This window comes from Mesoplodon mirus (assembly GCF_964341445.2).
Source record: "Mesoplodon mirus genome assembly, chromosome: 7".
NCBI classification, from domain to species: domain Eukaryota; kingdom Metazoa; phylum Chordata; class Mammalia; order Artiodactyla; family Ziphiidae; genus Mesoplodon; species Mesoplodon mirus.
In genome coordinates, this window is record NC_138983.1 from 98,955,907 (window position 1) to 99,077,802 (window position 121,896).

Below are 121,896 nucleotides of genomic sequence, written 5' to 3' on the forward strand. Positions count from 1 at the left end.
TTCCTTTAATAAAAAGGAGGGAGGCTATTTTCCACTTAACCTTCATTCGTTCATTCAACAAACATGCCCACTATGCACCACTCGTTGCCAGGTGCCATGCTGGGCACAAGGAGGGAGATAGTGAGCAAAAGCCACATGGTCCCCATTTTTCTGGAGCTTGTCTTCTCAACATCAGCGGTACTGATTTTTTGAGCCAGGTAACTCTTTGTTTGGGAGACTGCCCTATGCATCGTGGGGTGTTTAGCAGCATCCTTGTCCTCTACCCACTAGACGCCAGCAGCAATTATGACAACCACAAATGTGCCCAGGCATTGCTAAATGTCCTGGAGGGGGTAGGGTGGACAGAGTCACCCCCGGTTGAGAACCACTGACCTAAAGGGAAGACAGACGAGACGGTGGCCAAAGAACGGCACAAGTGATGTATCATTTCAAAGGCAGTCGTGCTCTGAAGTGGTAGGAACACAGTCATAAAGAAAGCAGTTCACAGAGTCAGACTGGATTTAAAACCAACTCTCTTGGCGTGGACATATATACACACACGCTACAAAAGGTAAAATAGATAGCTAGTGGGAAGCAGCTGCATCACACAGGGAGAACAGGTCGGTGCTGTGTGTCTACCTAGAGGGGTGGGATAGGGAGGGTGGGAGGGAGACGCAAGAGGCAGGGGATATGGGGATATATGGATACGTATAGGTGATTCACTTTTTGATACAGCAGAAACGAACATACACCATTGTATAGCAATTATACTCCAATAAAGATGATATAAAAAATCAACTCTCTCAAATTATTTTTTCCAGTTCTTGCATTATTCTTTGGGTTATTCTTCTGGATGTAGAAAATCATAATGGAATGCCAAGTGAGTTTTTTTCTTTTGTTTTATTTCAGCCTCAAAATGGCCTTTCCAGCCCAGGGTCCATCATGGTCTCTGAGAAGTTAAGGAAAATGGATGTGGCTGAGGCTTTAGATCTTAGTGAAAAGCTGGTAGGTATACCCAGCATCAGTCCCCTCCTGTCCAAACCTGCGTGCCCTGCAGGTAGTTTAAACATCAACGCCACATACATTTTAGTTGTTACAGTAGCTCCACGAGACCCATCTCCTATCCCAGCATGGGCTGGAAATTGCAGAGCCCAATTCCTTGCAAGACTGGGTAGTAAGAATGAATGTTTATGTCTGTTGTCATTCCCCCTCCACCCCTCCCCCCAATTCTCAAAAAGGCATAGTGTAAATGGATGCGGGGGAAAATGAAAGTCCTACTAAAAGCCCCAAATGCACTCATTTGCAAAGCATGTGTTTCTTCTCTGCAACTGCAGAAAATGAATGAAACAGAATTAGACGTTTGCCTCCTCAAAGGGGCCACCAGCGGTCTTGGGCCAGGCCTCTTACCTGTGAAACGCTTTCTCGTAGTACTTGGATATGAGCAAAACCCTCGGGACTATGCTGAACATCAAAGATATGTCAGGTCACGTGTCCATGAAACACCTCTCCCCAAAAGAGAGGGAGAGAGTCCACCAGCTTCGACAAAGAGACCTGTACCTGGTGTTTGATAAGATCACCCTACTCAAGAACCAGCTGCAGAGGAAAGAGGAGCTTTTGAGACGATACGAGAAGGACATTGAACAGCTCAAGTATGGCCCGTGTCCCCGGCAAAAGGCCCAGGCCTCCATTCTCCAGGCTAAACCTCGGTGCAGCTGCAGACCCGTAGGGACCAGGACAAGAGGACAGAGGCCTGGGTGTGGAGTGGGGAGGCGGGATGGTGACTCAGGGCCTGATGGACCCAAGTCTCTGGGCAAGAAAGCAGCAGTTAAAGTACCCTACTGTTAAGGAATAAGGTGCACCTTTTATAAATGTGTCTGATGTTTCACCATGTGTGTGCTTTTCGTAATTCCATCGTATTTTCAGTGGTATCCGTTCCCCCACCCTCTCTGGGAAATTGGGAGGGGCTGGTAGCATAACCTGTGCCCCCTTCATGCTGCACATCCACAGCCAATGGGCTATTTATTCTGCCCTCTAGTCCCCACATCTTCAGCCTTCCCCCAACTTGTAAGGAAACCGCGAAGCCAAGCATATATGGAAGTGTTCGGAGGATCTCCCAGGTCGGGAGCATTGGTGGTGAGTGAGAAAGCTGAGGAGAAAAGAGACTTTGTCTCTCCTGTGTGCTCAGGCAGAGCAAAGTGTCGGTTCAGATGTACCAGTCACAGGTGGCAAAGCTGAAGGACATCTTCAGAGAGGTCGAAGAAAAGGCGCCGCTGAAGGAGGCCCTGGCGCACATGGAAGAGCGGCTGCACCAGGAGAAGAGGGTCACCAGGGCGATCAGGCAGCAGAAGGTGAGAGGTCCCTGCTCGGAGCAGAGCCTCTGAGGCTGCCCCTCAGCTCCCTTTAGAAACAGCCAACTGAGGTCCCAGTGGGATCCAGGCAGCACAGAATGCATTCGCTCATTGCAAAGGAAGGTGGCAGAATAGCTTTAGCGTTAGGCAGACTTAGGTTTAGACTCTTGTTCTGCCATTTACTGTGTGGCTTCAGGCAGCTTTTTTTTTTAACATCTTTATTGGAGTATAATTGCTTTATAGTGTGGTGTTCGTTTCTGCTGTATAACAAAGTGAATCAGCTATATGCATACGTATATCCTCACATCCCTCCCTCTTGTGTCTCCCTCACACCCTCCTTATCCCACCCCTCTAGATGGTCGCAAAGCACTGAGCTGTTCTCCCTGTGCCATGCGGCTGCTTCCCACTAGCTATCTGTTTTACATTTGGTAGTGTATATATGTCCATGCCACTCTCTCACTTCGTCCCAGCTTACCCTTCCCCCTCCCCATGTCCTCAAGTCCATTCTCTACATCTGTGTCTTTATTCCTGGCCTGCCCCTAGGTTCATCAGAACATTTTTTTTTTTTTAGATTCTATATATATATGTCAGCTTAACCTCTCTGAGACTCATAGTCTAGCTTGCCTCTATTTTTTTAAACTTTCTTTTTTTTTAAGTTAATTTTTATTTTATATTGGAGTATAGTTGATTTACAGTGTTGTGTTAGTTTCAGGTGTACAGCAAAGTGATTCAGTTATACATACACATATATCTATTCTTTTTCAGATTCTTTTCCCATATAAGTTATTACAGAATATTGAGTAGAGTTCCCTGTGCTATACAGTAGGTCCTTGTTGATTACATATTTTATATATAATAGTGTGTATATGTTAATCCCAAACTCCTAATTTATCCCTCCCCACCACATTTCCACTTTGGTAACCATAAGTTTGTTTTCAAAGTCTGTGAGTCTGTTTCTGTTTTGTAAATAAGCTCATTTGTATCATTTTTTTTTAGATTCCACATATAAGTGATATCATATGATACTTGTCTTTGTCTGACTTACTTCACATCGTATGATAGTCTCTAGGTCCATCCATGTTGCTGCAAATGGCATTACTTCATTCTTTTTTATGGCTGAGTAGTATTCCACTGTATATTTGTACCACATCTTCTTTATCCACTCCTCCATCGACATTTAGGCTGCTTCCATGTCCTGGCTGTTGTGAACAGTGCTTTGTGAGACTCATAGTCTAGCTCGTCTGTATTTTTTTAACTTTTGATAATTCGTGTATTTTATCTTGTTCTTTCTATCCAGATAACTGTTTTTTCTACCAGTTTTATTGAGACATAATTGACACACAGCACTGTACTGAGCTTAAGGGTGTCCAGCATCATGATCTGACTTCCCTGCCTCCTGAAAAGATGACCACAATTAGTTGAGTGAACAGCCCGAGTGTTTTTAAAGGCGGCGCTTCTGATTTTCATTGTTCTGCCAGGTGCCAGGGATACACCGAGGAATAAGCTCTCTGAGAATAAAGATTTGGGTTTCCTCTTCTGAGTAGCCAGAATAGTACGCCAGTCTTTCTGACTTGGGGCTGTGTATTTGTACACGCATGCTTGCGTGTATGTGTGTACATGTGAGTATGTGCTGTGGGTTGGCATGTGTGTGTATTTGTATGTGTGTGTTTGTTGCCTGCATGAGCTCTAAGGAGGCCAAGGTCATAGAAGGGTGCCCTTCTCCTCAACCAGGAGGTGATGGTCAGATAGTTCTTTGCAGAAGCCTGCCCTCCATCCTGCGAACCTTCCAGGCAATAGGTTTCCAGACAGCAGGCTCTCTGGCTTAGAGCCCCAGAAATGAAAAGTGGCTGTCCTGCTCTGAGGGAGCCTGGATGCAGTGTTTCCAGTGCTCACTGCTCTGAATTAAACATCACAGGCCTTAGTCTGTGTGTGACATGGGGCTGCCTCAGGCAGAGGACAGTTTCCTTTCACACCAAGCAATGCCAGGGAGAGCTGGGCCAGTGACAGAGTTGTGACTTTCCCTTTGATGTGCCCTCTGGAGAGCTCACCCCTCCCCAAGGTGCCCACCCCCGCCCCCAGGGCTTGGCAGACTAGGTCCCAAAGCAGAGACACCAGACCACAGAATGGGACAGAGAAGGGCCCCAAAAAAGCCATTGTCATGTACTGAAAACCTGAGGATTTACATAATGAGGTTTCACATGCATTATTCCTGGGCTGCATCATTCACACACAACGCAAGGGACATGCCAGCCTGTTTGGCGCTGGACATCCCTCAGCCGAGAAGGGTCTGAAATGGCCAAGCTGAACCTGTGTCAGGGTCCCCAGAAGAGCTACAGCTAGAAGCTTTCAAATTCGTGGAGTTCACAACTGGGGGAAAGACTTACCAAGGGACAGGCACCTGCTCCACACCGCACATGCTTCATCTCTCCCATCAACCCGCAAGGGATGCTGGCAAGTGTCAGCCCCTTAGAGAGAGGGGAAAGCTGAGTTGACAGAGGGTACCGTTCCCCGGCTACTAAGTGGCAGAAACAGGATTCCCTCCCCACCTGCTGTCCTCCCCCGCCCATGTTCACTTTTCCACACCCCTTCCTTCTGTGTCTCCCTTACCAGGGTGGCCCCCTTGGATACATCGCACCATTGCTCCTGGGGGTTTCACTCCAGGACTCAGGTTTGCATTTCATGCTTGTTGTTAATATGTCGTCAGAAATCCCTGTTTGTCGGGAAGAAAACAATAATACATTTGAAAGTTTTGCTGGATCCTAAAGGGCACTTGTATACATCTGTCTTGGCATCCGTTCCTTCCAGGGAGTATATCTTCGTTGTCTTTAAGCAGAAAAGAACAGAAAGTAGAATTCCTCTTTCCTAAGTTTTACACTTAGTATTTTCACAAGGAGCCTTAGTTTTTTAGCCTCCTGTATGAAACTTTGAAACTCTTCACCCATTCACAGAGGTGGCAAGGTTGAAGCACTGAGATGAAATTACACATCTTAAGCTTCAGAATTGCCCCCCCCCCAAAAAAAATGGAGTTTGTAGTTTAAATGTTTGACCATCTCTTCACCAAGGAGACCTTTCAAGAATCAAAAGTCCTATTTCCACACTAATATCTCTGGCTGTGAAAATGAGACTTGGTATAAGATGCTGGGCCTTCACAGCGAACTGGGTCTGTGGCTCTGTCCATGTGGCAGAGGGACGGGAACCGCTGCCCAGGCCGTGCTCACTCGAATCCACTTCCCACATCACTCGAGAAGCCGGCAGTGTCTCTCAGAGTTCAGAGGCCAGATTTGGAGTCAAACAAATAGGGGTCAAGCCCCACCACTGCCCCGAATGACCCTGAGTAAGTGGCTTGACCTCTGTATCCCAGGTTCCTCAACAAAAGCAACCAAAACTGTTAGCAAGGGGCCTACTCCGTGGGGCAGCGGGAGGGTTAAATGGCAAAATGCCTGCAGTGCCTGGCATATCACAAGCCCCGTTTCTAAGGGTGAAGAATAGGCAGCTCATGGATGGGTGGGGATTCCTCTATTTCTTTCAGGGAGCTTCCTGCCAGCTGACGCCTTCCCCGGTCCTCCCAAAGCCGCCAGCTCTTATGGGACGCGCTCTTCTCTTTGGTGAATACGACTAGGCCACGGCCAAGAAAGGACCCAGATACCTTTTGTGAATGGGCTAAGGCTGGGATTTTCAAGAGGAAATTTTTAAATGCACAGAAGTTGCCACTTGGGAAGCACGCAAGCCCTTTCTCAGGGCTTGAAGTGGAAGAAAGGCTGAAGGGCAGCGGCTGCTTCTGGCAGGAGAAGCCGCTCAGCTCTCCTGCCAATCAAATCTCCAGCCAATCAAGTCCTGGCTAGGACGCGTGACCACCGCTTTGCCTTGTGGTCTCAGCCAGGAAAAGCCCCTAACCTTCCCTCTGCTTAATTAGCTCAGATCCCTCTTCTTTAAGATGAGAATAAAAATGGCACCTAGCTCGTAGCCTTCCCAATGGGAGCTTGTATACAAAACCCTTAGTACATAGGCCCACAAAGCATACATGCTCTCCTACCATCGTCATTATCCTCACTATTCTCTTTAACTCACTATCTTCCAAGATTTCCTTGGGCCCAGGTATTCTCAAGATTCTGGCTTCCTCTGTGCCACTTGTGTGTTTTGTTTGTTTGTTTGTTTTTGCGGTACGCAGGCCTCTCACTGTTGTGGCCTCTCCCATTGTGGAGCACAGGCTCTGGACGCGCAGGCTCAGCGGCCATGTCTCACGGGCCCAGCCGCTCTGTGGCATGTGGCATCTTCCCGGACCGGGGCACGAACACGCGTCCCCTGCATCGGCAAGCGGACTCTCAACCACTGTGCCACCAGGGAAGCCCGAACTGTATATTTTTAAATGGTTAAGATGGTAAATGTTATATTATGTATATTTTACCATAATGAATAATTAAAAATGTTAATTATTGGGGGAAAAAAAGCCGTTGGGGACTTTGTAATGGATGGCTCAGTCTGTTAGCACTGGACCTACCATTCAATCTCAATATCGTTAAAAACAGGATGACCAGACATTATGTGCTCACTGTGTGATGCAGGATGGATCACACAGTACCGCCTATGAAGGCGTCTGGACAACAAAAAGACTTTGATCTCCTCAGACCTCTAGATCTAACTATTTGTTTACAGGAAACATGGGGAAAAGAGGAACAAGTTAACTGAAACCAAGAAGAAGTGATCAGCCAAATCCAGGATGTGAATGTTCTCCAGGACAAAAGACCCAGTTTCTCCAACAAATCAGTGGCTGGGGGATAAAAAAGGTCAGGGGCGGGGAGTTGCTGTTACAGAATTAAAGACATTTCAGAGACATAACAACCAAGTGTAATGTGTGGACCTTGTCTGGATCCTGATTCTAACAAAGATAAAAGTAAAAAAGATATCTCTGAGAGAATCAAGGAAATGTGAGCATGGACTGAATATTAGATGATATTCAGGAATGATTATAAGTATTTTTAGCTGTGATCATGTCAAGGCGGGGATAATATAAAGGAAAAAAAGGTCCTTTCAGTTAGGATGTCTTTATGGGTGAAATGACACAACTTGCTTTAAATTAACCTAGAAAAAAACTCAAAAAGGGAGAAAAAAGAATGAGAGAACACTGGGAAAATGTTGAAGCTGGATGATGAATACATGGAGTTAATCGCAGGCTTCTCTAGTTTCGTGTGTGTTTCCAAAATCCCAGAATAAAAAACAATTTTTATGTAGGCAATCTCAAAGGAACATACAGACACACACACAAACAGAGTGAGCTACAACCAAAGCATAAGCAAATGAGGAAGCCATTTGCCTTTAGTAAGTGCAGGAAAAGGGAGATTAAGCCTTGGGCCTTTGCAAGATGAGCTAACCAAGTCTAAGATGCCTGTATTAAGCTGGCACCCTCAAAGATGCTCCACACCCTGGCAAGAGGAGGGCTTAAAAAAATTTTTTTTCTGGACTTTCAGAAAGGAGAGCCTATGAAAACCTGTAGTTTTCAATGTGGCTCTGGAGGGGAAAACTAATAATGGCCACAATACTGATGATGATGATGATCACCCTGAAGGTTTGTAACCACGTGGGTCTGGGGCTCAAGTTTATACTCCATGTATTCAGTGGGAAAACTCCAAGTTGAGGAAATAAATGTCAGTGTTCAGAGGTTATTAGCATCCCCGGCATCCAGCTGAAACAAACAAAAAAGACTTCCGAGAGAAAAGCAGCCAGGAATCAGACCCCTCAGGATTCCCACAGATTAAGTTCAATCAAGAATGAGATCACAGTCAAATTACTAAACATCCAAGCAATAAGTCAGTATGAGCCAGAGTAAGCAGACACAACAAACAAGACATTGAGACACCACCCCTCTGCCACTCCCACCCAAAGACTTCAGATGTTGGAATTATCAGATAACAGATTCTAAAATCACTATGTATTCAATATTTTTTTTTAAAGAAGGCTTTTAAAATGAGCAAGGAATGAGACTATTAAAAATGGCCAGGCATTTGTCCTCAGGAGTTTGTGGGAGCACAGGAGAGCTATTTGACCCCTGTACATTTGGCTCTTCCATTCTGGTGGGAAAAACAGATTTCTTTACAGAATCAAATTATGCTGGCAATAAAAATTCAAGTGCTTCCAGGAGCCAGAGAGGAAATATGAGCAGTGCATTGGGCAGGCAGAACATAGGCTGTATCTAAAGAGGGAGCCTCTACTCAGCCCCAGCAGATTGCTGATCTATATACAAGAAGAGAGTCCAGGTATTGCCAGATATTCCCATTTTCGCAAAAAAAGGCATAAATCCAGATGTTAATGATCTGTACATGTTGGCTACTGTGGTAGACATCTGGTTTTCGTCACCTAATAACAATTCACCTCTTCTAAAATATTATGGCGTTATGATCCTCCTTTGGGGACAACACCTTTCTCCTAGTCTCAGTCCAGTTTCTCAGAGACGCTGTTGATTCCACCTCTGGCTGCAGGGATGGGCATGTTGGCTCAAGCTCAGCCAATCAGAGCAGTCTCCTGGGCCACAATAATTGGCTCAGCAATGGGCTTGTGACCCACCCAGAGAAAATGAGAAGCAGTGAGGCCATTGGGGGAAGCTTAGGAAAAAGACTCCTATACTTCCCTATGGAATTTAAAGCTGAGAAGATGTAAGGGTTGGAGCTTCGGCCACCTTTTTGTGACCATTATACAGAGATTCTGTCTAAGGTTAGGTCCACATGGTACAAAGAATCCCTGAGAGCTGGAGAGAGGCCAAGGCCTCATGAAATCATCTGAGCCTGAACCCAGAGGTTCCCTCTAGAATTTTCATTTTTGGTAACCAGTGAATTTGCATTCATGCTGAAGCCAATTTGAATAGGTTTCTCTGTCACTCCACAGAAAGAGGCCTATTCCTTCAGCAACTAATTAAAAGTCTTTTAACACGTTGGGAAAGCCAGACAAACATATCTGAAGGCTGACCATGGACCTTCAGTGTGCGGTCTCAGCACCTGGCCAGCCCTCTCCTTCTGTACTCCTGTCCCTAGCGTCTCTGATGACTCATCTTCTAGCCTCCATTCCCACTGCTCCTTCCCTGGACTATCCTCTGCTCTCCCTGCTCTACCTCCGGAAATCCTACTCTTCCTTCAGAACTCAAGTCAAATGGGTCCTTTTTTCTTAGCGCTTTCCTGACAACCCCACCCTAAGCCCTACCCGAGGCAGAAGAAGATACCTCTCCCTCCATCCCCAGGCCCCTCTGACCCCCCGATGAACACTCAGCCCTTCTGCTGAGGATCCTAATTACCCAGCCACATTCCTGTCTCGCCTGCTTCTTGACCGTGATCCAAATTCAGACGCAGATTAGAAGGGATGATATTTGAGGCTTAAGTTTCAAAAAACAATCAGTTCTTAGGAGAAGTCAAATAACATGGTGAAAGATGAGGATTTGGGTCAGGGATTCGAAAGAAAAGAACAGTTATTCCGGGGAAAAGAGAGGGTCTATGTGGAGTGCAGTGAGGAAGGAGGAAACACTGGACATATTTAGACCGAACGAAATGATTCAGAGGAAACCTGAGAAGAAATGTCTAGAGAGGCATGAGGTTGATCTGACTGGAAAGGAATACAAAAAATGTGTGATGGGAATGACCCAAAACAACAACGACAAAATGCCCAAAATAGGTGCACTGTTCACGTGAGAAAAGAATGCAGAGAGCAGCAAGACGCTGAGCAACCTCCAGAAAACAAGAGAGAAGGTGACAAAGGATGAGGTCATCTCAAACCAGATAAACTGGGAGGCTTTCTATAGATTGAAAGCGGTTTTTCAAAAGCTAGGGCTCATGTTGGCTTGCCCCTGATGGAAACTCAGGGCACCGAGGCCTTCTGGAATTTTCTGTTCAACAGACAGACACAGGGAGGGTCCCAAGAGGCCAGGCAGTGGCTAGATGTACCAAAAGAGTTACCATGGGTCAAAGGTCAAAACAAGCAAGGTCTCAGTTTATGAGCCACCCCAGGCAAGCACTGTCTCGCTTTTTACTTCTAAGGACCATGGGACCTTGTCCACAGTTCCCATGCCACCTACCCCGGGACCAATTCTTTCTTCATGTGATAAAATACCTAAGCCGGACAGTAGCCAATCACAGCGGCCTTTAACCTTTGTTGGGGACATACCTGGTTGAGGTTCTGAGCCCTCTTCCCAGAAAAATGAACACAGCCTCAGTCACAACAAAGTTTCCTTCCCGTTTAAGCAGCTTATACCCGCCCTGGGGCCCATCTCTTGAACAATAGTTCCTAAACTCATTCACTTAATCAAAAAAACATTTATTGAGTGCCAGCTCCCTGGTACCTGCCAGGTACTGCTGCCAGGTACTGCTCCGGGCACCAAGGGTACAGGGATCCTCGCCTCATGGAGTGGACCTTCCAGTTTGTATCTGAGCCCTCAAATGATCAGAATGTCTGGCGAAGCGGCCCGGGAATTCAGTGATTCTGACATGGGCCCAGAATTAGGACCTGTGGTTCCGAAGAGCCCCAGCTCAAACACCCCTTCTGTAAGGAGAGAGGGGAGGAGTGTATTGAAAGCATGTGCTCTAACTGGGAAGCTCATAGCCTGCTGAGGGAGTGTAGAGGGTACCTGCACTTTGGAAAAATGTTTGGCAGAATCTCGTAAAGCGGGACGTATGTGGGACCCAGAAATTCTACTCCTAGATATATACCCAAGAGATATGTGCACATGTGCAGACCAAAAGGCATACACAACGGCCCCCAATTATCCCTGGTGTTCACACCTCTGTGTCCCCTCCCCTTGCGAGTAGGCAGGACTGTACCTTATTTCTAATCAGTAGATGCTGCAAAGGTGATGGGCATGTCATTTCTGTGATTATGTTACAGAAGATTGTAACTTCCATCTTGCCTGGAGACTCTCTCTAAGGACTCTCACTGGCTTTGATGAAGCAAGCCACCTTATGGAGAGGCCCACATGGCAAGAAACAGTGCAGGATCTCTGGCTAACAGCCAGCAAGGAGGTGAGGCCCTCAGACTAACTAACAACCCTCAGGAAACTGTATCCTGCCAACCACCACATGAACTGGAAAGAGGGTCCTTCCCCAGCTGAGCCTCAGATGAGACCCCAGCCCTGGCCACCTCCCTCATTGCAGCCTGGGAGAGACCATGAGCAGAGAACCCAGCTAAGCAGTGCCCGGATTCCTGACCCACACAAACTGTGACATAAGTGTGTGTTTTTTGGATCCGTTAAGTTTGCCATAATTTGTTCTGCAGGAATAGATAACAGAGTGTAAAGCAATGCAGCAGTGAGAATGAATGAACCACAGCTACATCAGACAACATGGTCGAACCTCACATAGTTGAGTGAAAGAAACCAGGCAGCGAATGGAATCTGTAAGATTCCATTTCCATGAAGTTCAAAAACAAGCAGAACTAATCTATGATTGGAAGTCAGACAAGCGGGAGGGGCTAACCAGAAGTGAGCACAGGGAGTCTTCTCGGAGGGGTGGGGGCGGGTGGTAATGTTCTGCTTCTTGTTCTGGGTTCTGGTTAGGGTGGGTGCATACACTTTGTGAAAATTCTTCAAGCGTACACTTATCAGTTGTGCTCTTTTCGAGATGTAGATTATGTTTTGAAAACAAAAGTTTACAAAAATGACAATATGCTGGAGTCCAACAGCTACGGTTCGAATCTTGGACCTATCACTTACAAGATTTGTAACTGGGCAAGTTACTTGACTTTTTTGAGCCCGCCTCTGTAAAATGGGTTGGGCTAAGAATTAAATAAAACAGTGCATGGCATAGTGGCTGGTACCTAACAAGCCTCAATAAATATTAGCTAGTTTGGTTCACCTCATTCATAATGGTTCATTGTTAATCTCAAAAAAAGAAGTAGTGGAGGTTGATTTGCCTGGATGCCTGCAAGTCGAATTTATGGAGTTGTCCTGCAGGTGCCACCCCACAGAGACCAGCTGGATTCTCAGAATCCCTCTAGCAGCGATCAGGGGAGCTCAGCCTGCCTCTGACACCCACACCCAGAAAGGTCCCTGGGCAACAAGCAAGATGATATGCGAGTGTTCTGAGGTCAAGTTTGCTCTGGGTTGGGACTGAGACGATGCAAATCAAAGTTCTCCCCAGGATGGCCGTGATCGGGTTGAGATGGTGCTGTCCTCCCACATCATCAAGAAAACAACAAAAACAAGCAAAGAGACAGACAGCAACGCGGACATTCACAGAAGGAGTGTGTGGTACCGGGCACAGTTTACTACTTCACACATATTAACCCATTTGGTCTTTACAGTCAATGCTGTTATTACCTCCATTTTACAGGTGAGAGAAGTGAGGTACAGACAGAATAAAACAAACAAACAAACGAAACCAGGCCCATCAGAGGTGGGATCAGCACCCTTCATCTGCAGTTTTCAAACAGAACATACAGACTGACCTCCCTGGCAAAGCTTTTTTTCTGTGTTGTTGTTTTTTTTTTTGAGAGAGTAGTTTTTTGTTTTTGTTTTAATTTTTTAAAATTAATTAATTTATTTATTTTTGGCTGTGTTGGGTCTTCGTTTCTGTGCGAGGGCTTTCTCCAGGTGTGGCAAGCGGGGGTCACTCTTCATCACGGTGCAGAGGCCTCTCACTATCGCGGCCTCTCTTGTTGCAGAGCACAAGCTCCAGACGTGCAGGCTCAGTAGTTGTGGCTCACGGGCCTAGATGCTCCGCGGCATGTGGGATCCTCCCGGACAAGGGCTCGAACCCACGTCCCCTGCATTGGCAGGCAGATTCTCAACCACTGCGCCACCAGGGAAGCCCCCGGCAAAGCTCTGATTTGCAAGAGATGAATGTCCCAACCAGCCTTGTCTCTATCTGAGAAAACACCTGGGTGATTTCTCATTTTCTGACAGGGGAAGGGGGTGAGCACGGCTGCAGAAGGCCTCAGTGACCAGCTGTGATTTTGTGGTTTGAATTTATTTTTGTGAACCTGTGTGTGTGTGTGTGTATAAAAACCTGCATTTCCTTAGCCCATAGCGTCAGGTTATGAATGGACTGTGGAGCCTCCAATGGCCCTTTGCTCTCCCATCTGACACCTACTCAACAGCTTAGCTACTTCCTGATCTTCGAGAGCTCTCTCTCTCTTTTACACTCCCTTTCTCCTGTTCCAGCTCTTTCCCTGGCTCTCTCTTACCCCTTAAAGGCTGGGCAAGCTCCCTACCTCTTCCAGGCGGGAGGCCAGCATTCATTTCTTGTTGGAATGCAGGGGACAACAAGCAGATCTCGGGAGGGGGCACAGTGGATGGGCTCTCCCAGTCAAGGACAGCCCAGGGAAGGTAACTGTGGCCCAATGAGATTTTATGGGGCAGAGGTCCTGCAGGAAAGAAGCCCAGTGGGTGGCAGGAGAGGTCCCTGGCAAGCTCCAGCTACGCCCTCTTGGCCTCAGCTCCCTCCCCCTCTTGCTGCAGGCACTGCCCAAACTTCAGGACAGCCAGAAGCCCAGATTGTTCAGGGCTGAGGGAAAGCAGGTGGTGAGCATGGGTGTCTCGTGGCTGTGACACCTGTCACCTGTGGTCCCCGGGGAAAATACCTTCCCATCACAGTCATCTAGATTCAAATCCTTTTCTGGCTGTGTCACCTTGGTCACATACCTCCATGTCTCTTGAGCCTTATTTTCCTGTTCAAGTGGGAGTGATGTGATAGAAATAATACCCATCACGACATTTTTGAGCATTTCTCTGCAGAGCTCCCTGTTCCAGGTGTTTCATACACACCTACTGCCCCAGGTTATGGTGAGGATTAAATGAGATGATCCACAGGAAGGACTGGGACAGTGCCCTGCGGGTGGAAAGCCCGGAGTTAACATCACTCGCTCCAGTATTAGGAGGACAGCTGGGAATGACAAAGCTGGGACATGGACCCAGGCCTTTCAGACACCAGCATCCTGATGTTGATTGAGATACAGTACAGCCTTGGTAGCCACCCAGAGCTCAATAAGATTGATTGATTACAGGCATCACCAAGGAGCCCATATAAGCTAGAAACCTCTTTTTTTTTTTTGGCCATGCCGTGTGGCTTGCGGGATCTTAATTTCCCCACCAGGGATTGAACCCGGGCCATGGCAGTGAAAGCACCAAGTCCGAACCAGTGGACCGCCAGGGAATTCCCCAGGTGCAGTATTTTGATCACCCTATCATTGCAAAGTACAACTCTCACTCAGCCCAGGACATGCTATGATAAAGCCATGAGTTATTGGGGTATTTTAGTTTCTGTTTTTGAAATTTAAGTGGATGACATGGAACTGGGTTTTTAGACTTTCACACACCCTTTGAGATGACTGTGGCATCCTGTGGGGAGCGGCAGGATCCAATCAAGATTTGGCAATTTCTGCTCCAGTGAGCCTGAATGTCAGCTTTGTTCTGCGTTTAGTATTTCCTCATCGAGAGATGGACTAATGGCAACATATGCTCTCCCAAGCCTATCAGGGGGCCATGAGCGGCTCCGGCTCCAGGCTGGCCTGAATGGGCTCCATAGGGTCTGGCTGGCAGTGAGCAGGGTTGCTGTTCTGTGCTCATGTTGATGAGACTGAAGACAAGCATGGAGATGGGGGTGGGGCTGGGGAGGGCCAAGGCTACAGAAGCCTAGGTCCTGGGGTAAGGACAGTTCAGCTCAGCAGCTCAAGAGTAGGAGGCAAGGCTGTGGGCAGGTGGCAAGGGCTGCCCCTGTTCATTCACTCATTCGTTCATTCAGGCACTGTTCTAGGTACTGGTGATACAGCAGTGAACAAAAGAGAAAAAAATCCCTGCCCTCATGGAGCTTAAGTTGGGGGCAGGGGGGAGTTGGGAGTGGGGAGACTGACAACAAATAAGAGAAGAAAACTAAATAAATAGCATGTTAGAGGAGTGGTAAGATGAAGGGAAGAGCAATAGAGTGAGGTGTTTGTTTTGTTATTCATGTTTTTGGGGGGGTGTTTTTTGTTTTGTTTTGTTTTTTTGGGTGGCATCATGGGGCTTGCAGGATTGACCAGGGATCGAACCGGGCAGTGAAAGCACCGAGTCCTAAACACTGGATCGCCAGGGAATTCCAAGACCCTTTTAAATAGGGTGATACTTGAGTAAAAATCTAAAGGAGCTGAAGGAGATCCCTGGGGGAAGTGCCTGGTAGGGAGAAGAAACAGTAACTGCAAAGGCCCTGAGGCAGAAATGTGCCTGGAGAGTTGAGCCTGACCCTCTCTGTTCCTCTGAAGTTACCACTCAGGGCCCCGGCCTCTGTGGTCACTCCTCATACATTCCTAAGGTCTTTCTGGTCGAATGGCAGAACCTTCCAGGCTGACTGAGGGCCTGGAAGAGATTTCTAGGGAAAAGTTCTGGGAGGGCTCTGCCATTCAACTGCAGGGTTGAATAAGTCCTGAGGTTTTGCCAAGCTTTTAACAAATGCACAAGGAATTTGCAAGAATGCAACAAATTCATTCCTGGACCATGCTCCAGAGCTGCTTAATCAGAATCTCTGAGGTCTGTGCCAGGAAATGTGCATTTCTAAGAGCCTCTAGGCATGTGGGAGCATCTTTACCATATATTCCATCCCATATCGATTTCCATGATTTTTCTCTCTTATATCTTCTTCTAATTGACTAGAGTGGAGTCTGCCATCTTTCATCTTTCTCAGATGAATATTTTGAGTTTGTCTTGGGGCACCTTGTCAGTCATTTCCTGGCAGGGAAATGAGGCATTCTGTAGGTAGTCAGCAGGTCTGTTCTGCTCCCAGACAGAAGGGGCTGATCTGAAAAGAGGTGACATGGGGTGAGGGGAGATAGTTGGCATTTGCATGTCTTCTCCACACGCTCCATCCCCCCAGCCCCGTGCCCATGGGGGGTGCGGGGGGATTTCTTAAGGATCTGATCCAGGTCAACACTGGGGCCACCGTCTGACCTTGTAGGGACTCAGGTGATGTTTGTAGAAGTAAAGAACACATGAATGAATAAACGCGAGTTTTGACAGGGAAGGACAGGAACAGTAAGGCTGTGGGCTTGTAAATACCCCTTCCCTAGCACGTGGGAGAATCTTCCATTCTTTCAGAAGTGTTCCCTCCACCGCACCCATCTCCCATCTCCACCCCCATCCCCAGAAGTGATGGTCCCCCAGCTTACTCTGTTTTCTCCTCCACAACAGAGAGAACTAGAGATTCGGGTGGGACGGGGGGGACCAACCTCCAGGCTTCTCGTGGTTCAGCTCCATTACCCTCCCACGCCTGACCACCCCCTCCTCAACGCACCGAGCCTAGAGCTAAGGTCAGTAGGAAGGATTCTCGAGTCTGCTCCTTCCCCGCTGTAAGACTTGGAGCTACTTCTGTGAACACTGAGCCTGTTTCCCCATCCTGGAAACGGGGCTGGGGACCTCTAGGGGGCAGGTCGGGGAGGGCTCGCAGCGCTGCAGCGGGCTGTAATTGGCCGGGTGCTGCCAGCGCACCTCCCCCTCATCCTCGGGCGCCGCGCACGCCACGCCCCTCCCCAGCTCGGCCGTCAGAATGGCGTTGCCGTGGCGACGTTCGTACAAAGGCCGGGCGGGCGCACGGGCTGCGGGCTGTCGCCTGGAGACTCCGCGGGAGGGCGGCAGGGCGGAGGTCAGGGCTTCTTGGCAGAGGACGAGGCGTGGGCTTCTTCCTCAGGCCAGGTGAGAGCGGCGCGCGAGGAGGCGGCGGGAGGAAACCTGGGCCGGAGGAGGCCAGCCCTGCGAGGTCAAGGGTGTTGGGATAGGCAGGGGACCCGGCGCCAGCCGAGTCCGAACTCTCTGATCCAGGCTCGGGTCGCCAGGAGCACCCCAGAAAAGGTGCCCCAACACCAGCCGTTCCTTCCTAAGTGCAGCCCCTACCTCGCCCCCCAAGGGAGGCGGCACGGGAGCTTTAAGCCTCTCCTGGGCACCAGCTCTTGGATGTCCTGTGGGTATAGCTGGGATTAAGAGAGGAACCCCTGTTTCCCCTGATTTATGGACAACACCCACCCAATGGTCAGAGACACACACACACACACACCCGCCCCTTACCTGAACTCCCCTTCTTTAAGGAACTTTGAGGCCACTGTAAACCTCAAAAGAAAGTTTGCTCCTATAGCCCAATTCTGAGCCATCCAAAGTGGTCGGGGGAACGCAGATGACTGAAGCCCTTTTGCTCTTTCCTGTGGCTGGTGCTCCATGGCACTGAGTAAGAACGAATTCACAGAGCTCCACACATTCAAATTACTTTGACAGTGTTTTCACGCAAGGAAGTGATGCACAGGGCAAAATGAAGGTGGAGAAATATTGTCCAATCCAAAAGCTAAAGAGATAGAATTTAGGTTTTCCAAGGCGTCATCTAAGCTAGATACTGACAGGAAAAATGAAAGGTAGTTACTATCAAAGCTTCCTAGCCAGCTGGCTGTACTGACTTGCTTTGAGGTGTCCTTTGTATTTTCATTCACTCAGCAAGTGTTTCCCAAGCACCTACTATGTGTCAGGTTCTGCCCCCCCGCCGCCCTCTACCCTGGAGAAGGGGTAATGCACAGAACTGGCAGGAACTGCAAAGGGTCTGACATTTGACCCTGTTTGAAAGTTAGTAAGTTAGCCTGCCCAGCTTATAGTTCCTGGCAGAAGACAAGAGACTCCTGGGCCAGAAACAAAGAACTTGATTACTCACAGCACAGCCGACATAACAGGCAGCAGAGCTGCATATGCACATTGGTTCCTGTTGCCCTGAAAGTCCCTCGGGGTGGTGCAGAGCAGCCAGTGTGGATGCTGTGCGCACAGTGGGTCTGTGTCCCAGGTAAGGAACTCCAAACTCAGGAAACTGCAATCTTTGAAAGGGGCTGCTAGCAAACCTGCCCAACTTTTGCCCCAGAAGGAGCCGTTATCTTTATTAGAAACATTACCTCTATCCTCCCAGGCTGTTTGCCATACAAGCAGCCTCGGAAAGTGAGTGCAGGACAAAATCTTTCAATGCCTTTGCTCTGAAGATGGGTACAAACACAACATACCCATGAAGAATCGCTTCTGAACAAAATGAACACAGTCCTGGTTTTCCAGGAACATATATGTTAGTGAAAGAGAAACCAACAGCAAGCATAACTAAAGAAAGGAACAAGAACATGTCAGAGAATGATAAGTACAAGGAAGGAAACACAGCAGGGGAAAACTAGCAGGGGAATAACATGACTGAGGGTGCCTTTAGCCAGAGTGGTCAGGTGGTTGCCCCGAAGGGGGACGTCTGAGCAGAGAGAAGACCCCAGCCTTGGGGACGTCTGGGGTGAGAGCTAAACAACAAATATGTGCATAATCCAAGTTTAAGTTTTCGATTAGTGGCGTTTCCTGTGGTTTTCCTGCAGAAGAGACATTTCTTGGAAGTTTCCATTTTAGCTTAATTAGACTTGAATGTGTTGCGTGCTAACATGGTCCTCTGCAATTGAAGATTAATAACTGAAGGCAGCAGAGCATGGTTCTTTGGGAAGAGGAAATGTCTTTTCCCCTGTATACATGACAGCGAACTTAATCAAATCTATTTCTCATTATATGAAAGCATCAATATTTGTGGGACATCCACAGGCCTCAAAGTTTACAAATATAAACTATCCAGCTTATTTTTATTTCTCTTACCCCCAGGTAGGGTCTCGTCTTCCTTTCAGAGGATAGAATGCTGGTTTCAAGGACTTTCTTTTATTACATGTGCCAAGTGTCAGCAGACAGTGCAATTCCCCCACCCCTACTCTGCCCCACCAGCAGCAATGGAGGTTTGTACACTGGTTACATGCAAAGGCCCAGAGTTGTCACACACTTACTATTGTGTGACCTTAACTTCTCTGAGTCTCAGTTTCCTCATTTGTAAAGCGGGACAATACTGACACCTGCCTCGCAGGGTGGTTCTGAGGATGAAAAGAGGCCATGTGTGTAAAAGGATAGCCCAGTGCCTGGCACTTAGTAGGGATTCAGTGATGGAATGATGATGGAGATGTTGATGGAAAGCAGAGCCAGACAGGAGACCCTCTACGGTCAGACCTAGAGATTTTAGTTTTTATCCACAGTTTAACAACTTCACACTTCAGTGACCTTTCAGTTGAAAAGAGACTTTGGGGACTTTCCTGGTGGCTCAGCAGTTAAGAATCCACCTGCCAATGCAGGGGACTCGGGTTCGAGCCCTGGTCCAGGAAGATCCCACATGCCTCGGAGCAACTAAGCCAGTGCACCACAACTACTGAGCCTGCACTCTAGAGCCAGCGAGCCACAGCTAGGGCCCTAGTGCCGCAACTACTGAGCCCACGTGCTCCAACTACTGAAGCCTGCACACCTAGAGCCCGTGCTCCACAACAGGAGAAGCCACCGCAGTGAGAAGCCTGCGCACCGTGAGGAAGAGTAGCCTCCGCTCGCCGCAACTAGAGAAAGCCCGCATGCAGCAACGAAGACCCAACACAGCCAAAAAAAAAAAAAGGAAAAAAAGGAAAGAGACTATCTGTGACATGGCACTGAGATGGATCAGAATTCCAATATCATGTGAATTATCATCAACATCTTGGAACCAGCTGAAGTCACTGAAATTTTTATGTTTTAAAAAACATGTATATATGGGCTTCCCTGGTGGCACAGTGGTTGAGAGTCTGCCTGCCGATGCAGGGGACACGGGTTCGTGCCCCGGTCTTGGAGGATCCCACATGCTGCGGAGCGGCTGGGCCCGTGAGCCATGGCCGCTGAGCCTGTGCGTCCGGAGCCTGTGCTCCGCAACGGGAGAGGCCACAACAGTGAGAGGCCCGCGTAACGCAAAAAAAAAAAAAAAAAAAAATTAAAATAAATAAATAAATAAATAAATAAATAAATAATAAAAAACATGTATAGGGCTTCCCTGGTGGCGCAGTGGTTGAGAATCTGCCTGCTAATACAGGGCACATGGGTTCGAGCCCTGGTCTGGGAAGATCCCACGTGCCGCGGAGCAACTAGGCCCGCGAGCCACAACTACTGAGCTTGCGCATGTGGAGCCTGTGCTCCACAACAAGAGAGGCCGCGATAGTGAGAGGCCCGCACACCGCGATGAAGAGTGGCCCCCGCTTGCCACAACTAGAGAAAGCCCTCGCGCAGAAACGAAGACCCAACACAGCCAAAAATTAATAAATAAATTTTAAAACCATGTATAGGATTTACTTTGAAATGCATTAAAATATAAAATGTATAGATGGGTAGATATGTGATAAAGCAAATAGAACAAAATGTTGATTGTAGAATCTGGGTGGTGGTTCTATAGAAGTTCACCATCCACTTCTTTCAACTTTTCTGTGTGTTTGACATTTTCATAATAAAATGCCAGCAAAAGATACGTACAGAGTCTTGACCGTACAGCCAAGCTATGATCTTGATATTTTGTCTTTGGAAATCATTTTTTTCAACCTAAATATATGAAGGAATGCGGTGACTTAAAAAGAAAGTATCTTCTAATGCCCATTTCCTTGATGACTGACTCTTCCACACTTTAAGAAGCTCTGTAGAAGTTGGGGTTTCTTGAGTCAAAGTTCAGAAGCCCAAGATTAATAACAGTCACAATCACAGTAGGACAAATGGGTGTTTAGTGTAGCAATCACCATTCTAGATGCTTCACATTTAATCCTCACAAAACTCTTTGGGATACAGAGTATTATTAGCCCCATTTTACAGATGAGGAAACAGAGGCATAGAGAGAGAATAAGTAAATCACCCAGAGTCACAGAGCTAGTAAGTGGTGGGTTAGTAACACTGAGTATTTGATTCTGTCAGATAACTAACCCCAAACTAAGCTTAATGGGAGGTGGAGAGCGGTTATCAGTGGAATTCGGATTTGTTTGTTTTTTTTTTTTTTTTTTTGCTATTGCTTGTTTGTGCTCTGAATTACATAAAGGATGTCCTCTTGTGATCAGAAGCAAGCTCATCTATGCCGGCTATCACTGTTAAAAGGACAGTCTTAAAAATGTGCGGAATTATCATTGTGATCATTGTTAAATCCAGCTATCCACTCCTACCTCTGCTGACTTCTCCTGTGGACATTATGGTGTATTCCCTTCATTCTAAATATGACATTGAATAATTAGAGGACTGTATTTTTCTAACAAAATTGTTTTCTGAAAACCTTTTATAGGGAAAGCAGAGAATATGAAAGCCTATCTAAAGAGTGCAGAAGGCTATTTTGTCCTGAATAAAAGCACTACGATTGGAAGGCATGAAAATTCAGACCTTGTTTTAGAGGTAAGACCTCTTCCTAGCCAGTCCCCGACCCTCCCTACCCCTCACACCACCAAAAGTCCTGGCTGTTCTGTGGACTCCAGTCTCTTGTAAAGCACAGCCTCTGGCTAACAGTCCCAGCCTTCCTCGGTGTGCCACCAATAACCATTCCCCCACATGTGCTGGGTCTCCCTGGCACATGTGGTAAGAATGAGCACAGTGCAAAGTGCGATGGGCCCTGTGTCCTTTGCTGACTGTGTGTGCAGTGTCCCACCCTGATGGCGCGGTTTGGAAGGTGGGCGTAGAGCTGATGCTTGACCTTCACCTGCTCCGCGTCTGGCAGCCACGGCCACCTGAAGTGCCCAGCTTGAGCAATGGCCTCTCGCCCTTTCCAGAGCTTCTGGAGACTACGGGCCCCTCAGAGCCCTCCCCCGCCCCCGTACCTCCAAGTAGTAAATCAGGGTAAGCCCTGGGCATGGCCTCAGTGCTCTCTCACTTCATTTCATTCCATTCTCTGAATTAGCTGTGGCTTGGTCCACAGTCCCAGCTCATTGACAGCCAAGGAAGTTGGAAGAAATTGTAAGTAAGGAATTATAAAAACAGTGGCTTTGAGCCTTTTAACATTTTGAAAGGGATTAAAATATTGAAGCAGAAAGAGAAATGCAATGGAATCCCTTTAGGACTGTGAAAGGCAGACCACTGTCAGACTTCACTCAACAGAGTTTTTTAAACTTTATTTTGAAATAATTATAGATGCACAAATGGTAGAGAGAATGGCACGAAGCATGTGTGGAGTCCTGTGCCATTTTACCACGTGTGGATTTGGGTGTGGCCCTCAGGATATAGGAGTATTCCATCATCAGAGATGTCCCTTGTGATGCTCCTTTTATAGTCACAATTCCTCCTCCCACCATCGTCCCCACGCTCCGAAAAGCACTAATCTGTTCTCCGTCTCTATAATTTTCATCATTTATCTATGACCTTTGCGATTTTTTTTTTTTTTTTTTTTAGTCATTGTAATGCCCTTGACATCCATTTAGGTTATTAGCTTGTTCTTTTATTGCTGAGTAATAGTCCACGGTATGGACGTATCACCTATGTTTAACCATTCACTTTTTGAAGGACATTTTGTTTCCATTTGGGGCTATTACAAATAAATGTACTATAAACATTTGTATACAGGTTTTTGTGTGAACATAAGTTTTTATTTCTCTGTGATAAATGCTCAGGAGTATGATTGCATGGATTAACATATGTGTTTATATAGATTCGGTTTGTAAAGAAACTGCCAGACTTATCCAGCATGGCTGTACCATTTTTCATTTCCACCAGCAATGTATGAGACACATCCTCACCAGCAATTAGCATAAACACTGTTTTTCATTTTAGCTGTTTTAGTAAGTGTGTAGTGGTATCTCATCATAGTCTTAACTTGCATTTCCCAAATCGATAGTGATGTTAAATGTCTTTTCATGTACGTGTTTGCCTTCTGCATATCCTCTTCAGTGAAATATCTCTTCATATCTTTTAAGTGTCTCTAATCGAATTGTTAATTTTTTTACCATTGAGTTTTGAGAATTCTTTATGTATTTTAGATATGAGTCCCTTGTCAGATAGATGGTTTGCAAATATTTTCTCCCATCCATAGCTTGTCTTTTCATTCTCTTAGCAGAGTATTTCACAGAGCAAAAGCTTTAACTTTTGATGAAGTCCAGGTAGTTATTTTTTCTTTTATAGATCATGCTTTTAGTGTCATGTCTAAGAACATGCCACCAGGTCCCTGACCCTGAGGATTTTCTCTTATGTTTTCTTCTAAGTGTTTTATAGTTTTATGTTTAAATCTATGAACCATTTTGGGTTCACTGTCGTTTATGATGTGAGATTTAGGTCAAAGTTCATTTTTCTTGCATGTGGATATTTAGTTGTTCCAGAAGCATTTGTTGAACAGACTATCCTTTCTCCATTGAATTGCTTTTGCAAGTTTGTCAAAAATAATCTGGCCATACTTTCTATGGGGGCTACTTCTTAGTTCCCTATTATGTTTCATGGATCTATTTGTCATAATGGATCTACCATTATGAGATAGCCTTGATTACTGTCGCTATGTAAGTCTTAAATCAGGTAGAGTGATTCCTCCCACTTTTCTTTAAAAAAAATTTTTAACCTATTCTAGTTCCTTTGCCTTTCCATTTACATTTTAGTGTAAGCCTGTCTGTATATACAAAATATCATGCTGTAATTTTGATTGGAATTGTGTTTAATCCTATATAACAATGTGAGAATAATTGATATACTCCTACATTGTCTTCCAATTCATGAACATGGTATATTTCTCCATTTATTCAGTGTCTCTCATGAGTGTTTTGTAGTTTTCAGCATACGAGTCCTGAACATGTTTTGTTAGATTTACACTTAAGTATATCTCTCTCTTTTTTTTTTGAGTGATTGTAAATGGTATTATATTTTTAATTTTGGTGTCCACATGTTCATTGACAGTATATAGATATACAGTTGATTTTTGTATGCTTCTTGGTATCTTGGAACCTTAACTGTACTTTCTTATATAAGGGCTTTTGTAGATTTCTTGGGATTTTATACATAAACAATCATGTCATCTGCAAATAAGAACAATTTTATTTCTCCTTTCAGAAAAGGAGATCTGAATGCCTTGAATCTTCTTTTCCTTGCTTTATTTCCCTGGTTAAGACTTCCAGGACTCTGCTGAACAAGAGCAGTGTATAAATCCTTATATTCACTTGTTCCTGACCTTAGGGGAAAAAAGTCAGTCTTTAACCGTTAAGTACGAGGTTAGCTGTAGGGTATTTATACATGTTCTTACCAAGTGAGAAATTTCCCCCTTTATTCCTAGTTTTCTGAGAATGTTTATTGTAAACGCAACAGATTTAAAGATAACTCCATGAACGTCCCCGTGAGATTCTCCTCCATGATATGGTCTCCCTTCAAGGACACAGAACATCTGTTCAGTGTGCAAAGTGGGAGGAAAAAGAAGAAGAAGAAGAACTGTTGTTTCTTCTTTATCCTAACAAGGCATAGATTTGGGGTAGTTTTATTTCCTGTCTGGCTAAAGTAGAGACAGAGATCTCTGTTTTGAACCTGACTATGATATTAGAAAACTGTAGTAATTTTTAAAAGCACAGGCTTTGGAGATAGACAGAGCTGGGTTTGAATCTCATTAGGCTACTTTGTGGCTGAGTGACTTCAACCAAATTACTTAATCACTCTGAGTTCCTTTTCCCTGTCTGTAAACCTCTTACCTCACAGGTTTATTCTGAGGATTAAGTGAGAAATGCATAGAAAGAGCCTGGCATGTGGTGGTCAGTGAATGACACAATGATCATTATTATGGTCTCCTAAAACAGAGACTGAGAAGAATCCTCAGAGGTGCACAGGGTTGAGATGAGGATCCACTGACATTAATAAGCCATTTGGAAAAGGGAACTAATGAGGACAGTTATTAACTAGACAGAAATTGAGTTACATTCATTGTATATAAATAATTGACTGCTTACTGCTCCTCGGACTTAGCTTAAGAAATACGTCACTAGGCTTCCCTGGTGGCGAAGTGGTTGAGAGTCCGCCTGCCGATGCAAGGGACACGGGTTCGTGCCCGGTCCGGGAATATCCCACATGCCGCGGAGCGGCTGGGCCCGTGAGCCATGGCCGCTGAGCCAGCGTGTCCGGAGCCTGAGCTCTGCAACGGGAGAGGCCACAACAGTGAGAGGCCCGCGTACCGCAAAAAAAAAAAAAAAAAAAAAAAAAAATTCAGGGATTTATATTACTAAAAAGTCATCATTGCATTTACCCAGAGGTTACATCTAGCAAATAAAAAAGATTGTTTATTTGCTTGGATCAATCCTAAAGAATAGGCAGTCATGCTTCTAAAGATTTCTACTCATCAGCAAGGCTGACATGTTGTTTGACTATTGGTATCATAGTATTTCGACATCATTTACTCTTTCCGATTATGGAAGGTAGTTACATGCTTCTTGTTTTTAAAAATTGGGAGAAAGGAAAATATAAGGAAGAAAATAAAGGTCACTTGTAATCATTTGGCTCAAGGAAATATCAATATTGATATTTGCAGGGTTTTACCCTCCAGACTTTTTTCTATATCCTGTAAGGAGTTTGGTTCCCTAAGGCAATAGGAAGCCTGTTTATAGCCAGGCTAGTGAGAACTGTTTATAGTCAACAGTGATAACTGTTGCTATCACTCATTCATTGCACAGTATTTACCCAGAGCCTCAGCACCGAGCCTAGTCTAGGGGTACAGTGATGGCAGAACTGGACATGGTCCCTGCCATCAGGAAGCTGCCAGGAGAGAGAGAAATAAGTCAAATGATCCCACAAAGGTGTGACTAATTCCATTCCAACATTGGGGCTGTAAAGGAAAGGAATATGGAAGACAAGGAGGACTTAACTAGACAATAGGAGAAGGGAATGGCATGTGCAAGGGCCCTGGGGTGGAAGAGCATATTGTGAACCCAAGGGACTGAGAGAAAACCAGGGCGTCCAGAAGTCAGAGTGGGAAGGAGGAGGGCTAAGGGACAAGTCGGCCTCCTTCATGTCACCATAAGGGTTTTGATCTTTATCTGAAAGCAGTGGGAAGAAGGCTTGAAGGATTGTAAACAAGGGGGAGACCTGCCAGTGAACATCCCGGCTGCTGTGTGCAGACGAGCCATCAGGAGCTCTATTCACAATCTCCCCTCTCCCATTTTACATGGCTCAAAAGCCTCAGCCTTGCTCATTTCACAGCTAAACCTTGCAAGTTATAATTTATATGATTTGATGTGCCTTGTAAACTGTAATCTTTAGAGTTGGATGTGGCTGTTATTTAAACTCTGCTGAGAAAGGGACTCAGTTCTTCCAGAATGAAGAAACACCAAAGCCAGTGGTTGTTGGATTTTCCGCATGTTTAAGAGTGGTTGTTCAACATGAACTCCTAGGCATTCTGACCCAGTGGGTTTGGGGTAAGGCCCAGGAATCTTCACATTTATATGCTCCCCAGGTTCAGGTGGGGGGAATGGAGTCCCCTGGAGTTGGCTCCAGGACCACACTTTGAGAACCCCACCATCAGTGCTCCCTCCCTCTCCGTTCTTGATCAGCAGAACTCCTGCTTGTGTGTGTGTGTGTGTGTGTGTGTGTGTGTGTGTGTGTATTCTTTCAATAAACTTTGTTTTGAGGAAAAGAGAAGCGAAGGGTAAACAATGAAGGGCTGACTGACCCTACCCCTCCCCAGGGACTCCCCCAGTCCCACCCTGGGGAAGTCCTAGGATCCCTAGAAGACTGAGCTCTAGGACAGCCCAAGTCAGCGCAGGGCTGCAGCTACGAGGGTGGAGATGGAAGAGAAAAAGAAAGAACAGATATGACAGGGGGATGAAATGCTGGTGTCCACCCCTCACCCTCGGTGATCAGTGTCCTGCCAGCCATCTCCTTTCTCATGGGTGGAGCCATCTCTCCAGCCTGTGTCAGCCCTTCTAGCGTGGGATCTGAGGGTCGTGAAGCCAGACTGATCTCATACACACACCCCAGATCCCATCCAGCCGGATGACTCTCGTCCCTTTTCCTGGCCCCTGCCAGTTCTGGGCTCCCTCTCAGAAAAGAACCAGAGCCTACACCATAATCTTGTTTATTATTATTAAACAAGGCTGCTGGGATTCTCCTATTATTTGCATCATTTCACGGACGTGCAGGTATGTCTGCTCTGTCAAAGGACACATACAGCTGTAACTCTGATGGGCATAGCCAAATTGTCCACCAGAGGTTTCCGGATGTGGTGTCCTGCCAGCAGTGGACGCCCGTCTCCCACTCCCTCCCCAGCCTAGGGTGCTGACCCCCCATTGGATGTTCACTGATCTACGGGGTGAAGTATGGTACCTGTGTAATTCACATTTCTGTTATTCTAAGCGAACACCTGCATTTTGGGACATAAGGTGACAGGTGGACTCTCTGTGGGGAAATCCACGGAATGAAACAGGCCTGGGAGGGTGCACTTGCTGGCTCCCCATCTGCATCACGCTTGTCCTCCTGCCTGGGTCGTGCTCCCATCCTCCCCCCTCACCCCCACCTCACCCCTGGCTTCTCCCCAAGTGCTCCTTGCTCTGGGGGTTCACCTGTTTGGTCTCACCAGTCCTCAGGGAATGTTTTGTCCCCTGTTTGGGAACTGGCGGCTGATTTCATTGGTCAGTACCCACCACAGCAATTGATGGGACTAGTTTCTCACCAGCAGATGGAGGGCTTCCAAGAGGAAACGTTCAGAGGAAAGGGCTAGATCGTGATCTCATTTTTCTTTTTTTTTTTATTGTGGTAAGATATGCATAACATAAAATTTACCATCTTAACCACTTTTATTAAGTGTGCAGTTCAGTGGCATTAAATATATTCACACTGTTGTGCAGCCATCACCCCCATCCATCTCCAGAACTGTTTGAATCTTGCAGAACTGAAACTGCACCCATGAAACAACAACTCCCCTTATCCCCCAATCCCAGCCCCCAGCAACCACCGTTCTGCTTTCTGTCTCTATGACCTTGGCTACTCTGGGTATCTCATATAAGTAGAATCATAACAGTATTTGTCTTTTCATGACTGGCTTCTTTCACTGAGTATAATATCCTTTCACTGAGTATAATGTCCATGTTCATCCAGGCTGTAGCATGTGTCCGAATTTCCTTCCTTTTTTAAGGCTGAATAATATTCCATTGTGTGGATTCACCACATTTTGTTTATTCATTCATCTACTGATGGACACTTGGGTTGTTTCCACCTTTTGGCTGTTGCAAACAATGCTATGAACATGGGTGTATAAATATCTCTTCAAGGCCCTGCTTTCAGTTCTTTGGGATATATACCCAAAAGTAGACTTGCTGGATCATATGATAATTTTATTTTTAATTGTTTGAGGAACTGCCATGCTGTTTTCCATAGTGGCTGCACCAAGTTACATTCTCACAACAGGGCACAAGGGTTCCACTTTCCCTGCGTCCTCACCAACACTTGTTATTTCCCTTTTTTTTTTAATAGTAGCCATTCTGATGGATGTGATATGAAAGAAAGATCATAATCTTTTGAATAGCATACATAATACAAACAGCTACAGCATACATTTATGGACTACTTACTGTATCTCACATGGCTTTATACATCATCTATGTATGTTCTGTATATATATTTATAGAATTATATCCACAAAACAAATCCTGTGAAGGTGAGAACTACTATTATCATTATTGTCCTCATTTGATGACATGGACATGGGACTCAGAAAGGTTAAGGAACTGGCCCAAATCACACAGCTAGACGGTGGAGGTGGGGCTGAGTTTCAGACTGAGCTGACTCAAGCTTCTAAAAACAGAAGCTTCACTTTTTGAGTGTAAATTTAGCTTTGGGAACATCTAATATCTAAATTGGAAATTCTCAGTTAACTGAGATAACAAGATAATTGACTAAGCTAGGGAAATTCCACTCTGTGGAATCGAGAATGGGGGTTGTCAGTGAAATGTGAGATGAATGTTCTTGTGATCCTCATTCATGCAACAGACTGAGGTGTTGCCATCTAGGGGGGGATTTGGGTAAAGAGGAAACGTTGACCTGGTGCTTTCCCAGGAAGAGGAGCATTGGGGCTGTTAAATGGGGGCCCAGCAAGAAACACCACTTATCTCTCCAATACAGCCAGAGTAAGTCCTCTGCTTATAAGGACTGGTGGAGTTCAATTAGTCCCACCTGGATAACCCAGGATAGTCTCCCACTTTTTAAAAATTTTTTTAAAAGTTTTTGGCTGGGTTTGGTCTTCGTTGCTGAGCACAGGCTTTCTCTAGTTGCAGCGAGCAAGGGTTACTCTTTGTTGCGGTGCACGGGCTTCTCATTGCAGTGGCTTCTCTTGTTGTGGAGCACGGGCTCTAGGCACGCAGATTCAGTAGTTGTGGCTCGTGGGCTCTGGAGCGCAGGCTCGGTAGTTGTGGCACACGGGCTTTGTTGCTCCATGGCATGTGGGATCTTCCCGGACCAGGGCTCGAACCCGTGTCTCTTGCATTGGCAGGCGGATTCTTAACCACTGCAACACCAGGAAAGTCCTTAGTCTCCCTCTTTTAAGAGCACTGATTAGTAACCTTGACATCATCACAGTCCCTTTGGCCACGTCATGGAGCATATTCCCAGGTTCTGGGGATCAGGGCATGGGCATCTTTGGGAGACCATTCTGCCCAGCACATTAATACTACCACTTGACTGGACCGTTGCTTTGGGACTGGTCTGAGAGCTTTCTGGAAGAATCAGTAGGATCAATGCCACAGGCCACGGAGAAAGATGGCTGGATGAGCTGGCAGGTGATAATCCCGTTACCAAGAGGGCAGGAAGCAGGACTGGTTGAGTGAGCACCTGAACATCCCGGAAGCGGCCAGGCAGTTTGGGGCCTGGAGATGAACCAGGGGTTGGAAATACACACCTGCGAATCGAGGGGGTGGCACAGTGGCCCCAGCCCATGGACAGAGTGAGGAGGAAACGGACATCTGAGGGGAGAGGAGCCCGGCGTGGAGACCTGGAAGCAGTCAGAGAGGTGAGGGAGCCAGAGAGCTGCTGCCAGGCTGAGGGTATTCATCACAGAGACAGCTTGCTTTGTGCCAGGTACTGTTCTGGGCACTTTCGAGTGTATTAACTCATTTCATCCTTAGGAGGTTAGTGTTGTTTGCCCCACTTCACAGATGAGGGCGTTGAGGCACAGATAGGCTGATTATCCTGCCTGAGGTCACAGAGGGAGGCTGGGGCACTGGGCACCACGCTCGGGCAGTCTGATTTCAGGACCAGCCTCTCCTGAGGCCTTGCCGGTCCACAGGGCTCTCCCGGGGAGACCGGGGAGGAAGGATCCAGCTGACGGGGAAGCAGAGAAGCTTCTTCTTTCCTTCCAATCCCAGACCCGTCGTCTCACCAGCGCCTGGCCGTTTCCTCATATCTTTATTCTTTTGAAAACCCCATTTTTTTTTTTTTTTTACTATTTCTGCACTACATCCCTTTCTGGAGGCAGTGGGGGGATGGGGCTGGGGGATGGGATAGCCTAGAACCAAAAGGTTAAAAGAAATAGATAAAACACACACACACACACACACAAACACACACACACAAGTTAATTTCAAAAATGTTATCCCACTCCTTTGAACATGTCACCAAGCAGTACCTTTTGTCAATCCTACGAAGCCCAGCTTATCAAACTCATTTTTGCTGCTCAGGGAGCAACCAAAGAGAAGCAAAGAACCATGCCCCAGGCTGCACAGCTGGAAGGTAGCAGAGGTGAGACTTGAACTCAAGGCTTTCTAACTCCAGAGCCCATCCTCTTGCTCATAATAGAGAACATTTCCCATTTGCCCTATGTTCTCTTCTAAGTGCTTTAGTATGTATTATATCATTTATACGTCAGCAGTAGCTTATAAGACTGTCCTTTTGTTACCTTACAGATGAGGAAGCTGAGGTATCACTTGCCCAAGGTCACCCTGCTAGGAAGTAGGAGAGCTGGACTCGAGCCCAGTCTAATAACCACCACGTTGCCCTGCTCCCCCAACCCCTGAACCACCAGGCCACGTGCCTCTCTCTGACAACTGTGTCACATGTCACAGGGAGGCCGACAGCCCGAGGAGGCCCCCGAGGGCAATGGCAGTGGGTTGAGGACCCAGCGGGAGAGGAACCTCTTGAAGCCATTTGACAATAAAGGAAAGGAAGGGGGAAGGGGCGGTGTTTCCAGGCCGAGGGGGTGGTGAGCACGTTCACAGGTTAGACGGAAGTTACACTGTCAAGGTGAGGATGCAGAAGAGGAGATGGTTGAGGAGAGGGACCAGACCAGGGTGGGATGAAGGCAGGACCACCCGGAGGCCCTTGGCAGCTAGGAGAAGTCTTGAAGGTCCCATCTAGGAGCTTCTCCATGCCTGGGAAGTCCAGGTCCTGGCAGGGAGCTGAAGGCACATTCACAGGGGTGTGGAGTGATGGAGGGGAGTTTCCTGAAGGGACTCCATAGGGAGTGGGCAGGGCTCAGAGAAACCACAAAGGATAGTGCAGGGCCCAGAGCTAGTATGAGTGAGGACTGTTCCCACCCCCAGAGCTGAGGGGTGAGGGGCAGGGGCATTTCCTGGGACCCGGAGACCCCGAGGGCTGGGTAGAGTCCTCTGAGGGAAGCTGTGTGGCCCCAGAGAATGGAAGCCAGGGGAGTAAGTACCCCAAGCTCTCTCCTCCCTGCTCTGATCTCTAACCCCCCCATTGGCCAAACCCAACCAGAAACCAGACACAAGGAGCCCATCAGCCCATGGATGTAGCCGCACAGGTGGGCCTGCTGGGCAGAGGGCGCCGTGTAAAGGGATGGAGGAGGGTCGGGAGAAGCAGACGGAGGATGCAGGCAGGTGCAGGAGGTGAAGACCTAGGAGGCTGTTGTCAAAGTAGAATGAAAAGCCTGAGAGCAGGGACCTGCTGGCTGGGGGGCCCAAAGGGCACTGGGCCAGCCTCAGGACAGAAGTGTGAGGGTGGCAGGAGGGTTTGGGGGCCAGGATGGACTTGAAGGAGCTGGTGAGCTTGAGCAGGGCCCAGGCTGGGTGAGCATAGGGCATTACCCATAGGGAGCAAACAGGGAGCAAAGGCTACGTGACTCAAGGAGAGGACGAGACAGAGGATAAGGAAGGCCGGGAGTGGGAGGTTATGGTCTGAGATGGGGCTTCCCAGTGCCAGGTGATGCAAGGTTGAAACCTAGCTCCAAAGGACGGTTCCAGGTACACGTCGAACCTCAGCGACAATGTCAGTGAACCTCAGGGCAATGTCATAACTAAGTCAGCTTCCCGAGGAGGCTTCCTTAAAGCACAGGGGTCGTCAGAGCAGATGGTCATTGTTAATAGAAGTTTAAACGTCTCAATATTTTATGGACTCACTATATACTTTTTAAAGACATTTTCAATGCAGGAGCCTTAAAAAATGCACTTGTTTTGTATATTAGGTCCTGCCTGTCTCCTCTCTCATTATTAAATCACTCTCTACTCTGAAAATCACAGGGTACAAATCAAAGGTACAAGTTTTGGAATTAGACTTGGGTTCAAACCCTGACATTGCCCTGGGCCAGCATCCTGATGTTGAGTGAGTCCCTTCATCTTAGCCATTTTTTAAATCGTGGTAAAATACCTATAAAGTTTACCGTCTTAACCACTTTTAAGTGTACAGATCAGTAGTTGTAAGTTATTCACATTGTTGTGCAACCAGCCTCAGAAATTTTCATCTTGCAAAACTGAAACTGTACCCATTAAAGAACAATTCCCCGTTTCCCCTTCCCCAGCTCCTGGCAACCCCCGTTCTATTTTGTTTCTATGAGCTTGACTACTTTATGTACCTCACACAGTGGAATCATACAAAATTTGCTTTTTTGTGACACTTACTTCACATAATGTCCTCACGGTTCATCCATGTTGTAGCATGTGTCAGAATTTCCTTCCTCCTACACTGAATAATATTCCACTGTATGGATGGACCACATTTTGCTTATCCAATCATCGGTCAGTGGGCACTTGGGTGGCTTCCACCTTTTGGCAATTGTGAATAATGCTACTATAAACATGAGTGTACAAATAACTCTTTAAGTTCCTGCTTTCAATTCTTTGGGGTATATACCCAGAAGTGGACTTGCTGGATCATATGATAATTTTATTCTAAATTGTTTGAGAAGCCGCTCTACTGTTTTCCATATCAGCTGCACCATTTTACATTCTCAGCAGTGCATAAGTGTTCCCCTACTCTACATCCTTGCCAACACTTGTTATTTTCTGTTGCTGTTTGTTTGTTTTTGATAGTAGCCATCCTAATGGGTATGAGGTGGTATCTCACTGTGGTTTTGATTTGCATTTCCCTAATGACTAGTAATGTTGAGCATCTTTTTATATGCTTGTTGGACATTTATATATCTTCTTTGGAGAAATGTCTATTCCAGTTCTTTGCCCATATTTGATCAGGTTATTTGGGGGTTCTTTTTTGTTGTTGTTGTTGAGTTATAGTTCTCTATATATTCTTCATATTAACCCTTTTTCAGATTTGTGTTTTGCAACTATTTTCTCCCATTCTCTAGATGGCCTTTCACCCTGTTTATTGTGTCCTTTGATTCACAGAAGTTTTAATTTTTGATATAGTTGAATTTATCTATTTTTACTTTTGCTGCCTATGCTTTTGGTATCATATCCAATAATGCATTGCCAAATCCAATGTCATAAAGCTTTCCTCCTGTGCTTTCCTCTAAAAGTTTTATAGTTTTAGACTCTGTTTAAGTCTTTGATCCACTTTGAGTTAATTTTTATACATGGTGTAAGGTAAGAGTTCAACTTAATTCTTTTGCAGTCTTTCCCAGCATCATTTGTTGAAAATACTGCTCTTTCCCCATTGAATAATCTTGGCACCCTTGTCAAAAATCATTGGACCATATATGCAAAGTTTTATTTCTGTGCTCTCTATTCTATTCTATTGGCCTATGTGCCTGACCTTATGTCAGTATCACACTGTTTTGATTACTGTACCTTTGTATGCAGTAAGTTTTGAAATCAGGAAGTGTGAGACCTCCAACTTTGCTTTTCTTTCTCAATAGTATTTTGGCTATTTGGGGTCCACTGAGATTCCATATGAATTTTAGGATGGATTTTTCTATTTCTGCCAAAACTGCTGTTGGGATTTTGAATCTGTAGATCCTGCTGTGTAGTAATGACATCTTAACAATATTAAGTCTTCCAACCCACGAATACAGGGTGTCTTTCCATTTATTTGTGTCTTTAATTTCTTTCAGCAGCACTTTATAGTTTTCAGTGTACACATCTTTTACCACCTTGGTTAAATTTATCCCAAAATATGTTATTCATTTTGATGCTATTGTAAATGAAATTATTTTCTTAACTTCCTTTTCAGATTGTTCATTGTGAGCATATAGAAACACAGCTGATGTTTGTGTGTTGATTTTGTGTCCTATGATTTTGCTAGTGAATGTTATTTTTTAGTTCTAAGAGGGTTGTGGTTTTTCATGGACTCTTTAGGATTTTGTACAGGTAAGATCATGTTGCCTGTGAACAGAGATAATTTTACTTCTTCCTTTCGAATTTGGATGCCTTTATTTCTTTTTCTTGCCTAATTGCTCTGGCTAGGACTTCCAGCACTTTGTTGAATAGAAGTGGCAAGAGCAGGTATCCTTATCTTATTCTTGAAATTAGAGGAAAAGCTTTCAGTCTTTCACCTTTGAGTATGATGCTACCTGTGGGCCTTTCATATTTGACCTTTATTATGTTGAGGTAATTTCCCACTATTCCCTATTTGTTGAGTGCTTTTATCATGAAAGAGTGTTGCATTTTGTCAAATGCTTTTTGTACATCAATCGAGATGATCATTTTTTTCCTTCTTTCTGTTAATGTGATGTATTACATGGATAAATTTTCATATGTTGAACCATCAAGTCTGCATTCCAAGAGTAAATCCCACTTGGTCATAGTGTATGATCCTTTTAATGTGCTGTTGAATTCGGTTTCCTCCTATTTTGTTGAGGATTGTGGTATCAGTGTTCATAAGAGATATTGGTCTGTAGTTTTCTTGTAGTGTCTTTGTCTGGGTTTGGTATCAAGGTAATGCTGTCCTCTCACTTCGCCTTTTGAGTCTCAGCTTCTTCATCTCTAAGATGGAGATAATAATAGAGTCCCTGTTTAGGGCTGTCATGCAGATTAAATGATAAAAATGCACACAAAATGCTTCAGCAGGGCCCAGTTCACAGGAAGCCCTCAAAATATGTTAGAGGATGATAAGGATAATAATAAAAATAATAATATATAAATAACAGTTCATCTCATAGTTGGACAGCTCAGTAGGCTGGGGCTTATAGAGTCAGTCTGTATTAGCAGCAGGGCGTCTGTCCAGTAGCAGCATTTAGCAATTTTCCAAGTAAAGGGAGCGAGTGATATTATAGGGCCAAACTAGGAAGCTGTCTCCTGGCCTAACATGTGGTAGAGGCTCACCCGAATTTGTGGAGTCATTTAAAACTTCCTGCTTGCTTTGATTTCTTAATAATGGCTTGACAGTTTTTGAGGAACTGAAAGCAGTGAAGCCTGGCAAGAGAGAAACAAAATGTAACACAGAATTTCTCTCATTCATGGGTTATCAAAGGTTCAAAGGACACAAAGATCAATGGCAATGATGATGAAGATGATGTGGGTGACATTTTCCAAAGAACTAATGTGTTTTCATTTTTTTAAATACTTTATTTTTTGAACAGTTTTAGGTTTACAGGAAATTGAGCAGAGAATACAGAGAGTTCCCATATATCCACCCCTCCAATACACACAGTTTCCCCTATTATTAACATCATGCATTAGTGCGGTACATTTGTTACAACTGATGAACCAATATTGATATGCTATTATTAACTAAGTCCATAGTTTACATTAGGGTTCACTCTTTGCGTTGTACGTTCTTTCCTTTTGACAAATGTATAGTGACAAGTATCCACCATTACAGTATCATAAAAAATATTTTCACTGCCCTGAAATCCCCTGTGCCCCTCCTCTTCATTCTGAGCCCCAGAGCCCCTGTGCCCCTGGCAAGCACTGATCTTTTACTCTCCTTATAGTTTTACTTTTTCCAGAATTTCATACAGTTGGAATCATACGGTATGTAACCTTTTCAGACTAGGTTCTTTCACTAAGCAATATGCATTGAAGATTCCTCCATGTCTTTTTTGTTATTTGATAACTCATTTATTTTTATCACTAGTATTTCATTGTATGGATGTACCACAATTTGTCTATCCATTTACCTTTTAAAGGACATCTTGGTTGCTTCCAGTTTTTGGCAGTTATGAATAAAGATGCTGTAAGCATGTATCCAAAATCAATGAGTCTTCATGGATATAGAGAACAGACTGTGGTTGCCAAGGGGGAGGGGGTTGAGGGAGAGATGGAGTGGGGGGTTGAGGTTAGCAGATGTGAGCTGTTACATCCAGGATGGAGAAACAACAAGGTCCTACTGTAGAGCACAGGGAACTATATTCAATATCCTGTGATAAACCATAATGGAAAAGAATATTTTAAAAAGAATGTATATATATGTATAACTGAATCACTTTGCTGTACAGCAGAAATTAATACAACATTGTAAATCGACTACATTTCAATAAAATAAATAAATAAACAATATAAATGAGTCTTAAAAATCAACAATAAGAAACCAAACAACCCAACTTAAAAATGGGCAAAAGAGCTCAACAGACACCTCACCAAAGAAAATCTACAGATGTCAAATAAGCATATGAAAAGATTTTAAACATCATATATCATTAAGGAATTTCAAATAAACATGAAATATCTCTTCATTGATTTAGACTACTTTGATTTCTTTCATCAACATTTTGTAGTTTTCTTCATATACCTCTTCATATAGCTAAGTATTTTGTTAGATTTATTCCTAAGTACTTCAGTTTTTTTTTTTGGTGCTAATGTAAATGGTGTTGTGTTTTTAATTTCATATTCCACTTGTTCATTGTTCGTATATAGGAAAGCAATTGACTTTTGTATATTAATCATGTATTCTGCAACCTGGGTACAATTGCTCATTAGTTCCAGGAGGGCTTTCTGTCGGTTCTTTGGGATTTTCTGCATAGACAATCATGCCATCTGCAAAATGGGCAAAAGATCTGAACAAACACCTCACCAAAGAAGATTTCTTTTTCCTTCCCAATCTATCTTTTATTCTCTTTTCTTGCCTTGTTGCATTAGCTAGGACATACAGTACAATGTTGAAAATGAGTGGTGAAAGGGGACATCTTCACCTTATTCCTGATCTTAATTGGAAAGTTTCTAGTTTCTCACCATTAAATATGACGTTAGCTTTAGGGTTTTTATAGATGTACTTTGTCAGGTTGAGGAAGTTCCCCTCCATCCCTAATTTGCCAAGAGTTGTTGTGGTGGTTCGGTGGTTTGTTAGTTTATCATGGATGGTGTTTAATTTTGTCAAATGCTCTTTTTGCATCTACTGTTATGATAATGCGATTTCTCTTCTCTACGCTGTTGATGTGATGGATTACATTAATTGATTTCCAAATGTTGAACCAGCCTTGCATACCTGGAATAAATCCCACTTGACTGTGGTGTAGAAGTCTTTTTATACATCACTGGATTCAATTTGCTAATATTTTGTTGAGGATTTTGCATCTATGTTCATGGGAGGTATTGGTCTGCAATTTTCCTGTTTTTCAATATCTTTATCTGGTTTTGCTATTAGAATAAGCTTGGCCTCACAGAATGAGCTGGGAAGTGTTCTCTCTTCTTCTGTTTTCTGGAAGAGATTATTTAGAACTGATATCATTCTTTCCTTAATGTTTGATAGAATTGACCAGTGAACCCATCCAGGCCTGGTGCTTTCCATTTTGGAAGGTTATTCATTATTGATTCAAATTCTTTACTAGATATGAGTCTATTTAGAGTATTTATTTCTCCTTGTGTGAGTTTCAGTAGATTGTGTCTTTCAAGGAAATGGTCCACTTCATTAAGTTATAAAATCTGTGGGCATAGAATTATTCATAATATTCCTTTATTATCCCTTCAGTGTCCATGAGATCACTAGTGATGCCATCGCTTTCATTTCTGATTTGAGTAATTTGTATCTTCTCTCTTTTTTTCTTGGTTATCCTGCTAGAGGTTTGTCAATTTTATTGATATTTACAAAAAAAAAAAAAAAAAAAAACCAAACAGCTCTTTATTTTGCTGACTTTTCTCTATTGTTTTCCTGCTTTTTATTTCATTCATTGCTTCTTGTCTTGTGCTTGTGGTAGGCTTATATTGCTCTTCTTTCTCTAGTTTCATAAGGTGGAAGCTTAGATCTTTTCAAATGTATGCCTTCAATGCCATAAACTTCCCTCCAAGCACTGCTTTCACTGCATCTTGCAAATTTTCATAGGTTGTATTTTCATTTTCATTTAGCTCAAGATAAATTTTTATTTCCCATGAGACTCCCTCCTTGACCCATCTGTTATTTAGAGGTGTGTTGTTTAATCTCCAAATATTTGGGTATTTTCCAGCTGTCTTTCTGGTATTGGTTTCTAGCCTAATTCCATTGTGTTCTGAAAACGTACTTTGCATAATTTCTATTCTTTTACATTTGTTGAGGTATATTTTGTGGCCTGGAATGTGGTCTGCTTCATGAACGTTCCATGGGAGCTTGAGAAGGATGTGTGTTTTGTTGCTGTGGGATGAAGCTGTGTGATTGCCAGTTAGATCCAGATGATGGTAGTGCTGTTCAGTTCAACTTCATTCTTACTAATTTTCTGCCTGGTGGGTCTGCCCGTCACTGACAGAGGGCTGTTGAGGTCTCCAGCTACCATGATGGATTCATCTGCTTCTCCTTGCAGTCCTATCAGTTTTTGCCTTCCATACTTTGATGCTCTATTGTTGGGTACATACAATGAAGGACTGTTATGTCTGCTTGGAGAATCGACCCCTTTATCACTATGTATCGCCTCTCTTTATCCCTGATAACTTTCCTTCCTCTGAAGTTGGCTCTGCCTGAAATTAATAGAGCTACTCCTGCTTTCTTCTTGTGTTTCAGTATTTTAAGTGCCAAAGTGTTTGGTAGGAATTTGAAAAGTGGGTAAAGGCACAGTCATTTGAATCAGGCAAACCTGGGAACAAGCCAAGCGAGTCAAAGTGGCTGACTGTGGGCACACTTAATCGTTCTATGCCTCAGTTTCCTCATCTAAGAAATGAGTAACTATCGGACCTACTGTACAGCACAGGGAACTATATTCAATATCTTGCAGTAACCTGTGATAGAAAAGAACCTGAAAAAGAATAGATATTATATATATGTATAACTGAATCACTTTGCTGTACACCTGAAACTAACACAACATTGTAAATCAACTAGACTTCAATAAAAAATTAATTTTTGTTTTAAATGAGGAAGTATCCCTTTGAATTATTGTGAAGATGAAACGGGATAATGCAGTAAAGCACTTAGCAAATTTCCTGGCATTTGTGTAATTACACATAATGTGTCATTAATATATTCTACTAATATATGCAGTTATATTATTATCTATTCATATACTATAAGCTATTATTAATAAAAGCTATTGGTTATAATTATATTGTGGGACATTAGTATAGATTTCTAAGTCCAAGTACTCTCTATGAAAGTTGGATGAGGCACTCTGAGAAGAGTGACTTAGAAAATAGTTGCAAAGTCTCAGGCTGGAGTGGATGGCTCATAGGCAGTGTCCTGAGGAGACAGAAGACTTCGCGCATGCCCTGCAGCCCATAGTCCAGGGCGCTGGGGCCAGGGGGGGATGTGATATTTCCTCCTTGGTGCCGAGTTTTGCTCATTCTTCTTATTAAAGTGGTTACACGGGAGGTTTCTGACGCCACTGACAAATCACTGTCTGGGGTCTCTCTCTTTTGAGGGAAATGTGGTCACACCAGGGCCCCTATTGAAAAATAGATCATCTTTGGTTAGATAAATTCTGATTAGCTTTTAAGAAGCAACAGTAATAATTAAGCACATGGGAAAAACCTTCATTGTACACCAAGGCTTTTAAAAGGTAGTTATAAAACTATGTTTTGTGGTGTGAGCTCAATTGTGTTTAAACTTTTTAAAAAGATTGTAAGCATAGAGAAAAGACTGGAAGGATGTGAACCACCGTGTTCTCGGTGCCTGCCTCTGGGGGACGGGAGTCTAAGTGATTTTAATGTCTTCTTTGTGTTTTTCTCTAGTTCTCATTTTCTGCATTATTACAAAAAACATGTTATTTTAAAAATGAATAGAACAAACAACAATTATTACAAAACCTCCCCTTCACTTTAACACTTGCAGTAAATGGACAGTTGTCACTTGCCAACTGACCTTTCTGGTTTGTGTTGGGCCATTTCTGCTGTCTTGCCACTCGGGACAACCAAAAGGATACTTGCATGGGATCAGAGAACTATCAAGTGGCCAATTCCTGGCCAATTCCCCCCGAGTTCCCTCTTGCCTCTGTGTTGCCTGACGCCCTACCCCAAAACTGGGCATCTATTCTGGGTCTGCTGTCAGGGTCTGGTGACCCTCCACTCACTAGCTGTGTGGCCTTAGGCAAGTCACTTAACCTCTCTGACCCTCAGCATCCTCCTCTTAAAATGAGGATTGCAGTGACCGTCCAGCCAGATGAAGTGATTAGCACATTGGGGCCCCCAGTGTCAGTGGCACTAGTTATTCCTTGTTATTCCTGTTATTCCTGGCTCTGACTGTCCCCCTTCTGCATTTCAGTCTGCAGACGTCGACAACCATCACGCACTCATTGAATATAATGAGGCCGAAAGCAGCTTTGTTCTCCACGACTTCAATTCCTGCAACGGCACGTTCGTCAATGAGTGCCACATTCAGAACGTGGCTGTGAAGCTCCTACCCGGAGACATCCTGAGGTTTGGGTCCGGAGGGCTGACCTACGAACTGGTCATCGAAAACCCAGCCTCGGTGAGTCCAGGCCCCTGCGGGGGTGGGGTGGGGTGGGGTGCAGAGGTGCCGTGTTGTGTCACCTTCCGTGCAGCCTAGGGCTCGGGTACGGCCACAGGTGGAGTTCGTCTGGAGCGCGTCACTCTTCCTTTCGCGAGTCTGCGAAGTTCAGCCCCATCGCGTGGGTGCCCGGGGAGAGCGAGTCCTCGCGCCCTCTTCTGGGCATTTCGTGGAATTACATGCAAGGGTTGCCTAGCGACCAGCCCAGAGCGAGAGCGTTTTCCTGAAAAGTGAAGCTTGGCGAGGGGAGGTGGAAAGCAGGTGTGTGCTTTTGAAGATGCAGAGATGGATGCTTCCTTTTTAGGCAGATCAGTGCTCTGCAACTTCCTAGCTTTGTGACCTCGGCCAGGCTTCTCTGTATGCCTGGGTCTGGGTCTTCTCAGCGGTGCAGGGCGTTGAGAGAGTATCTATGTATAAAAAGTCAAAGTCTCTGGCCAGAGTAGACGCTCAAGGCCTGCCAGCTATTATCACACCGGATCAGAAATGTTCCCGGGATCAGGACCTAAAGTATGGCCCCAGGTTAAGCGGAACGTAACCCAAAATTCGCCCAGCAAAGCTCAGTGACCAGAAGTATCTGGTTCAGTAGGGAGGCAGGATGGGGGCTGGTTAGCAACACAGTCCTGGGTCAGAACCCCAGCTCTGCCACTGGCCTACTCGGTGCGCTCTTGCACAAGCCATTGGACCCCTCTGAACCTCGGTTTCCTCATCTACAAAATGGGGCCAACGACAGCAATGACCTTGCAGGCTTATCTCGAGGGCTAAATGAGATGGTTATCATTGTAAAACTCCCAGAATAATGCCCATTCGTGGTGAGCACACAATTAATACCTGTCGTGTGTGTCCCAGAGAGACGGCGTGTTAACCTCACTCCCCAGCACCAAGAACCCTGCATGGACTGAGACCTCCGAGGCTTAAAGTCCTTTCTGGGACGAGGCTGGGTATAAATAAATAAAGTTTAGAGAATCTAGACAGAATCCTGGGGTGTGGGTCCACTAGGCAGCCTTAAATACTCACTCAGAGAAGATGAGCACCGTCCCTCAGGCTGCAGGGCCCGTGACACCGCATCCACCACGTTTGGCTTTGAAAACCTGGGGCAGTTTTCTCCTGCTGCTTCTCAGCCCCCTTTTCCTCCTTGGACCAACATTAAAGTGTGCTCACTTGTGGGATGCACTGGGATCCACTGGCCGCCCTGAGGAGGGGCTCCTGACATAGAAGGTGTTGACCTGATCAGGGGTTCTCAACATGGGTTCTAAGGATCCCCCTCGTCAGAAGCACGTGGGGAGCAGACCCACAGTGCAGATCTGGGCTTCACCCCAGGCCTGAGGACTCATACTTAGGATTCCCAGAAGAAATACAGGACACGCAGTTAAATCTGAATTTCAGAGAAGCAACAAATCATTGTTATGTACAGGTGTGGCCCAACTATTGCAAGGAACCACTTATGCTAAAAAAATTATTTGGTGTTTATCTGAAATTCAGATTTAACGGACACCCTATAGTTTATTATATATTGATTTATTCATTTCTTTATTTATGCGAAATCTGGCAACCATACACATCCTCCCTGGGAGTAGGGCCTGGGAATATGCATTCTCACAAGCTCCCTGATGATTCTGATGCACCGCCAATAGGAAGGAAACTGAAATTTAGAATCATTTGTATGGAACACTTACAGAATTTTTTAGGGATCAAAGAAAAGGGGATTTCACACTCCCAAGCCTGAAAATCCAAGTTCATGAAGTTTGATTCAATGTGCCCCAACATGTCTGATTCCAAGAATTTTTCAGGAATGTTCAGTAAAATTACAGGTTCCCAGACCCCCTCCCTGGGAAATTCTGACTCTGTGGCTTGCCCGTGGGGAGAAGAAGAGGGGGAGCAGCAAACAATATCTGCATTTTTTTCTTCTTTTTTCCTACAAAGATATTTACTGAAATATTATTTATAGGGGCATAAAATTTGAAAACTATTTCCATCCAAAGGGGGCATTGTTTAATATATTATATTGTTTAATATATTATAAGGAGTTTAATATATTATAAGGAGTTCGTTTATATATGGAATACTGTTCTGCCTTTTTAAAACACAGCTTTCTTGAGATATAATTGACATGCCATAAACGTCACATGTTTAAAGTCTGTAAGTGGATGGGCTTTGACATATGGGTACACCTGTGAAACCATAGCCACAATCAAGACAGTGAACAGCTCCTTCATCCTCCAAAGTTTCCTCCGGATCACAGCATGTGTTTGTTTGCTTGCTTGCTCTTAACAGCTTCACTGAAGTACAATTTACATAACAGAAACTTCACCCATTTGAAGTGTCCAATTCAATCAATTTGAATATATTGATGGAGTTGTGCAGCCATCACCACAACCTGCTCTCAGAACATTTTCCTCCATTTCTATCACCCCAAACCTCGGAGAAACCTTGGAGGTATTTCATTTTGGGGTTTGTTTTTAACTTTTAATTTTCAAAATTATGGTAAAATACACATAAAATTTACCATCTTAACCATGTTTCAGTGTACAGTTCACAGTGGCATTAAATCTATTCACACTGTTGTGCAGCCATCACCCCCATCCATCTTCAGAACTTTGTTCATCTTCCCAAACTGAAACTCTAAGCCCAGCACATCAAACCCCCTGCTTCCTTCCTCCCCTCCCACCATGCTTTCTGTGTCTGTGAATTGGACTATTCTAGGTTCCTCATATAAATGGAACCTTACATTGTTTGTCCTTTTGTGACCATCTTATTTCACTTAGTATGATATCCTCATGGTTCATTCCAGTTGAATATTTCATTGTATGGATTCACCACATTTTGTTTACCTGTTCATCCATCCATGGCCACTTGGGTTGCTTCCACCTTTTGGCCATTTTGAGTAAGTTTGTTATGCACACGGGTGTACAACTATGGAATGGGGACTTTATTTTACAAGGTGCTTCTTATATAATTGTGGGAAAAAGTGATGACGACCTCTAACCTTGAGTAGATAAGACGGAAGAAGATGCTTTGTAAGAAGAGAAACCAGGAGAGCAGCAGGAGGAATCACTGACGTGAACAGCACTGTGCTAAGCAATTCACCTGCTCTCCCTTATTTCACGCTCATAGCAACCTATGAGATGGGTTCTCCCATGATCCCCATTTGACAGACAAGGAATCCGAAACTTAGAGAGGTTAAGTAATTTCCCCAGGGCCACACAGCTTGTCAGTGCAAATTAAACACTATCCCCACTTGCGGAAAAAGGAGGGGAGAAAACCATTTAGTCTGATGCTAGCTGGAGCAGTAGCCTTGACTGGTTTTCACACCGAGGAAAGCATACTCTCACGGTCACTCGAATATGCACGGATTTTTTCAATTCTTATTCCTACACGCACTTGCACCTTGCTTCATTCCTCGGTTGACTGCAGGCAGCTGCACAAGTGTTCCCCTGGCCTGTGCCCAGGGCACTTTACAGGACTCTCCACAGCCCCATCTTCTCAAAAGCGCTGTCTGCCGGGGCGTCCCCAGCTTGAGAAGCTTCCATCCATGACGCTCATATTCATGGAGGGGTCCTTTGCAGCGTCCGTGTGAGGGCAGCCTGTGGACTGCCTGACACCTTCCTACAAATTCCACTTCCTGATGACTCCAACCTGCTGGCTGTTTAAAAGAAGAGAAAGGAAGAGGGGAAAAAGGGAGAGGTATTGAAGAGCATCTCTCATCAAATATTTTGAAGCCCAGTTTTTCTAAAAAATTCGTGGCCATCTTGCTTCCGGCATATTCTTGTTTCCAATTGATTTTGGGGTCCCTGGTGAGGGCGCTGTGTTTCCTCCTTGGATGGAGTTTCCACGGAGGACTGCCCTGATATCATACAGATTAAGTATGATGAGAACTGTTCTTCTCCCGACAAAGAGTTCCCAAATGAAAGCATTTAGTTCAGGTTTTGTGGTGACCCTAACCAATAGAGGAGGGTGTGACAGCATTTTACTGGGGGAGGGGGGTGAGGTGTGGGGCGCTTAGGAATCCAGATGTGTGTGCAGATGTCTCAGTGGTTAGAGCACATGCCCTGAGGTCAGGCTGACTCCAGCGCCGTCCCAGCCCTGCTCTTGACCGGCTTTTATACTGGACGTGCACAAATCATCTACCTCTCAGGGCCTCGGTCCCCACTCCTGTAACAATAGTTCCTACCACCTTGAGTGACTGTGGTATTAAGTGGGCAAAGTGCGTAAATTGCTTAGTCCAGCGTCTGGCACCTAATAAGCACATGATAACCCTCAGCTTTAGAGTCAAGCAAACCAGCATGGAGCAGCCAAGATGCCTCCTTTGTAAGTGTCCTTTTGGACAGGGAAACCTCCCAAGACCTGCCCCCGCTAGCAGATAATACATTTGCAGATAAATTACCCATAGAATAACATACAAGATGGAAAAATATAAAGAAAAACTCTTGTTTGACAAAGTGCATTGGCAGCCAGGTTGTGCCCAGGACCATCCTTTTTTTTTTTTTTTTGTGGTCACGGGCGTCTCACTGTTGTGGCTTCTCCCGTTGCAGAGCACAGGCTCCGGACGTGCAGGCTCATCGGCCATGGCTCACAGGCCCAGCCGCTCCGCGGCATGTGGGATCTTCCCGGACCGGGGCCCAAACCCGTGTCCCCTGCATCGGCAGGTGGACTCTCAACCACTGCGCCACCAGGGAAGCCCCCAGGACCATACTGTGTAAATTATACCTCTCTCATCAAAGTATAACCTAGGGCTGCCATATTGCACAACTCCAGGGTCACCATTCACAACGTAGTCCATGTGGATGGCGCCCACTGAAACTGTGCAGGACATAACCCGCAGGGCCATCTGCAATGCCCTGAAGGAACCGTTGATTAATCCCATAGAGTCTTGGCACCAGGCGTGGGAAATTGAAGTCCCAGAGTCAGGTGTGCTGCCGTGTTGTGGGTTTTGTTGGTTGTTGCCTTTACTCGTGCTTTCTGAGCTCTGGGAAAGGAGGTGTGGAAACAAGCTGTGCTAGTCACAGTGGCGCCGTTCTTACAAGGCAGCTGAGTAAGGAAACCCACGTCACCCGTATGTATCAATCATGTCTTTCTCTGTTCTGAAATACGGCAAAACGGATGGAAATGGCCAGAATGAAAAAGGAAGCCAGGCGCCACAAATGACGTGCCGAGTTGTTCCATGAGGGGGTTGACAGCTCCTTGTCGGCAGCCCCCATCCCCATGACTGCCTGTGTCTGGCCTTCCCTGTAGCCTGCTCTGCCCTGTTCCCAGTCCAGCCAGACTCTCCCACGTGGCTCCTGGATACTGTCTTCTGTCCCTGCAATGTCATGACGTCCTGTCTTGCGAGAAGAGCGCCCTCTGTCGGCCAATATTCCTTGCTGCTTTAATGGGGAAGCTCTGCAGAACACAATCGAGAAAGCAAGGGCTTTGGAGTTGGATGGACCCAAGTTGAAATGCCAGCTGCAACTGGCTTTACCTTTCTGAGCTTCAATTTCCAATTTCTGCCAAGGAGCTACTCATTAATCCCAGGTCCCCTTTCCCCCTTCAGTTGTTTTTATAGAGGTCCCTGGGACCACCCCTATCATGGCATAAACTGAGGCTCAGAGAGTTTCAGTGACTTCCCCAAGGTTAGGCATCAATCATATAGATCCAGAGGCAGGATTAAAAGCCGGCTCTCCTGAGTCCCTTGGAGCCTTTTCCTAATAGCACGAAGCATCGTGGGGCCGTGAGAGCCCAGGCAGGTCCTTCACTGCCCAGCGGTTAATGAAGGTCTTGCAATTCCCAGTCCAACCTGCAATTTCACACGCTGACAGGGGATGATTCATTATGTGGGTAAAAACGAAAGCCACTGATAATAGGAGAAACTGCATTTTCAGTTATCTGGCTTCCTTGCTTGTTTGGCTCCACTAACTTTTTTTTTGGCTATACCAATGCAGGATCTTAGTTCCTCAACCGGGGATCAAACCTGCACCCCCTGCATTGGAAGCGTGGAGTCTTAACCACTGGACGGCCAGGGAAGTCCCTGGCTCCACTAACTTTTTTTCTTTAATTATTTTCTTTATTTTATTTATTTATTTTTGGCTGCGTTGGGTCTTCGTTGATGCGCACGGGCTTTCTCTAGTTGCGGCGAGCGGGGGCTACCCTTCTTTGCAGTGCGCGAGTTTCTCTTTGCGGTGGCTTCTCTTGTTGCGGAGCATGGGCTCTAGGTGCGTGGGCTTCAGTAGTTGTGGCACGCGGGCTCAGTAGTTGTGGCTCGCGGGCTCTAGAGCACAGGCTCAGTAGTTGTGGCCCATGGGCTTAGTTGCTCCGCGGCATGTGGGATCTTCCTGGACCAGGGCTCGAATCCCTGTCCCCTGCATTGGCAGGCGGATTCTTAACCACTGCGCCCCCAGGGAAGTCCACCCACTAACTCTTTACCAGGGATATTGCTGCCGTTCCTGGACAAATTCAGTTGCGCCCTTTCTTCTCCTTTTTTGACGATGGTGATCACACCTGGTGGCTAATGTTTTATGCTCATTTATTATGGACCAGGAAGTGTTCCCAGCATTTCACATGCACTATCTCACCCACTTCTCACAGACTAAGAAATGGTTGTTGGTATCCCTGTGTCTTACAGACAAGGCACAGAAATGACACACTCGTCAGGGTCCCAGAGACGGAGCAGAGCCGGGAGCCAGACCAGAGTCTGTGTGACGCCGGATCCCAAGGTCTTAACCCGAGGTCGGCACGTTATGGCCCAAGGCCAATGAGGGCCATCGCCTGCTTTTGTAAAGTTTCCTGGGAACACAGCCATCCCATTCATTTCAGTATTGCCTGTGTTGTCGGCTACAACGGCAGAGTAAGCTGGGCAGATCCTATGGCCCACAGGGCTGGAAATGCTTACTGTCTGGCTCTACACAAAACGTTTACCAGCCTCTGCTTGTAACATTATGCAGTACTGCCTCTTTCATTTGACTTGGTTTCTAAAAGAAGAACTTAAAATAGAGGGGGGAGCTGGGGAGAAAGAACTCACTCAGATTGAGCCTTACTGTGTGCCAGGAAATGTGCTGGTTAATTGCTTAAGTTTACTGAGGAATAAGAAGAAACAGACAAGCTGGAAAACTAAACTTTGAACAGTCTTTTCAATACCTCTTTAAAAAAGAGCTGGAAATATGTGGTTCTAAATATACATACACATATATATGCATTTGCAAATATAGTAATAATATAATTACATTGACATGGATCTGATAAATATACTAGACATTAACATATTATATATACAACGGATGCATATTACAAATTTTGCCTGTTTCTTCAACTGGAAAGTTTTCTTTTAAAACTGTGGACTGTTGGGAATTCCCTGGTGGTCCAGTGGTTAGGACTCAGTGCTCTCACTGCTGAGGGCCTGGGTTCAATTTCTGGTCAGGTAACTAAGATCCCACAAGTGCACGGCGAGGCCAAAAAGCTAAATAAATAAAACTATGGAATGTCTTCCCTGAGTCACTTTTGAAGCAGAAATTTGGGATTTGTAGTCTGAAGCCTGCTGTAGCTAGAGAACTATTTATCTATCAAAGTTTCTCTAAGCAGCGTTTTACTACTTGTCTTATGATTGATTCCTTGGTCTTAAATCATTCTTCTCTGGAGATGCTGCTTTACTTTTATAAGTTGAAAGGTAAATTTGGTGCATGATGACAGTCTGGTGGGTTTTATTTGAGCATGTCATAACCTTTAAAACAACTTTCACTCTGAGTACATAGTGATGCTTATGCTAAAGTCTCAGTAAGCATACTGTCCAGGAAATTTGATTGTTTGCAAGTATCAGAAAACCAACTAAAACTAGCCTAGGCAAAAAAAAAAAAAAAAAAAAAAGCTCATGGAACTGAAAAGGGCAAAAGCTGCAGCTTAGGCCCAGCTGGATCCAGGCGCCCAAATCATGGTCAGGAATCTGACTCTTTCTTCCCTGTTAGCTTCCCAATCTCAGACAGACTCTTGCCTCACCTGTAGGAAAGTAGCCACCAGCAGCCCCAGCATCCTACAAAGTAGCAGTTCCAGGGAAAGAGCCAGCATCTTCATTGGCAGTGGCTTGGATCACGTGGCTTCCCCTGAACCAATCACTGAGGCCAGGGGCCAGGAATGCTCTGATTGGCCAGGCCTGGTTTATGGTCTCACCCCTGGGGTGGATGGGTCAGAATTCTATGGACTCAGGATTGTCAGGGAAAGGGTGTCTTGCCTGCAAAAAAATTAAGGTGCCCATCCAAAAGATGGAAGAAATGGATGCGGGGGAGGCAAAAACAAAGAAGATGTCCATGACATTAGGAAGCATTCCTATTGCCTAAGTGGAGCCTTCCGAACGGGATTTGCTACTAGGGATGTGGGGGGGAGGAAAATGACGAATAATCCACTTTTCCATTGGAAAAGTCCCAGGCCAGTCTCCAAGGAAGCAGAGTTGCTCATTTCTCTCCTGTGGTGAACAGGTGTGATGAGAAGCTCAGAGTCGGGGCCTTAGTTGTCCATCCCCAAGAAGGGTGGTGTTTCCACATTCCTGGGACCTCTGAATAGGGCCCGTTGTTGAGGAGGATGTGGCTTTACTGTACTGGGGTTTGAGGAGCCGGCAACGGAGTGAATGACCAGAGAGCATGGTGCCCTTCAGAACAAAACCTGTTTCTTGTCAAGCTTTGTCATCTCCTACCTGACCTTATAGGATTTCCTCTACCCTGTGCTCTTACAGGTCCTGTGGGGACTTACTGATGTGATGAGAACTCCTGAGGCTGGGTGTTTTATATTAAAGGCGATTTCCCGAGACCAGTGAAGTGGAGGGCACGGGGCAGCAGGCAGCCTCAGGCTCGGCCTCCGCAGCAAAAACTCACACAAAAGGACCCCTGAGGCTGTGTTGTCACCAGATGTCTACAGGCGATGCAGATGACATCGGGGGAGGTGGAGACGGGAGCGCGGGCTGAACCCTTAGCATCCTGCTGAGACAGAACCCGGACCCGGCCAGGAACCGGGCCGCTTCCTGCTTCCTCTGGCAGACCACACCCTTTGTTACCAAATCAGAACCACGTTGCTTCTTCTCTGAACTTAGTTGATGATCATTCATTCATTCATTCATTCATTCCGTCTCTCTATCTGGCAAGACCGAATTGAAGCAGGCCAAGTCTACGGGTAGCAAAAGCTATTTGCAAAAATCCGGCTGTTTTCTCATTAGATTCTATTTCCCATTTTATGGACTGACCAGGAAGCTGATTAGAACTTGAAAGGAAAGGAAAAACCATAAGATTGAAGATTTACAAGAAAATGGGAAAATTAGATGGGCCAGATCTCCTTTAACACAGCTGGGAAAACCCCAAACGAATGGCTTTTCTGAACAGCTCAAAGGGACTTAATTCTTTTAAGTTCCAAAACCTAAAAATAATGTATAACTTGGCGGTTCTGTGTTCTAAATGTATAACCCTGATTTCTCACACTGAAACCCCGTACATGATTTACCCTTTTCTTGGGGACATAGAATTATTATCCGTCTCTGAGTTACGGTGACATCCCGGGACTTGTTGAGATAAAGGCCATTTGTCCTGGCACCATGTAGCCCCCTCTCCTGGCTTCTGAGTTCTACTGGCCATGTTTTCTAGTCTCCATTCTGCCTTTCCAGGTCCATGGCTCCTCCATGCTGCGGTCAGTGTGCCTGCTCGCCACCATCACCCCTACCCCCCAGGCCCTTCCATACTGTGGGAATTAAGCTCCACATCTATGTATGTTAAATTCTTCTGTAAGGAAGCCGGTCTCTTCTCCCTCCTTTATGTATTTACTCACTAATGTATCTATGTCAGTATGGACCCATGTATACTGATTTTACACTTTGAGTTATAATCCAATACTCATTAACTATTACTTTGCTCAAATTCTTCCAGCCTTGGCCACTGGGGGCTCTTTCAGGTTGGTTGCTGTGTCCTTGAGCATCTCCCCACCTTTTCATTTTGGGCACTTCCTTACTCTCTGCTGTTACAAGATGTGCCAGGCTTATCATGTATTTTCCCCATCCCAGCCCCAGAATCAAAGTGCTTTTTATTTACACTATATTTGCCAACTGTTCAGCTCAGTCAGCGAACACCTACCATGAGTAGTAGGCACTCTGCTGGGTGCCAGCACAGCCAGCGATTGGCTGGTAAATATTTAATGACCAGCTCTCTGGAAAAAGTAAAGTACATGGATGCATAGCATAAGGTTTACTGATATAAAGAATGTGTAGCACAGTCTTTCCATGTAACAAGAAATGCAGTACTCTTTCTTGTAAATTCTATATAGCCAGCTGAGTCTCACAGAATGCTTTCATTGACTTTAGCCGAACTCTTGTATCCATAGCCAATTTCTCATTGCAGTTGACGAATGAGAGAGTTCCCAACCTGAGCACTCGTGGGTATTTTTGGATATTTTGGATTTATGAATAATACAAGTGAAAAAAGAAAGACGTTAGAACTTCACATGTTCATCAGTGACATGAGTGACTTTGTTGCTGCATCAGATAATAATTTTCAAATACTCGAAGAACGTTTCCTCAATTTTTTTTCTATTCATAACATAATGGCTAAGACACAACATGCTTTTGTATAATCTGCATTGTTAACATTTTCTCCATTACCATCTTAAGTCTAGGCAATCAACAAAACAAACAAAGAAACAAAATGAAACTCTACATGAACCAACATTATTAAACCTATTTATATAATTTTTAAAAATCAAGCCCTGATTTATAGCATTTCCTGATTTCTATCGTGTAATACGCCCTCCACGGTCAATTTCAAGCTCCCAATGACACATCCCTGAATACAGAGATGGAAAGAGAGGTGTGGTAACACATCACTGTGTAGCATTTCCAACAGACACATATAGTAGAGTGAAATAACCTCAAGAGCATAGGTAATAATAAACTAGAGTAAAATAATTAGGAAGGGGTGAGTTTTAAGTTTGTATCACCTTTGTTTCTGATATAATTTAATTGTAAATTTATGTAAGTTAATTCTTATTAATGGCTATGTTTATCAACCAGTTGGCAAAATTCCTGGACATTTAACAATCGGTTCTCGTGGGCGGGTACCAGCTGACCCCAGGACTCCTCTGGTACAGCAGTAAACATACCACAGGTCTTCCCAGATTGAGGCTGGGGTCCTCTGAGCTGCTTCCAGGGCGTGGCATGTACCAGATGAATAACACTTCCATAAGACAGTTGTCAGTGTTCCTAGAAAATCCCATTTCTAAGTAGCCCATGTGATGTCTTGTGGTTTTTCACACCATCTAATGTTCATTTCCTTTTTTTAACTCGGAAAATATCCTATCATTCACTAACCAATCGTCTAAGATCCGTTTGTGAGTATGGAAGGCAGGTAATAAATCATGACTTCGAGTAACCTAGAAGTCCTAAGAGCACAGGTATTGGAGTCCAATAGTGTCACCACTTCCTGGCTGTGAGACCTTGGGCAAGTCATTTAACCTCTCTGAGCTTCAGTTTCTTAATCCACACAATGAGGGGTAAAATGCCTCCTGCAAGATTATTCTGGAGATCAGATGAGACCACATGCATTAAGTGCCCAGCACAGTCTGTGGCACATCTGTGGCTTCTCTACACAGTGGCTCATAGCCGTTGTATTGTCCACAATTACTTACAAATGGCAGAGCACATAACAAGCTCTCCAAGGGCAAGGTCTAAGTTTCCACCTTCTCTGCAGGCTCCAGGGCTTCCTGGCAGAATTCATGTGTACTGTAGGCACTCGATGTGCAAACTACTTCGAATGTTTTTTAGGGTGTCCCGTTCAACTTATACTCTTTACAGGGTTAGAAGCAGATATTTGAGAAATAACACAAAGAACAAGTAGATAATTTGAAAGAAAATGGATAGTGACTTCTTGAGTAAATCATTGACCCGTGTTTTTTAAAGCTAATATAAATTCAGTCGTGGTGTGGTCGTGGTTAATCCAGGTGGTTGACAACTTGCTATTTTAAAGGTAGTATGGAAAAGAAATCAGGAGTATCACATATGCTATCTCAAAAACAAAACAAAAAAACCAACCATGGCAACATACCATATGGTCAGAGAACAGACACAAAGAAAGAGAAAAAGCATTAGTGTGTATTTTTAAACTAAAGTTTCTAAAAACAGACTTGGGGACTTCCCCGGTGACACAGTGGATAAGAACCCACCTGCCAATGCAGGGGACACAGGTTCGAGCCCTGGTCCGGGAAGATCCCACATGTTGCAGAGTAACAGCCCGTGCACCACAACTACTGAGCCTGCGCTCTAGAGCCCACGAGCCACAACTACTGAGCCCATGTGCCCCAGCTACTGCAGCCCATGTGCCTAGAGCCCACACTCCGAAACAAGAGAAGCCACCGCAAGGAGAAGCCCATGCACCACAACGAGGAGTAGCCCCTGCTCGCCGCAACTAAAGAAAGCCTGCACATAGCAACGAAAACCCAACACCGCCAAAAATAAATAAATTTAAATCTAAACTAAAAAAATAATAAGAACAGACTTGTTGATAACTGACATTGACCCCATGCTTCCTGTACAGCCCAGAGCTGGCTTTTAAATGTGAGTCTTTTTCTTATGTTTGCTTTTCTCCCTGCCTGTTTCATTGTAGTTACCATCAGCAATTTCTGAGAAAACCTTGACCGTCCCTGTGATAGAGCAAGCCGGCAAACTAGAGAAAACCCACTTTAACCATCCAACTAAAGCTACCCTCAACCAACACGCTTCAGAGAAAAAAAAAACACTTTATTTTTTAATTTTTAAACCCGAAGAGCTTGGAGTCTGCTGCATTTACACATCTTTGGCTCCTTCCCCATAGGGGCCCTATCGTTCGGGCTCTGTGTGCTGCAAGCGACAGAAACCAGCTCTAGCTGGCCTCAGGGATGGAGCACTTCAGGGTAGCACCCGAGCCAAGGCTCAAAACCAGCTTCCTTATTTTCCCCACCATGTTCACAGCAGCATAGTTACAATAGCCAAGAGGTAGAAACCATCCAAATGTCCGTGACGCTTAATGGATAAACAAAATACACTCTAAACTGTATGATGGAATATTGTTTAGCCTTAAAAATGAAGGAAATTCTGACATGGATGAACCTTGAGGACATTATGCTAAGTGAAATACGCCAGTCACAAAAAGACAAGTACCATGTGATTTCACTTATTTGAGGTACTTGGTACTTAGAGTAGTCCAATTCATAGAGACAGAATGTTGGTCACCACGGCTGGGTGGCGGGGGGAATGGGGAGTTGTTGTCTAATGGTTAATAGAGTTTACGTTTTGCAAGACGAAAAAGTTCTGGAGATCCATCTCACAGAAATGTGAAAATACTTAACACCACTGAACTATTTACTTTAAAATGGCTAAGATGATAAATTTTATGTTGCAGGTTATTTACCACAATTTGAAAAATAAATAAACAGCTTCCCTCTCTCCATGCCTGGACTCCACTCCCTCATGCTGGCTGCATTCTGAAGTCCACCAGGTCACTCCAGATCCTGGTGTCCAGCCAAGTCTTCTTGGGTCTCCTTGGCTCTGATTGGATCACTTGCCCCACCACTGAACCAATCAGTATGTCCAGGGAGTGTGATTGGTTGATTGCTTAGCCCCGCCCACAGCAATGGGCCAACAGATTGGGAGGGAGATTCCTGGAATTCCAGAAGAGCCAGGTGGGTTGCGGCCTGTCCACTACGGCAGTGAACCACTTGAGGCATGAGATATGACCACTCCCTTCAGCACCCTGGCAGTTAGTGGGCAGTGAGGCACATCTACCTGAGCATCCCAGCACAAAAGGGAATTCCTCCACACTACCCGTGGTCTCTCGATTTGTTTTCTATCAGGCGGGGGTAAAACATATTCAAATTTCCCCCTTCCCACCTTCAGCCCTTTCATTCGATAAATCTTTATTAAATCGATGAGGAAAGGTTGTAGGAATGATTGAGGCAAGACAGCCCCAGAGGAGAGGACGGGAAGGGATCGGATGGATGGAGAAGTGAGTGCAAGGCAGGAGCAGGACACCTCAGCTTCTGAAAGGAGACAAAGGAAGAAAGCTTAGGTGGAGACCGAGGTGCCCACAGTGGAGAGAAATTCGGATCTTCATATAAGGTAACAGAGTTCTGGAACACTGCCAAGTCCGTTCCTGAAACAGGTTTCAACGGGGCCAGTGTCATCATAAATGCTGGGCCAGGTGTCACCAGGCAATTGGAGTTTGATTTTCCCGAACAGTGTTCTCCCTGACTCCAAAAAAGTCTTCAGGGGAGTTCACCGGATTCTTGACTTGGCTGGGAAAGACTGTAGCTAAAAGACTGGTTTGGGAACCTGAGTGAGTGGAGAACCTTCCTCTTGAATACAATCCAGCTGGAGCTATAGGAAGTTCTGTCTGCCAGTGCTCCTATTTCGGAAGCATTCTGTCCTGTTTCTCATTACGTGTCTGCAGTCTGCAGAAAGAGAAACGTGACCGCCACAGGCGGCAAACCTTTGAACTTAGCTTCTTCCTTGAAAAGTGTGTTTTTTTCTGCCAAGAGACTGGGGGCGGGGTTGGGGCGGAGAAGGGAGAGAGAGACAGAGAGGGAAAGAGCTTTCCAGAACCCCAGTCCCACCACCCTCTCCACCACCACCTGAGCTTGGTGAAGTCCTTAACCTCTCCAAGCCTCATTTGTAAGCTAGGAATAAGGAGAGCTCCTCCCCTTCAGGGCTATCGCGAGAAATCGGTGAGTAATTACAGTAAATGGTAGCATTCACGATGTCACGGTTTAACCACTAGGCTCGGGGAGGGACGGCCACAACAGCATTAACCAAGACAAAGCCAGGTGTCAGCACCTCTCAGCATTTGCTTCTCCCGGTATAGATGGATTTTGATGTGCTCTCTAATGAAAGTAGCTACAGACATCTTCCGCTGGATCAGATGAAAAAAGGTTCCCTCAATAGATATTTATGGAGCGTCTGCCAAGAATCAGATGTGGCAGATGTTGAGGATCACAGGTTAATGAGCCAGTTGGGGTGCGAGCCAGTTGGGGTGCCTGCCACCCCAGAGCTCTCGGCTTCGGGGAACAGGTGGAATGGGAGTGCCAGGGAGACACACAGTGTGGACGTGTGTGTCCTGGAGAGCTGGGCTTGAATCTCGGAGATGTGTTCATTCATTCTTTCAACCAGTATTTAAGGACCTACTGTGTATGTGCCAAGGGTTTATTCTAGGAGCTGAGGATACGGTGCTGAGCAAGGTAGACAAAAAGCTGTCAGCCTCTCAGAGCTCAGAGGTGGCGTTGTACCAGCTCAGAAGCTCACTGCCAAATCTGTGATCCTGGGAAAGTCACTAGGTCTTGCTCAGCCTCGGGCTCGTCACAGAGCATCAGGGGTATTAAATGAGGTAATGCATGTGAATCTCTTGACTGGGTGCCTGGCACGAAGGCTGCACCCAATAAATGGTGGTGCGATAGTGTGCAAGGTGACCTATGGTGGGGACCAACATCCCAAATTTGGGGAGTCTGGGAGGGCTTCCTGGGAGAAGTGACTTATACGCCGAAATCTAGGGCAGCAATTATGTCGCCGGGACAGAAAGGTGAAGACCACCCCAGCTGCTCGTAACCTCCCCTGACCCTCTTGTCTGCCCCTGCAGGTCTCCTTCCCATGGGTGAGGGGCCCAGCACCTTGGCCAAGGCCACAGCCACCTTGGGCCACCCAGCAACTGAACCAGTCACCCTCACCAACACAGACCCCCTTCTACCCGGGCATCTGGACAGCGCCAGTGCAGAGGAGCTGGTCGCAGGGGTCCCCCGAGCCCCCCATGGTCCCACCAGCCTCCCACAGGCAGCCCATGAGTGCCAGCAAGAAGATGTTCTCCTTCGAGGTGGACAGAGCCGCCCACAGCGTTCCCATCATCAGGCAAGGTACTCATGGGCGCTTCCTTGGTGGCTTAGGGGAGGGGCTTTTGCTAGGAGGATGGGTCTCAGTTTCTGCTTTCCCCTTTTTTTAAAAATTTTTATTGAGGTGCAGTTGATTTACAGTGTTGTGTTAGTTTCAGGTATGCAGCACACTGAATCTGTTCAACATATACATGTATCCACTCTTTTTTAGATTCTTTTCCCATATAGACCATTACAGAGTATTGAGGAGAGTTCCCTGTGCTATCCAGTAGGTCGTCCTTAGTTATCTCCTTTATTTATAGTATTGTGTATGTCAATCCCTCTCTTCCAATTTATCCCTCCCCCCTCTTATTCCCGGTAACGATAAGTTTATTTTCTACATCTGTAACTCTATCTCTGTTTTGTAGATAAGTTCATTTGTACCTTTTTTTAGATTCCACATATAAGCAATATGGTATGATATTTGTCTTTCTCTGGCCTTTGCTTATGTTCTCTGGTTCTGAAGTAGAACATAATCAAATGTGAAAAAATTGGGATAAGCAGAAAGTTAGAAAACAGTAAAAGATAAGCTGTCACCCTTATCACCAGAATTCTCCCTGTTGACTTTTTGGTACAAACTCCTCCAAGACTGTGGTCTGCCCATCTGCACACATCAGTACCTCTGTGGTGAGTGTGTGTGTGTGTGTGTGTGTGTTTGTACATATATATGAATATATATGAATGTGTATCAGAATCTAAATTTATATACTTCGACTCAGATGTACAGACATATTGGTAACTGAAATCCCTCTTGCCTTAAGAGGTTTTTAAATATCTTATTACCATTTTACAGGTAAGAGGAGACTGAGGCTTATGGAGAAAATTACTTCTCCGGAGGTTATGTATTCAATCTAATCTAATCTAACGCTTTTCAGTCAAATTTAAGGCTGGTTATCTCAGTGACTGTCACTCACAGCCTGGTCACTTTGGGAACACACAGCCATCAGGGTTTCCTTCTCCCCCCTCCCCCCGAGAAGGCCTCATGGCATTTGGGGAGGAGACTTCCTGTCTGTCACCATCCTCTCGGCCTTGCCAGCCTTACTGGCAGAGTAGCTGGCTCGACTTAGTCCCTGGCATGATTTGCAGGTTTCTTCTGTGGCCACTGGTGTGAAGGTCCCATTCTCTGTTTTCTGCATCCCAGCCCCAGACCCCTCTGAGTCCCCAGGTCTCTCGATGCCTCCACACCCTTCCCTGGTCTCACTCAGGACCACTCACCTAGTCACTTCCCTCAGCCATTCAAATAATAGTTATTATTCTGAAATATACAGACTAAGGGGCAAATGAAAGGTATCTCTGCAGTTTACATAATCATCATCATCATCTAAGGAATGCTCATGTACCTACGACCCAAGTTAAGAAATTACTCAGCCATTTCCCCCCAGCATTTTAATGTGAAAACTTTCAAACATACAGCAAAGCAAAAAGAATTTTACAGAGACAGCTCTCCTCCTAATTCTACCGCTAACACTTTGCTGTACTCTTTATTACATTTCTGTCTACCCATCCTTCTTGTCCTGCATTAATCCATCTTATTTTTTGGATGCATTTCAAAATAAATAGCACACATCTGTAGTCCTCCCCCTAAATGCTTTAGCACATATACCATTAACTAGAATTCAACATTTTTGTCTCCTTCATGTAAAATGAACACACAATGTGTATTAGTTATCATGATTGCATAACAAATTCTCCCCAAACGTAGCAGCCTAAAGCAAAAATCAAACATGTGTTATCATCTATACGGTTTCTGTGGGTCAGGAATTTGGCAGCAGCTTAGCAGGACGGCTGTGGCTCAGGGTCCCTCGTAAGGCTGCAGTCATCTGAAGGCTTGACCTGGGCCGCAGGATCCACTTCCAAGATGGCGTGCTCACATGGCTGTCAGCAGGAGGCCCCGGCTCCTCACCACATGGGCCTCCCCAGAGAGTGGCTCGAGCATTCCCATGACACGGCAGCTGCTCCTCCTGAGCAAGTGATCCTGGAGGACAAGATGGAAGTGGCAACATCTCTTGTGACTAAGCCTCAGAAGTCATGCTCTGTCATTGCTGCAATATCCTGCTGGTTACACAGGGCGTCACCCTCCAGTGTGGGAGAAGACTACACATGGGCCTGAAGACCAGGAGGTGGGGATTATCAGCAGTCATCTTGGAGGCCGGCTACCACAGCCTGCCCTCGGGTCCTCAATGATTCACACTCCTCCTCCTCTCTCCCGAGGCCCCCCAAAATCTCACCCCAGTAACAGCATCGGCTCAAATTCCAGAATCTCATCTAAATCAAGTCCAGGTACAGATGGGGCTCATGGGTGTAGTACCTTACATTCAGCTCATCAAGTACTACTTCCAGAAATCTGAAGACCTCTGAACAAAGGGTCTGTCCCTCATACACCCAGCATATATTGGTGGGACAGACATAGCATAACTGCTACATACACTCCTCTTGTTCCAAAAGAAGAAAAACAGGAAACACACAGGAGTCACTGGCCCAAAGCAGTTCTGAAGTCCAGCTGGGAAAATATCGGCAGTTCCTTGATTGGGCTTCAGTCCAACTCTTGTCCAGAAATGACTTTCCAGGGCTCTTGGGTCTGCCCGCTGGTCCCTGAGTTCCGCCTTCGGAGTCGTCCTCCCTTTCCTATGAAAGGTGTCCCATGGATGTGGCTGCATAGTTTTATAGCCTGCTTCCTGCCTGTAGAAGCTTGGTTGTCCAGACGCTTCTTTGACTTTTGTGGGTCTCTGTCAGTCTGAGTTGGCAGTGCTTCTTATTGGGGTTCATCCTATTAGGCAAAAACCACGCCCACAGACTTTTTTGGACCCAAGCCCTTCCACCATGGACTTCTTCAAAGACTGACAAAGGACAGAAGCTTCTTAGAAGCCCAGTTCTTTGACCGAAGGGTTCTTCTGGACACTGCCCTGGATCTGTATTCTTAACAAAGGATTTTACAACCACACCCTCAGCTTCTTCTCTAGACTGTGTTTTCTTGAGAGTGCCCTTGATTTGATCTTTGCCCAGAACCTGTTTCTTACATTTCATTTGCCACCTGGAGAGGCAGGGAATTTTCAAGCCCAGAACATTGCCCTGGTTTAACAGCCCTTCCTTTAACTGTCTCTCCCCCTCACATTTCACTATAAGTAGCAAGAAGTAACCAGGCAGCACCTTCCAAGACTCTGTCTGGGACTCTCTCTAGCTAGACCATTCAGCCTCATCACAAACATTTTCTACCTTCCTCATGACCACAGGCAACGTGTTAGGAACCCTTCTGCCACCACCTGACAAGGATCCCTTAACCCCAGTAACATTTTCCTCACTTTCCTGGAACCCTTCCCTCACTGCCTCCTCAAAGGCCATCGGGCTTCTACTAAGACTATTCACGCTTTCTCAAAGACCCTTGGCCAAAGTCCTCCAGCTTCTGGCCACTGTTCCATCCCAAACCACTCCACATTGTAGGGTTTTTGTTAAAGTTTCCACCACTCCTGGTGCCCAAACCTGTATTTGCTACTTATTGTTGCATAACAAATTACTGCAGGATGTAATGGCCTAAAACAACAGTAAACATTTATTATCTCATAGTTTCTCTGCGTCAGGAAGTTGGGAATGGCTTAGCTGGGGGATTCTTGCTCAGGATTTTTCATGAAGTTGCAGTAATGGTGTTGGCTGGGGCTGTGGTCCTCCGGAGGCTTGTCTGGGGCTGGAGGACCCACCTCTAGAATGGTTCACTCACATGGCTTTTGGTAAGAGGCCTCAGTTCTTCACTAAGTGCACCTCTCCATACGTTGCTTGAGTATCCTCAAGCTGCCAGCTCCTCCAGACAAGTGGTCCTAGAGAGTGAGGAAGAAGCTGCAATGCCTTTTATGATCTAACCTCAGGAATCAAACTGTGTCATTTCTGCAATATCCTTGGTTCCATAGAGAAGCTTTGTTACGGACTGAATTGCATTCCCCCAAAATTCATATGCTGAGGCCTCAATCCCAATATCGCAGAATGTGACCATATTTGGAGATAGTGTATTGAAATAGATGAGTAAGTTCAAATGAGATGATTGGGTGGGCCCTAATCCAAGGGCTGGTGTCCTTGTAAGAAGAGAGAGAGAGACGCCAGGGATGCACGTGCACAGAGAAAAGGGCATGTGAGGACACAGCAGGAAGGTGGCCGTCTGCAAGCCAAGGAGAGAGGCCTAACCCTGCCCACACCTTGATCTTGGACTGCCAGCCTCCAGAACTGTGAGAAAATGAATTTCTTTTGTTAAGACCTCCTGTGGTGTTTTGTTATGGCAGCCCAAGCTAACTAACATAAAGTCCATCCAGTATTGCAGAGGATGATGCAGGGGTCTGAATACCAAGAGACAAGAAGCAGTGGGGCCATCTTGGAGACTGCCTACCACACCCTGAAAGGTGTAGATCTTGAATGTGTTCACTGAGTTTTGCCAGTCGTGCACACCTATGTAACCCGAATTCCTATCAAGATATAGAACATTACCATCACCCCAGAAAGTTCCCTCATGTCCCTCCCCAGTCAATTCCCAGCCCCAGGCCCCAGAGGCACCCACTCTTCTGAATTCTTTTCCCGCCATGGATTAGATATTCCTGTTCTAGAATCTCAAGTACACAGAACCATGTAGTACATGTTCCTTTGTGGAAGGCTTTTTTCACTCAGCATAGTGTTTCTGAGATTCATTCATTTTGTTGTATGCATCATGTTCTGTCTTATGAACATATATACAGGGTTTTTGGGGGTTTTTTTTAATGCGTCCTTTGGACACATGGCACATGGGCTGTTTCTTTTCTTTTTTTCACTCCGCCATTTAAATTTTTCCACTGTAATCACCGGTTTCTCCAGTGCCATGTTGAACTTGGGGCTTCTCTAAAGGACTTGGATTCCCCCTGGAGAAATGAAGGAAGAGTCGTATGGCTTAGAGTCCCTCACATCTACCTGGGCTCTATCTCCTCAGCCTCTCAGCCAGGTCTCATGTTTCCAAACGTTTGCCCTCATTCCCCTGACTCTCTCCCCATCCTCAGAAAGGGACTTTCATCTTCCCGTGTCATGGGGAGTCCCTTTCTGTCTGGGCCTCTCTACTCCACGCTTCAGAGAAAACTCTGTGCTCCAGTCCTCCATGCTGTCTCTTGACAGAAAACACCTCTTTTTAAGGGTTCTGAGAAAGCTCTTTCCTCTCTTAGCAAAGCTGGGCCCTTCCAATTAAATTGGTTTACTGTTAGACTGTCACCTTGCTTTAGACTTGAAAAATTCTATTTGAAAACCCAAAGCCAAGGATTTATTTACTGCAGATCAGGTCAGGGTTTCTCAATCTTGGCACAGTGACAGGTGGGTCGCATAACTCCTTGTTGTAGGATCTGTCCTGTCCACTGTAGGGTGTTTAGCAGCATCCCTGACTCCTACCCACCAGAGATACCAGTAGCAACACCACCACCACCCCCCCTAACTGTGGTTCTCAAAAATGTCTCCAGACGTTGTCAAAAGTCAGAACATCGTTTTGCCTGGGGGAAAACTCACCCTGTTCTAGTTAATACTCATCCTTCCTGTACCACAAGGCAATAAAACGTCAGCTCCAAGGCCAAATCTTAATGGCAAGAGCTCATGGGAGGTGGGGAAGAATTACTGAGAAAAGAAAATATGTGGAGTGACTTATTAAAATAGCATCTTGATTCATATATATATATATATTTTTCACAATAATGGGATCATATGAACCTAACATAGGTAACCTTCTTTTTTTTTCCTTTTTTGGCTGTGCCACTCAGCTTGCAGGATCTTTGTTCCCCAGCCAGGGATGGAACCTGTGCCCCCTGCAGTGGAAGCACAGAATCCTAACCACTGGACTGCCAAGGAATTCCCTACCTGATTTTTAAAATTCAATAATATGTCATAAACATCTTCCCACTTCAATACATTGACTACATAGTCGTTAAAAGCATAGGCTCTGAATCCAACAAACTTAGGTTCATCCCTTGACTCTACCACTTACCAGCTGTGTGTCCTTGAGCAGATGACTTGACGTCTCTGTGCCTCATACCTCTCACGTATAAAATGGAGATGGGAATAATAATGCCTATCTCACTGGGTTGTTATGAAGACGAAATCGTATCCTGCGTGTAAGTGCTGAGCGCAGCGCCAGGTGCATAGCGAACATTCAGTAAATATTAAAATATTTAATATTTTAATATTTAAATTTTAATATTTTAATAATTTTAATATTTAAATTTTAAATATTAAAATTTAAAAATTAAGTTATTACCTAACCATGATTGTTATTTAACTTTTATCTACAACTTACAATGTCTGAAAGACACAGTTAAGGTGCACACATACTGCCCCTGCTGCAGACTGGTGATTATTGGAGCGCACCAGGACAGCTGGGGGTTGTTAAAATATTAAAGAAACTCCCCTGCCTTTTGGCCAACAGCTCATGCCCGAAAATTCTTAAAGTGCCTGCGTCCCCATATCCGCCTTGCCACCGCCCCAGCCCTCCCGACCCTCCCTGGGGCTTCTCCCCACTGGGACCTCCGAAGGATCCGGCAGCTAGAGTTAAGCCGGTTTGGTCATACATGGCCCTTAGGTTCTTTCTGATAAATAACAGTAGCCGGTAAAGAAGTTTGGGGCAGGTGAGGGGTAACTGCTCCAGCACCTCCCTGCCTGGGTGTAAGGAAAGCGAGTCTCAGAGCAAATTCTAGCCCCACAAAGACTTTCGGTAAACACACCTTCCCTAATAAAGGGACCCCATCGATCAGCCTGTTCTGTAAGTTTTATGAAGTCCCCCCTCCGGCCATCATCTTGCGGGGAAGGGTCCCTCAAGACAGCCACGACAGGGTTGCAGAGGCAGCCGGAGTCACCCCTAGAGATGGCATCAGATGCCAGAACTCTAAGCTGAGACTGGACAGGGGCCCATTTAGGGTCAGACCCCGAGGCCCTCCCTGGGGACACAGGCCAGGCAGTACCTTCCTCCAGTGGGAGCCGATTTCTTGAGGAATCTGAAAACAGATGAAATCTTCCTCCTGAAAATTCAGTTTCCAAATTGAGATACACAATCAGTGTAAAATAAACCCCAGATTTCAAAGGCTTCATGCCTCGAAAAAAAAGAATATAAAATATCTCCATATTTTTTGTCGATTACGTGTTGAAATGATGTTTTTTTAATGTATTGGGTTAAATCAAATTGATCATTAAAAAATTCATCTCTCCTTTTTACCTTTTTAATGCGACTACTAGAAAATTGAAAATTGCATTCTGTAGCTCCCTTTATTTCTCTATCAGGCACTGCTGCTATAGTCAGTTAGGACTTAGCTGCTCAGGATCCAAGAGAGTCAGATGGGGGCAGTGAGCTTCAAATAAAAGTTTTCTAATCATGGACCTAGTTGGGGAGGTGGAGGGAGAGAAAATGGGCAGATGCTGAAGTTCCAGGCCCTTCTGTTCCTCGTGCCCCAGGAAACACTGTGGCCAGGGCTGCTCATTCAACACGCAAGGCTGTGCATTCTCTGGGCACCACAGGCCATCAGCTATGTCCACTAGAGGTTCTGGGGTCCACAAAGAGGTTTGAGACCTGGCTGGGGGGCAGGAATCTTTGATTCTAAAATGCATAAATAAAAAAGGCAGAAGCAAAATGAATAAATGATGAATGTCCACAAACATGATAGTGCATGCTTCATTCATCATTAATGTTAATACTCATTAAAGTTTCATCACCACTGAAAACAATTTGTTCAGCTTCTCACTTCACAGGAAGATAAGAATGTGCAGTGACTGTCCAGAAACCATAGTCACTTGGAAATTTAAAATACGCTGCTTGGGCCCAAGTGATCTCACACGTAGAATTATAGAAATCTTTACAAACGTTTCTACACCAATAAAAAGAAATGTATTCAGTGTTGATGTGAGTGAATTGTGAGCTGTCTGATGTGATACAGAGTGGGGTCCCCAAACACAATGCCATAATCCCTGAAAGTCATATAAAAAGGCCTTGTAATACTGGGGTAAATAAGAAAAAATGTAGGAAAGCTTAAATGGCTATCAAGTGGATCCTAGTTAAACACGTTTGGCACACTTGTACAATGGACCACAATGCTACCCTGGAAAAGAACCAAGTACAGCTACAAATACTGACATGGGAAGATGTTTTTGATATTGTTAGCTGAAAAGTAAGCTGGATAAGAATCTCTGTCATGTAAATGCATTTTTGTTTTTTGAAAAGATATGACTGTAATAAAAAAATATATAGCTAATGTTTAGTGCTAAATGCTCTACATGAGTGGTCAGCAAACTTTTCCTGTAAAGAGCCAGATAGTAAATACTTTAGGATTTGTGGGTCACATGGTCTGTGCTGCAACTAGTCAGCTCTGCCTTTGTAGCTGGGAAGCAGCCATAAATAATATGTAAATCAATCACTGTGGCTGTGTTGCAATAAAACTTTATTTACAAAAATAGGCAGAAGGCCAGATTTGGCCGCAGGGCCATAGTTTGCCAACCCCTGCTCTATATCATTATTCTATTTAATCTCCAGATAGCCCTTTATAGCAGAGACTATCAGTGATCCTAAATTATGTATGTGGAAACTAAGGCTTAGAGAGAGCAAATGACTTGCCCAAGGTCATCAGCTCTTATGCGGCATAGAAAAAAGTCTGGAAAGAGACACCCCACAGTGCATCAGTGCAGTTAATGCTGGGGAAGAGAAATGAGGCAGCTCTTACCCTTTCCTGTCCTCCTGTAATGCTTTCAGTGCATAAGTCTCATGAATGTGAAGGTTAATCTGAAAATATTCTTTAAGACTTTGGGGAAACTCACAGTCTCCTCTGCATTCTCTGTTGATCTTGTGTGTTAGTGTGGACCAACGCGGCGGAACTGTCGGAACAATCAGTGGCCGAGGAAATTCCTGGGGCAGAGCCCTACAGAGAAATTTTTGTGGACCAGGACCTGGCCCAGTACGATAAGGTAAGGGGTCTCAGGGAAGCACAGAGCTACAGCAGCAAGAGGGACCATGGAGAGATTGCCACTGCCTCTTGTTCTCTGTGTCTCAAGGACTGTCCCTTTTTCCTACTTCCAAGAAACCACCTCTTCCTCCCAAGACATTCAGCCAGGTTTGGCCACTGCTCATTTTATCCCAAATAACATCTACAACTACAAGGTACTGAGCACCTACTGTGTGCTGGGCCATGTCCTGTGCACTTGACATTTATTAGCTCGTTAATCTTCACCATCTTCAAAATAGATTTTATCAGCCTCACTTTGCAGATGAGGAAACTGAAGCTCAGAGAGGTTCAGTGATGTGTTCACGGCTGCCCAATGCAAGGAGCAGTGTTAGGATTCAAAGCGAGGTCTGGTTAGCTTCTCAGCGGGTACTTGTAACTCCCACACAGTAATCACTTGGTCAACCTTCAGTGATGGAACAGTGACGCAAAAACACGTTCCTAGCAGGAGGAATTGAGCCCTGAAGTCAGGGAGGCCTGGGCCAAGAGACTCGTTAAAGAACCAGAGAGGTTTAAAGCAGGGATGCGAGCAGAACAGGTGGATTCAAGTCAAGCCATCCTGGGAAGGGCCCAGGTCAATTTCTCCCCACTTAGACACGACCTGAAAGTTACTCTAAAAGAAGCAGTCTATAATATCTCGCTTTCCTTCAGGGCCAGGGCCTGCTCCTGCAGCAATTCTCAGAGTTTGTGAGGAGCAGACCTACCTGGGGTTCTTGTCAGACACGGAAATCCAAACCTTCAGGAGGCAGGGGGTTCCAACCAGGCATCCTGGGACCAGACTCTGAAAAATGTTGCAGAAAGGCGAGAAGCCACACTCAGATTCTGTATTTATCACTGTGTAACAAGCCATCCCAAAACTTAGCGGCTTCAAACAGCAATTCATTATTCCCCAGAATCTATGGGTTGACCTGGAAGGTTCCTTTGCTCGCGTCCCCTGGCCTCACTCATGCGGCCTCAGTCAGCCGCTGGCTTGGCCAGTTTGGTGGTCGGTCTCCATTGGCCTCCTTCCCACATCTAGGGCCTCAGCCAGGACGCCTGGACTGGTGCGCCCCTTTGTGCATGTGGTTTTTCATCACAGCACGGTGGTCTCGGGGTTCCCAGGGGGCCAGAGCAGAAGCTGCACAGCCTGTAAGAACTTGCCTGGAGATCATGCAGCATCACTTCCACTCCATTCCATTGGTTAAAGCAAGTCACGGGGCCAGCCCAGACTAGAGGGTGGGGAAATAGACTGGATGGCAAAACTGCAAAGTATTTGTTGCCATTTTTCAACCTGCCTCAATTTTAACTCGGAAATATAGTGCAACCACTATAATTTTTTCTATTTATAGAAAATGTTTATAAGCCATTTATCATTTTTTCTATTTATAATAGAAAGAATTCTTTCTCTTTATAAGTCGTTTATACCCTGACTTGCCAGGACTCCTTCAAGTGACAATAAACAAATTAGCTTGAGGGGGAGCATTGATTAGCTCAACTTATTGGAAAATTTAAAGGGCCACTAGCTTCAGGTATGGCTAGATCCAGGAGCTTGAATAATGTCATCAGAACACCTCCCCACTACCAACCTCTCCCCTCTGTTTCCCTCAGAGTCTGGCTTTCTACTTAAGGCTGGCTTTGTGCGTCAGAAAAGACAAACTCAGGCAAACAAGCCTACATATTTAAAGTTTATGATCCAAAAGAAGGCAAGATCCTCTCCCTCTGTAATCGATGTGTGAAATCTCTGATTGACCAGCTTGGGCCACATGCACATGGGGAGGTGGGACAGGAAGGAGCAGGGCACATGACTGACAATCCTACCCAGACCCCATGGAAGGAGGAACGCTCCCTCCAGAAGGGCAAAGGGACCCTCAGCAGGAAAGCAGAACCCACAGCTGTCCACTGCCCTCTGCAAACTTCTTATATTCCAGCACTGTCACGGGGCCTGGCACTTAGTTGCTGCCCTATGAATGTTTGTTGCATGAAAAATGAATAAGCACCTGGCTGATCATAACAGGGTGAAACAGGGGAAACTGCCCAGGAGTAGGGAATATGTCTGATGCTCTCTCTTGAAGTTTTGCCACCAACTTTCACAAGGACCCAAAGGAAGGCCCCTGGCAGCAGCTGGCAATGTCAGACAGGCTTTCTCATGAGCGAGACCCTGTCCTTCCCCCGGTCACGGAGCTAGCAGGTCGTGAGGCTGACTGGACGGCTCTCCTGGGAATGAGCTGGCCCAGAAATTGCCCGTTTACCTCCTCCTGTGACTGCTTTGGAAAAGGCCTCTGGGGAATTTTTTCTTCTTCTTCTTCTTCTTCAGTTTTTCTGACATTTTATTGATAACGTCTGGTGAGAAGTTTGGGGGAATTTTTTTTTCCTTTTTTGGAAAACCTAACCAATTCTTTGGCTGCAGAGCTTTTTCACTGGAGAGATGGAGGACAGGGTTAATTATACCTGTGGGTACAGTCTACCAGCAATTTTGTTTTTCCAGCCGAAAGTTTACATGAGCCCATGCAAATAAATCACTATTCCTGTCTCATTTACTTTCCAGATTGAGTTACCTGGAAAAAATTCATACATGAATAGCCAAAAGAGGCAGGAAATATTAGAAGAGAGGAAAGGGAAAACAAATAGTTCAGAATGTTTTAAGTTAAAACAAATAACCCTCATTATAGGCAGAAAGTGGTCAAACAGAATGTTGTTTTCCTAAGTACCTTTCCTAGGTCCCCAGTGTGCTAGGCTGTATATTATAAATGAAATCATTCTAAGTAAACTTTCTAGCAACAAATGTTCCCAAGTGGGATGGTTGTTCTTAATATGAAAGTCTAATTCTTGGGGAAAGGAAAGTTTCCGTACCTGTGAGGTACAGACATCCATTACAGGAGTCTATATACAAGTACATCATTTTAACCCAATTCTTGTCTCTATGAGATTTTCCAAGTGACAGAGATAGCCTTGAAAGTCTGCTTTTTCCCTCCCTGCCTGCCCTCACCTTCCCAAAGAATGATACCATATTTTTCCTGTCTTTCTTTAAATGGGCTCAGCCTTACATCCAGACCCACACCTAGTAAATTTCCCATCTGTCCTCCACCCAGGATGAAATAATTCTGCTGCTGGGAAAAGAAGTCAGCCGTCTCTCCGATTTTGAACTTGAATCTAAATACAAAGACACCGTGATAGCAAGCCTGCAGAACCAAGTGGCCAACCTGAGGCAGAAGCTGTTGGAAACAGCCACCTCCAGGCAGAAGGAGAGGGTGATCCCGCCCAAGTTTCAGGTTCTGCATGAAGAGGACGATGCCCAACAGAGAGAGATCCAGAGCTTGAAAAACCAGGTAGGGCTCAGAGACAAGTGGGTCGGGGCCTTGGGGTCACAACACAGGGTGACAGCTCTCAGGTAGAGCCTGGGGGGAGCCACCCGGGTAGTTAGAAATGGGCAGTCAGCACAGCATGGTGAAGAGTGCAGATCCAGGGAGTGGAGGGTTGGCAAGTTTCTAGCCTTGTAAGAACAATATTAGATTTGATTAAGTGCCTACCATGTTCAGGCCCCGGTGCAGGTGCTTTGGGTGCATTAGCTTATTTATTTATTTATTTACTTATTTAATGTATTTATTTATGGCTGCATTGGGTCTTCGTTGCTGTGCACGGGCTTTCTCTAGTTGCAGTGAGTAGGGGCTACTCTTCACTGCGGTGCGTGGGCTTCTCATTTCAGTGGCTTCTCTTGCTGCAGAGCATGGGCTTTAGGCACGTGGGCTTCAGTAGTTGCAGCATGAGGGCTTCAGTAGCTGTGGCTCACGGACTCTAGAGTGCAGGCTCAGTAGTTGTGGCCCACGGGCATAGTTTCTCCACAGCATGTGGGATCTTCCTGGACCAGGGCTCGAACTCGTGTCCCCTGCATTGGCAGGCAGATTCTTAACCACTGCACCATGAGGGAAGTCCCCTCATTAGCTATTTAAACCTCAGTCTTCTGGCAGATGCCATTCTACAGATGAGGAGACTGAGGCACGCTCAGAGATGCCCAGGAGCTTGTTACAGCTTGCACAGCAAGTGAGAGGCAGTGATGTGATTTGGGCTCAGCTCTGCCACCTTGTACACCTCATGCTTTCACACCCACTTTGCATTTCCACCCAACTCGTGTCGCTTCAGTGACCACTTCTCACACCCACCCGGACCCAGCCAGAAAGAGCTGGAGATGGGGAGAAGGAACCCCACAGTGTTCCAAACACTGAGGCCTTTATCAAACCCTGAAGGCAGCTGCTGGTTCATTTATAGGGAATTTCACCAAAAATTCTCCACCCAGAATGTTTGGATTTACCAGTCAACTTCCTTCCTCCTGAAACTAAATCTAAAAAAAAAAAAAATTTAAGTTTTAAAGAACTACTTTAAAATTGGCCACTGATCTTGTTCATAAATTATATCTCAACAAAGTTGATAAAAAAGCAATTGGTCATTGATGAATTTTGGCCTCAGTGCATAATTCTGCTTAAAACCGTAGTCAGATTTGGTTCAACATGGTGGAGTAGAAGGACATGTTCTCACTCCCTCTTTCGAGAACACTGGAATCACAACTAACTGCTGAACAATCATCGACAGGAAGACACTGGAGCTCACCAAAAAGATACCCCACATGCAAAGACAAAGGAGAAGGCGCAAAGAGACAGTAGGAGGGGCGCAATCCCCATAAAATCAAATCCCATAACTGCTGGGTGGGTGACTCACAAACTGGAGAACACTTATACCACAGAAGTCCACCCACTGGAGTGAAGGTTCTGAGCTCAACATCGGGCTTCCCAACCTGGGGGTCTGGCAATGGGAGGAGGAATTCCTAGAGACTCAGACTTTGAAGGCTAGTGGGATTTGATTGCAGGACTTTGGCAGGACTGGGGGAAAGAGAGATTCCACTCTTGGAGGGCACACACAAAGTAGTGTGTGCATTGGGACCCAGGGGAAGGAGCAGTGACCCCCATAGGAGACTGAACCAGACCTACCTGCTAGTGTTGGAGGGTCTCCTGCAGAGGCGGGGGGCAGCTGTGGCTCACCAAGGGACAAGGACACTGGCAGCAGAAGTTCTGGGAAGTATTCCTTGGCATGAGCCCTCCCAGAGTATGCCATTAACCCCACCAAAGAGCCCGGGTAGGCTCCAGTGTTGGGTCACCTCAGGCCAAACAACTAACAGGGAGGGAAACCAACCCACCCATCAGCAGACAAGCAGATTAAAGTTTTACTGAGCTCTGCCCACCATTGCAAGAGCCAGCTCTACCCAGCACCAGTCCCTCCCATCAGGAAACTTCCACAAGCCTCTTAGATAGCCTCATCCACCAGAGGGCAGACAGCAGCAGCAAGAAGAACTACAATCCTGCAGCCTGTGGAACAAAAACCATATCCACAGAAAGACAGCGAAGATGAAAAGGCAGAGGGCTGTGTAACAGATGAAGGAACAAGATAAAACCCCAGAAAAACAACTAAATGAAATGGAGAGAGGCAATCTTCCAGAAAAAGAATTCAGAATAATGATAGTGAAGATGATCCTGGACCTCAGAAAAAGAATGGAGGCAAGGATCCAGAAGATGCAAGAAACGTTTAACAAAGATCTAGAAGAATTCAAGAACAAACAAACAGAGATGAAGAATACAATAACTGAAAAAAAAATACACTAGAAGGAATCAATAGAATAACTGGGGCAAAAGAACGGATAAGTGACCTGGAATACAGAATGGTGGAATTCACTGCTGCGGAACAGAATAAAGATAAAAGAATGAAAAGAAATGAAGACAGCTTAAGAGACCTCGGGGACAACATTAAACACAACAACGTTCACATTATACGGGTCCCAGAAGGAGAAGAGAGAGAGAAAGGACCCGAGAAGATATTGAAGAGATTATAGTCAAAAACTTCCCTAACATCGGAAAGGAAATAGCCACCCAAGTCCAGGAAGCACAGAGAGTCCCATACAGGAGAAACCCAAGGAGAAACACACCGAGACACATAGTAATCAACTTGGCAAAAATTAAAGAAAAATTATTGACAGCAGCAAGGGAAAAATGACAAATAACATACAAGGGAACTCCCAGAAGGTTACCAGCTGATTTCTCAGCAGAAAGTCTACAAGCCAGAAGGGAGTGGCATGATATACTTAAAGTGATGAAAGGGAAGAACGTACAACCAAGATTACTCTACCCAGCAAGGATCTCATTGAGATTCGATGGAGAAATCAAAAGCTTTACAGACAAGCAAAAGATAAGAGAATTGAGCACCACCAAACCAGCTCTACAACAAATGTTAAAGGAACTTCTGTAAGTGGGAAACACAAGAGAAGAAAAGGACCTACAAAAACAAACCCAAAACAATTAAGAAAATGGTCATAGGAACATACATATCGATAATTACCTTAAACGCGAATGGATTAAATGCTCCAACCAAAAGACACAGGGTTGCTGAAAGGATACAAAAACAAGAACCATCTATATGCTGTCTACAGGAGACCCACTTCAGACCTAGGGACACATACAGACTGAAAGTGAGGGGATGGAAAAAGATATTCCATGCAAATGGAAATCAAAGGAAAGCTGGAGTAGCAATACTCATATCAGATAAATTAGACTTTAAAATAAAGAATGTTACAAGAGACAAGGAAGGACACTACGTAATGATCAAGGGATCAATCCAAGAAGAAGATATAACAATTATAAATATATATGCACCCAGCATAGGAGCACCTCAATACATAAGGCAACTGCTAACAGCTCTAAAAGAGGAAATCAACAGTAACACAATAATAGTGGGGGACTTGAACACCTCACTTACACCAATGGACAGATCATCCAAAGAGAAAATTAATAAGGAAACACAAGCTTTAAATGACACAATAGACCAGATAGATTTAATTGATATTTGTAGGACATTCCGTCCAAAAACAGCGGATTGCACTTTCTTCTCAAGTGCGCATGGAACATTTTCCAGGATAGATCACGTCTTGGGTCAAAAATCAAGCCTCAGGAAATTTAAGAAAATTAAAATCATATCAAGCATCTTTTCTGACCACAACGCTATGAGATTAGAAATGAATTACAGGGAAAAACCTGTAAAAAACACAAACACACGGAGGCTAAACAGTACGTTACTAAATAACCAAGAGATCACTGAAGAAATCAAAGAGGAAATCAAAAAATACCTTGAGACAAATGACAATTAAAACATGATGATCCAAAACCTATGGGATGCAGCAAAAGCATCCCATAGTTTTAGAGGGAAGTTTATAGCTATAGAAGCCCACCTCAAGAAACAAGAAAAATCTCAAATAAACAATCTAACGTTACACCTAAAGGAACTAGAGAAAGAAGAACAAACAAAACCCAAAGTGAGCAGAAGGAAAGAAATCATAAAGATCAGAGCAGAAATAAATGAAATAGAAACAAAGAAGACAATAGCAAAGATCAATAAAACTAAAAGCTGGTTCTTTGAGAAGTTAAACAAAATTGATAAACCATTATCCAGACTCATCAAGAAAAAGAGGGAGAGGACTCAAATCAATAAAATTAGAAAGGAAAAAGAAGTTACAACAGACACCGCAGAAATACAAAGCATCCTAAGAGACAACTACAAGCAACTCTATGCCAATAAAATGGACAACCTGGAAGACATGAACAAATTCTTAGAAAGTTATAACCTTTCAAGTCTGAACCAGGAAGAAATAGAAAATATGAACAGACCAATCACAAGTAATGAAATTGAAACTGTGATTAAAAATCTTCCAACAAACAGAAGTCCAGGACCAGAAGGCTTCACAGGTGAATGCTATCAAACATTTAGAGACGAGCTAACACCCATCTTTCTCAAACTCTTCCAAAAAATTGCAGAGGAAGGAACACTCCCAAACTCATTCTCTGAGGCCACCATCACCCTGATACCAAAACCAGACAAAGATACTACAAAAAAAGAAAATTACAGACCAATATCACTGATGAATATAGATGCAAAAATCTTCAACAAAATACTAGCAAACAGAATCCAACAACACATGAAAAGGATCATACACCATGATCAAGTGGGATTTACCCCAGAGAGGCAAGGATTCTTCAATATATGCAAATCAATCAATGTGATACACCATATTAACAAATTGAAAAAGAAAAACCATATGATCATCTCAATGGATGCAGAAAACAGTTTTGACAAAATTCAACACTGATTTATGATAAAAACTCTCCAGAAAGTGGGCATAGAGGGCCTACTTCAACATTCTAAAGGCCATATATGACAAAGCCACAGCAAACATCATTCTCAATGGTGAAAAACTGAAAGCATTTCCTCTAAGATCAGGAACAAGACAAGGATGTCCACTCTCACTACTATTCTTCAACATAGTTTTGGAAGTCCTAGCCACAGCAATCAGTGAAGAAAAAGCAATAAAAGGAATCCAAATTGAAAAAGAAGAAGTAAAACTGTCACTGTTTGCAGATGACAGGATACTCTACAGAGAGAATCCTAAAGATGGCACCAGAAAACTACTAGAGCTAATCAGTGAACTTGGTCAAGTTGCAGGACACAAAATGAATGCACAGAAGTCTCTTGCATTCCTATACACTAATGATGAAAAATCTGAAAGAGAAATTAAGGAAACACTCCCATGTACCACTGCAACCAAAAAATACAATAGCTAGGAATAAACCTACCTAGGGAGACAAAGACCTGTATGCAGAAAACTGTAAGACACTGATGAAAGAAATTAAAGATGATAGCAACAGATGGAGAGATATACCACGTTCTTGGATTGGAAGAATCAATATTGTGAAAATGGCTATACTACCCAAAGCAATCTACAGATTCAATGCAATCCCTATCAAATTACCAATGGCATTTTTTACAGAACTGGAACAAAAAAGCTTAAAATTTGTGTGGAGACACAAAAGACCCTGAATAGCCAAATCAGTCTTGAGGGGAAAAAACGGAGATGGAGGAATCAGACTCCCTAAATTCAGCCTATACTACAAAGCCACAGTAATCAAGACAATATGGTACTGGCACAAAAACAGAAATATAGGTCAATGGAACTGGATAGAAAGCCCAGAGATAAACCCACACACCTATGGTCAACTAATCTATGACAAAGGAGTCAAGGATATACAGTGGAGAAAAGACAGTCTCTTCAATAAGTGGTGATGGGAAAACTGGACAGCTACATGTAAGAGAATGAAATTAGAACACTCCCTAATGCCATACACAAAAATAAACTCAAAATGGATTAGAGACCTAAATGTAAGACCAGACACTCTAAAATTCTTAGAGGAAAACATAGGAAGAACACTCTTCGACATAAATCACAGCAAGATATTTTTTGATCCACTTCCTAGAGTAATGGAAATAAATACCAAAATAAATAAATGGGACCTAATGAAACTTCAAAGCTTTTGCACAGCAAAGGAAACCATAAACAAGATGAAAAGACAACCCTCAGAATGGGAGAAAATATTTGCAAAGGAAGCAACTGACAAATGATTAATTTCCAAAATATATAAACAGCTCATGCAGCTCAATATTAAAAAAACAAACCACCCAATCCAAAAATGGGCAGAAAACCTAAATAGACATTTCTCCAAAGAAGATATACCGCTGGCCAAGAAGCACATGAAAAGCTGCTCAACATCATTAATTATTAGAGAAATGCAAATCAAAACTACAATGAGGTATCACCTCACACCAGTTAGAATGGGCATCATCAGAAAATCTACAAACAACAAATGCTGGAGACGGTGTGGAGAAAAGGGGACCGTCTTGCACTGTTGGTGGGAATGTAAATTGATACAGCCACTATGGAGAACAGTATGGAGGTTCCTTACAAAACTAAAAATAGAATTACCATAGGACCCAGCAATCCCACTACTGGGCATATACCCAGTGAAAACCATAATTCAAAAAGCCACATGCACCCCAATGTTCATTGCAGTACTATTTACAATAGCCAGATCATGGAAGCAACCTAAATGCCCATCAACAGACGAATGGTTAAAGAGGAAATGGTACATATGTACAATGGAATATTACTCAGCCATAAAAAGGAACAAAATTGGGTTATTTGTAGAGACGTGGATGCATCTAGAGACTGCCATACAGAGTGAAGTAAGTCAGAAAGAGAAGAACAAATATCATATATTAACACATATATTTGGAACCTAGAAAAATGGTAAAGATGAACCAGTTTGCAGAGCAGAAATGGAGACACACATGTAGAGAACAAACGTATGGACACCAAGGGGGGAAAACGGCAGGGGGTGGGGATGGTGGTATGATGAATTGAGAGATTGGGATTTACATGTATACACTGATGTGTATAAAATGGGTGACTAATAAGAAAAATATAAATAAATAAATAAACATTTAAAAAAAAGAGAGAGAGAAAAAAAAAAAACCGTAGTCAGTGCTTGGGGGCCTTTGTTCTCTTGTGCTCTGTTTACTGTCTTTCCCTTCTGTAACCGATTCTAGGTACACAGTTTCAGTCCTAGAAATGGTGCTCTAGAAAGGACACAGATTGTGTATGGTGAACCTAGGAGATTCTAGCAGGAAACTGTAAGCTCCATGAAGGCAAAGGTTGGGCGCAGTAACCTTCTAGAACTCTGTTAGGACTGTGGCTGTTTGTTTGTTCTTTATTCATCCATCCATCCATCCGTCCATTAATCCAAAGAAATATTTTGGGGGGCCTATCCTGTGCCATGCCCTCTTCCAGGCTCTGAGAATTCAGCAGAGAACAGGACAGACATGATCTTTCCCCCTGTTATGCTCTAGTGAGGGAGACAGAATAAACAAGTCAACAAATACATGCTCTAATATTTAAATGAACTAATGACTCTCCTTCAAACCTGGTTTTCAAAAAACAATGAAAGTAACAGGTCCTGTAGGAATTATTAGTGCAAACAGCTACCTTGACATGTAGCTGACACATTAATGAGCATCTTTTTCTTGAACTGAACCCAATTTTGCTGAAATATTCCTTTCAGTTATTCTCCCATTTCAGAGCTTTCCTGAGAAAATGACATGTCTTTTTCAGGTACATGTACGAGGCTGAATTATTCCCACATACCTTTTTTTTTTTTTTTGGCCGTACCACGCACCTTGCAGGATCTTAGTTCCCTGACCAGGGATCAAACCCAGGCCTCCAGCAGTGGAAGCACAGAGTCCTAACCACTGGACTGCCAGGGAATTCCCCACATACCTTTTTTTAAATAATTGAAATATATTTGACATAGAATATTATATAATTTCCACATAGCTTTGAATATCAGCCAGTCCCAATTTGAGTATTATTTAAAGTGGCTGCCGAAATCTGGGGGAAAAAATGTTTTTTTACAAAGAAATTATCTAGAAATAATTACACTGATGCATCATGCTCTTGCCTCCCCTACCACTGGAGCTTCACTTATAACTGAAGAATATTTTATAGCAAGGCATATATGAACCAGAGGCTCCATTGGTTTGAACTCAAATCAAGTTTCATCCACTGACATTTTAGTTTCTTAACTATTCTACTGCCTGCAGAGCATTCCACCAGAAGTGTAAGCCACATGGCAGGTTGATTTATGGTTCTGATTACTTTATGTGTTTTCCCTGGTCCCCGAAGGTGTGTGCATAATGATTTGCTCTCAGAGATCTTCGATCCGCTACAATATCACTAGAAAATTCTTACCTCCATGTGCTCTTATACGCCTGTGCTAATTAGAAGCCAAATTATCATCCTGAAACAATCACTCCTCCTAGCACTCTTAACTTTCTTATGATTCAGTGCCCATTTTATTACACAGCTTAACAGACATTAAACATCTTGGAATTTATGCCATTACAAACAATATGGATATTTACTTTGATAGTAAAAGTATCAAAGAGGTTTGAAGACTCTTTGGAGTTTTCCAGCAATCCGAAATCCTAAAACTCTGACACTCAGATTGAAATATTTTCAATCTGTCAAAACCACTGGAGTCTTAGAGGGGAACGTATGTTTTCCCTTCTGGAAGTTTGTCTCTGTGTGTTCTATCTCTGGTATCATGCAAATAAAAGCATTAAGCTGAGAAGAGCTTACAAACACTTTCAGTGTTCCAAGGACCTTTTATGGAAAAGTTGTAGTTCCCCCCAACAGAGAAAAGTAAGATGTGAAAGAATTTTTTCACTCAAAGTTTCCAAAGCACAAACATGCAAAAGTATAGCCTTGGGGAGAGTGGGGGTCAGAGTGACCTGTGTCCCCGCAACTTCTAGCATAGACCCCCCCCAATAATGTCTCAGGTGCCCCAGGGAAAAAGTAAGTGTAACTGCCCCAAATGTCCTAGACTCTGAACCATGATGGTGCATGAAACGAGTCAGAAAACTTGTGAGACCTTGACGGTTCTGTTAATTCTACCAGAGTAATAATGACAAAATTTCCAAGGACACAAACCAAGACCAAAGGCTGTGAGCGCCATCTGGTGGCCATATCAGCACGCCCGAACTCCATTACCTGGGCATGCCCAGCACCTCCCCCCAATCTTTTTTTTTTTTTTTTTTTTTTTAGCGTGATGCCCGCAACCTGGTCTGATGGTAAACAGGGAAATTCCTGTATTTCTTCTTTTGGAGGGATTATTTTTATTTAAGATACTGAATCTCTATTTACTCTTATAACAGTTATTTTTAATTTAATGCACGTTTTTAAGTTTAAAAAGGGAGCTGCTTCTACGAAAAATGCTAAGAAATTATAGTGGGGCTAGCCAAGAGACATGGGAAAAATAGTGAAAGTGGTATATGAATGACTGAAGTTTAGAAACTCTCTTCGGGTGGGGTTGCTAGATAAAGTAAGGGCACCCAGTTAAATTTGAATTTTAGAATTTCGTTTTAGTGTGTGTCCCAAATATTGCATGGGACACATTTGCACTAAAATATTATTCATTATCTGAAATCCTATTTTAAGTGAACATCCTTTTTTCCTCCCCTAAATCTGGCAACCTTACCTTAGGAGAACAAAGAAATTGCACCCAGGACTTCCCTGGTGGCACAGTGGTTAGGAATCCGCCTGCCAGTGCAGGGGACACGGGCTCGAGCCCTGGTCCGGGAAGATCCCACATGCCGCGGAGCATCTAAGCCCGTGCGCCACAACTACTGAGTCCCTCGTGCCACAACTACTGAAGCCCGTGTGCTTAGAGCCCAGGCTCCGCAACAAGAGAAGGTGCCGCAATAAGCCTATGCACCGCAACAAAGACCCAACGCAACCAAAAATAAATAAATTTATTTTTAAAAAAAGAAAAGAAATTGCACCCTTCTCCTTGTCACTTCCATTTTGATCTATCAGAATAAGCTAGTGGGGCTTCCCTTGTGGTGCAGTGGTTGAGAGTCCACTTGCCCATGCAGGGGACGCAGGTTCGTGCCCCGGTTCGGGAAGATCCCACATGCCGCAGAGCGGCTGGGCCCGTGGGCCATGGCCGCTGAGCCTGTGCCCCACAACGGGAGAGGCCACAACAGTGAGAGGCCCGCGTACAGCAAAAAAAAAAAAAAGAAAAGCAAAACAAGCTAGCTCTTGTCCTGTCTACGGATTGCGTGGCATTTATGCCCCAGTAAACGGGTCCCTGTGGGAGTACTGAGGCCTGACATCTGAAAAATCACAGGGCAAAGGCCCACAGTGCACCTTGAGGTGGGAAAGTCCGGGCCACTCAGAACAAGCAGTCTGGCCACATCAGACCGAGAGGGAGGGGGTTCTGGGCCCAGCTCTCTTTCCCGGCCTCTCGGGTACCTGCTCTGTGGAGGCCGAGGCCTGGCAGCTACTTTCGGGCCCTTACCAACGTTGCATTTGATGGAGAGCCTTCCGCACCCCACGTGTAGACCTAGACCCCTGGAGAGGGACCGGCCCTTGAGGGGGCTCTGATCCATGGATTTAGAGGGTGCTCACAGCAGCCATAGATAGAGCCGGCCTGTGGTGCTCCCACCCACGATTCCTGTATTTCCTCTTTTTTTTTTTTTTTTTTTTGTGGTACGCATGCCTCTCACTGTTGTGGTCTCTCCCAGTGCGGAGCACAGGCTCCGGACGCGCAGGCTCAGGGGCCATGGCTACGGGCCCAGCCGCTCCGCGGCGTGTGGGATCTTCCCAGACCGGGACATGAACACGTGTCCCCTGCATCAGCAGGCAGACTCTCAACCACTGCACCACCAAGGAAGCCCTTGTATTTCCTCTTAATAACAACCACACTGGCGTTTAAGTGAGCCTGGCAAGGCTTACAAATGCACACATAAAGATTACCAACTATCTTCCCCAGAGACGCACGAGGGAAGCTGAAGCTAAAACACCCCGTGAGGGCTTACCTGGTGGCGCAGTGGTTGAGAGTCCGCCTGCCGATGCAGGGGACATGCGTTCGTGCCCCGGTCCGGGAAGATCCCACATGCCATGGAGCGGCTGGGCCCGTGAGCCATGGCCGCTGAGCCTGCGCGTCCGGAGCCTGTGCTCCACAAAGGGAGAGGCCACAACAGTGAGAGGCCCGCGTGCCGCAAAAAAAAAAAAAAAAAAAAAAAAGAAAACAAAAAAAACACCCCGTGGTAGGTAGAGGAGAGGACCGTCACAGCTCATCCCCCTGTGCCGTGTGCCAGGCATGATCTGAGCACTTGTACACATGTTAACTTATTAAAATACTTCTCACAATCCTATCAGGTTGGGACTACCATCACCCCGCATACAGACTGAACAAAAGGAAACAGAATATGGTGTCCTCCTTGTGTTCACAAAGCCCATTAACTGGCAGAGGCAGGACTTGAAGGCCACAGTCCGGCTCCCGAGTCCATGCCATGCTTTACAGCCTCCAACTTCTCACGCTCATTCCTAGAGCCACCTGGGAAGGAGGAACCAGGCAACTAAAGACTGGGTTTGAATCAGACTCCACGTCTGACCAGCCGCGTGATCCCGAGCAGGGGGCCTCGCCTCTCTGAGTCTCAACCTGGCTCCCTTGCAAAATGGGCACATTAATGGGAACGTCAGCCTTCAGCAACGCTGTGACGAGTATCAGTGTAGCATGTGTGAACGGGCTCTGTAAACTCTGGAGTGTTCTGTGAGGTATAAACTACCCTCTATTCTCATTAGAGGGAATTCATTTCATAACCTTCTCCTGGCTTTTGAACTTTGCTGTGCATCCAGTCAGTGCTGGATGATCTGGAACCAACAGCTGGTCTATTTATGGCTGAAAACCCACAGGTCATAGGAAGACAGCAGCACTGGAGCCCCTGGGTGGCCACAAAGATAAGGTCCGTGTCTCGAGGACCCATGACATGGTGGTCACTGAAGGAACAGGCCCCCTCCTGCCCCTTCCACTAGTGACAACGGAAAACCTTGGTTTCCCCAACACCCCGATCCAAGATCAACCCGACTCTTTGCCCAACGTTGGAGAAGTACCAGCGTGTCCTGCAGGCCTGGCTGGCCCCCTCTGACTGTGTGTTGCCTCCTTCCACAGATCAGTGCCCTACAGCAAGGCTACAACCAGGTGCTGAGCCAGACCCTGTCTGAGAGAAACTTAGAAATCACCTCCCTGAAGCACGAGGCCGAGAACTTAAGGAGGGACGCCGCCATCACGTCAGGTGAGGCCCTTCTGCATTCAGGCCCCAGAGCTTCTGCCCTCCCCCTGCAGACATCACCAGTCAACCAGCGCACCTGTGCCCGTGACATGGGTGCAGCCTCAGGGATCACCCGTGTCGGTGCATTAGAGTTCTCCCTCAGTGGAGGTTTCTTGCCACCCAGTTCCGAGGGCAGGGCCTGGTAAATATTTGAGAGAATGGTATCTCTTGGCTACAAGGTCTCCTGAGCACTGGCCCCACCAGGGAGAACACAGGTCGCCTTGTGGCTTGGGTGGTTCCACAAAGCAGCCTGAGTGCAAACTAGAGCGTGGACAAAATGGGGTCACTCCTTTAAGGCACCCATGGTCTCACCCATTTCAGCCGAGTGCACTTGGGCCCAAGGGAAACCATTTTCTAATTTGATCAGAGGTGGTTCCCTGATAAAGGGCTTGGGTTGGGAGAGGGGCAGCCAACGCACAGCTGTGGCTGAGCTTTGATTCCCTGGATTCCTTCATTGCTTCCACATGTTTCTTGAGCTCCTACTAGGTGTCAGGCCCCGTTCCAGGCTCCGGGGAGGGAGAGCCAAAAAAGACAGTCAGATTCCTGTACTCACAGATTTGGGAGGGGGTGACAGACAATAAAAGTAAACGGATGAATAAACAAGCCCACTTCAGAGAGCAGTGGTGCTGTGGAGAAAATAAACTGTGTGTCGTGGTGGCCAGCGCTTCAAGGGGGGAGGCCAAGGGGGACCAGCTTAGTGGGTGTGCAACCATGGAACTCAGGTGGGACTTGAACCCGTGGGCTGGGACTCGAACCCACTCAGAACCCACTATCTTTTAATCGAGATCATGCATCTGGTCTCGGGACTTAATAAAGCTCAGGTTCTTTATGTCTCATGCAGAAAGAATTCAGTGAGAGACAAAGTAAGAAGTGGATTTCTTTAGAGAGAAACACACTCCACAGACAGAGTGTGGGCCATTTCAGAAGGCTAGAGACCCCCAAATATGGGGCAGTTAGTTTTTATGGGCTGGGTAATTTTATAGGCTAAAGAGTGGGAGGATTGGGACAACTCTAATATTTTGGGGAAGGGGCGGGGATTTCCAGGAATTGGGCCAACACCCACTTTTTTTTTTTTTTTTCCTGTACGCGGGCCTCTCACAGTTGTGGCCTCTCCCATTGCGGAGCACAGGCTCCGGACGTGCAGGCTCAGCAGCCATGGCTCACGGGCCCAGCCGCTACGCAGCATGTGGGATCTTCCCGGACCGGGGCACGAACCCGTGTACCCTGCATCGGCAGGCGGACTCTCAACCACCGCGCCACCAGGGAAGCCCCACCACCCACTTTTTGACCTTTATGGTCAGCCTCGGAACAGTCCTGGTGCTGATGGGTGTGTCATTTCGCTCATGTGTTACAATGAGCCTGTAATGGGGCTCCAGTTCCCCTGGAACTCGAATCTTACGCCCCCTTGGACCTAGCCGATTCTAACCAGTTCATGTTGTATCCTCCACCGCTATGTCCTTCTTTTAGAGAGGACCTGTTTCAGGTGGGCAAGGACAAGCCAAGGGCAAGCGAGCCTGCGTGGAGTGAACAGGGGATTGTGGGGCTGGGCAGGGTCGGGGGGGTCTGGGTTTTTATTCCAAGGGTGTTGGGAATCCGGTGGAGGTTTTTAAGCAGAAACTGACATGTCTAGAGACCTGAAGAGGTTGGGGCCACTCACAGACGAGGGGAGAGAGAGAAGCAGGTGACAGGGAGGAGGCAGTGAGCCTCGGAGGGGCACATCACTCTGAAAGCAGCCAGTGCGTAGCAGGAAACATGCCCACAGCTGTAGAAGCCAGGCATAGCATTGAGTCGCACGTGAATCCCCATCTCTGTATGAGTCTGTGCTTTTCTTCTGCCTCACTCTTCAACTTAATCACACCCACACCCACCCCTTGCTGCCCCCAGGTCTCTGCTTATGCTCCTCCCTCACTTGGGATGTCCTCAGATATTTTCTGAGCCCCTCCCCCAGGCTAGGTGCTGTTCTGGGCACCAGGAATGGAAGGATGAACTCGCTGGTCCTCACCTTCCTCCCGTATGTCGGCCAGTGAAACCTCATCCAAGCATCAAGCCTGTCTCAGATCCCACCTTCTCCGATCAGGGAGTCGGACAGACCTGGGTTGGGATAATGCTTGAGATGGGCTGGACCCACTCAAAGTGTGGCAAGCCCCAGAGGGATTTCCAAGTAACTGAACTGTGTCCTGGAGGCAAAGCTCATTTTAAAAATGAAATTCTGGAGCATTTTGTGCTTTATTTCATAGACATTCTTGATTGATACCTACCACTAAAACTGGGCCTGATGTTCTTTCAAGAAAAGAACCGTAGGAGATAACCCAATACCACTGCATTTATGCACCCTTCTTCCCACTTTTATTCAAAATGATACTACAATGCAAGAGGGAAGAGATATGGGGAGATATGTATATGCATAACTGATTCACTTGGTTATAAAGCAGAAACTAACACACCATTGTAAAGCAATTATACTCCAATAAAGATGTTAAAAAAAATGATACTACAGTAATGGAGTAGTTATCTATTGCTGCATAACAAGTTACCCCAAAATGTAATGGATAAAACCCCAACCAATATTTATTATCTCCTCCAGTTTCTGTAGTTCAGGAATTTGAGCGGGGGGTGACTTAGTTCTCATGAGTTGCAGGCAAGATGTCGGCTGGGGCATCAGTCATGTCATCTAAAGCCTCGGGGGGAGCCGGAGGATCCCCCTTCAGAATGGCTGCTCATGTGGCTATTGGCTGGAGGCCTTAGTCCCTCAGCACACATGCTTCTCTCTAGGGCTGCTTGAGTGTCGTCACGACACAGCAGTTGGCTTCCCCCAGAGTGAGTGATTGGAGAGAGAGCAAAGAGGAGGCCACAGTGTCTTTTATGACCCAGCCTGAGAGGAAACAGTCCGTCATTTCCACAGTATCATATTGGTGACACATGGCAGCCCTATTCACGGTGGGAGGGGCTACACAGGGCATGAATTCTAGGTGGTAGGGATCATTGGGGCCATTTTGGAAGCTGGCTGCTGAGAAAAATAATAGGCGCCATGTAACAAACATAATTTAGCCACTTTGTGTTCTTGGGGCATACCGTCTCATTTGACCCTTACAATAACTGTGTGGGACAGACAGTGGGAGGTGAAATAGCTTGTCCAAGACCACGAAGCTAATAAGTGGTAGAGAGGGGTCCAAACTCAGAGGACTGAGAAACCAACCACCCACCCCATCAATAGTGTCCAGCAGTGCCCTCTGCCACACGCCCGTCTCCTGGCCTCTGGAGAAGAATTCCTGGACCTTCCCTGTGCTGGGCCTTTGTTCCCCAGGCCCATGGTGTGGCCTCTCCTCCCAGCTTTGCCTGGCCTGTGCCCACAAGAGGCCCCCAAAGGCTTCTCCTCTCTCTGGTGCTGACTGCCCCTCATTCTCACTGAAGCCTCAAACCCTGTTCCATGGACTTCGCTCTCATTCCCATTCCTGCTCTGGGACCCTTGGAAAAAGCCTCCCCAATTGTAGGCGGGCAGCGGTGGTGGCCTGGGCTTGGAAGGTCTTTTCCGAACATTGGCTGACAGCCATGGTGTTGCCAATAATCCTTCCTGCCTCTTTGACCTCCATGAGTCTTTTGTTTTGGTTTGGTTTGGTTCTTTTACAGAGATGGTGTCATCTTTGCAAAGAGACGCGTTAGTAAAGGATGGTCAAGTTCAACAATTACAACAGGAGGTGAATCAACTGAAAAGTGAGAACAAAGAAAAGGATCACCAGCTTGAAGCCCTCAGCTCCAGAGTGAGTGTCGGGTCATCAGCAAATTGTAGCTGCGAAAAGCAGACACAGTGGAGTCACATGACACACGGTGGTGAGATGAGGCCAGTGCCCAAGGACACAGGGAGGGTAGCTGCTGGGCAGGTGGCCAACTTCTCTGAAGCCTTTCAAAGGACAGCATGTATGTGGCTCAGAAGAAGCATAATAGATTTTCAAATCCAGCAAACATTTTCTAACCCCTATTATAAATGAGTTTGTTTAATCCCAGCAACAAACCCACCTATGAGCATATACTGCCATTGCAAAGTTTAACATTAAACAGAATACGATCTCTCTGTGAGCACGGATGACCACACGGCTGCATCGTGGTCCCAGCACCGCTGGTTCTCATAACTGTCTTCACAGCAGAACGTCTGAAGATCCAGATGCAAACACGCAGACGCTCATTTCTTCCTTAGACTTTAGTGTGTGGAATGTCTCTAGGGAAGATGAACGTGGTAGGCAAGCAAAGAGCTTTTTACATGTAACTTTGACTATTTGCAAATCTTGCCTTCAATGCTAACTTTAGAATCCTGCCCCTATAGGATAAGATTTCTCAGTATTTGCATGATGTGCCTGTTTCTGTGAGTCAAGGTAGAACCTCAAAGCTTTCATCTCATGTGGCAACTCAGAGATTCCCAGAGGCTACCCGATAGCTAGGTCTTCATGGGGCTGGGGTGAAAACAGATCTTGAGGTTCCAAGGAAAAGGCACAGTAAGTAATACCTGGTACGTAGTACCATACCCAGTTTGGAGCTGGTGAAAGGCACTGCACGAGCTTTGGGATCAGACAGACCAGGGTCCCATCCCAGAGCTTTCTTTTATTGTAACTTATTTGGCCTCCATTTCCCCATGTGTGAAATGGGGATGACAAAATCGTTTTCCAAGAAGTGGGAGGCTGGTTTTAGTTGTGCTCTTCTGCCTCTGCCTGAGGTCGGCTGCCTGGCCAAGCCCTCTGCATTCGTTTCTCCCAAGCAGAGTGTCTTCCCAGGCATGTGCTATAGCTGTTTAATGTGGTGTGTGTGTGTGTGTGTGTGTGTGTGTGTGTGTGTGTGTGTGTTGGGGACGGGAAGGGGATGCAGAGCTGGTGCTAAGTAGAAGGAATCTGCAAAGACAGCACCTGCTTGGCTCTTCTACCTCCTGAAATGCATTTGGATGATTTATGTCCCCATTTCCCCTTCCTCGTTGACCTTGGAATGAGGTCCCTTCTCCTCTAGACTGTGCTGGCCAATAGCACAAGGGCTCGTCACCACCAAGGATACTGCTCTTGTGAACATTTGAGATGCCTTTTTTTTAATGACATATATCATGTGTGTTAATTTTAGAAAAATAAGTAGATGACATTGAGAAGAAAAAATAAAAAGAGAGGAGAGGAAATGCTACCTTGAGAAATCAGTGTTAATATTTTCATGTATGTTCTTCCAGTCTTGTTTCTATATATTGCCTAGAAATCAATCAATCAATCATTTTATAGTGAATTTATACTATGCACATTTTTTAAATTTTTAAATACTTATTATTTTTCCATTCTAATAAATCAACGCTCTTATCATTCGTCTTAAAAGCTACATACTTTCTCCTGGATGTACCCAGTGTTATAAAGTGGTCTGCTGTTCTAAACAACACTTGGGTTGTTTCCTCTTTTTTTTTTTTCTTCCACTGTTACTGACAATTCTGTGAAGAGCATCCTTGAAACTACAGATTTACTTATTTCTCCAGTCATTGTCCTTAAGGTACATTCCTAAAGTGGGAATTGCTGGGTCAAAAGAAGGCACATCCATGCTTACGCCCTTAATGCCTGTTGCCAAGCCGCCCTCAGGCAAGACAGCTCCGTTTACCCCTCCACACCAGTCGGGGCTGTTGTTTCTTTGAGATGCAACCTGCACAAAAGCCCTAAGATGGACCGGAGCTCACTGGCTCGGCCCCCTCCACCCTCACCGTTCACAGCGTGAAAACATCCCAATTCCTGCACCCTAAGTCCCCAGACTCTACAAAGCTGGATTTCCCCTGCAGTGAAGTTTGCTGGCTTTTGAAGAGGAATTTAGACGCTCTATTCCTCAGAACTCATGAGAGGGGTGAACTGGGAACGACTGCAGGATCCCGTGCTCCCATCACACAAATGGTCTCGCCTCTCAGAATTCAGAGGTGTGATTGCGTTATACAGCAGGAAACACTCCTGGGCGTGAACACAATTACTTGGGACCCCCAGCCAAGCCCCCGTGGCCTTGTCCTTTTTCTCCACAGTGCTCAGTGCTGAAAGAAGAGTTACAGAAGGAAGATGCCCAGAAGGAGAAGTGGGAAGCCCAAGAGAAAGAGTTAAAACTCTGCAAAACCGTGCGTTGAACCTCCTGACCCCTAGGTGTCCACTGAAAGCCTAGATTGGGGCCTTGAGGGTTTTGGAGGGGTTCCTTGGCCCATTAGCTAGCACAAGCTCTGGGGCTTTCTGGGTGTTTGTGTGTTAATGCTTTGATTTGCTAGCCTCAAAGAGATGGGTGAAAAGACCATGGAAAACACACTCTCCCCAGATTTTCTGGGCAGTTGGCTCAAGGCCCCTCATCAGTTTTCCCCTGGGGAAAGGGACGGGAGGTGGCCACCATATGCTGCTAGAAATTCACCGTGGTCCCTACCCCTGGACTTGTGATGCCCAGACTTTCATGATCCACTGTCACAAGTTTTATCACAGCCCTGAGCACTGTTATTAAGACAACTCTTCTTGAAGTATTTTTACTTAAATACATTCAATTTTACAACAATTCATAAAAACAAAATAAAAAGCAAATGTATCACTGGCCTTGTATGGAAGGTGAACATAAAAATGAATACAATGAAAAGATGACCACTCAATGTAAATGTTCACCCCCTGTACCGGCCCGAACCCTCGTGCACATCACCAGGCATACGTTTTCCATCCGTTGGGAATCCCGGTGCCTGGGACAGGGGGAGGAGACGTGTGTTCTTCTCTCTGGCAGGAGCACACTTCTCTGCCTCAAATGAGAAAAAAGAAAAATGTCATTGTTCTTTTCTTCCAAACTGTGCCCATTGTGTCTTCCAAACAGCCCTTATTTAGATTGAACTCAAAAATATACCCCAAGGAAAGAGATTCTAATGAGTGGATAGGTATCTTGTACTGTTTAATCCAGGATCCATGCTGATCTTCAAAAGAAACTCAAATTTTCCCTCACCCAGCCCTTTCATTGCATCCGTTGAAAGAAAGTCTACTTTGCCTCAAAGATGTGGAATTGTCCCCCAAGGGAAGGAGTTAAGCGAATCCCAGACTAGGTTTCTGCCTTAATGAACCGGATGAAATGAGTTGTGAAGTTGACTTCCCTGTTGTTGGAACTCTTTCAGCAAATCCATGACATGGAAAAAGAAATGAGGAAGCTCAGGGTGGAGCTGAAAAGGAGCAGTACCGAGCAGAGCCTGATCTCTATGACGCTGCGGGAAAAGAGCAAGGTATGGCAGGGACAGGTCGGCCTGGGAACCACTCTGGGGCCAGCACTCCACCTGCATCATCTCTGTTCATCCTCACAATGACCCCATGCGGTCTATACTGGTATTATCCCCACTTTACAGTCGGGAAAACTGAGGCTCACAGAGGTGAAGGAAGTTATCCAAGTTCACTTGCATAAAGTAGTTGTGGCAGAACTTGAATCCAGGTCTGCCTGACTCCAAAGCTCTTGTGTGTAACCACTACCCTAGACTGCCTTCAAATCTTAATTGTGAAATTATCTAAGAAAGAATTGATCCATTAAATCAAGTTTGCCAATGATGTTGTTCCAGCTTAAATTCTCATATTGATTTTTTTTGTCTTTTTGTTCCATCATTGAGAATGTTTTTAAAAATCTCAACATGTTTGTCATTTGTGTGTTTCTTCTTTTAATATGAACGATGTTTGCTTTATATATTTTGAGGCTGTGTTACTAGGTGCATATAAATTTAGGATCCTAATACTTCCTGTAGGGCAAAACTTTAGATCATCATGAAATGTCCCTTTTCATCTCTAGTAGTGTTTCTCCCTTAACGTCTCCTTTGTCATTTAGCTTCACCACTGGCTTTCTGTTGGTTAGAGTTTTCATACCTTATCTTTTTCATATGTTCTCTGTCAATTTTTGTCTTAAGTTTTAGACATATGTCTTCAAATAGCGTATCATTTTTACAAAATCCAGTTTGACAATTTTGACTTTTAGTCCATTTATATCATGTAATGACTCGTGTCCTGGGGTTTAAATCTACCTTCTTGCTCAATACCAGATGTACCATCTGTGCTATGTTCCTTTTTCTCTCCTTTCTTGCCTCCTTCTGAGTGGATGGTTTTCTCTTATTCCACTTTCCCCCTCTATTAGCTTGGAAATATTTCACTTTTTTACTATTCTTTTAGTCATAGTAAGACAATAGCATTCATCCTTGACTCACCAAAATCACACATTAATTAAGTTTTTCACTCTTCTACTATTCTCTTAGTAGTCATCCTGAAGACTATAAAGTGCATTCTTTTTTTTTTTTTTCGGTACGCGGGCCTCTCACTGTTATGGCCTCTTCCGTTGTGGAGCACAGGCTGTGGACGCACAGGCTCAGTGGCCATGGCTCACAGGCCCAGCCGCTCTGCGGCATGTGGGATCCTCCTGGACCAGGACACGAACCCATGTCCCCTGCATCGGCAGGCAGACTCTCAACCGCTGCGCCACCAGGGAAGCCCTGCATTCTTAACTTACCAAGAGGCAATAGTAGTTGATAATGATGCCCTTCTCCTTGACAGTGCAATGAGTTTCAAACACCTTAACTTCACTTACCCCCTCCAGATTTATAAGCCATTACTGTCATTTTCTAAACTCCTCTTGATAGTTAAAACCCCACAAGACATTATTAGTGTTTTTCTATAGTCAGTATCATATCCACACATTACCCTTACTGTTGCTTGTCTTTTCTGCATCTCTGATCACCCACCTGGGTTCATTTTTCTTGTGTCTGAAGAATACCCTTTAATGTTTTCCCTCATTGTGGCTCTGCTGATGACAAATTCTCAAATGTGCCTGTGTGTCTGTCTGGAGATGTATATTTAACCTTCATTCTTAAAACACATTTGACTGCGTATTGAATTCTACAATGGCAACTCTTTTCTTTCAGCACATTAGATACAGCATTAGATATGTCACTATTGTCTTGTGGCTCCTATTATTTCTATTTAGAAGTCATCTGTAAGCCTAACTGTTGTACCTTTGCATAATCTGTCTTTTTCTCCAGTTGCTTTTAAGATTGTCTTTTTCCTTGATTTCCAGCAGTTTTATTATGGTTTATCTAGGTGTGGATCCAGTTTTATTTACCTCGTACAGAGTTCGTAGGGGCTTCTTGAATCTCTGGCTTGGTGTTTTGCCTTAGTTCAGGCGCTTGGGCTCTGTACCACACAGGCAGTGGGGAGCTACTAAGCCTCCTGAACAAGTGACTGATGCAATGACATTCGTGGACAGTAATTAGGGTGAAAATGAGAGTTACAATTTCTCATGTACTAGGCGTTACCCTGAACTTTTCACCTCTTAATCTTTACAACAGCGCTGTGATCTAGAAATCATCCTCTCCATTTTACAGATGAGAAAGTCAAGGCTACTAGTTACTAGTAAAGTAACTAGCCCAATGGCACAGTCGGTTTTGTCTGACTCCAGGTTTGTCTGACTTCAGTTACCCTGGCATAGCAAACAGCCACATGCTACTGTTTACACTGAAATTAATGAAAATTAAATAAAATTTTAATTCAGTTCCTCCGCCACACCAGCCCCATTTCGAGTGCTCGATCCCCAGATGTGGCTGGTGGCTGCCGTATTAGACAACACAGCCTCGCTCAGAGTACCTGTACCGTTGCAGAAAGTTCTGGTGGACAGAGCTGCCTTATAGCAGGGTAACTCTCACAGTACCGTTAAGATTGCACTGGAAGAAACTAAACTTGAGGCGAGGAGGCCAGTTGTCACAGTCCAGCTTGCATTTGAGAGGGGTTGGAGGACAGGCGTGAGACCCCCGAGTGTGAGAGAGGGAGCAGGGCGGCCGCTGAAGGTGACTCTGAGGCTTGGGGACAGGAACGGGGGCTGTTCATGCAGAACACAAACAGGGGCAGAGTCCAAGGCTGGACTTGGCTTTTGCAGCATATGAAACAGGCTGCTGAAATAGAAGTCAGAGCATGTTTAGACCTGGGAGAAAACTAAGGCCCAGAGAGCTTAGATGACTTTTCCAAGGTAACGGAGCTGGGTAGAGGCTCTTCCACTGGGCCACACTACTCAGAAGAAAGCTCTTAAGGGCTTTTCTGGGTCTTTTATAACATCCCTGTGATCCCCCTCTTCAGATCCCTAAAAACACAGCCTGTGAATTTGTTTCAGCACAAAAACTTTCCATTTATTTACGAGTGTTTGCCTCATTTCCTGTTAGTGCCAGGGCCCAGGGCTCAGCAGGTGCATCCAAGAATTGAGCAGCTGCGAGGCCTACACTGGCCAGCCAAGGGTAGCGTGGAGCACTCCCAAGCTTACCGTGCGTTGACTGTTACCCAAGCAAGGGGGGAAAAGTAGGCAAGCTTCTCCACTTTAAAGGCCTTCCTTTGCAGGCTGCAGTTCTTAATAGACATTGCTTTGGCAAGCCTCCAGAGAGGTTACCACCAGTGAGTGTGCTCAAAGTGGTAACGACAAACAGTTATGATAATAAACCCAATCATAACATTTCCAAGTACCCATCACGAGTTATTAGAACGAGACTGTACGGCGGACATTCCCGTCCACCTTTCATAGGTTACAACGGTACTTAACACTCTCACAGAGCCCTTAAGCACTATTCCAAACATTGAATCCCCACAATGACTCTATGCAGTGATACTAGTATCATCATTCCCATTTGACAGATGAGGACACTGAGTCACGGAGCAGTGAAGTAACTTTCCGAGTGTCGTACGGCTTGTTAGGGACCGACCTGGGATGGGAGTGTGCGGTAGAACATAGTTGAGCCCCGGGTGCAGAGCTCGGCCCTTTCCCGTAGGGGGCAACTCCCTGTGAGTTTGCCTCCACCCTGTGCATGCCTGTGACCCCTGCTGCTGGGCTGCAGCTGTCCCTACCCCTCAGGGACTCCCCCACTGCCATTAGCCCACCCAGAAGAGTTTCCCCAGAGGGCATGATGATCACATTAGCAGCAAGCCCACACTTTCATCATCCTTTCAGGTGGAAGAGAAGCTTCGGGAGGATTGCAGAAGGAAATTGCTTCAGCTGAAAGAAATGAGGAACAGAGAAAACCTCATTAAAGCCAATTTGGAAAGGGCAGTAGGTCAGGTAGGTGTGCTGCAGAGCCCCTTCACGGGCCCGTGCTCTCCACGGAATCCCGCACCCAAGCGGCCGGCAGGGATGAATGAGGAGGAAGACGGCCTGCCTTAGTTCACCCGCTTATCTCAGGGGCAGGGCTTTGTGCAGCTTCCGCGTCCCCGTGGATTTCACTAAAGAGGCTTTTCCTTCTGGGAAGCTGCCCACTCCAGTGTTTGCTGTTGCCTGAGACCCTGACCAAGCAGCCAGTCCCAGCTCAAGGCCCACCCCAGTGAACCAGCTGTGCGGTTCCCTCTTGGGAAGGGTTTGAGCTCTTGACCCCGGTGGTGTTTCTAGCACTTTCTCCTTCACATTTTTTGTCCTGACATTTAGAGCGATCTTTCTTCCTCTGGGCCCCCAAAGAGATGCTACAGTCAGTGTCCCCAGGGAATTGCCACATTTCTGTTTGTTTGTTTGTTTGTTTTGTTTGGCCGAACCGCGTGGCTTGCAGGATTTTAGTTCCCCGACCAGGGATGGAACCCGTGCCCCCTGCAGTGGCTGCATGGAGTCTTAACCACTGGAGCGCCAGGGAAGTCCTGCCACTTTTCTTAATAAAGTAAAACCCAGAATACCACAGCTTATGCCAGGTGGAGGTGGGCAGGGTGGGGAGAGGGCCATTTCCCAGGCCTCTGACCCAAGATGGCCCAGTGGCCCTTCCTCTGACACGTGGCACAGACATGAGGGCCAGAACATGCAAACGAGCCTTCACCAAAGGCTAAGGGAGAGCAAACGAGAACCCAAGATGGGGCACTGGCCCTCCAGAACACAGCCCACCGAGGGCAGCCCATCTTGGGCCCCTCCACAAGGCATCCTCTCCTGGCAGCCACGGCTCCAGGGGGACCAAGAACGTTTTGCGTGTATGTGTTTGTGCTTTTCTTTTTCTGGGAGAGTGAGTCCACCTCGTCACTCATTGGATGCTCAGAAGGATTTGTAAACCACCAAAAAAGGTTAAGAACCACGATCCTTAAAGGAGCCCTCCGTCCCACCCAGCCCAGCTCCCAAAGCCCTTGAGTTTGGTAGCATCCAAGCCTGAACCATCAGTGTGACCGGAATTTGTCCCACGCGCTGAACTTCAGAGGCACCCACAAGTTAAATGATGATGCTGACCCTCAGGCAGGTTTGAAAGCCTCTTCAACCAACTTCCACACCATCACCCCCGGTGTCCTTTCTCCTGCAGGGTGCCGACCCCTTAGCAAGGCAGAGAGCCCGCCAGCCTGGGCTTCCCTCCGTGCACCTGGGCTACCCCTCACCTTGCTGGCACTCTGCACCCACGGCGAACACCCGCCTTGAGGGCATGATCTGCGCCACTTGCCGAGCGCCTGGTCATGGCTCTGGCCAGGGGTCATCCAGGAAGACCCTCAGAGACACTGAGATTCCTCCAGGTCTAGACTCGAGAGAGAAAGGACGAACAAGGCTTCTCTGCGCTGCCTGGGCCTTGCTGCTTCACCCCCTTGTCTCCACAGCCCGCTCCCGGCCTGAGGTCCTGCCCTTCCCCAGGCCAGTGACCACAGGACTCAGCCCACCATCCAGCAGGACCTGTCCCTCCCCATCCCCACCCCCCACCAAGCAGTCCTGTAGGGCGCCTCTGGTGATAACACGGGCCATTGCCCACAGGGCCCTCTGCATAACCTCTTCCTCGGGCGACCTAGGACCCTCCCTTGGCCATGAAACCAGCAGACGACCCAGAGTCCCTCCAATCACCCAGCTGGCTTCTGGCAGGATGACTGCAGAGGTGTCCTTAGGAGAGTCACAATTCCTCTACTTGGCTTCCTAGAGCTCCCTGGTGTGCAGCAGACTCCTGTGTCTTAGGACCTGTTCACGTTCTCATTGATTCTGTGGCCCTTGTGGTCCTTCAGGGCTCTGTTTTAGAGCCTTTCATGACCACATTTTGCCAGTGAGCCAAAAACCCAGTCCAAGGGCCATCACGTTGGGAAATTTCCAGAGAAACTTGGGCTTCTTTGCCGTTCAAGTCTCATGAGCCTGGGGCATCTTGAACTCGTCATTCTAGAAGCCCTGACTTAATTTAACTGCGTTGTTTCATCATCCGTAATATGAAGACACCAGCATCAGGGAGGCACTCAGTAAAAACTGGCTGAACTGAAGGAGAGGACTTTGAACATCTGACTTGACAGGTGTTTCTGTTCTAAGCATTCGATGAACGTTTATTGAGTGCCTGCTGTGTGCCAGGCGCTGCACCAGGCTCCGGGGACCTGGAGAGGAATACAGGAGACGTCGTCTTCAGGACACAAGGTCTAAGGCACAAAACGGCAGCAGGCAGCTCCTCCTTCTCTCCCCAGGAGCCCTTGCTGATGACACGAGTTACCCGGGCTGACAGCCTCAATGTTTATCTCACAGCCTGGTGCCAACGTAGCAATTACGGAAGAGCGCTCCCGGCCCTGGACTTCCCACTGGATAATTGGCAGCAAGTGGCTCTTCCGAGAGCCCGAGACGTGTGTGTGCTGACCGTGTGCGTCGGCTAGGTTAGGCGGGCACACCTGAAAAGTCATTAAAACCTGCTGTCCCCCTCTGTTGTGTGGGCACTGCCCCTTCCGGTGAGAGGTGAAGGTGTTAATTACCCATAATGACCACTGAAGGCGTGCAGAGCCTTCTCACCGATTTCTCCCAGACCCAGCGACGGAGGCGCCTCCCCCAGCCGTGCCGCTGCAGCTGCGCCCCTCACCTCATCCCCTTCCCTTTCTTTGTGCTGCAGCTGGAGCTCTTCAGAGGTCAGGTCCTCAAGGCCACCTGCGGACGCGTGAAACCGGTCCAGGACAAACCCGTCTCCAGTCAGCAGGCTCGTCTCTCTTCCCCACTTTCTCCTTCAGGGACCCGGGGCTCCAGACACTGGGAGCATATGTTCCTGTTTTTTGTTGGTGGCACATAATTTTCACACTGTTGCTACACCATAAAGATTTGTTTTGATTTTCTGGGATTTCCTGGCTTTTCAAGTAAAAGCCAGTTAAACTCCCTTGTAGTGTTTCTGTGAAAATCAAATTAAACCACCCAGGACTGTGTCTGGTCGGCAGACCCGCACGGTGAACCTCCGTTAGCCCCTCGAGGAAAGGAGCGGCCTCAGCATGGACGGTGCGTCCTCGCTCGCTCGTTCCTCCTGAAGTGGCAGATGGCAGTGAGGGTGGGCCTCTGGCTGTAACGATGCCTTATTATCCTTCCGTTTATCCTCTCCAATCCTGGGTGTCAGCGCGCGGGTCACAAGATCACACCACGGGCTTCTCTCGGACGACCTCCTTTTTAGGAGCCCACAGCATCAGGCTCAGCGTGATGAATCCCTCCCAGAATGCAGAAGAATCTAGAACACACTCGTGGCCACATGACAGGCCTTTGGCTCTTAAAACACCATCTCTGATCCTGGGAAACATGCCCCGGTGACAGAGCCAATATCCACGCTCCAGAGCCAACCCCAAAACACGCCAGGACCTCCCTCCTCCGAGCTTAAGCTGAAGCCCTCCAGGTCCCCTCCCCCCAGAGCCACCCTGCATTTTAATTAATTAATTAATTAATTTTTGCTGGGTTGGGTCTTCGTTTCTGTGCGAGGGCTTTCTCCAGTTGCGGCGAGCAGGGGCCACCCTTCATCGCTGTGCGCGGGCCTCTCACTATCGCGGCCTCTCTTGTTGCGGAGCACAGGCTCCAGACGCGCAGGCTCAGTAGTTGTGGCTCACAGGCCCAGTTGCTCCGCGGCATGTGGGATCTTCCCAGACCAGGGCTTGAACCCGCATCCCCTGCATCGGCAGGCAGACTCCCAACCACCGCGCCACCAGGGAAGCCCCACCCTGCATTTTAAATCTTTTTTTTTTCTTTTTCTCACCAGTTACCAGAAAAGAGCAGCAGGGTCACAGAGGACAATAGCAACGTTTGGCAGCAAAAGCGGACCCTGCAGAAGGAGACCCAGCTCAGCAGCTGCAAAGAGGAGGAAATCACCCAGAACATCAAGAAGCTGAAGACATCCTTAGACAGTTGCCAGGTGCCCCCTTCTCCATTCCTCAAATGTCCCCTGTGTCTCATTTTTGTGCTCCTTGTTCAGGAAATTGTCCAGCTCTGCTTTTAGTCCACCTTTTCTCTTGTTGGAGAAATCTGTTTGAGATCAGAAAACAAAGGACCTCCAGAAATGCCTCCCAGGTGAACTTGGTGTGGCCAAGGAGAAGCTGCCCGACACACTCCAAGTGCTGCCTTTGGGAGGCCCCAGACCCCGGGGGAAAAAAAACAGCCCCGTGTTATTTCCAGAGAAACCAAAGAAACCTTCTGCTCTTTATTTGCAGTTTTCTTTTCTGTCCCAGCAGTGGAAGGCTGCTCTTACCCTTATTGGACCAGAGGGTCTGGCAGAGCCCCCACTTCATGGCCCCCACGCAGGGATCCAGCTTATCACATCAGGCAGCTGCTTCTGCTTTCTCTGGAAATATGCAGCTACTATTTGGGGAGTCTGGGCAAATGTTGGCTTGTCAGCACTCTTTCAAATCAGGAAACCGCACTTTATGACCAGCTTGTGTGTTGATCTCAGCAGGAATTCTGTAACCAAATTTGCTTCTCCTTTCAGCCAAATCGTCCTTGGCAATTTGGCTTTGGAATTGCCTATACCTAAACAAAGGGTCTATTTGTCCATCCAGAGTCCCAGTTAGAGTGCACGTGAAATAAAAGCTGCCTCCTTCCTTCCGCCCCCCGAAAAAGGGAAGTAAAACTGGGCCGTCACAGGGCGGCCAACATACGGCTCTGCCTGCTTCATGGGCCCGTCAAGAACACTGCTCTGTGTGGGTCACAACCGTCAGGTGGTATTTCTGGCGATGGTGCCCGGGCTCCTCACGACCTCATCTCTTTCCAGGCGTGCATGACAATGTCTTGCTCTAGCAATGAGCTGAAGAAGGAGGTCGACCACCTACAGCACCTGCAGGTGAGCCCACCTGTCTCAGGGCTCCAGAAGGTGGCACTGGACATCTTGCGCCTGTCACTGTCCTGGCTGGAGGAAACGGAGCATCTCCTCCACGAGGTGGGGATCCAGTTCTCCAGCTCCGACAAAGGTGATTGAAACTCTTTTCTCACATAGTTACATGACTGAAATATTGCGTTGAATCTGATCACGATGGGACATCTATTGAGGGAGGCTTCTTAGGTATGTGGCCAAGTGTTCCCTTCTCCAGACTTCACTTTGCTTCACCACTTGAGAAGCAGTGTTCCTGGAAAAAAGTACACAAGTGAGACGTGATTACTGGAGAAAAATGAGACGTGACAGTGGCAAAAGGAAAAATCGAAATTATGCTAAATCTTCTCTCTCAGAAGTAACCATATATATACATATATAGAGTAGAGACGTTTTTTAGAGCAGTTTTATGTTCATGGCAAAATTGAGAGGATGATACAGAGATTTCCCAGGTACCCCCTGTCCCCACTCATACACAGCCTCCCCCATTTATCAGCATCAGCACCAGAGAGGTACAGTTGTCAGGACTGATGAACCTACATTGACACGTCCTAATCACCCAAAGTCCATGGTTTATATTAGGGTTCACTCTTTTTCATTTTAATTTTATTGGAGTGTAGTTGATTTACAGTGCTGTGTAGGGGTCACTCTTGGTGTTGTACATCCTATGGGTTTGGACTTGGACAAATGTGTGATGACATGTATCCACCATTATAATATCATACAGAATCGTTTCCCTGCCCTGGCCTTTCTCGCCTTCTGAGATGGCCCACGCTCTGTCTGTGGAGTGTGTTTCTCTCTAAATAAGTCCACGTCTTACCTACCACTTTGTCTCTCACTGAATTCTTTCTGCGATGAGACATCAACAACCTGAGCTTCATTAAGTCCTGAGACCAGCAGGTCCACCAATAATGAGGCCCACCCCGGGGAGGACCCAGAGGCCCTGTAAATCACAGTGCTCCACCGGGAAGATGGTCCAGTCCTGAAGGTGCTTTTGATCCCAAATCTACTGCCCTAAGCAGAAGCCAGGGAGCACGGCGGGGGATGTGGTTCAGATCAGGCCATCTCTGAGCAGATTGGTGGATTCTGTGCACAAAGCCCTGGTATTAGGTCAACTCGATTTATGAGTTTCACTTCTCAGGTCACTCTGTAACTACACAGTAACAGAAAGTACGCAGAATTCATTAAAAGCCACCTGTGGAGTCCATAGAGGGGAAGTGGGGTGGGTGAAGTTACAGATCAGGGACGTGGTAATAAAGCAAAATGATGATAACCCATAAACCCAAATATCTAGAAACTGATATTCTAGAAACTGAGGAAAGTAAAGCTACAAGTTTAACAAAATAAAAAGAAGCAAAGGAGAAGCCAACTTCAGAGCCAGCCTATGCAATTCCTCCATGGCAGCGCATGTTTGTCTGATTGAAGCCTGGCCCTGCTGTTCTTCAGTGCCTTCCTATTAGTGCCTTAAGTAATCAACATCTCCAGTAATCCCTCTGCAGTGTTCAGGAATTCAACTCGTCATGGGGAAACCTGTGGTTTGAGGACTTAAGTTTTTAAGATAACGTCTTTTCTTTTCAAAACTGGACATTTTTATTCCAAATAAAAGAACCTATCCCCCCCCAAAAAAAAGAATAGTTTCACTGCCCTGAAAATCCTCTGTGCTCCCTCCCAGCCCCCCCGCAGCCCCTGGCAACCACAGATCTTTTTACCGTCGCCATAGTTTTTGCCTTTTCCAGGATATCATGTAGTTGGAATCATACAACTTTTCAGATTAGTTTTTTTTATTTAGTAATATGCATTTTCGTTTCCTCCAAGTCTTTTCATGGCTTGATAGCTCTTTTTTTCTTTTTAAGTGCCCAATAATATTCCATTATCCATTCACCTACTGAAGGACATCCTGGTGGCTTCCAAGTTTTGGCAGTTATGAATAAAGCTGCCATAAACGTCCACATGCAGGGTTTTGTGTGGACATGTTTTCAACTTCTTTGAGTAAATACCAAGGGCGCGGTTGCTGAATCGTGTGGTTAGAGTACATTTAAGTTTTTTTTTTAATTAATTTATTTTATTTTATTTATTTTTGGCTGCATTGGGTCTTCATTGCTGCGCACGGGCTTTCTCTAGTTGCCGCAAGCGGGGGCTACTCTTCCTTGTGGTGCACGGGCTTCTCATTGCAGTGGCTTCTCTTGTTGCGTTGCGTGGGCTCTAGGTGCGCAGGCTTCAGTAGTTGTGGCACACGGTCTCAGTAGTTGTGGCTCATGGGCTCTAGAGCACAGGCTCAGTAGTTGTGGCACACAGGCTTAGTTGCTCCGTGGCATGTGGGATCTTCCCAGACCAGGGCTTGAACCTGTGTCCCTTGCATTGGCGGGCGGATTCTTAACCACTAGGCCACCAGGGAAGTCCGTAGAGTACGTTTAGTTTTTAAGAAAACCACAAAACTCTTTTCCAAAGTGGCTGTTTTGCGTTCCCGCCAACAATGAATGAGAGTTCCTGTTGCTTCACATCCTCGCTAGCGTTTGGTATCGTCACTACGATCATATTTTGTGTGGAACTTCCAGGGCATTTTCCCATGGAAAGAGCTGTGTGATTCTAGGCAAGTTACTTCCCCTCTCTGTGCCTGTTTCTTTACCTGTAAAATGGGGATAATAGGGAATACTCACCCCTTAGGATTTTTGTGAGGATTAAAATGCATTGATACATGTAAAGTACTTAAAATAGTACCTGGCATAAAATAGGCACTACCTATCCACGTGTATTGATTTTTTAACTTTACAAAAGAATAATGTCATATTATACCCAATTTCCTTTAGTTTCATTCCTAACAGTACATCTGGAGCACCCTTCCATGTCAATACACACAGATCTACATCATCGCTGTCACTGATGGCAAGGAACCCCATTCTGAAGGGTGTACCGTAATTTATTTAGCCAGTCCTCTATAATGGGCATTTAAGTTGCTTCCAGTTTTTCACACTTAATAGATGAGGCTGACATAAATATTATTCACACATACCTGTTCATCTTATCTTTATCATCCTAGATGTGGAAGGATATGAACCACTTTCATTCAACAAAGATTTATCGCAGGCCTCCTAGATACCAGGCACAGTGCAGGTTGGAAATATAATGGGGTCAGAAACAGGTAGAATTCAGGTTATGGGGTATATGGATGTTGGCTGTAAAATTCCTCCCTCTTCACTGTACATTTGAAATCTTTCATAATAAAATATTGGGGAACTAACAGGCACTCTCCCTGCGCTTGTAGATCTTAGGGTCTCAGGGAGGAATAGGGGTGGGGCATTAACTGAAAAATCACTCACATGTAAAACTTTAATCATGACAGTTGCTTTGAAGGAGAAGTGCAGGGCTCTGACCTGGTCAGGGACGGCAGGGCACCTGCAGGGTGCATAGGAGTTATTTGCCAAAGAGGGGAGGGGAGGGCATTCTGGGTGGAGGGAGCAGCGTGGTGGGATCGCAGGAAGCATGGAAAACTCACGGGACTAAAAGAAATGGAGGCGGAGGGCAGGGACTGGTGAAGGAGGTCCACAGGGGCTGTATCATGGTGTGGCCGGGGGCTTGCAGAGCACTGGTAAGAAGCTCTGCTTTAACCTGAGAGCAGAGAGAAGCCCACGAAAGGTTTTAAGTAAGGAACTGATGGAACAGGCTTGCATTTGGAGACAGTCATCTTGGCCACGAGTGGAAAATGTACAGGAAGGTGGCCAGCACAGAACCCCGGGAGAGCAGTTAGGAGGCTGTCACAAGACACGATGGTGGCCCTCACTGTGGCAATGGAGGGGACGGAGCAAGAGAGAAGATTCCAGGGGCATTTAAGAGATGAATCAACAGGCCTCAGTGATGGAGTTAGATATGGCTAGAAGGGAAGTGATGGAGAGAAAGGGGACTACAGGTCTCCAGGTTTCTGGCTTGTGTTAAAAGTACAGATGTGGTTCCTTCACTAAAATCCAGAGTAAAGAATGCCACAGGAGGACCAGGTTTGAGAGGGAAGATGAGTGTGAGGTGCCTGTAGACATCCAAAGTGAGGTGCCAAGGACGCAGCTGTCACCCTGGATATCCAACCGTATCAGTGATGTGGCCCTGGAACCCAGAAGAACATGTGCCACATAGCGGGTGCTTAGTCAGATGGGATGGATGGACGGGTGGATGGATGGATGGTGATTAAAGCCATACGTGTGAATGGTATCACTAGGAAGAAAGTATTGAATGAGAAGGGAGAGCCCAGGGCCACACCTGGGAAACTCCAACATTTATCCTTGATACTACTTGCCAAAGCGCTCTCCAGAGAGGCTGCGCAAATTTGACATTCTTACAATAATGAATGAGAATAGAGGAGTGATTTTCAACTCTGGTGATTAAGCAACCCCAGCCAGGATATGTCTAAGGTAATCCAGAAGGTGGTGTGAATTTCTTTTAAACGTGTTTAAAAAGAAAGGCAAGGCTTCCCTGGTGGCACAGTGGTTGGGAGTCTGCCTGCTAATGCAGGGGACACGGGTTCGAGCCCTGGTCTGGGAGGATCCCACATGCCGCGGAGCAGCTAGGCCCGTGAGCCACAACTACTGAGCCTGCGCGTCTGCAGCCTGTGCTCCGCAACGAGAGGCCGCGATAGTGAGAGGCCCGCGCACCGGGATGAAGAGTGGCCCCTGCTTGTCGCAACTAGAGAAAGCCCTCTCACAGAAACGAAGACCCAAGACAGCCAAAAAAATAAATAAATAAACAAATGTGGGGTTTAAGAAAAAAAAAAGAGGCAAAATCCAGATGAACTTTTCTGTAAGTGCCTGCCCCTCCCCGATAGCGTAGAGAACAGGGGCGCTGCATTGCTCCCGGCAACCCAGCCCCTCCCCAACCCCCGTATTACTGTCGTTGTAATCACGGCAGAGTCTGAGTGTGCGTGAAACCAAGAGAGATGTGGCCCACAGTTCTAGCTGTTCTTCAAAATCAGAACTAAAACAAGGAAAGACCATGATCTCTATCCTAGTAATAGCGGGGCCAAGCAATGTGTGCACTGTCCCCTCCCCAGGCTTCAGGAGTCACTGAAGCCTCTGTCTCTAAATCTAGTCATACATTCCCGTAAAGAAACATGGGTTGCGAAATTAAGCCATCAGGGGCTTCCCTGGTGGCACAGTGGTTGAGAGTCCGCCTGCCGATGCAGGGGACACGGGTTCGTGCCCCGGTCCGGGAAGATCCCACATGCCGCGGAGCAGCTGGGCCCGTGAGCCATGGCCGCTGAACCTGTGCATCCGGAGCCTGTGCTCCGCAACAGGAGAGGCCACAACAGTGAGAGGCCCACGTACCACTAAAAAAAAAAAAAAAAAAAAAAAGAAGCTGGCTCAAAAACTTTTTATGTGTTAGTCCACCATGATAAGTGATTCAAGGTACTTCCCATTACTGAGGCCAGCAGGGGATCCCCCAGTCACTCATCACCATACGCAAGCAGTCCTAAGAGCCTTGTGTGTTCACAGTTCCTAAGAGGAGGGTAGGAACCATGGTTTGTTTAACTCCTCCTCGGTACTTGTCACTGTGTTAGTTGTTTTACATGTACTGTGTACTTTCATCTTCCAACAGCCCAATGAGCCAGGTACTATTGTCGTCTTTATTTTGCAAGTAAGGAAACTGAGTATCAATAACATTAAGGAACTTGCTCAAAGTCACACAGCTGGTGCATGGTAGGGTCAGGACTCAAACTGAGGTCGTTGTGATCCTGGCACTTGTGTTTTTTCTGTGACCCCACATGCCCTCCGAAGATCCAGAGGGGTACCAGGTACATGCCCAGTTCCTAGAGGACAGGTTCTGTCGTTAACTTGAACAGAGACAAACCTGAGAGTTTCATTCCCTGGACTGAAGGGTGTCTGATGCGCGCCGCGGGCCTCGCCCCAGCAAAGCCCCATTTGCATTAGAGCGAATAAGTCTGAGTTCAGGCTTTGGAGACCAGCTGCTAAGGTGTGACTCTCAAGTGTGCGCTTACTCATTGTGTGAGCAGATCTCGACTTCTGTGTGCCTCTGTTTACTTGGTTATAAAATGGGGTTAAGATCTCACCAGGTAGTTGTGAGGATTAAACGACGTGGTACCCAAATCATAGGGTCACACATAAGCCTTAGGAAACGGTAGCTGCCATCCGCATCAGCCTTGAATACTTGTTGATTGAATGTGAACTAAATGTGGATGGCAAGCAGATGGGTATGCACACAGGTAGGGCAGCTTGATTTACTCACGCCGAGGTGCCTTTACCTGTGACCCCTGCCGCATCTCTATTTGACAGCTAGTCAGATTTTCTTAGCCGTGAGCACTCAGTTCTCTTCCCAGGCCTTCTTCCTCGGCTCTTGACAATGGGCTGCATTTCCTAGCTGCCGAGTGGTAAAGCTGGGACTCCATCCAGGTCCCTCTGACCTCAAAGCCCCTGCTCTGAACCACCATACTACCTGCCTTTTAAAATATTGTCCTAAGGGATAAAACACACGTAACGAGCTAGGTCTGTAAAATCCTGGAATAAATCCCTCAGGGAAATCCAGGTTGAGTAACTATTGTTGGATCATGTCATGAGCAGCCCAGGAGATTGGGGTCACTACTAAAGATCTGATTGGTTAAGATATCACCTAACACCTGTCAGAATGGCCGTCACCAAAAAGAACACAAATAACAACTGTTGGCGAGGATATGGAGAAAAGGAAACCCTTGTACACTGTTGGTGGAAATGTAAATTGGTGTGGCCACTACGGAAAACAGTTTGAAGGTTTCTCAAAACACTAAAAATAGAACTACCACATGATCCAGCAATTCCACTCCTGGGTATTTATTCCCCTAAAATGGAAAACACTAATTCAAAAAGATACATGCACCCCAATGTTCATAGCAGCATTAGTTACGATAGCCAAGACATGAAAGCAACCTAAGTGCCCATCAACAGATGAGTGGATAAAGAAGATGCAGTAGGGAATTCCCTGGCGGTCCAGTGGATAGGAGTTGACGCTTTCACTGCTACGGCCCAGGTTCAGTCCCTGGTTGGGGAACTAAGATCCCACAAGCTGCATGGTGTGGCCACCCCCCAAAAATAGATGTGATATATCTATATGTATATGTATATGTATATGTATATCTATATCTATATCTATATCTATATCTATATATATATATATATATATATATATATGCAGTGGAATACTACACAGCCATAAAAAAGAATGCAATTTTGCCATTTGCAGCAACATGGATGGACTTGGAGGGTACTATGCTTAGTGAAATAAGTCAGATAGAAAAGGACAAATACTGTATGATATGACTTTTATGTGGAATCTAAAAAATAAAACTAGTGAATATAAGAAAAAAAGAAATAGACTCACAGATATAGAAAACAAACTAGTGGTTACCAGTGGGGAGCGGGAAAGGGGGAGGGACAAGTTAGAGGTAGGGAAATAAGAGGAACAAACTACCGTGCTCACTTCAGCAGCACATATACTAAAATTGGAACAATACAGAGAAGATTAGCATGGCCCCTGTGCAAGGATGACACGGAAATTCATGAAGCGTTCCATCCTTTTGTGACCAGAATGGGAAGGAAATTCAAAAAAGAGGGGATATATGAATACATAGAGCTGATTCACGTTGCTGTACAGTTGAAACTAACACAACATCGTAAAGCAGCTATACTCCAATTTAAAAAAAAGAGGTACAAACTACTATGTATAAAATAAATAAGCTACAATGATATATTTTACAGCACAGGGAATATAGCCAATATATTTTTTTTAATTTCACTTTTTCCTAATTTTTTTTAATTCTTTTCTTTTTTTTTTTTTTAAACCCCACATTTGTTTATTTATTTATTTTTTTGGCTGTCTTGGGTCTTCGTTTCTCTGCGAGGGCTTTCTCTAGTTGTGGCAAGCGGGGGCCACTCCTCATTGTGGTGTGCTGGCCTCTCACTATCGCGGCCTCTCTCGTTGCGGAACACAGGCTCCAGACGCGCAGGCTCAGTAGTTGCGGCTCACGGTCCTAGTCGCTCCGCGGCATGTGGGATCCTCCCAGACCAGGGCCCGAACCAGTGTCCCCTGCATTAGCAGGCAGACTCTCAACCACTGTGCCACCAGGGAAGCCCATAGCCAATATTTTATAATAACTATAAATGGAATATAACCTTTAAAAATTGTGAATCACTATGCTGTACACCTGAAACATACAATATTTTACATTGACTATATCTCAATTAAAAAATAAAAAAGCTGCGACCTAAAAAAAAAAAGTCTAATTGGTGAAGGATTACTGTGTGGTCCCACTGGAAGACAGGAAACATCTAAGGAGGACATTAAAAGTCAGCTCCCCTCTCCTCCTGCCTGGTTTCTCAGCTTCTTTTGATAAGGGAAAGAAAGGACTTTTTACATTTATCTTTGCAAGCTCAGTTGATTGTGTCTATTTCTGCAAGACTTTGTTGCAAATAAAAGGATTCCCTGCATACATAGAAAATCGCTCTTTCTCAGATATCCAAGATATGCAGTATTTTTATGTGAAAAAAAAGAAAGTTGTAATACAATATGCACAGTGTTCTCCCCTTTTTTTCTTTTTTTTTTTTTTTCAAATGCCAATATCCAACCACAGGAGAAATCTGGAGGAAAAGACATAAAAGTGTTGAGAGTATTATCCCAGCATGATAAGACTGTGTGAGCCTTGACTTTCCCTCAGTCGTTCAACAACTATTTATTGCAGCCCTACTGTGTGCCGGCCACTGAGGATACAGCGGGGGGACACTTTCCACTTTATGGGTTTCTGCCCTGTTTGGATTTGTGTAACAGGCATGTGTAAATTTTGTAACCAGAACTATAATCAAGAATTGCTGCTTCTCCCAGAGAAGAAAATCCCTCTTTCCAACAGCCCAAGTCTGCATCACCCTTCTCTGCCATCTCGGGATCCACCCAGTGCCCCTCTCCTCACGCATCCTTCACATCAGCCAGCCCAGCCCTTCACTCTCCAGCCTCTAGTCTCTCTAAAAAGAGAATGAGAGACCTAGGTCTGAATTCTGATCCTACTGCTTACCAGCTCCATAGCTGAACCTTGCTGGGCGTCTGTGTCTCACCTATAAATGCAAACACATTTCCTTGCTGGGCTGTTTGTAATGATCAGAAAATATCACGTGTTAAACTTCTGGCATGGTGCCTGGCACACGGCAAGTGGTTAATACTGAATAGCTATTATTATAATATTATTATTCTCACTCTTCCAAGCTGGAAATTCTCAGCAAGTGGCATTGTCAGAGGTCAAGGGCCCAGGCACGAGCCTATTCAGCTCCCCTCCTGTCTCTCTCCACACCCACCTTTCCTCCTTTCCCTCCATCTTCCCTCACTACGTTCTCTTTCCAAATGCAGCTCTTCCCTCCCTGAGTCTCCCCTTCTCTCTCCCTCCCAGACCACCTTGTGCACAAGCTCCTGAATCACGACCTCCTTCTTCAGCGTATACAGCCTCCCACTCCATCTTTCTCCCTCGTCATCAAACATGCACTTCAAGCTGGTGCATCTTCACTGGGACCACTGCTTCTTTAGCTCCTTTTCTACTGCTTGTACTGCTGTCCCACTAAGACCTTGAAGTGCATTACACCCTGTGTGCTCACCACCAACTTCCCACATTGTCTTTGCCTCTTTGGCAACTGACGTGGCCCCCCTGCACTGAAGCCCCAGCTTGCTCCCCCCGCCATGTTCTCTCTGGCCTACCCAACCCTCTCGGTTTGCTTTCTTGAAACCCTCTCATCTTTCATAATTACAGCTTGGGTGGGTGATGCTCCTGGCAGCCAGTAGGTGGAGGCCAGGGATGCTGCTAAACGTCCTACGGTGCCCAGGACGGCTCCCACGACGAGGACTGTCCCGCCCAACACGTCGAGATGCTGCAGCTGAGAAATGCTGCTGGCTCCTTCGTCTCTGATACATCCCGGTTATTTTTCTGAAAAAAAAAATCACCCTTCATTAAGCCAACTCACTGCTCCATCAGAAGCTGAAATAGCAGTGACTCAGACCCTGGAGTCACACCACTGTGATCCCAAGCCCTGGCTCAGCCATTTGCCAGCTGTGTGGCGTCCAGCAGCCACAGGTCTCAGAGCCCGACCGCCTCATGTGTAAAAGGAGGCGATGGCGGGACAATACAGTGGGGTGATGCGTTGATTGCTTGGCAGAGGGCCGGGCACACAGGTCACACTCGTGACATTTCAGTGATGTTTAAATCAAGTTTATACTCTTTAGGCTACTGTTCTAGGCTGGCCACAAACTGAACTCAGCTTTCCATCCCAACTCTTCCCTCTACTCCTCCCCTCCCCCATCATCTGCTCTAACCCAATTAAGCTCTTCCAGAACATGCACTGCATTTCCCCACCTCTCATCCTACCTCCTGCCTTCACCCCCCATATTAGTTTCCTATGGCTGTTCTAACAAATTACCACAAACTTAGGGGCTTAACACAACTCATCTTTATTCTTTTACAGTTCTGGAGGCCAAAGGTCCAAAATCAGTTTCGCTAAGGTAAAGGCAAGGGGCTGGTTCCTTCTGGAGGCTCTAGGAAAGAATCCGTTTCCTTGCCTTTTCTAGTCTCTAGACTGGAAAAGGCGAGGAAATAAAAATTCCCCGCTTTCCTTGGCTCACGGCAGAGGAGCACCTTCAACTCTCTGCTTCTGTCACATCACCGTCTCTGTCTGTCTGTAGTCAGACTCCCTGTGTCTGCTTCTTGTAAGAACCCATGCGCCTATATTGGGTCCCCCCAGCTAATCCAGGATAAGCCCGCATCTCAAGATCCTTACCTTCATCACATCTGCAAAGGTCCTTCTGCCCTGTCAGGTAATGTTCATAGGCTCTAAGGATTAGGACCCAGACATCTTTGGGGGGGAGGCATCATTCACCCAACCACCTCTTCCATTCTGACACGCCATCCCCTCCAACTCTGCATACCCATGCGTGCCCACGCCCAGTGGGGCCTCAGCCAAGCAGTGATCACACCAGATGAATGATGGTGCCTCCCCTGGGACTTTTTCATAGACGGATGCTGTGCAAGGACCAACCTTGGGGAACTTCCCAGGATAAATACCCTGTTTAGAGGGAATAGGGCTTTCAAGAAACCAAGCTTGCTGCTGGGTGGAGCCCTGGGCTAGGACACAGAAGCCTGGGTTCAAGTCCATCCTCACACCTGTGGCCGAAGGTTCCCCCTCAGTGCCCCCGCCCTGGGAGGCTGCAGCCTCATATGAGCTGTGTGGCCTTGGACAAGTCATTTCACCTCTCTGGGCCTCGATGCCTCACCTGCCAAGGGAGGATGGTGAGCTCATTAGTACTGGCCTGTGGTAAGTGTCCAGTAAATAGCAGCTGTGACTTTTACATGCAGTAACTTCTTCCTGAGCCTTTGTTTTGAGTGTAAATTATTTCTTTTATAGATCACAAGGACCACATGGATGGATCATTTCTAAACTTAAAGACCCTCGGGATGGAAAAAAATGTTCGGAAAATATTGGATGTAAAACCTGACTTGCCAACTTTTTCAAGAGTAGAGATCGGAACGGTAACCAAAGAAACTTTGTCTCTGCATTGACTGACACGTGGGGAGGGTGGGCATGAGGACAGACACGAGCCGTGTGCCCTGGCACCACTGTATACATCATTGGTTCGAGGCCAGGTCCTCCCTGATGGGCTGGCACCTGTATGGACTGATCGGTGCCTGGCCGTACCAGCAATCCAATGTTTGAATAGAAAGGCGGCTTCCCATCGTGTACAGCATGATATAGCATTGCACTGATGCTGGCCAGGTCAATCTCTGGGCCCTCCTTTTCACATCACATGTTATATTCTGCAGAAAATATCCAACAAGCTAATGTACAACAGTATGTCATGAGCTTGCCTAACATTTGCTTTTTGCTATAAACTGAAAAACATGAACACATAAAGGGCAGCCAAAGGGAGCCATGATGATTAAGAAGACACAAGTTCTAGAATCAGAGACCTGTGTCCTAATCCCAGCTCTGCAAGCTCTGTGACCTTGGGCAGCCTCCTAACCTTTCTGGGACTTCAATTTCCCAGCTGTAAAATGATGATGGAAAAATTAAAGGAGATCATTATGTAAAGTGCTTATCCCAGTGCCTAGCTCATAGCGAGCACTTTAATAGATGATAGTTATTATTGTCAAACAGTTTTTAAAGAGTATTATCCAAGACAACCTTCCTTTCTTAGGGAACATAGTTTGTGTTTTCCAGGATTTTCAGAAGTAATTTGATTCTTAGGTTGAAGGTGCCCTGTATCCTAAATGAATGTTTGATCGGGTGTTTGACTGACACATGACAATGGACAGCTCAGGTCAGCGTGGCTTGCTGTGGCAGCTGGTCTAAACCAGGTTTGGGAAAACATAATAAAGCCATCCTATCTGTACCAGCATTTTCTCCTACAATTTTTCTAGACATTTGCTCACACGTCTAGAGGTGTGAGTCTTCAGAAACGTGTTGGTCTTCCTGATAAAATCGAACCTTCCTTCTCTGAGGTTGGGAGTAGAGGGACCGTCTCCAGGTGGGGAGCTCAGCTGGATCTCACGTCCTGATGGTCCTGCTTCCAAGATTGACCTTCCCCTTGGCAACAAGCCCTCATCCCACCACTGACACCACAGAGCAGGAAACCTCCCAACTCTCAATCCTCCAAGGTTGGCAGTAATTAAAGGAAAGAGCAGGAGGAAGAACAGCTGACATCTGTGAACTGCTTACTGTGTGCCAGGCGTTGAGCTCAGCCGGCTCCATGCCTTATGTCATTGAACCATCGTAGCAGCCTTGTGTCATAGTTACTATTATTGTCCCCATTTAACAGATAAGAAAAAGTAAGGCTTCAGGAGGTCAAGTACCTCACCCAAGGTCACAGAATAATGATTGAAGACACACCAGGGGTGTGTCCCTGGTGGTGTGTCTGCTAGCCTGCAGAGACCGGGTGGGGACTGTGTGCTTGGATCCTGTAGCCCAGGCTGTTCCTTAGTGACCCTCCCCTCAGGAAAAGAGGGGGCGTCTGGAGAGGTACAGAGGATGCAGCTCAGGGTAGCTGAAGACACTGAGCAGCATCTCAGGTTCTTTTTGCAGCAGATCTGCCCGGTTTATTGTCATCTTCAGATACCCTCTTTTATTCTCATCTCCATAGATACATAGACAAATATGTCCACTCTTATCTATCACAGTCACTTTGGGGGCCATTATAGTTTTTTAGTTGTTTTGTTTTTAATCTCAGAGGTTTTCAGGGTAGTGCCAACAAATGCTAGGGCTAAGAGATGCTCATGGCAAGCATTAAAAGCCAATTTATTTTTTAAGGAGGCTTATTAGGGTTATTTGTAGTCGTTCAGATCGGGTAACCTATTCAGACTGGTGGCCATTCCATGCAGTCATTTGGGCTTCCAGCAGCCAGCTGGCTGGTTGGGGTCTTAGGGAGATGCAGCTGCAGACACTATCTGCATTGTCTCTGGAAAGGGTCTGAAGTGATGCTCACCCACCAGGTTCCAGAACTAGGAGAAGGTTGGGCCAAATTTTGTGAGGGTATGGTTTCTGCTGCACAGAAATGAGATTCCTTTAATAAAAAGGAGGGAGGCTATTTTCCACTTAACCTTCATTCGTTCATTCCACAAACATGCCCACTATGCACCACTCGGTGCCAGGTGCCATGCTGGGCACAAGGAGGGAGATAGTGAGCAAAAGCCGCATGGTCCCCATTTTTCTGGAGCTTGTCTTCTCAACATCAGCGGTACTGATTTTTTGAGCCAGGTAACTCTTTGTTTGGGAGACTGCCCTATGCATCGTGGGGTGTTTAGCAGCATCCTTGTCCTCTACCCACTAGACGCCAGCAGCAATTATGACAACCACCAATGTGTCCAGGCATTGCTAAATGTCCTGGAGGGGGTAGGGTGGACAGAGTCACCCCCGGTTGAGAACCACTGGCCTAAAGGGAAGACAGGCGAGACGGTGGCCAAAGAATGGCATAAGTGATGCATCATTTCAAAGGCAGTCGTGCTCTGAAGTGGTAGGAACACAGTCATATAGAAAGCAGTTCACAGAGTCAGACTGGATTTAAAACCAACTCTCTTGGCATGGACATATATACACACACACGCTACCAAAGGTAAAATAGATAGCTCGTGGGAAGCAGCTGCATCGCACAGGGAGAGCAGGTCGGTGCTGTGTGTCTACCTAGAGGGGTGGGATAGGGAGGGTGGGAGGGAGACGCAAGAGGCAGGGGATATGGGGATATATGCATACCTATAGCTGATTCACTTTTTGATACAGCAGAAACTAACACACCATTGTAAAGCAATTATACTCCAATAAAGATGTTAAAAAAATTAACTCTCTCAAATTATTCTTTAGTATCTTTCCAGTTCTTCCATTATTCTTTGGGTTATTCTTCTGGATGTAGAAAATCATAATGGAATGCCAAGAGAGTTTTTCTTCTTTTTTTTTATTTCAGCCTCAAAATGGCCTTTCCAGCCCAGGGTCCATCATGGTCTCTGAGAAGTTAAGGAAAATGGATGTGGCTGACGCTTTAGATCTTAGTGAAAAGCTGGTAGGTATACCCAGCATCAGTCCCCTCCTGTCCAAACCTGCGTGCCCTGCAGATAGTTTACACATCAACGCCACATACATTTTAGTTGTTACAGTAGCTCCACGAGACCCATCTCCTATCCCAGCATGGGCTGGAAATTGCAGAGCCCAATTCCTTGCAAGACTGGGTAGTAAGAATGAATGTTTATGTCTGTTGTCATTCCCCCTCCCCACTTCCCCCCAATTCTCAAAAAGGCATAGTGTAAATGGATGCGGGGGAAAATGAAAGTCGTACTAGAAACCCCAAATGCACTCATTTGCAAAGCATGTGTTTCTTCTCTGCAACTGCAGAAAATGAGTGAAACAGAATTAGACGTTTGCCTCCTCAAAGGGGCCACCAGTGGTCTTGGGCCAGGCCTCTTACCTGCGAAATGCTTTCTCATAGTACATGGACATGAGCAAAACCCTCGGGACTTTGATGAACATCAAAGGTATGTCAGGTCACGTGTCCATGAAACACCTCTCCCCAAAAGAGAGGGAGAAAGTCTACCAGCTTCGACAAAGAGACCTGTACCTGGTGTTTGATAAGATCACCCTACTCAAGAACCAGCTGCAGAGAGAAGAGGAGCTTTTGAGACGATACGAGAAGGACATTGAACAGCTCAAATATGGCCCATGTCTCCGGCAAAAGGCCCAGGCCTCCATTCTCCAGGCTAAACCTCGGTGCAGCTGCAGACCCGTAGGGACCAGGACAAGAGGACAGAGGCCTGGGTGTGGAGGGGGGCAGGCGGGATGGTGACTCAGGGCCTGATGGACCCAAGTCTCTGGGCAAGAAAGCAACAGTTAAAGTACCCTACTGTTAAGGAATAAGGTGCACCTTTTATAAATGTGTCTGATGTTTCACCATGTGTGTGCTTTTCATAATTCCATCCTATTTTCAGTGGTATCCGTTCCCCCACCCTCTCTGGGAAATTGGGAGGGGCTGGTAGCATAACCGTTGCCCCCTTCATGCTGCACGTCCACAGCCAATGGGCTATTTATTCTGCCCTCTAGTCCCCACATCTTCCCCCCACTTGTAAGGAAACCGCGAAGCCAGGCATATATGGAAGTGTTCTGAGGATCTCCCAGGTCGGGAGCATTGGTGGTGAGTGAGAAAGCTGAGGAGAAAAGAGACTTTGTCTCTCCTGTGTGCTCAGGCAGAGCAAAGTGTCGGTTCAGATGTACCAGTCACAGGTGTCAAAGCTGAAGGACGACATCTGCAAAGAGGCCGAAGAAAAGGCGCTGCTGAAGGAGGCCCTGGCGCACATGGAAGAGCGGCTGCACCAGGAGAAGAGGGTCACCAGGGCGATCAGGCAGCAGAAGGTGAGAGGTCCCTGCTCGGAGCAGAGCCTCTGAGGCTGCCCCTCAGCTCCCTTTAGAAACAGCCAACTGAGGTCCCAGTGGGATCCAGGCAGCACAGAATGCATTCGCTCATTGCAAAGGAAGGTGGCAGAATAGCTTTAGCATTAGGCAGACTTAGGTTTAGACTCTTGTTCTGCCATTTACTGTGTGACTTCAGGGAGCTTTTTTTTTTTTAACATCTTTATTGGAGTATAATTGCTTTACAGTGTTGTGTTCATTTCTGCTGTGTAACAAAGTGAATCAGCTATATGCATATGTATATCCTCAGATCCCTCCCTCTTGCGTCTCCCTCCCACCCTCCTTATCCCACCCCTCTAGGTGGTCGCAAAGCAATGAGCTGATCTCCCTGTGCTATGCAGCTGCTTCCCACTAGCTTTCTATTTTACATTTGGTAGTGTATATATGTCCATGCCACTCTCTCACTTCATCACAGCTTACCCTTCCCCCTCCCCATTTCCTCAAGTCCATTCTCTACATCTGTGTCTTTATTCCGGGCTGCCCCTAGGTTCATCAGAACCTTCTTTTTTTTTTTTTTTTTTTAGATTCCATATATATGTGTTAGCTTAACCTCTCTGAGACTCAGTCTAGCTTGCCTCTATTTTTTTTAACTTTCTTTTTTTTTTATTTAATTTTTATTTTATATTGGAGTATAGTTGATTTACAGAGTTGTGTTAGTTTCAGGTGTATAGCAAAGTGATTCAGTTATACATACACATATATCTATTCTTTTTCAGATTCTTTTCCCATATAAGTTATTACAGAATATTGAGTAGAGTTCCCTGTGCTATACAGTAGGTCCTTGTTGATTATATATTTTATATATAATAGTGTGTATATGTTAATCCCAAACTCTTAATTTATCCCTCCCCACCACATTTCCACTTTGGTAACCATAAGTTTGTTTTCAAAGTCTGTGAGTCTCTTTCTGTTTTGTAACTAAGCTCATTTGTATCATTTTTTTTAGATTCCACATATAAGTGATATAATATGATATTTGTCTTTGTCTGACTTACTTCACATAGTATGATAGTCTCTAGGTCCATCCATGTTGCTGCAAATGGCATTACTTCATTCTTTTTTATGGCTGAGTAGTATTCCACTGTATATTTGTACCACATCTTCTTTATCCACTCCTCCATCGACATTTACGCTGCTTCCATGTCCTGGCTGTTGTGAACAGTGCTTTCTGAGACTCATAGTCTAGCTCGTCTGTATTTTTTTAACTTTTGATAATTCGTGTATTTTATCTTGTTTTTTCTATCCAGATAACTATTTTTTCTACCAGTTTTATTGAGACATAATTGACACACAGCACTGTACTGAGCTTAAGGGTGTCCAGCATCATGATCTGACTTCCCTGCCTCCTGCAATGATGACCACAATCAGTTGAGTGAACAGCCCGAGTGTTTTTAAAGGCGGCGCTTCTGATTTTCATTGTTCTGCCAGGTGCCAGGGATACACCGAGGAATAAGCTCTCTGAGAATAAAGATTTGGGTTTGCTATTCTGAGTAGCCAGAATAGTACTCCAGTCTTTCTGACTTGGGGCTGTGTATTTGTACACGCATGCTTGCGTGTATGTGTGTACATGTGAGTATGTGCTGTGTGTTTGCATGTGTGTGTATTTGCATGTGTGTGTTTGTTGCCTGCATGAGCTCTAAGGAGGCCAAGGTCATAGAAGGGTGCCCTTCTCCTCAACCAGGAGGTGATGGTCAGATAGTTCCTTGCAGAAGCCTGCCCTCCATCCTGAGAACCTTCTAGGCAATAGGTTTCCAGACAGCAGGCTCTCTGGCTTAGAGCCCCAGAAATGAAAAGTGGCTGTCCTGCTCTGAGGGAGCCTGGATGCGGTGTTTCCAGTGCTCACTGCTGTGAATTAAACATCACAGGCCTTAGTCTGCATGTGTCATCGAGCTGCCTCAGGCAGAGGACAGTTTCCTTTCACACCAAGCAATGCCAGGGAGAGCTGGGCCAGTGACAGAGTTGTGACTTTCCCTTTGATGTGCCCTCTGGAGAGCTCACCCCTCCCCGAAATGCCGCCCCCGCCCCCAGGGCTTGGCAGACTAGGTCCCAAAGCAGAGACACCAGACCACAGAATGGGACAGAGAAGGGCCCAAAAAAAGCCATTGTCATGTACTGAAAACCTGAGGATTTACATAATCAGGCTTCACATGCATTATTCATGGGCTGCCTCATTCATACACAGTGCAAGGGACAGGCCAGCCTGTTTGTCAGGAAGAAAACAATAATACATCTTAAAGTTTTGCTGGATCCTAAAGGGCACTTGTATATATCTGTCTTGGCATCCGTTCCTTCCAGGGAGTATATCTTCGTTGTCTTTAAGCAGAAATGAACAGAAAGTAGAATTCCTCTTTTCTAAGTTTTACACTTAGTATTTTCACAAGGAGCCTTAGTTTTTTAGCCTCCTGTATGAAACTTTTAAACTCTTCACCCGTTCACAGAGGTGGCAGTGTTGAAGCACTGAGATGAAATTACACATCTTTAGCCTCAGAATTGCCCACCCCCCCAAAAAAAATGGAGTTTGTAGTTTTAATTTTTGACCATCTCTTCACCAAGCAGACCTTTCAAGAATCAAAAGTCCTATTTCCACACTAATATCTCTGGCTGTGAAAATGAGACTTGGTATAAGATGCTGGGCCTTCACAGCGAACTGGGTCTGTGGCTCTGTCCATGTGGCAGAGGGACGGGAACCGCTGCCCAGGCCGTGCTCACTCGAATCCACTTCCCACATCACTCAAGAAGCCGGCAGTGTCTCTCAGAGTTCAGAGGCCAGATTTGGAGTCAAACAAATAGGGGTCAAGCCCCACCGCTGCCCCGAATGACCCTGAGTAAGTGGCTTGACCTCTGTATCCCAGGTTCCTCAACAAAAGCAACCAAAACTGTTAGCAAGGGGCCTACTCCGTGGGGGAGTGGGAGGGTTAAATGGCAAAATGCCTGCAGTGCCTGGCACATCACAAGCCCCGTTTCTAAGGGGGAAGACTAGGCAGCTCATGGATGGGTGGGGATTCCTCTGTTTCTTTCAGGGAGCTTCCTGCCAGCTGACGCCTTCCCCGGTCCTCCCAAAGCCGCCAGCTCTTATGGGACACGCTCTTCTCTTTGGTGAATACGACTAGGCCACGGCCAAGAAAGGACCCAGATACCTTTTGTGAAAGGGCTAAGGCTGGGATTTTCAAGAGGAAATTTTTAAATGCACAGAAGTTGCCACTTGGGAAGCACGCAAGCCCTTTCTTAGGGCTTGAAGTGTAAGAAAGGCTGAAGGGCACCGGCTGCTTCTGGCAGGAGAAGCCGCTCAGCTCTCCTGCCAATCAAATCTCCAGCCAATCAAGTCCTGGCTAGGACGCGTGACCACCGCTTTGCCTTGTGGTCTCAGCCAGGAAAAGCCCCTAACCTTCCCTCTGCTTAATTAGCTCAGATCCCTCTTCTTTAAGATGAGAATAAAAATGGCACCTAGCTCGTAGCCTTCCCAATGGGAGCTTGTATACAAAAGCCTTAGCACATAGGACCACAAAGCATTCACCCTCTCCTACCATCCTCATTATCCTCACTATTCTCTTTAACTCACTATCTTCCAAGATTTCCTTGGGCCCAGGTATTCTCAAGATTCTGGCTTCCTCCGTGCCACTTGTGTGTTTTGTTTGTTTGTTTGTTTTTGCGGTACGCAGGCCTCTCACTGTTGTGGCCTCTCCCGTTGTGGAGCACAGGCTCCAGACGCGCAGGCTCAGCGGCCATGGCTCACGGGCCCAGCCGCTCTGCGGCATGTGGCATCCTCCTGGACCGGGACACGAACCCTGCGTCGGCAGGCGGACTCTCAACCTCTGCGCCACCAGGGAAGCCCCACAATTGGTAGATGTTGTGTAGGAGGAGCGTAGGATGGGAGGGGCTTGGGGTGGTACTCTTCCGCCCACAATGATGAAGTAGAACCATGTGGCCAGGCCTATGCAGCATACGGATAGAAGAAGGCTAAAGAAAAAGACCCTCCCGCACCCCCTTCATCACATCCCAGTGTGTTCAGTAAAGTTCAGGAAAAGCAGGTGCACAGGGGCCAGGCTCTGCCCTTCAGTGCCCAGTTGCCCACTGACGGAACTTAATCCAGGAAGGAATTTTGCAGCAATGTTCAAACTGGGGTTCCCTGGAGCCTTTGGGTGCCATGGAAAGGTGTGACTCTCAAAGCACACACACCTTTCTCCCGCCAGAGAAGCTCTCCATTATCTTATACCCCAAGTTCCTCATGGGATTTTGCTTGGATATACGGTTCTGCCAAAAAAAAGGCGGGGGATGGGGTGGGAGAGAAGAAGGCTGTTGGTTTAAAACTAACCCCTGCTTTATAATATCTGGGAATTTGGATAGTGATTGTCTCAACTGAGTTTGTGATAAATACTGAGTGGCTGCAAGCTCGAGGCCTTCTCCACGGAAAATGCCTGGAGGGCAACTGTCAGTTCAATACGGGCCCATCAGCCTTCACAGACAGTCCTCTGAGGGTAGAGTTAGCATCCTTCTGGGAGAATGGAAGAGTCTTGTAAGCACCTATGCCCTGTCCCAAAAGACAGCCTTATTTCCTCCCTGAGTTTTGTGACTACCCGGTAGGGTTGCCAGATTTAGGGGAAAACAAACAAACCAAAAACACGATGCCCAGTTAAATTTTAATTTCAGATAAACAACAAAAGCTATTCAGTATAAATGTCCTAACTATTACACGGGGCATATTCACACTCACAAATTTGTTGGCTTCATTTTGAAATTCAGATTTAACTGGGCATCCTGTATTTTATCTGGCAACCCCTCCAACATTTACTGAGCACCAACTAGACACCAAGCAGGGAGGTTCTGAAGCAGGTGTCGCAAGATGGCAGCCCACAGATATATTCCATTTGGCTCATGGGATTTTTTTTTAAGTTACATTTCAAAATAGGGCAGTTTCCTGGAATACTCTGGATTTCCAGCTTCTCTGGGAAACTTGGAAGATGTGGCGACCCTAGGCCCACAGACCCACAAGCCACCATCACAAGCCTCCATCTTCCAGGCCCCTTAGAAAGGCCCTGGGCTCGTGTGTTTGCTGCTGTCCACCACCACCCCAGCTCACTTCACCCACTTCTTTTACTTTCCTGGCCGCTGTAGGAATCAGGTTGGCGACCCCAGTGGATGCTCAGGGCTCTAGGAGAACGTCTCCTTCCTGACACCACTGCACATTCACCTGCGGAGTGTCAGTCTGCAAGGGAGACCCCAGTTCCCTCTCACTTTTGTGCCTCCAGTGCCTAGGGGATGCTCTTTCTTTGATGAGCTGCCCCTGAGGTGCAGGGTCTTGAGCAGATCAGGGTCAGCAATAGTAATCAAACCCCAGGGGAGCAGCAAGCTCCAGGTTTTCAGTGATGCTGGCTTCCCAACAGGCCCCTGTAGTCCCTGCCAGGGAGGTTAGCCACTGGGGCTTTCAACATTTCCACTGGGTGGAAAGCCACTGGACATCTACAGCCTCTTCCACTGATCTAGGAGGCTCTGCTTCCAGCTAAAGCAGATCTGTCCTCCAAGAAGAATACAGTATCCTTCATAGCCTTCTTGGTTGACCACCTCCTTCTCTGCTGGAATCTGGAACAGAGATTCCCTAAAAGGTGCAGCAGGACAGTGTAGCGTTGCCCCAAAGCCACACCCCCTTCTGCAGACCTCTATCCTCACCTCCTCACCTAGGAAGGCTCAACATTCCATCCAAATGGGTAGCATCTGAAAGTTGAGAAAAATCCATTTTTCTCTGATGCAAAAGGCAAAGAAGAACATAAGCTAAATTTTGTCAATATTCTTTCTGTGTTAAAGAGACGAATGTTTGGAGAGCTGATGAAGAACTCAAAGATGCAGAACTCACATTTCCAGGTGAGCCAGAAGAGAGAAGAGAGAAAACCCTAGAACGTCAGCAGGAAGCCCAGTGGACAGTTATCCCACATCTATTATGTATTGAGCATTTGGCATGTGCCGGGCACAGAGCCAAACACTCGACGTGCAGTATCTCTTTTAAGCTTCACAACAACCCTATGGGGTGGGTGTTGTTATTATACCCAATTTACAGATGAGGTGTCTGAGGCTCAGAGACTTTCTTTGTCCAGAGCCTCACAGCTCAGTAGGAGAGCTGGGAATCAGTGCAGATCTGACACCCAGGTGAGTGCTAGCTTTTCCTCCTTTAGGTTAGAAACCTCCAGGTAATAAACCTGATACATTTCCAGTGGTATTTCTCTTAAATTTCAAGGAAGCATCCTCTAGAATTCTCTTCAAAGTTGAGAATTAAGACTATGAAATCTTGAACATGTTGAAACATTGACATTGACAAATCAGCCCTGGAACTGGAATTAAGCCAGTCCACGTTCCCACTTTGCAGACAGTAGAGGCGAGCTCTCAGGAAGCTAGAAAGCCAAACACATTTTGGTTGAATATGAAATAGGAGACATTCAAGTTTGATAAAAGGCCACAGTCATGCTGAGGCAACCAAATTATCATGGGAAGAAACGAAGATATTCTAGGTGAGGGATATATTTGAAAAATAGAAGCTTCTCAACCAGCATCCTTGTGCAAAGACCAGAAGGTGGTTACTCCCCAGAGCAGGATGTTAAGAGGATAGAGAGCATCCTGAGGGCCCCACTTGATCTGAGACGTTTGCCACCCTGCAAAGTAGAAACGACTGGAAGTTTGTTACTTATTCACTCACATATATGACTGAGCTGGGAGGAGGCAGAAACTGCCCTACATCTAGGTTTTGTCTGAGGACCACCTGCGGATGTGAAATGGCAGAGGAGATATTGGGATGGACCCCGGATGTTGTGGGAACATTGTGCTTCTCTGAGATGTGAGACGCCCTGGAACTTCACGCTGCCTCTGGCTTTAACAGAAGCGGGGCAGATGGTGCTTCGGCTAAGAGCAAAGAGCCAGCTTCCCATTCTCCCTGCCCTCCAGCCTGAGCTTAGAAGTTTGGTGTCTAGGATCTCCTCAGTACAGAAAGGTTTCCTCCAGGTTCCTTGCCAAGTGTACCTTGGGCGACTCCATCCCCAAGAGTGGGCCTTGGGCTTCCCTGGTGGCGCAGTGTTTGAGAGTCTGCCTGCCGATGCAGGGGACACGGGTTCATGCCCCGGTCTGGGAAGATCCCACATGCCGCGGAGCGGCTGGGCCTGTGAGCCATGGCCGCTGAGCCTGCGCGTCCCGAGCCTGTGCTCCGCAACGGGAGTGGCCACAACACTGAGAGGCCCGTGTACCGCAAAAAAAAAAAAGGGGGTGGAGGGGGCTTTTTTAAGGATATAGGGGTGAGTGCCTCATAAAAACTGGGAGCTGAAAGAGAGACTGGCCTCGAAATAGAACTGGTAAGCCATCGGATCTCAGGCATCATCTCTTTTACACACACACAAGCATGCGCACACGCACACATAGGCCGTATCTCCTCTCTGTGTCTCTGTGTGGCTCCCCTGATCTCTGCTCTCTCCAGTCATGTGACAGGAAGGAATGACCTCATGGTCCCCCAGTTCAAAGGACCAGCCCAGGAAGCAAGTAGCATCTTAGAACCCATAACCCAAATCCTGGGAGTGACCATCTTAAAAGCCCAGCCCGTGCCAAGTGCCCGATCAGCTATGACCAGGGACAGAGTCACACACATGGCTGCCTGGATCCAGGAGTAGTGCTCAGAAAAGGGTTAGACAGACCCCCTAGAGTATGCTGCATTTTACCCTCCTAAGACATCAGAGACATAAGGCATTCAGTTCAGTAACAGCTTTTCGAGAGAAAGTCCATCCCAATGAAATTGCCTATCATCAGAAACTCCTGGTTCAAAAAAAGATGCAAATGTCAGAAGAAAACGTTATCTGTGTATCTGGAAGAGTGTACACCAAAATGTGAATAAGGTTACCTGTGGGTAGTGTGATAATGGTGGATCATTTTACCTTCGTTTTGCTCACGTCTATGTGTATATATAAGTATTTTTTACAACAAAGATTTTATTTTCAGTAAAAAAAAAAAAAATGCCATTTGAGAAATATTTGGGGATCTCCCTACAATTATAGAGTTTGGGCATTTGTTGCTCTTGCTTGTTGTAGGTTGGAGCCAGAAAAGGCACCCCAAAGATGGACCAAGGAAGGGAGATGCTGAAGAGAGAAATGTCCAGCAAATCCAGCCAGAGCCTTCTGTTTTCTAAACCTGGTGGAAGGAACTAGAAACGTCGTCCCGCTGGGCCTCGCGTGATCCTCCGTGAGTCAGTGTAACTCTTCTGCGTCCAACTACTAAGATGCTTTTTTAGGACATTAAAGTTTGCTACCATAGTGTGTTGCTTCCTAGACTGGTATTTTGCACAATACTGTATTTTGGAGTGTGTGAGGAGAGGGGTTCTTTTCACAGATATTATGAATGTAAACATACACAGGCATATGAAGAATAAGTTTGAAATTCAGACTCCTAGGCCTGGTAGATGCAATTATGTGTTTGGGTAGTGACAAACCCAAATGTCACACCTCCAAGGAGCTCTGAGAAGCCCGCAGTGGAGAAAACC

The 121,896-nt window shown here is 46.0% G+C and overlaps 1 protein-coding gene across 1 annotated transcript; it reads left to right on the forward strand.

Moving 5' to 3' along the window:
* Positions 1-21,417: 21,417 nt before the first annotated feature.
* LOC309808901 (forkhead-associated domain-containing protein 1-like) lies at positions 21,418-121,564 on the forward strand (the record flags this gene model as incomplete). Its single annotated transcript, XM_082629472.1, has 18 exons — positions 21,418-21,510; positions 40,774-40,980; positions 56,610-56,880; positions 65,714-65,823; positions 68,927-69,163; positions 81,272-81,395; positions 85,059-85,189; positions 87,448-87,537; positions 88,552-88,656; positions 92,391-92,498; positions 95,236-95,319; positions 96,352-96,504; positions 97,357-97,557; positions 108,866-108,979; positions 111,901-111,996; positions 112,420-112,640; positions 113,171-113,336; positions 121,448-121,564. 18 exons carry the CDS (start codon positions 21,418-21,420, stop codon positions 121,562-121,564), a joined length of 2,628 nt encoding a protein of 875 aa, XP_082485598.1.
* Positions 121,565-121,896: the final 332 nt, after the last annotated feature.